Source organism: Desmodus rotundus, chromosome 10 (assembly GCF_022682495.2).
Source record: "Desmodus rotundus isolate HL8 chromosome 10, HLdesRot8A.1, whole genome shotgun sequence".
Lineage (NCBI taxonomy): Eukaryota > Metazoa > Chordata > Mammalia > Chiroptera > Phyllostomidae > Desmodus > Desmodus rotundus.
This window is the reverse complement of record NC_071396.1, coordinates 4,042,008-4,186,186: the sequence shown is the minus strand read 5'-3', so window position 1 is coordinate 4,186,186 and position 144,179 is coordinate 4,042,008. Positions and strand designations below refer to the sequence as shown.

General features: G+C 41.6%; 3 protein-coding genes across 5 annotated transcripts; 1 reads left to right on the top strand and 2 right to left on the bottom strand.

Annotated features, from left to right (window-relative positions):
- Positions 1–84,993: 84,993 nt before the first annotated feature.
- Positions 84,994–108,420, bottom strand: UCHL5 (ubiquitin C-terminal hydrolase L5). Of its 2 annotated transcripts, none has more exons than XM_024576102.4 (11): positions 108,152–108,420; positions 103,309–103,372; positions 101,897–102,002; positions 98,635–98,760; positions 98,491–98,552; positions 98,282–98,412; positions 96,442–96,505; positions 94,593–94,695; positions 93,623–93,733; positions 91,167–91,265; positions 84,994–85,663 (listed from the first exon to the last, which is right to left on the bottom strand). In XM_024576102.4, the coding sequence occupies exons 1-11, from the start codon at positions 108,225–108,227 to the stop codon at positions 85,619–85,621; spliced, it is 987 nt and encodes a 328-aa protein (XP_024431870.1). In that variant the 5' UTR covers positions 108,228–108,420; the 3' UTR covers positions 84,994–85,618. The 2 variants fall into 2 exon arrangements, with proteins under 2 accessions (XP_024431870.1, XP_024431871.1); XM_024576103.4 differs by having other exon boundaries at positions 93,623–93,730.
- Positions 108,421–108,499: 79 nt separating this feature from the next.
- On the top strand, positions 108,500–128,622 carry RO60 (Ro60, Y RNA binding protein). 2 transcript variants are annotated; one of them, XM_024576026.4, is made up of 9 exons: positions 108,500–108,735; positions 112,957–113,556; positions 115,298–115,518; positions 115,866–116,012; positions 116,326–116,463; positions 119,469–119,585; positions 120,450–120,563; positions 120,839–120,985; positions 122,132–128,622. In XM_024576026.4, the coding sequence occupies exons 2-9, from the start codon at positions 112,977–112,979 to the stop codon at positions 122,282–122,284; spliced, it is 1,617 nt and encodes a 538-aa protein (XP_024431794.1). In that variant the 5' UTR covers positions 108,500–108,735; positions 112,957–112,976; the 3' UTR covers positions 122,285–128,622. The 2 variants fall into 2 exon arrangements, with proteins under 2 accessions (XP_024431794.1, XP_053768859.1); XM_053912884.1 differs by lacking the exon at positions 108,500–108,735 and having other exon boundaries at positions 112,952–113,556.
- Positions 128,623–133,198: 4,576 nt separating this feature from the next.
- Positions 133,199–142,039, bottom strand: GLRX2 (glutaredoxin 2). The gene is made up of 4 exons (XM_053913267.1): positions 141,849–142,039; positions 136,922–136,985; positions 134,240–134,416; positions 133,199–133,417 (listed from the first exon to the last, which is right to left on the bottom strand). Exons 2-4 carry the CDS (start codon positions 136,982–136,984, stop codon positions 133,301–133,303), a joined length of 357 nt encoding a protein of 118 aa, XP_053769242.1. The 5' UTR covers position 136,985; positions 141,849–142,039; the 3' UTR covers positions 133,199–133,300.
- Positions 142,040–144,179: the final 2,140 nt, after the last annotated feature.

Genomic DNA, 144,179 nt, shown 5'->3' with positions numbered 1-144,179 from the left:
GGCCAAAAACTGTCCTGAAGGCAGCTAAACTTTGCAGTGGTCTTTGCATACTTTTAATAAATTTATTTTGATAAGTAATGTCATTGAATACTGGGTCCAGATGCAGGTGTTTTTCGTTGGGTCACTGGAAATGTGGCAGACTCCAGGGCACACACATCTTTCTGGTAAAGAAGAGGTCATGTTCCTCAGAACTGAGAAATGTTAGTTATGGAAAAATGTGGTCCTCTTCCTGCAATGCTTTTGCAAGTCAGGAAGTATGATTACATCCTCAGAAGCACCCTGGGATCAGGCTTTCCAAACTAATCTTGGAAAAATCAAACTTGTTATTAATGAAAGCAGAAGAACATTGACCAAAAGCTCTTGGTGTGTTTCTATTAAAGACCACCTAAATGTGAGAACAAAAATAAAGTAATAGAGACAAAGGACCAAACTTACATAACTAAGCTTCTCAAATGAAAGAGGCACAGCAAGGTGACTGCAGGCCAGCTCCTTATTTCCCTTGGTTGCGAGTTCACCCACAGGGCACGGGCATGACCTTCCAAAATACACACCGGAAACTATTCACCTCCACAATGCATCAGTACAAAATCAGGGTTTTCCTGACGGCCCTGCCTTCTTTGGGCCAAGAGAATCTGATCATGTTCCTTTAAGGATGGAGGCAAAAGCAGCACACTTGTTTCTTACACTTAATCTGGAAATGTCCTTTTTCCTATTCGGGAGAGGGAAGCCTTGGATCTGTTTGTTGAACTGGCTAGTTAGAAAAGGAATACTCTTCTCCAACATACTGCTCTTTAAGCCTTCTTGATTATGGTTATTTTAAAAAGAAGAGGGTGAGGGGAAAGCAAGGCAAAAAATAAAAGAGGGGGAAATACAACGTAGAAGAGAAAGGGAGGCCTCGTCTTGGATTCGGAAACCTGAGCCCAGGTAATGACTTCTCAGCTTTGTAACCCTGGAATCTCATCTTCCCTGGGTCCTCAACTGACACATTCCTACCCACCCCACTGGTTCCTGGAGGGTAAGGGGATGTTAAAAAAAATTAATCCTGACCTGCCAGAAGAAAAATTGACCTGCCGTGTTTAAATACTGTTTTCATTATGCCTTTATTAATTTTCACCTTAACCAGACCATCTGGCACCAACAGGCACAGGCTCTGTGACATTGTCTTGTTCATTCATGTGTCCCCAGCAGCCAGAACAATATATATTAGGCGCTTCATAAATAGTGGCAGGGTCATTGAAAGGCATATTTCTTTGGAGAAAAGTATGTCAGGCCCACACAAGCCTTAATTTGGAAAGGTTTTGGCCAATAAAGAAACCCAGGAGTCATGCCATATACCCCAGCTACCACCAAGCCCTAAGTCCTTTACTTCGAACCTCCAGCCGGCTTTCTGTTGCCGCCCTGATTGCAGAAGCTGTCTGATGCGTGGGTGGCTCCAGTGGTCTCAGCTCACCTCCCCTCACTAATCTTACTCCCCTCACAATGTGCCCTCTGCTTTTCAACTCTAGGGATCCTTTCAAGACATAAATCTGCTCTTGTCTCCTATTGCTTCTAAAGCCTGGACAGGTTTCCCAAACAATTAGGATGAAGGAACTAACCCTAACAAGGTCTAACTCCTACACGGCTTGAACCCTCCTTCCCCAACCTTGTCCCCAGCTCCCTCTACTAGCCACACTGGCCTGCTTCCAACCCCTTGCAGGTACCAAGCCGACTGGTTTCACGGGGCCTTTGCACATCATAGTCCCTGGGTACAAAATGCTACTTTACCTCTTACTCATCATTCATATATCACTGCACTTGTCACTTCCTCAGGGAGGCCCTCCCTGACCTTCTCACCTGGGTCAGTTCCCCTTGGCGACACTCCAATATCACCAGGTTCTCTCATTTAGAGCTCATGATAGAGTTCTCATTAATTTGTAGGACTATTTGATAATGCCAGGTTTTCCCTCACTAGCTGTATGCCAGTATTTGAAGACTGTCTTTCTCTGCTTGCTGCTAAATCCCAACCCTCAGCACCGAGCCTGCATAAATAATTGTTGAATGGATGAGTAAGTATTCAAAGGTCTGAGGAACAAGTGTTGGTGAAACAAGAAGTATTTACAATGCACAGGAAATGGGACAAGATGTCAAAAGCCCCACTGGCACCAATATGCAAAAATATCTGCAGAGCTTTTTCCTTTGGCAAAAAGGAAAGTAAAATACCTCTTACTAGGCATCTTCTCTACAACTTTTGACCTTTAATAGAAGTAGAAGCCAGATTACAATCACAAAAAAATAGTGTTTCTGACTTTTTCAAGGCTGCTAAATCACAGGCTTAATTCAGGTGGTATTTTCCAATGTTCTCTAGTGGAACAAACTGAAATAGATTCAAGATTAGAAACTGCATACCTCCACAAATAAATATTACTTGATGTTCCAGTTTCTCAAGGATCCACAGTCCTTTCATTCTGATAGTATTTCCTTTTTCATATATTGTAAGCCCAGGAGCATTTCAAAGACTGTGATCTCACACAGTCCCACTGTCATCTGAGCACAGGGTAGCAACGAATTTCAATGGGTGGCTCAAAGCGATCACCCAAAATTTCATGGGAAACAAGTCTTTGGTAGAGGGTTGGTTGATTTGCATATTTTAACACAACATGGGTGGTTCTCCCCCTGTGAAGATGGAGAATGAAGAGAATTTGCCTCCGTCATGAAAGACGTTCTCGGGGGGGAGCACGGTGCATCTGCACAGGGGGAGTCTAGGAAGTGCCAGGCATTCTCCTAGTTCTAACTTTGTTGTCCTGACTTAGCCCAAAATTGTAGGCAAAGAAGGAATTAGTCCGAATTTATAGAGTATCGCCACTATTAAATGATAAACTTTGACATGTACATGGATTCCCAGGGTCTGGATTCCCAGGGCTTTAGAAAACCACTTTCTATGTTTTTGTCAGTGGCAAGGAGATGAAATGTATCTCAGTTGTGGCATCCTAGTGAAGAAGCAGCTTGGAGCTGCTTGAGGTAACAACCACCCAGAAGAGCTTGTCCTGGGACCTGAAGGAAAACAAGAGGAGTCACCAGCAGTGGTAAGAAGTACATTCCAGCCTAAGGAGGAGTATTAAACAAAGACCTGATGTCAACCACCTTGGGCCCATGATCCAGCGTGACTGGCCTAGGAGGACAGTGCAGGATAAGGCCCAGGATGGGTGTAGGACAGGACCTAGTGATAGAGGGCCATGAACACTAACAGTTGGGGTTTTAGTCTGAGGCAGTGGGATACCAATCTCAACAAAAATGTGCAAAAACCACCTGGGCAGCAATGTGAAGGATGAAGTGGAGGCGGGAAGATGAGTTAGGAGACTGCAGTAACAGCCCCAATGAGAATGTCATGTGCCTACACCAGGACACAAATAATTCAGTGTCACTTAACAGCAGATTATACATCACCTACTCTCTGAGAACACTGCCCTAAGCCACACAGGGGGCAAACAGAAAGGCATATGAGCCATACTCTGTCCTCCAAGAGGCCACAATTAAGTGGCTAATGTGCAAATGTGACAACATAAGGCAGGCCGTGACTAGTGATTCATTAGCAAGAGAGGATACACATACCTTTAGCTGGAATGAATCAAGAATTAAAGTGAAGTGGCATTTGTGATGAGATTGAAAGAACAAGTAGATTTAACAAGGATGGAGGGAGAGGATCCATCCATGGTGGAGAAACAGTTTAATAAAAGCAAAAGGTGCAAAGCAAGATGACATCTTGCATTGTGATATGATGTTTTGTTGGGGATGTATACTTGAAAGCTATTTCCTTGATTCATTTTTTTTTTTGGCAAATATTTATGAAGGTTTCTCTGGGCAAGGAAGATATGAAAAGCAGAAGAAATGGTCGTCTATTGAGAAGGAAAGGAACAGAAAGGCTGGAAGGTCAAAATCACGACTAAAGGCTGCCTTTTATTTTTCTTGAAGAGAGATTTCTGTGAAATCATCAACCAGCCTAGTCATCGAGCTATACAAAACCTTCCTCTGGGGCATCTCAGGCATCCTTCTCTCTCTCATGACAGCCCAGTGCTGACTCACCACTGTCCCCCTCTCAGCTAGATCTCCGACGTCTCAGAGCCTGTGTCCTGCTTCTAACATACCCTCTAGTCTGCCATCTCTCACATCACCATTACAACCAGAAAAATAAGTGAAGTCTCTGGTGTCTCCCACATCAAAGTAAACTTCTATACCTAAGGCTAAAAATTCTCCACAACTAGTTTTTTTTTTTTCTGCCCATCCAATTATTTTTCATCACTGACCAAAAATATTCTTTGCTGGATTTCCTTATTGTTCCTGAGATATATTATGCCTCTCATTATTAAATCCAATTGTTTCCATTCCTTACAACTGAACTGTCTTCCCTCAAATTTTACTCTTTTCAAGGCTCACACCATGTTTCGCCTCTACAAAATATTGCCAAATGTGTGTCAGTTTTATCTTCCAACTAAATGGTCAATAACTGGACCATTTTGGCTTGTTCTACTTAATTTTCAGGGTAACAAGTAAGGGTCCCTACATGGAAGATACTCAGTACCTAACGATCATTTATTAATTGGTTAGATCATTGATTATTGATTGATTCACATATATTCAGTAAAAATGCACACAATGACATAAATGCCTTCATTTAAATTTGCTAAACTCATTTGCAAAAAAAAATTGTTTCTGAGAAGTCTACACAGTTTTTCATTTTGGCTCTACATTTTTGCCTTGCAAATTTAGAATAAAAACAACTGAACTATGTGGTTCTTGGATAAGATCCTAATTTTAGGTCTTCTTGAATCCCAAGTTAATCTGATATTTATATGGTTTAAAAAGCACAGTGACCTATATGGAAACTTCCCTTAGGAGTGAGGCTGTGTGTTTATTTAGCTGGTGTATATCTTAAACATGTACAGACGTCATACCAAAATCAAAATAATGAAAAAGAGAACTCGGCCAAAAAGCAGAGTGAGAAGGAACTATTTGCTGCTGTCTGCTTTGGGACAAGAAGGGACAAGATTTTTTTTTGTGGGGGGGCCACTTCCAATCTCATAAGCCGCTTCCCACTTCCATTCCAAATCAATCTCTCTGAAATGCAATCACAGGATATCTACAACTTGTGCATTTTGAAATGCAATTTTGAAAGAACCAACAAAAATACATGGTTTCTGTGAGGCATGATGAAGTCTGAGAAAGACCAGATACAAAGCTTTGGTTTGAAAAGCAGGTGGTACTTAGCAGACCTCTGCCCTGCTCTCGGGGAAGTTTACAATATCAAATCTCTGTCTGGCACAAAGCAGTGCATTCTCGTAGAGAGTGGTATCTTACAGAGGTGGCCACTGAGCATGGCAACCTGAATGTGAGCATTAAAGTTCTACTTCTTTCTAATGTCTTCCAATTTCTGTTTTCAGGTTCCAGAGTTTGTCAAACCCTGTAAATTTCTATAAACATGCTACTAAGATGATTAACATTTTAATAGAGGCTAATAAGAAATTTTAGAAATAATTTTAGTTGTCATATAATTACTTTTAAGAAACATGTCAATCCTCCAACCTCTATTGAAGATGTTAGAATTAGTGAGGTGTCACTGGACTGTGACACTTCCTTTTTTTTAATCCAGAGAATGTAGAAAGACCCCAGAAACAGCACTGAACACGAAATCAGTAGTGTCGTCCTATAATATTCCACAAATGTAATTTTAAATATTACAGGCACATTAAAAATGTAAAAAAAAGTAAAATTATTTTTAACAATATACTTTATATAACCCAGGATATTGAGAATATTATCAATTTCAATGTGTAATCCATATAATGAATTATGAAAGAGATATTCTATTTTTTTAATATTATTAAGTCTTCAAAATCTGGCATGTGTTTTACTCTAGCCACTTTTCAAGTGCTCAGTAACCACATGTAGCCAGAGGCTACTGTTTTGGAGAGCAGAGCACTGAAGGATGACTCTGAAATGATAGATGATAAATCAGAATAAATTTATACTTTCTGTGTTATTTATTTAATCCCCAAAATACATATCATAGCCAGCAGTTCTCAAAATTCTTTACCACTGTGTTACCTTTTTAGGAAAAGTGTTTTCTGTTTGCTATATAAAGGCAGTTAAGCCAGATTGCCTGAGTTCAAACCCCACCCCCATCTCTTCCCGGCTAAGTCACTAAACGTGGACGTATCAGGAAAGCTTTTCCCCTCCCAGCCACCCATCTGTAAAACAGAGTAATAATAGATCCCTTACAGGTTTTTGGGTTTTTTTTTGCTTTTTCCCTAAAATAAATGGATTGATCCATGTAAAGTGTTTATGATCATGCTAGTCAGGGATGTTTTGTAGCAATGTTATTTATTTGTTAACTATTAACACTACTTTGTATAATTTTCTAGACATGATGAAGGTCAGTCAATATTGTTGACCTCTATCTTTAGTTAATATGAAAATCCTGACTTGGAAATAACAGTTTCTCTGGGGAACTGACTCCTTTGCTCCTGGGCATTAGAACTAGAAATAGAGTTAGAATTAGAACCAGAACGAGAGTGTTGTGTCCATGCACCAAACAATATCCAGGCAGGCGGGTGCCCAGCAAGCCACGAACAAGACACAGGGCCAAAGCCGTCAGAGGAGCGTCTGCTTTAGTGGGCTGCCCCTGCACACTTGCCTCCTGAGGATGATGGTGTCTGCAAGGTGTGGAAAACCCCGATCCAGCTGACAGTGCAGCTTTGTCAACAGCCTCCATCATCATCACAAGGCAGCCATCACTAGCGAGCAGAGCCTTGGAGACAAAAAGATGACTTCTCCAACCACAGGGAAAGCAGCTCCTTTCTCCAGTCTCATCGGGTCAACCTGCAGTGGTCCAGAAAACTCACGTACTGTTGCATTAAGCCTGGGACTCTGACAGATCATTGGCAAAGCGCAAGGAATCACCGGGCTCTAACACCAGTCTTGAGTGCAGGAGTCACGATCACGTCTAGGGAAGATCTGGGTTACTGAAGGAAACTTGGGTTTTGTCGGTAAGGAGGAAGTGGAACTCTGTGGGCAACTGACATGATCCATCACACAAGTTAAAAGGGAACTGAGTTTGTGCAATTGTTCTGAAGGCACTGCAGAGGCAGCCTGTGACTCGGCAATTATGTTCCGAGATGGCACAATGGGCCCAGCTCCCTTCCATAGAGAATGTGTTGGCTCTTCTAAAGTCCCTGCATCCTCTCCAACCCCACCAGTGTCACATGGAGACGGGAAACTCTATGATGAAGATGACTCAAGTCTGTGGACCACCTGCAAAACTTCAGAGAACACCACCTGTCACTTACAATAAAATGAGCCATTCTTCCCACCACTTTGGGTGTGGGCTTTCTGTTGCCCAGAACAGCCCATTTTTAATTGTGCTACTTTGGAAATCCCCCTTTCAATGGCCTGGAATACCCACAGGCATGCCTCCCACACTGAAAGGGAAGGAAGCCATTGTCACCTGGCAGCAGGTGGCAAAGGAAGGAGAAGGGACCTGAGAGGGACTGCCCAACCACCATCAGATTGCATGTAAATGTGTATCTGTCTTTTCAATACACTATGAATTCCTCAAAGGAAATAAGGAAATATTTCCAATGTGTGGCACAGGCTGGGGTCTATAGCAGACACGTAATAAATCTGGTTAAATAAGCAAACCTATCCCATAGAGAAATTGTATATATTAGAATTTACCAAAAGACTTCAAGCTTGTATATTTTTATTTGAATTGGAAAAAAAATATTCTTAGACTACTTAAGTCAAATTTGAGTCATTTCTTGGGACACGCATTCCTAATTTCTTCTTATCCATCTACTAGTGCATACTCAAACTTGGGTAATAAAATGTAGGCATACTTTCTCCATTTCACAGACCATCTGGCATGACATCATGCTTGCTGCCACCTTATAAATACACTAGTAAGTGGCACAAGATTTCTACCACTTCCCCGCTCCAGGCCAAGGGTCAATTCAAGGTGAACCCATGCTGGGCCACAGTCTGGATAATACGGCCTTAGAAACAAGAGTGACTCAGATAAACCCCAGAGTGGTCTGCCAATGACTAATGGTGGTACCTTCACTTAACTACAGTCTGGAAACACAAAAAGATAAAAAAAACTGGAGTGCAGTCTCATAACTCTTTCACCCAAGTAGCCCTCCTCAACAGCCTCCTCTTCTTGAAAGCAAATGACAATATAAAGAAACCATTCCCGTATCTCAGGGTCAAACAGCCACCCCACCGAGTCAAAGAAACACGACAAACATCACCCAGGACTGAAAGGAAATGACTAAGTAAGAGTTGGGAAATGGTTCACAGCATCAGGAATGACAACAGGCACTGCAGGGTGGCATTCCACGCCTCCTCTCTGGGCAGGGCGTACAGGCCAGCCTGTGAGCTGTCATGAAAGGTAAACCCAGGTGGGTCTTAATAAGGCCAATGACAAAGAGTGCTGGGCAGTGAATCTGACAGCTAGTGCTGGGAGTGAGGCTACTGATGACAGTAATTAATGAACAACCTATCAGGAACTCCTTGTCAGTGAGGTAGGAGTCACTGAAGAATTAATAGATGCAGGTCTCAAAGGGAGAGCACCTTCTGCATAGCCCAGATAGATAAAGGAATTAAAAGAGTGAATTTGTAAGTCACATAGATTGATCCCACACTTAAATAGAAATGTTGTGTTGTTTGAATTAGAAAACAAAACAAACATCTGAAGAAAATTAAAAATGTTGATGAAATAAAAAACAGATGTTGGATATACTGCAAGCATAATACATACAAGACATGGGTATTTATTTTTTAATAGATAATGTTTTAAATTTGTCTCGTTTTGTTGTTGTAAAATTAGCACTGTAAAGTGATAAATGCCAAGTTGCATACAATCATGGCAGGGGTAGAGTCAATTAAGTTGACTACACTTGTGGAACTTCTAAATGATTTGATTTCATTTTCAAACAGGCTCACACTCTCTCTCTCTCTGTATGTGGGTCAGATTGGAAGACCAGGGAAGGAACCCCGGCCACTCAAACCTCTTATACAGCCATGCCTAGAAGGAAACACGAAAACTTTACTTGACTGTTCAGCTGGTGCCTGAGTAGAACAGAAAATATGGTCCGAGAAGTCCCGTAAACTAAAAGGGTTGGAGTCCCTCTTCCCCTTTAAACCATTCTGAGTCATATAGTGACTGCTCTCTCTACTGTATCACAAGATTTCTACATCATATCACAAGATAAAAGGAAAGAACCAAAAAGCAGTTCCCCTTATCTTTTACTAGATTTTCAAACTTTCCTATTTCAATTCCTTCCGGTTGTGCTCAGTTTGCAGAATGATTATTGTATTTTGCCATGTACAATGCAAACCTATGTTTTTGGCCCAAAGTTTTCAGGAAAAAAATCTTTTGTTTTAATTTTTTAATTCAGTTATTTATTATTTCTATTTAGAGACTTGTTTTTTGTGTTATAGAGGAATTTTAGCATTTAATTTTGAACATTATGGTATAAGAAATTTAATGTAACAAATAATTAAAAACAAAAGAACAGATACAAGGTACAAGAAATTTTATGTACCGGTAACAAATTAGTACTACCCATGTACAATGCGCATCCTTATTTTTCCCCTCAAAAGTTTGGGCAAAAGAAGTACCCATTATACATGGCAAAATACAGTAATCACTTTAATAATTCATTTGAAACCAAAAAGAAAAGCTGCTAGAAGAGAAACTGTAAATGATGGTACCTACAGTCTTAGTAAATGTAGGGTATACTATAACATACAGTAGTAAGAGTATACTATTAGTAATTATGCTACCAATACCAAATTATGGTAAATAATAAATACTTGCAATTATACTGATGACGGATAGTAATTCAGTGATTCTCTTTTTAACTAAAACATTGCTCAAGAGCACAAATGATTCTTTTTTCATAGATCCTAACAGAACCCAAAAGCCCAGTGGTTCTGGATTCCAGTGCCAACTTGATTATTTAATACCTTAGAATTGTAGAATACCTATCAGCTTACAAAATGTTTTCACAATCGTGTAACCTTACAATAGGTAGCAGTGTATAGAACAGGTCTTCTACATAGAAAGAGTGATCACCTAATCTCAGTATTTCACATGGGAGGGAGAATTAGAGAGGTAGGGTTGCCTTGCCAGTGTCACTTTGCTCATTTGGGACAGAACCAAGCCCATTTCAAGCTGACTCAACTAGGTAAGTCCATATTGTAAAGACCCCGAATTACAGGCCCATGAGTTTAAGGGACACTTTTAAGGCTACGGTGCCCAAGTTGAAAGTCAAACCCTCTTGCCACTGTGCTCTCTTCTTTGCCCACTGTGGGATTCTGATTTACAATTGTAGATTGTTTACATATCATTTACAGACAAGAAGAATGATTTAGATTTTTCTCTAAATTTAATAATCAAACTACTTCTGGCCATTGAAGTAATTTTAATGGGAGACATAAACAAATGTTTTTATCAGCAGACATTTGAAAATGTCAGTGTAGAACCAGGCTGGTAAGACTCTGCAGCCCTCCCTGTGCACATGCAAGTCCATGCATGAGGTGTGGAGAGAGCACAGAAGCAGCCAAGCACGTGTTAGAGACACGATGCGATCCAGTAAAAGAGAGAGAAGCAGCTAACCAAAGTATCGGTACCATCAAGAAAGAATGCTGTTCTAGAAGCAATGGGAGAAATGAGTTTTGAAAACAAAACATCCAGGTCAAACAGTTCAAAATGCTAGAGAAATGTCAACTAAGAGTTAGGAGGTCATTGGACCTGGAGAATCCAAAAACATCCGGTAAAGATTCTGTGATGTAGTGTAAAAGAATTGTGTAGAATTTTTAAAACTGCTTTTGTGCAAGAGAATAACAAAATGAGAATTGTTCCCAAGTAGTCTGATCTGAGCACTTCCTGTAGGGTAGATGGAGATGAGAAGTTACAAGAAAGATTATAACTGTGCAGATAAGAAGAAATACGAATTGAAGTGAGCATGATATCAGTAGGTACAGAAATGTAAAGGGAGACGCAATCAATATTTTGGAAGAAATAAAAGTGTGTGTGTGTGTGTGTGTGTGTGTGTAAAGACAATTTTTAGCCTTTGAAGAATTTAAGTGAGGGGAAAATTAATTCTTACTCATTTAAAATATTAGTTGACAATCCAAGTCAATGTTTATCTGCTAAGTGGAGATTCTTTGACAGGATGACTGCTAATATCAGTGAAGTTTTGTTTCAGAAGCATGGGGACAGGACAAGATACTTTTAATTTAAATAGAAGCCAGGAAGTAATTTTTTAGAAGAGAAAGTATTGGTTTTAAAAATTATGTATTAACTTTCAATAGAGAGATCAATAATTAAGCTGAGGTGAAGTTAGTCACTTAAACAGGCATCTAATCAAACCAGAAATGATGACTTCTTTTCATTTCCAAACAGAAAAATTATTTTAAATGGCTTTATAAATGTCATTATCTAAACACTGTGGCTAATGACCACTGACCAGCGATCTCTGAAGCCATATCTCAAAATCTCCTCTAAAATGCCTGTGAAGATATCAGGAGAAAAATGCAAAACACCAAAACCTGTGATTGACAGGCTATCTATTGCCAGATTCCAAGAGGAAATTCTGCCTCCCCCAACAGGCCCTAGAGCTGATTTAGGAATCACAATCTTTTGAAGGCACAGGATTTACAACCTGGAAAAGAACAAAATTGCCTACCTATAAGGAAAGACAGATTTTAATCCTTTCCCCAGTGCCTGCCTTCAGGCATGAAAACCAGGAGCTGTTTGTGGGTGCTGCTCTCCCATGGGTCACCTCCCTTATAAGCACAGACAGAGACTGCAACCTCCTCCATACACACCCTCCTACCTTTGCAAAAAAAGAAAGTCAGAAGGAATGTGAGGGGGTGGAGTGGGAGCACTGCACCCTGGGAGGACAGTCCCAACCAGGTGAGCACAGTGGAGGAGGCAGGCAGAGTCCTGGTGGCAGGGCATTCCCTGCATGCAGCGAAGTCTGACTTGGTGAATTCCTGCAAGATGCTGGAAAGGGTCTTTCCTGGTGTGGCTCAGTGCACTGAGCACCGGCCTGCGAACTGAAGAGATTGGCAGTTAGGTTCCCAGTCAGGGCACATGCCTGTGTTGTGGGCCAGGTCCTCAGTGGGGGGCATGCAAAAGGCAACCACACACTGATGTTCCTCTCCCTCTGTTTCGCACCCTCTTCCCTTCCCTCTGATGCTGGAAATGGGGCCGTGAGCTCAAACACCCAGAGATAACCACAATGTGTAGCTCTGGAAAGGAGAACCTCGTCCACAAGTGGATAGGGTGGGGACAGGACACACACCCTTGGTCACCTCCAACGTGGAGGCATCTGACTTCCTCGGCCGCTCTCCAGACTCTCTGGCCTCATGGTCTCTTTCCTTCTCAGTCTCTTCTTCTGAACAGCTCTGCCTAACAGGGGTGTATCTAAGAAGGAGGCTTAATGAAAAACACCTAGGAGTTCAAGTTGACATAAGTTGACAGCTGATGCAGTTCCCAAAAAACCTAAGAAAGGGATAGGCCATGTTAATAGAGGCAGCGCAATTAGGCTGAGGGAGGCGACAGACCAGCCCTGCTGTGGACCTGCCATAGCAGGAGCATCCTGGCAGCTCAGGACTGTAGGCCATGAAAAGAACTGTCCTCCTGTGGTTCTGACCCAGGTACTCAGTCTACCACCTCCCTAGACTCTCTCATCTCTATTGCCACATGGGGTTATGAAGGGACTGTCCTGTAGAAGGTCACCTGGTCAACGGAGGAGGGAATTTAGTTGCAGGACTTGGGGGAGGGAGGAAAACAGGCAGTGCTGACTTCTCATTATCTGGCCCAGGGGGAGTATCCCCTTTGTAAACATCACAAATGAGGTTATTTGCCAGCAGGCAGCCCTGCTTCTCATCCAATCCCAGGGCTCTGAGTGACAAAGGACGCCTCCCTTCAGGACTCTGCCACAGCCAATGGCAGTTGGGCAGGAGAGTGCTGTGAGGAGCTTCTGAGAAAGTTCTACCTCAGTTTTGAGACAAAGACAAGGAAATGCCTTCTCTCTTTGTGCCAGATGTGATTGGGAAAGTGGATGACCTTGACCGCTCCAAGCAGGAGTGAACCAACTTCTCGACGAAGCTGCCCCTGTGGGCTTCGAAGCAGGATTCCACATGTGTGACATCTCTGAAACAGCCAAACTCTCTGCAGTGGCCCTGCTTCACTCCCTGACATCTGCATTTCAGTTATTACAGAAAAGAGCATTGCATCTTAGGTTCTTTTGTAAAACTCGACCTTGCAGTTTCAAGTGTTGTAGATCACAGCACTCAAGAAGTTACTGTCTAGAACGTGCCTTCTAAATGCCATTATATGAGCAAGGAAAGTGATTACTTTTCTCTGAGTCCCTTCATGGCATCCGAAAATAAAATGTTCATTAAATCTGCGTTTTCAACTAGTCATACTAAAGCCATGTCAAACCTTTGAGGCTGCAATATGCCAGAAGGACCCTGTGACAAAGGAACAAACAGTCTAAGAAGGAAAACATCCTTGTCCGAATTTACTCCCATTCCAAGGAAAGGTAAGACAGTGAACGCATGCAGTCACGCCACTTGGAAATCTAAAGATAGCTCTTATATTAAAGGCCACATCTCCAAAACGTAAAATAGAGGAGTTGCTAAGTGGATCCCTTAGGCCTGCATTTGAGCCACAGTTATCTGGTGGTTCAAGGTGAGCATGAATAAAGATTTGGTTGGAGCAGTTGTAGTCGTTTTATTGGTCTTATCATGAGAACTTTAAAGATGGATTGATATTTCCAGTAAAAAAAAAAATCTTCCTTGGTTGGTTAGCATGAGAAAGGAAGAGGAAGAAGACAAGAAAGAGAAGTTAAAGGAGGAAGAAAAGGAAAAGAAGGTTCACCCATCTCTACTGACGGCAAACAAGAGTCTTGGCAACCCCGGCAGAGGGGCAGCAGCCCCGTGCTCGGTGCTGGGAAAAGGACACAGAAGTCACACTCATGTCCCCTCCAAGGCCACATCACTGAAAATCCCACACAATCACACAGTGCCCGATCATCTTCTCGACTAGAAGGACAGTTTCGTTCTGAGTTATCAAACTGTGCGTCGCCCTTTCCACGACAAAGGCTCTCTAAGTCCAAGGCTATAAATTAATAATTTGTGGAGCTGGTGGTTTGCTTCAGGAGGTACAATTTTATCTTCAGCATGCCTTGTCAGAAAGTTTTCCCATCCTTAATCAAAACCTAAAAACCTAAAACTTTCAGGTGAACATATCCACCAAGAAAACCGTGTTCTAGAAAGTAACACTTCTGAGGTTACTTTGATTCCTAAGTACAGAAAGCCATATTAGAACAGCCCGATGAGGAGGGTACATTTCACTCTCCTGTCTCATCTCTAATGTTCCGTTCCTTGTTTGTCACTGTGATCTGTCAAAATGGAGCTTCACTGTGGAAGGAAGAGCAACACTTACCACACCAGCATTTCACAGAGAACAGCCCAGAAGCAACTAAACCGATAAATCCAGACCCTGCAAATCAGGTGGCTTCCCAGCCCCCAAGATGTTAGTGAAAAAATAAGAAACCTAGGGAAAATATTCTGAAGGCATGGTTGATTATGACACTTTTGTTTAGAAGTAGCAAGTCTGACTCAACTCAAACAAAAAAAAGAAAAAAGAGGAAAAAATACATGTGCACTCTCGGGGTTCAGTGCAGTATGACTCGATCCAGAGAGCACAGCCCCCAAGTCTGCCTCTCTTTGTTCCCTGGCTCTGCCTGCCTCCACATGTCTACGTTGTCCTCTGCCTGTTCCTTCACAAAGGGCCAGCTGCGGAGCTGGTCCAGACTTCCTACTCCCCTACCACTCTGTTTGGAAGAAGTGGGGACATCTCCCTGTCACTCCACCGAATGAGAACGGGGGTACTCTTCCCAGAATCTCTCACTTGGCCTCTCCCCACCCACTGAAGTGGGAGTCATAGGCCCACCGTTAAATCAATCACTGTAATCAAAACCCAGGGTTTTGCTGATTGGCAGGGGGAGCCCCTCTGTGGGCCTGAGGATGATATCAATCTTTCCCTACGTCCCCTACCAGGATGGTTAAAATATTTTTTCTAATTCCCCAAAAGAAATTCTAGATGTTGGTAGTAAAAGGGGAGGCAGGTAGGCAGGAATAAAGGAAGAATTAATTCGGAGGATGTGAACAATACATGCCCACTACAATTAGTTAGCATTTGTTTTAACTGAAGAAACCAATTTTAACTAGCCTAAGCAAACAATGGAACTTTATTATAAGATCCCCCCCACTCAGAAATCCCTTGGGCTTAAAAACATGAATGCTAAGACTTTGAGGGGTCTAGGACCCAGGATGCAAAGTCACTGAAATTTTCTTTGTCTAATTCTCCCTCATTTGTACATGGTTTCTTCTCTGTGTGTGTGTGTGGACTGGTTTCCTCTGTTCCTAAATCCACATGGCAGGGAACCCTCATCTTCCAGGTGTCAGTTCTAGAATTCTGGGGAGGAGCTCCTAGTAGAGGCTGGATCCCCTCCCTGGTCACGAGGCAGAGTTCTTTTGTGAAAGGACTCCCGTGGTCCTCTTGTGTGACTTATGAATGGTGGAGTCCTGGGGCAGTTCCCACCAAAGGCATGTCTGAGACCGCCCACTAAGTGTCCAGTGATACCCACTACAATGGATGCTGCACTACACTGACCACATGAGGTATTTACAGACTGTGTTCTAAAACTGAAAATGTATATAAAAAACAGCAAACTATCAAACCTGGGACTTACCGGGAAGAAAAGAAAGCTCCTGTTCTTCCCCATCATTTGGCTGAAATCCCTTTGACCATCCTCTGTGCTCCAGGAGCACTTGCCCTGTGCCTAGCGGCACCCCCAACTGCACTGCCACAGTTAGTTCCACGAGAGACCCTGAGAAGCCAGCCTTCTTTCAGCCCTGGAGACGCATTGTTTTTTATTTACTGCACCCAACAAACTCATTCACAATTATTCAGTGGATGGATTAATGGCTGGTAAATCTGAGGTTATCTGATGATTTCTTCATCCATAGATCATTTGAGTTAATACTTCGTATTAAAGAACTATTTGAGAAATTATAGAAAAAGGGAAAAATTGAAGATGACATTTCTCCTCTCATGACTTGTACTTAAATGGAAAGATATTCAAGGTGTACTTAAATGAAAAAAAACACACACAATCTCTTAATAGGTTATTCCTGAATCTCTATTTTAGTACTACGTTGTCTTTTCAAAAAAATTATAAAATATAAAAATCATTCAATTTTAACTTAAATCACCTGATATTTTACCAAAACCCCTTATATATACATTTTATTAACACAATTTTTTCCTGACTTGTTTTCTACATGCAGGTCTAATTTAATGCCTACGTTATACATCGTAACTTGAACTGTGAAGAATTCGACCATATAACAAATGCCCATGTGCTGGTCATCAGTTTACGGGCAGGACAAAACTCAATCCTATCATTCACTGTGCTGTTAACTGAGCCTTTTGCTGGCTAGAACTTCTGCATTTAGAGAACAGAGTGATAGCACTCTCTAACATCTAGATTAGGCCCTCAGGCATCTATTGAAATGTGTTCAAATTAGATCTACAGTGTATCTAATTATGTTCTTATTCTCTGTAGATTGCTAATTCAAGGAGAATATAAATCATATTTTAAACCACACATGTCCTTCATCAATCAGAAGTCCAAAGCACATTTACGACATTCAGCACTCATACAAATTTCTGTTCTGTATGTAAGAGAATACCAAAAAGTAAAATCTGTGGAAAGTTTTCAAGGTTTATGGGCTATCTGATGAAATAAGATATTTGTGGAGATCTAATTTAAAGTACTATAAGATATGACAGCTAAATAAGAAATGACAACTAATTCAAAATTATTTTGACAAAATCATATCATATTTTATTCGGATCTCCTTGTATCACTGATTTCTCCTTTTGGTCAAATGAATTCAAAAAGGCACAGTACGTAAACCAGAGGACTACATAGTTGATGTGACTACTGGTGCATCACGTACGGGAAGTACCCTTGATGTATTTATTACCAGTACTTGGGTCCGTGTGCTCTCGTTACTTACACTGTGAAGCACCTGATACAACAGACAAGGATTCACAAGCAGGGATTCTTCAGTTAGCTTTGAACAACTGCAGTTAATTTCACTTTTTTAATGACCACATTCTGTTCTAGTCTTATTTATGTTTAGGGTTTTGTTGTTTTTTTACTGCAACTGCTCAAAGATTATTTTTATTAATTTTGTGTCACTTGCCAGGGACACACAGTTTTGAGGAGGGTCGGACTGAGTTATTCTGGAACAATGTTCAACTGAAACAAAGCCATCAATATTCATATACCCAGTATTTATTTACACATCTGAAAGATTTTCAAAGCTTTTTTTCTCCTGTGTTAAAGAACAAAGTAGGGATTTTTTTTAATGTGATAAACACTGCTGCTAAAGGAAGAGATCAACAGATTACGGAGCATCAAAAAAACAATCAATACAGTTTAACACTAACAAGAGCTTTTCTCATCTGCTGACTCCTCAACTATTTTTACTTATTGTCAGAGTTGCATGTTTGAACACGTCTTCTTATTAGCACCCACTATTAGAGATTATAAGTCTTGGCTCTTTTTTTTTTTTTTTTTTTTTACAAAGCATGCCATAATTCAAATGCCCTAATCATTGTTCAGAAGCAAGGATGCAAACCAAGGTATTCACTCTTAAAATGTCTTGCCCTGAACGGTGGCTCAGTTGGCCAGAGCATCGTCCCCTACACCAAAAGACTGTGGTTCAATCCCCCGTCAGGACGTGTGCAGGAGGTAACCAACCAATGTCTCTCTCTCACACCGAGGTTTCTCTCTCTCTCCCCCCAACCCACTTTCCTCCCCCTTCCTCTCTCTAAAAATCAATAAGCATGTCCTCAAGTGAGGATTAAAACTAACAATAATAAATAAAAGGTCATAAATTCACTTCTTGCAAAAGGTGGTATTTCTTACCAATAAATATGTATAAATCATTTTTAGAATAAGTTCTCGTTAGTCAGTAGCTTGATATAAAAGTATATACCAGAAATTAGAGAAAGGTAATAATAATAAAAATCCTCAACCTGTAGAGTGGATTAGCTGCTCTCCAGGAGGAGGAATATTCCAGAAGGACTCCACTCTATGATGTGGCCAGTGATGAGCAAAACACCGGGAAAGCAATCAGATGCTGTAATAGATGTGATAAAGTATTACAATGAGAGTGTGAAATTGTAGTAAGTGCAAACCCAAAGGAAGAATCACAAAAGAAATTTAGGAAAATTATTAGAGTTGAAAAATGAAAATTAGTACTATGTTAAGGTCCCAAATAATGATTTCTGGTTAATCTGAGAAGGAAAATTCTTTAGAATATCATCACTTCATAAAAGATGTCTTGAAAATATTCAATTTCCTTTGTTTCTTCCCGATTCACCAAATTTCTAAGAAGTATTTTTTTACGAGGGGAAATTTCCAGGAAGAGACTACCTTGGGCAAAATCTGCTTTTATATCTGAAGTGAATGTGTTTAGCACAAATCAATTAACAGCTTCTGAGACTTAAAATCCCGACAAAAAAAAAAATATCAATTGGTGATACTTAAGCCAGACTGCCAATCCTCTATCTCCCTTAGTACCTCAGTTTCACTTCTAAATATGGATCATTTATAAACTTCACAAACAGTGGTCACATGTAAAGTCTCTAACATGATGTGATACTTACAGAAGTACACCTAGAGCTCTATTGTTTACATTAAAGGCTCAGCTACGTAGCAAGTTAAAAGAACTTAGAACTTTCAAAGTTCCACTTATGAAAAAATGTAAAATTATGAATTATTAGAAGGGAACAAATATTGAACACCTTCTATGTGTGAGGCATATAAAAATAAGGCAGAAAGGTCACAGTCAGTTTGCAAAAATAAGACACAGGAATAAAAAGTTGACTAGCAAAGGAATGAATGAAGCCAGACTGAAGGGCAACTGAGTAGACTAGGGATTGAGGACAACTGTCAGACGAAGCTACGGTTTGAGCACAGTTTGGAAAAGGAGAGGAAAAATAGTCAGGAACCCAATTTACCTGGGTTGGAATGAAGGATGCACAAAGCATGCTCATAAATAGTCAGGAACCCTATTTATCTGGGTAGGAATCAAGGACATACAAAACATGCTCATAAGTTAACATTTAGACTTCAAAGACTCTGTGGGAGATAAGTTTTTAAAAGGCAGGAAGGATATTTTAAAAGCCATTGAATATAAAAGTATCAAATTTAGTCCTTGTCTAACTGTATTTGAGGACAGGAAACACTTCTGCTTTATTTTTGTAGTTTCCTGCTAGCTTAGCCCACTGCCTCTTAGAGATTAGATACTGTGTATATGTGTGTGTGTAATTGAGTTGACTTCTATTGGAAATGTTAACCAATTAAAGTCTTTTTATAGAGACATGACCTGAGAAAATAATTTCTTCAAAAGATTTACTTTGCTAAGCAAGATACAGTAGATAGGGAAAAAGGCTGATGGTAGGGAGACCAATTACGAATCAGGAAAGTTGTTTTAGTAGAAGTTAAGCACCTCTTACAGGCTTATTTTTAAAGGCAAGGTGGTACTTACGGTCAGCACACACAATGCTGTACACATGTTAATTACCCCTGCACATGACCCTGGGAACACAAGTTGTACTAAACAAATGTGCTAATTACGAGATTTGAAATTAGTATCAACAACAGCATCTAAGTTGATGCCAAACATTTCTACCAAATTTAGGAAGTGTTAGGACATATATCCACTAATTTTCATGACAAGAAGTTCCTGGAAGAAGAGAAGCAAAAATACTTTCAAGTTTTCTGTGGCAAGGATCTCCTGAAATCTAATTAATCACTCTTGATAGCTCATAAAAGGCTAAAACTCTTTTAAAATAAGATTTTGGTGGGAATTTAGGCTTAATCAAATATGTAAATTACATGGGAAACTGAGGCAAATGTGCAAACTGGTTCCAGATCTGGTCTGCAAAAAGGAGAAAGAGAAAAAAGAAGAAATATTTTTGGAGACTGAAGGGGGTATTGATGTTGTTGTTTACTTAAATCGCCAATTTTGCAAATGAGTTTCACACACAGGCTAGGCTTTAGAGTAAGAGTCACTGGGGAGGGTTACAGTTTATAGCTTTGCTCTGTTCCTGGGAGGGATACGGGGGCCCTTGCACAGACATCACAATCATCACATCACAGGCGCAACTGAGCTCCCAGTGGAAGCCAGACAGCACTCGATCACCCACAGAACAGGAGACTCAACACACTGTACACAGCCCCTGGGAGGACAGGGAGCCAAATGGCACCTTCATCACCCCTGAATCACAGGGAAGCCTGCTCTCAGTCAAGATTTTCCTCTTTGGAACCACTTTAACTAGGTGATTAGGAGGTGCTTGGGAGGAGCTAAGAAGGAGGGAGGGCCTGGGAGCACCAGAAGCCATGCAATGAGTCAGCCCACAGCAATTCATTTCTGTTGCAATGTGTAGCGTAACTACAGCTGCACAAAATTCTTCCGAAGAGGAAGTTTGATTTTGCTGATAGATGGAACTGGCAGTGTGCACAGAAGACAGGAACAGTTGGTCACCTCCTTACTGGCCTTCAGGGACACCAAGAATCCCAACACACTTTCCTCTACAATGCAAATTGCTCCAGCAAACAGGCTTTGTGATTTCAGCAGGTTAATGTCACTAAGCAATGTGTCACTTAAATAGAAATGCTTAGAAATCATGAGATCCCTAAAACATTCCACATATTGATTTGTCAAATATTTTTAATGCCTACCACTCTAGGTTCAGGGAATAAACTTTTATGGAATGTACATACTAGTGAGGTGAGAGACAATAATCAAGTATATAAAATGTCAGTGGGTGATGGGTATAAATGAAGGAAAATAAACAGGGTGATGGCAATGACGGAGCGTATAATTCTGTATTGGACAGTTAAGGAAGCCCTCTCAGAAAGGCGGACACTGGAGACGGGAAGGAGTTGAAGGAATGAGACAGGGGTTATATCTGGGGAAGGAGTGATCCAGAGGACCCGCAAACGCCGGGCATGTTCTACACACAGCGACTTGCCTGGCGTGGCTGGAGTGGGGATGGAGGGGTTGGGGGGGGGGCGGTGGGAAAGGTGGATCACAAAGGTGCTGGAGGCTCAGAGCGAGGTCAGATAGGTGTCAGGCCATGGTAAGTATTTTAGCATCTACTTTCAACGGAAGGCCATCGGATGGTTCTGAGTGAGGAATGATATGCCATTTTCTTCACTGGGGCAGCTGTGTGGCAAACTGGTGAGGTGCGTAGGTTTGTTTTTTTTAATTATGGTTGACATACAATATTCTATCAGTCTCAGGTATACAGTGGTGATTCAGTATTTATGTGCCTTACAAAATGATCACCATGATAAGTCTAGTTACATCTGTCACCACACACAGTTATTACATTATTTTTGACTATAATCCCTATGTGTATTTTACATCTCATGACTTTTTTTAAAATTACAGTCGACATACAATATAGTGTCAGTTTTAGGTGTACAACAAGTGATTCAACAAGAGTACGGTTTTGAACACATTACATTTCAGATGCCTGTTTGACACCCTAATGGGGAAAATCAAGGAGCCAGTTGTGCGTATGGAGTTCCAGAGAATGGTCGAAGGTGAAAATAGGAAGTTGGGGATCATCAATGTTCAGACTGTGTGTAAAGCTATGGGATTGGATGAGTTTTCGCAGGGAGTGACTATGAAGAAGGAAGCAGGTTCTAACACTGAGACAAACTCTGGAGTTAGGGAATATGAGGGGAACCAGCAAAGGAAGATGGAGAAAAAGTGGGCTGGTCAAGCAGAGAAAAACATGGGCATGAACGGTGGCCTGGAAATCACACACAGGAAAGTGCTTCCAAAAAGGAAGGAGCAGCTATCCATGCTGCCAACTGGTCCAGAAAGTTGAGAACCAAGAATGGAGCTTTGGATTTGACAATGTGTAAGTCATTAATGACCTTGACAAAGGAAACTCCTGCGGAGAGGTGGAAGCAACATTTTGACCGGAATCAGTGCAGAAATGGAGCGGAAGAACCAGAGACAGAGAGTGTAAACAACGCTTCAAGAGTGTAACTGTAAAACGCAGAAGAGAAGGGGTGGTGACTGGAGGGAGATGTGGGGACTCAAGGGTGGGGTTGCTGCAATGAAAGTTGTTTCAGCATGCTTGTTCTTGGTGGGGATTTAATAAGGAGGGTGTGGGAGATAAAGGGAGACAATTATAGGAGCCACATGCTTCACAGCGTGGGAGGGTGGGACCCAGAGGGCAATTAAAGGTGGTGATTGCTTTAGATAAGAGCCCTGGGTGGAGTTCTTCATTTATTAATTGATCCAATAGGCAGGCTCTCTGAGAACTGATGATAAAGTTTCATTGACCACTTAGAACATGTACCAGGTACCGCTCTAATCACTTCGCACATGTGTGTCTCATCCTCCAAACATCTCTATGAATTAACTGGGCCCACAATTCATGCATTTATTTAATCATTGAACAAATATTTACTGAGAGCCTACTGTGTCCCAAGCACTGTACTTACTACCTGTTGGGGAATAAAAACATAAACAATAAAATTACCAGGTAAGAGCTGTGGAATGTTCATGAAACACCAGACTTTTTGCTAATACATCCACGTTCACCATCTCATGTGCTCTCACATCAACCCTAGGAGGTTGGTACTGTTGTTCACATCTTACAGATCAGAACACTGAGGTTGACAGAGGTTAAAAAACACCTAAGAGAAAACAAAACCATTCAGACTCAAACTGTGTGATTCACTGTTACCTACACGATCCCTGCCCTCTGTACTATACAGAATGATCCTTTAAGTCTGCATTACCAGCATAGACAAAAACCAGGTGAACAACAAAAAAGTGAATAAATAAATAAGAAAAGAACTGCAATGTTCAAAGTACAAGAAAATGACTCAGTGCTAAAGCAGAGAATAATGGAGTATTGGGAGTAGGGCCAACTGTTAAAAAAAAAAAAAAAGAGTTGTCAAGGAAAGCTACTTACAAAGGAAAGAACATTTCAGCTGAGACTTAAGGGATGAGAAATATTGGATGAGGATGGGAGAAACTTGCAGGTCAAAGCAAGAGCGGTAAGTGCAAAGGCCCTGAGGCAGGAAAGAGCTTTGCATGCTCAAGGAACCAAAATAGAATCGACTTGGCTGGAATATAATATAAAAATGCAAGAGTGAGTTGAAATACACTGAGGAGCTAGGGAGGGCTCTGACTATGCAGGGTCCTGAAGGCCCAGAAGAGTTTAAATTTCATTCTAACTTTAGCAGCAAGTCACTAACACTTTTTAGGCAGGAGAGGATATACAAGGTTCATAGTTAAAGATAACACGTGTGCAGTGCACAGATGAATGCGAAACGGTGGTGGGCCAGAGGAAGCAGGGAGACCAGTTGGCAGGCTGGCTAGCTGTAGCCCAGAAGAGAAGTAATGGTGATGAATGCACACAGAGAGACGCACTGGGATCAGAGAAATACGTTGGAGACGGCATTTCCAGGGTTTGGGTGATAAAGTGGATGCAAGGGAGGAGAGGGAAGGGCAGGGGGTGACTCCCATGTTTTGACTTGAGCAGCTGAGTTGATGGTGAATCCACTTATTGAGATGGGAAAACTTAAGGGCTGGGGCAGGAGACAGGTTTGGAAAGAATCAAGAATTCTCTTTCGGATACATTTTGTTAGAAATATGAAAGAACTTAATTTTGAAGTCTAGTGGAGAACTCTGGGCTACAGACCTGAACTGGAGAGTCAATGACATAAAGCTGATATTCAAAGTTAAGGATATATGGGTGAGATTACCTCGGAGGAGTATAGTGAGGTGAGGGGGGAGGGAAGGGGAAGGGAAAAGGATCCAGGAAAATCCCTAAGGAGCCTCAATGTTTTACCTTTGGATAAACAATGAGAAGCTGGCGGGAGGGGGCGAGGCCGGGGAGTTGAGAAAATCATCCAGTCTCATCAGAGGAAGATCAGGAGAATGTGGTGCCCAGGGAGACAGTCGGGGACTCTGTCACGAGAAAGGAACTGGTAAATTGTAGCAAATGCTGATGAGAACTGAGAAAAATAATGACAGAGAAGCATCTATTGAATTCAGCAACATGGAGGTTACTAACAAAAGTGACAAGTGTTTTAGGGGGAAATAACACCATCTGGGAGGTCAGTATGTGATTATGACAAGGTGCTGAGAAACTGGGAGGGCTTTTCAACACAGGCATGTTAAAAGATAAACGAAGGCACATTGAAGAAATTTTAAAGTACATTTGATCAAAAAAATGTCTGCATGGGGCTTCGACAACAAGACGTGGTTAAGAACCGTCCAAGGACAAGAGTTAGGGGAGAGACGTAGAGAGAAAAGGCAATGCAGAGCAAGGAAATGACTTCATTGGCTACAGTGTTGGGAAAAGCCTAGCTGGCTGTGATTGGTCATCCTTAGGCTTTGATTTCCTAACCTTGATGCATTTATGGGCAGAGGTTCTGGGTTGGACGTAGGCGGCAAAGGTGTGAGAACCAACCTCAATGCAATGGCCTCCTTGTTTAATTAATTTAACAGGAGATAGGTAAGCCTGTTAGTGGGCTGATAGAAATGCTCGGGAAGAGAACAGTAGTGTGCTGTAGATAACAATGGAAAAGAAGACTGTATGAATTCCTAGAAAAATCAGAAAAATGGTGTTAATGACCCAGATGGAGCCGAGAGCTGTGCATGTCAGATGGGCGCAGCATCTTCATTGTGAGAGGACGGAGTAGAAAACGCATGCAGGTTGGCTGTAAATTTGATGGTGGGAAGGAAGATAAGGAAACTTTCTGACGAAAACCAAACCGGAGCCTGAAACCAGCTCTGCCCACCTCGAAGCGGCAGGGCCACCGACAGGGCAGGCTGTTTGAAACTGCACGCAGCTGCTGAGCAGGGTCCCTCCTGACCCCGGAGAGCCACTACTTCCCCAGAGCCACACTGGCCTTCACCTGCACTCCCTGACCTCCCAGAGGGACATTTGGTCTGCACCTCCCTCCTAACAGGATCACGGCTCAGGTATTCTAGCAAAGAAAAGAAAGAAGTAGCTCTTCTTTTATTTTTTAAATTTTTTTTTTTAATTATAGATTGATTTTAGATGGAGAGGGGGAAGGGAGGGCGATACCAATTTGTTGTTCCGCTTCTATAAGTATTCACTGGTTGCTTCTTGTGTGTGCCGTGACTGAGGGTCAAACCCACGACCTTGACATGTCAGGATGACGCTCTAACCGACTGAGCTGGCTGGCCAGACAGAACACGGGTTTTCTTCGAAAAAAAGGTCAAGCAGGCAGATTCCTGCCCTATCGTGAGTGGGAGTAGACTGGAATCCACCTTTCTCCTAGCCATTCCATGTGATTAATTCACATCCTGAATATTTAACAATTCTGGGCTTTAAACTTCTTATCAGCAACAGTTGCTCATATCGAATTTGGAAACTGTTTCAGGTTAACTATTTTTTCCAAAGGTTTTTAAAATGCCTTTCGCTCCTCTCCAGCTCCCTCCATCTCACCCTCTCCTCTCCTCCACTGGTCCTCAGAGTTGTTGCCAGGACAACACCAAAGCTTTTCTCTTTCCCTCCTTTTCCAATCAGGAAGTAGCATGCCCCCATCACAATTCTTAGGTGAAAGGCCTGTGTCTAAGACAATATTTGACATATGCCATGTTTTCCCAGAATTCCTTCTATCACAGTCACCAAAAAAAAGTCTTAAATTATAAAAAGTCAAACAGCTCAACCTGATTCTGTTTGAAAATCCACATGAAAATCCCAAGAACTTCAGGACCAGCATTTTTGTTATTCTAATTTGCACCCAACCCTCACTATCAGCACTCCTGGCTCATTCTGGGCCATTATCTTTCATCTTTCATTTTGCTCAGTCAGTTCCACCCACTCCTCATCATTCTCCTCAGTAATCCTGTCAGAAAAAACCCTCAATTTGCCACTTTCGCTGCTATTACCATGGCTGATGCAGCACTTTCCCCTTTTATGGAAGAGAAATGAGGGTGGAAATGAGCTCTGCTCTGAGCACCTCACACAGCCAGGGCTGGATTCTAATGCAGGTGCTGTGTCCTTTCAGAGAATTCAGACTCTGCTGCACTTTCCCCAATCCTCATTAAAATGGAAATGCTCATTATAATTTGAGAGCACTTGCTGGGTTGTACATTACTCTGCTCACTGAAAGCATTTACTTTCTGGTGGTAGGACTAAAACAAATGCTGTTGAAGGAGAAGCCTTGTGTATGCCCAGAACTAGACCAGGGACAAACAGACTGGAAATCAGAAAAGGCTTTAGACCTGTAGGGAGTTCTTGGTCCTAGATGTTAAAGCAGCTTAATGAAGAATAGGACTGCCAGTATTTAGTCCGCCTGGGGGATGGGAGGATAAAGACACTGTCAACATTTGAGCATAGCGAACAGAGTCAATAATATTGCAATAACTATGTATAGTACCAGGTGGGTACTGGAAAAAAAGTACAGGGATGTCTAATCACTATGCTGTACACCTGAAACTAATACAAAATAAGACTGAACATTGCCCTGGCTGGTGTGGCTCAGTGGATTGAGCATCAGCCCATGAACCGAGAAGTCACCAGTCTGATTCCTGGTCAGGGCACATGCCTGGGTTGCGGGCCAGATCAACTGGGAGGCCAGGTACCCAGTTGGGAGTGTGCAAAAAGCAACCAGTCGATGTTTCTCTCTTTCTCCTTCTCCCTCCATCCCTCCCCTCTTTCTAAAAGAAACAAATACTTTTTTAAAAGATTGAATGTAACCTATAAGTGAAAACATTTTAAAAATATTGTCAAGATTTTAGAAATTAAACCCCAAACTTGGAACTGAGGGTTCAGTACAGTCACAGGCTGCGAAGACTTGTAGCCCAGCAGCAGCAGGCTGCGCCATGCAGTCCAGGCACGCAGCAGGCCAGACTCAGACCACCCAGGTAGATCACCCAGGTGTGTGGGAGTGTGTGCTGCAATGTTCGCACCACAAAATCACCTAAAGACACATTTCTCATAACGGTCCTGAGGCTGAACGGGACACGACTGCGTGAGAGTTTGAGAGTGCAAGCAAAGTTCGGATGAAACAAGTGGTCACTAGCTCAGGCTAATTTATAAAATAAAGTTGCTGGACGTTATTAAAAAAACTCAACTATGTTAAATAGCAAAAAAGTCTAAGCACTAAGAAATTTCTGGTTTTAACTTTAGCTTTCTTCCCCTGAACTATGTTTCATTTTCCTGCTGTTGACCTTAGAAACATGTGCCATTAGTTATTTTCTCCCATAGTAATTTTTTTCTGAATAGCTTGTCAATAAAGGGAGTGAGCCAGAATGCAATCATTTCTCAACAGCCCAAGTGAACTTTAAACATTTATAAGGCACATAAACATGCTCAATACTGCTTTGCATACTGAGTGATAAAATAATCAAAGGGTCTGTAAACACGGAACTGTGCAATTTTATACCATAATCCCTGGAGCCTGATACTACAGTATGTAAGCCCCAAACAACGTAACCCAAGATTAACAAAGAGTATCCACTTAATACTTGTTTAATGCATCAATGAATAAGACAAAACATACTTATAAAATTCATATTTTATGAATTTTAATACAAAATTACAGTATTCCATTAAACATGTTTCAAGTCGCTAGTATATCAAAGAGATTACCCTAGAAGTGATAAACAGTTTCCTATATGAACTACATGGAATATAAACATGATTAGAGTAAGAAGATAACCAAATTATTCCTTTGTTATCAATGGTTAGTTATATAATTAACTTTTATTTTATCTCAGGACTGCAGTAATTAAAAATGAAACATCTTTCTGGTATTCTACCAGACTTGGAAACAAAGTGCTACCCATGTGTCATTACTGAGGTGGAAAGCCGGGATCAGAAACTGAAATGCAATCCATTAGGTGAGGCAGAGCCACCTGTAAGGAAGATGAGGTGTTTGCTAGAAATAAGAAACTGGCATCTTCTGTTCTAGACAGAAAGTGCAGAAGTAGGGCCATTTGTGTAGTAAGATGTGATTGATGAAGCACTTCCCTTCCATCAAATTTGTTTTCATTTCTGTAATCAAGAAGGTGAAACCATTTATCAATACACCCTATCAGCTGCTGAAAGTAATAATTTGCCCAAACAAAAAATTCTTTTTAATCTTTACTTTTACTCATTAATCACAGGTTTTTGAAGCTCCTACATACATACAGAGCCAGACCAGACAAAGACTGTACATTAGCACACAGTGTCACAGTCTATTCAGCTGAGAAACAGGGCTTGGTGTTGTGAGCTGGCATTTTAAATATGAGAGATTAGAGGAAAATTGTAAGAAATGAATCATACCACATAGACTAAACTAAAAATCTATCAAGAACAGTTTAGTTCCTTATAAAACACACTGGAATGCTGGTAATGATTCTAGCTAAGTGCCTTTAGATTTTGCTTCCCTACTCTCTCCAAGAGCTTCCTCAACCCCCCACTTCTCAACACACCACACAGTTTGGTTTGCTGTTTGAGGTCTCAGTCTGACAGTGGAGCTGCTTGGTAAAGGGTACACAGGAAGTCAGATCTCCCCACTCACAGGGCCCACAACTCCAACCTGCTGCTGCTGAGCCTTTTTATGACTTTGCTGCAACGATCCATGTTAGGCAGAACACCTGGGTCCCCCCCCAGCCCTCTGTCCCCCTCCCTTCTCCTGCCCTTCCAGTCCACAGAAGCAGACTGAAAGACAGAAGGTGTAATTATTAGTTGCTATTGTACTTCACAACCGAGGCTCATGAACCATGTGGGGTAGGAGGCAGGATGGCAGGCTTTGGAACCTCTGCCTCTCATTTGCTCTGCATCTCAGCATCTCTGTGTTTCTCTGCTCCCCTGCCTGCCACCCTCCCACTGACCCTCGCCAAAAAAAAAGTATGATCCTTCCTTCCAGGGTGCTGAAGGGATTGAACAAGATAATAGAGGTAGGTACTTTTGTGCTCAATAAACGATGTTATTTTAACTATTTAAACTTGTGTTACGTGGGACAAACATACGGTGATGGAGAGAAAAGGGAAGAAACCCTAACCATCCAAGACCCCAAAAGTAGGCCTGTTCACAGTTCTGACTTATCCCCACTCAAACAGGGGCTGTGTGTGTTTGCTCCCTACATCCCAGCACGTATCCTGCACACAGCTGTGGGGTTGGTGCACTGGAAAACCATTGGTCTAATGAAAAGAAATAGTCCAGGGTGAAAGTAAGGCACTGTTACGGATCTAACTCTGGTACCTGAGCAAGTCATTTAACTTCATCTTGCCTTCGTTTACCTGCTAGCTGGGACCAATGACGCTTGTCTCTGCTTAGCCACAAGCACAGTCAAGAGGGAACACGAGATACAAGCGCACCTGCTGTAGCACAAATGGAAACTGAGACATTCACGTGGTTTGTTTTCTTTCTATGAGGATATTATTAAGTACAATGGGTGTGAGGACCCCCACCTTTCATGGGCTTACTGTGAGAACTGGAAATAATACAGGTATGACCCTTGTATGGTGACTGACATGAAATAGGAGACCAATAAATTACGGCTATTATTTTCATCATTATGATTACTGAGGGACTTTAATTTCTGCCTCCTGTAAAAAGAATATGACAGAACAGCTGTACAAACAATGTACACGTTCCTTGAAATTAATGGATGTTCCCGTCTCCACTTTCAGGAGCCCACTGCGTTCTTGTTTGCTAAATGAGTACACCATGTGCAAAGCAAGTGAGTCAGGTCTCTCCGGCCTTCCTTGGGATGTGATAAAATTTGGTATAATGCTAATTAGCTGCCACCACTGCTCTTTAAGACTCATACTAATGTATTTCATCAGAATTGCATTACAAAATAAATAGGACATTTATTTTTATCACCTCACCTTTAGTCATCCATGGTATATAAGTCAGACCGCCACTAAGAAATTCCCAAAGAAAATATGAATCTCTCTCTACAGGCTTATCCTCTGGTCAGTCTAACCATGGGTGATCCTTGTGAAACTTCTCCAGTTTTGTTCTTTATATGTGAAGTATATTACGCTCATCTAACATGTTTTCATCATGTTATTAGCTCATTTGATCTTCACACTGCCTCTCTGAGAGATTCAAGTAGGCATTATGGTCTTTGTTTTACAGCTTGCAAAACTAACATGCCATATGGGTAGGTGACTTCTGCAGGGCTGGTGATTAAGAGAGAACTAAAATCCAAGTTCCTGGGCTGAGCTTCTCTCCAACGCACTTGGTGATTTTCAGGTATCTCCAGTGTTCCAGGAAATTACAATGAGTCTGAACAATCTACCATTTTTTTTTAAATGACCACAGATAATAATTCAGATGGATATAATGCACATTTTTTCTAGGGAGTTGACCCAGTCTTGCTATTGGTAATATATAAAATAAAAATAATGACATCCCAGAAGAAAAACATCCATTATCAGTCAAGATAAGAACTAACATGTCAGACAACTGAACCTCTTGAGTTTCAGGTCAAAAGTCTGGGTTCCAGGCTAATTCTAGCTCAAATTATTTGTGTGACTTTGGAGAAATTCCTCATCTCTCTGGAGTTACAGTTTTATCATCTATAAAATAAGGGAGTTGGACTAAATGTAGCAGGCAGATGTTGAAATTACCATAATTACAAATCAGCAGTTGACTACATGGAGTTAGTTACCTCTTTAGCAGTAATTTACTAGCATAAAAAACTGATAAACATAAAGATCAGAGAGCTAATAAATGAAATAAGCCAATCAGAAAAAGACAAATACCAGATGATTTTACTCATGTGGAATCTAATGAACAAAATAAACCAACAAACAAAAGAGAGACAGACTCATAGAGAGCAGGCTGACAGCTGTCAGAGGGGAGGGAGGTTAGGGAGTTGGGTGAGAAAGGTGAAGAAATTAAGCAAAACAAAACAAAACTCACAGACACAGACAACAGTATGGGGATTATTACCAGAGGGAAGGGGGTGGGGGAGATAGGAGAGGGTAAAGGGGGAAATCAATGGTGATGGAAGGAGAATTGACTCAGGGTGGTGAACACACAATACAATATACAGATCATGTGTTACAGAACTGTATACCTGAAACCTGTATAATTTTATTAACCAATATCACCCAAAAAATTCAGTAAAAAAGAAAAAAGACCAGAAGACTAAGACTAATCACATTTATAGTAGTCTACATAACACTACAGAATATTGTTATACATTATCTTCAACAGTGGCTATTCTCATGAAGAAACTGCAGTAAAATTCGACCAGTGTCTCGGAGCTTTAGCAAAGGCAGAATCAGGGATTACGGTATCTACTCACAGGGCTAACGGAAAAGTCCTGTCTCTGCAGTTTTCTCATTCTGTGCTCAGCTCACCCAGTGGGTCCGGGCAGTGCAGAGCAGCAGCCTCGTTCACTTCAGCTCGCACCCTGAAGAGATCTTAGCAGTGGGGGAAAAGCCAGCCAGTCTGACTCCTCACTTCAGGAAGAGGGTCTCTGAGACTGAGGTGAGGCTAGCTTTTGTCACTTCCCACACAAGTTCTCAAAATGCATTTTTATGATTAGTTTTTCCTCTTTAAAACTTTCCTGAAAATTAATTTAAACTTGGTTTGACCTGACCTCTGTCCCATAAATTGCCCTTTTTCCCCTTATTATAACTGCCATTTAAAGTAATCAAAATTCCTTAGGAAAAATATTTCCACTTTCTGTAACTCTATAAATATGGAGTAAATATATCTGTTTATCTTGCATTTTGATGAATGTCCCTTTTCACACTTTACTCAGCTTGACAGAAATCAATTATCATATTCCTCAGAAGTTCCTTGAGAAAGACTATTAAATGAATAACAGATCCTTAATGCTTCCCTAGAGAAAGAAAGATGATTTCAGATGGCTGGAAAGTACCTTCGGACAGATCTAGAGAAGAGATCTGTTTTCGTGTAATGAACTCTAATGTTTCTTTGGGTAGAAACTTTGCAACAGTGTAACTTTCTTTCCATGTAATGATATTAAGCTTAAAGTGATTCATAATACCCTTTAAAATAAAATAAAACAATCATAATTTTAAAAGTCTGCAAAACTAAAGACCAGGATGGTCATTCTTTCCCGTTATCAAATTACGCAATCATATTTCCCCCATAAATAATTCTCCAGGACATGCCCACTGATTTACATGGCATCAGGGAGGGGAGGAGATAGAGAAAAGTCCTGTCTTTAGGTGGTTCGTATTCTTAGCAGAGGTCAAAGAGCATACAGACACAGGTTATCTATTATTAACTATAAAATATGCAAGGAGAAAAAGAAGTGAAAATGCAGACAGAAGAGGAAAAGGAAAGTCAAAGTCAATGACTGAAGTTCACTGCCCATGACCTTGTCCAGGCCACACTGGTACAGAGTACAAATCCGAACCACCTTTGCCACTCTGGGTCCCTGTCACGCCACCCACCTTTGGCAGCTCACCAAATTGAGAACTCATACACTGTCACCACATCTATCTGCTTTGTATTCCAGTCCTTGGGGAACTGGCAATTTCAATCAATTAATTTATTCATACCTACAGTAAATTAAGGTGTTACACCTCCCCAGTATTGGCATGTGAGTAGCACTTTTCTACATCGTTATTAATTTTTGTTGTTAGTGTCTTCATTTGGCTTCTCTCAGAACCTGATGCTGAGATGTGGAGTCAGGTGCAAACAGTTATTTTGGAGGTGACACCAGAAAACAGTGGAGGAGCAGGGAAGATAAATGGAAGCCAAAACGGAGGGGAAGGGGGGCAGGTATTAGGTAATTTACCACTGAGGGTAAATAGTGCACAATCTGTGCAGGGGGACTCGGCATCCATGGGACACACGCCTCAAAATGGAGCAGGAGGCAGGGTGTTTAGTCACCCACAGCCACCCGCGGGCTGCTCCCTGCTGGTGGGGCATGGGTTCTTTGGCAGTTTTGTGTGAGAAAGCCTCAAAGAAATGCAGGGGCTGCCAGGTGGAAGTTGGGCTGCTGTCCCCTGAAGTTGAAGGGGGACAGATGGCAGCATTGGCAGTATCTGCTGCAGGGAGGGAGCATAATTTGAAAACATCTGGAAAGAAAGGATTACTTCAGCCATCCATCATCCTCCTTTTGACCCCACTTACATACTAACTCTTTACTTATGACTTGCTTTAGGTGTATTTTACGACGCTGAAGATAAAATGTGTATGTTATAGTCTATGGTCACATAGTAATTTATCATCTATTGTCCTATGTCTACATGTTCAAAAATTTCATTTTAAAGATGACATAGTATTCTTTCTTGCAGATAAACTTTTTATTTCCTCTGATACTTCTTGAGTTCTCAGGGTAGATAAGGAAATGAATTTGAACATTTTGATGAACCAACATACATGCAAATAGGTACTAAGCTCAAAGCTAGAAATACGGTTTGCCGAGACAGAGAGAGATCCCAGAGAAGGGCTGTTAATCGAAGGCCTTCAGAGAAGGGCCCAAAATGGGGAACACCTTATGTGGGCTTTGTAGGACAAACGGATGAATGGGGAGCCCTGGTGGCGCCAGGCAGGAGGCGGAGCCTGTGGAAGGCACTCAGGGGTGGGTGGGGTCGAGGGCTATGGGTAAAAGAAGAGCTTTAACAGTTCATCCCCCCTCCTCCTGTCGGATCATTTTACTGCTGCCCTATCTATGTTGATACTGCTGTGAACAGCCCTGCTTCCAGCTGTTTGTTTCCTTGGAGGATTCCTCAAATACAAACAGCTAAAGCTGGAGTTACCTAGTCCACACGAAGGCTCACTTATCAGATCTCTCTTAACTCTGGAATGTGGGTGATGAAATTTCTGCAAATTGATTCAATGGCCTCAATGTAGGACAAAACCTGCAGAGTTTTTTTTTCTTCTCCTCCTCCCAACCCCGCCTTTCTTTATCTTCCATTTAGGTGTTTTGCCTTTTCCTTGCAAGCTTCTGCAATGCCATCCAGCTGCAGGGCCACCGGCTTGGTGTCTCCATTCAGGCTAACGGTGCCAAACAGAGCGGAATACCAGAGTTAGGACCAAATCACCCTGTATTATAATAGCACTCATTTTAAAATGCTTCTTTTTCAAAGAAGAAAAATCCCTTTAGAAACCAGAAAGCAAGTTGCTGCCCTTTATTTAAAAAATTTAAATAACTTTCAAGACTATTTTAGTTACTTATGTTTTCTATTTCTAAAGCATTTTAACCAATATTTTTATAAAATAAGCTTCAAGGGTTTTTTGTCCTATTTATCAAATCTTCAAATAAACGGTGCTTGACAAGATAAAGAAAAAGGTCTCCTCAACCCTTTTTAAGTAGTTTTTATATAAATACAAGAAAGCAGCTTGAAGCAAATTACTTTTTAAAATTGTACAAGCCAGAAACAAAAATGTTTACAATACATATTTAGAGAGGAATAAAAATTTAAAGCAATATTCAGTAAAGTTACAGTGTAAATCTATCTGAACTTTTAGTCAAATATTGAAAAAAATATTATATTAACCCATATACTTCTTCACAGAACCCAAGACTTGATACACTTGATTTCGTTTACTAGTTATGTCACAGATATAAAGAAATAAAATTAATAATCCTGATTCACACAATTCTTGGCTTTTACGGTCAGTAGCTTCGTTTGTTTATTTTGTTTGTTTGTTTTCAACTTTTTTTGAAGTCATTATTGCTTCAGATAAAATTGCTTCAGACCATTTCCCAAGAAATTACATAATGCCTCATACTCCTTTGATTTTTTAAAAATAATATTTCTATTCAAAGTAGAGTCAGAAAAGCATAGCATAGGAAATCTCTCCACATAGGTTCCAGTCCAGTTTCTAAGAGTAAAATTTAAACTATCCTTTAGGCCACCTGGTTCTCACTCAAATAACGTTATTTACCAAGAGAAGGCTGAGGAATTAGCTTCTAAATCTCCCTTCCTTGTTTTATTTAAACAAAGTCGTTGAGACAGAGCATCACCGTCCGCACTCCTGCTCACCCAGACCCCCCTGCAGCAGCCTCTGTCCTGGACATGTCACACTAGCCCAAATGACACTTGTTGCCACTGTCTGACGAGTAACCCTTAGGAAGATGCTCAGGGTTGTTAATGACCTGATGCCATCCGCTGCCATGTTAGAAAGGTCAGAGGACACCCTCACAACCCTGCTCCCTCCTTGGCTGCGCTCTCAGAGCCTTCACCTCAACGCTACTGTATTCTAGGCACCAGGGGTACAAGGATAATTGAGAAAGCCCTGGTCGGGGCTCGCAGGTGCTTTGCCAATAGAGGATGAAACATACAAAGATAATTTCAATCCTATGTGCCATGTAAAGACATACCCTGCAGGGAGGGAATGGAAAGCTGATCGTCTTTTAGGGCTTTTTTTCCTTTTTCTGAAAATGTTCATCTTTGGTAAACACCCTCAGAAAAGCTAAGTTCCCTTCTTACTGGAACTGTAACGTCTTACCTTTCCTCATCAAACCGAATTTGTCCTACTTTAAAGATAATATGGGAAGTTTGCTGCAGAATTCAGGAAGATTTGAAAGCCCTGCACTAATGAAGTCACCACTATATCGGATGGATAAAAAGATCTGATGTAACCACTGAAAACAAAGGAAGCAGCATCTGGCCCGTCCCCCATTTACAGGTGAGCAAACAGAGGCTGGAGAGGTCAAGTGGCTTGTCCAAGGCCACCCAAACAGTGAGTGCCAAAGAGGCCCCAAAGCTTGGTCTCCTGACCCACCCGTTCTCCCCTTCGCTCCTGTGATGAGCCCTGCAGAGTCCTCACTGCACACCAGCTGCACAGGGCACTGCAGGGAGTTGAAGCCTGCGTAGGACAGGCTCTCTGCTCCTGCTCCTTCAGCAAGGCCAAGTGTCAACTGCACTCTGTGCCAGATGAGGAGTTATTTGGGACAGACCCTGTTTAGTCAGAGAGATGAGATGAACAAAATTGAAACGTCTGAATTAATATGAAGTGTACAAGGTGACGTGGTTCCTCAAGGTAATACAATGAATGAGTCATCGCGTACGGGTAGACATAATGAATAATCACACTCTATCAGAACAGTAGCTCGGTTGAGTGAGGATAAGTGACCTGAACTGTGCCTTTGATCTTAATCTTAGGGGCAAAGGAAAGAGAAAAGGAAGCAGCTTTCTAAATAAAGATTCAGGAAAAGGCTAAGATAGGAAAGTTGTTGCTATCCATTGACCAAAAAAGGGGGGCAGGAAATTTATCTTGTGAACCCCCTCTTTCAAAGTCTTACCCCTATAAAACCTGACTAAAATGGCATTGTAACTACAATTCTTATTGTAATGCCTTTAGGTTAAAAAAAATAGGTATACAAAAAGTAATCTGCAAATATGTCATTAGGATGGGGACTCTGAAAGTTGGAAAATTTTAGTTCAAGTAGTAGCTTATAAGCTTAGTAATCAATGCACATAAAAGCTATTGTTCCAGGAACTGAAGGTATGACCCACTCTGACTCCAGGAGACCATAAGTAGTTCGACCTTTGTGCCTCAGGAGGACTACAAGCCATTCAAGATGGTGTCTGAGCCACTGTGCTCCAGAGTGAGATGACCACCACCCAGGACACAGCTAAAGGCCACCATCTGGGGCACAGCTAAAGACCACTGTCCAGGGTGAGAATGATGACGTTTCTTAATCTGATTAACTTTCCCCTGAATTCCAAACCCCTTACTTATACTTCATTCTCCTTATAAGAAGGACCATTTTAAAATGGAGTTTAAGATGGTCTGTTGGGGTGAAAACCTTCTCAGATCGCCGGCCATCTGAATAAAGCGCCCATAAAGATGCAACCTGTCTCTGCTTACTGGGTCTGGTAGGTGACAGGCAGCACGAACACTGGCTTTTCCGGTTTCAGCTGTAGTATTTGCTGAACCACTCCTGGGTGGGACTGGCAGTTCAGCTGTCAGATGGCGCTGGTATGAGGGTCTTCGTAATGACTCTTTCCTTCAATTCTGAGAAACCGGATTCCAACCAGAAATCCCCAAGGAAAGAAAGGTGTGTTGGTTGCTCCTTGTACTTCTGTCAGAATCCTAGAAGAACACGCCCTCTGGTTGCTGTCCTGTTCAGTAAGGAGACTTGAGCAGACCAGACCTTCTGGGGTACTCTGATTTCTGCAAATCTCAGATACTATTGGTCTGAGAGTTGCCATTTCTCATCCTTTTTCAGCCTAAATCTTCTTTGGACACCATGACTGGTCACTTCACCACTACCTGTTGCCTAATCGAGCTGTGATTAAATGGTGGCGACACAAAGCAGACACCCTGGTCAGAGTCTTGGTGACACCTGTCAGTGCACACAGGTCCCTCAAAGGGGGGACAAACCGTGTACACTTCATATTAATTCAGACAAGGGAAGTCAGTGTTGGCTGTGACATGAAAAGTGGCCTACAAGAGCAGTAAGAGCCACGGGTGTGTGTTCTCGGAGCAAGTCCCTCCTTGTCCAGTTGCTGCCAGGCAGGATGTCTCCACACCCAGCTCCTTCTCCAAGGGAACTTGAACTAAAGCAAGATTTGACTTCAAAATATTCAAAGTTAATGCTTCCATCGTGCAACTGGGGAAGAGTATGACAGTATTAATCTCATTTTTAAAATTCCCTCTTGCAAATGCCTTCATTTCCCAAGGAGCCACAACACAGAACGCCAGGTGGCTTCAGGCCGCTTTGGGGAGGAAGCAGTTACGCCTGGAATGAACCATATCAGACCTCCAGGCCGCAACCAAAGCTACCCACAGTTGTAGGGATCTCTTTTGGAAAGTTCATGCCCAGAAACAGGTTTTCAGAAATACGGTGTAGAGATCCACGTAGCCTACAAATATGTCAAGGGCCGTTCTACAAGGTACCCCAAATGCAATTAATGTATTTGGGCTATAAACCATGTACAGACAGGTTATGGCAAAATTCCCACTTTATCTTCACTGAAATCTATGCTGAAAACAAGAACTGGACAAGTGTACATTCTTTACTTGTTTGGGGGGGTTTGGGGGATTTGGGTTATTTTAATTTTTTGTTTAGATTCATGTTGGGAACCTCTCATGAGATGAGCTATCAGTCAAGTTTTGGCCAGAAACATGCTGAAGTGGGCCCTCTTCCCCAGTATGTTCAGTTCCTCCAACTGGGTACACTCTGTACGCGTGAACACTGTGCAATGTGAGGAGCGGGCTCTGGCGGTTGACCACAAAGCCGATTGGGTAAATCACCTTAATTCAAGGCTACCAGCGAGAATGTTCAGTGGTGACCGACCCCTCCCCTTCCCTCTCTCTGACCCTTCCACTACCTTGTGACAAGGTCCCTGAAGAGAATTTAGGCTACAACAGGCGTGGTCAGGCACACTTCATTGCCTTCTTTAATATTCTTAACAGTTCCGATGGGTTGATGAGATAGGAGTGTTCCCGGTCACACAGTCCAACGCAGGCATGCTCCCTTGTTCAATAATCTGTGGGAAGGCTACGTGAAACATCACTATGAACTTCACCTGTGAAAATCAACTTGGAGTGTGGGATTCATATAATGCGGTTAAGTCAAATAGGCTACATAGAAATTCTGAATTCAATCTCGTTCTTACTAGTTGTGACTTCAGCAAGGCACTCAAACTCTCAAACTTCCCTTGTCTCAGCAGCAGCGCAATCCAATTCAAGAGACACTTAGTAAGTACCACAGACTGTGCTAGGCACGGGGGAGCTGGAGGTACCATAAGTGTGCATCATCCTGGCAGGTCCAGGTGCGCTGCAGGATTCTCGTGCCACATTCAGAGGACGCAGGGCCAGTCATGTCCAGGCACTACGACTCTCCAGAGCCCATGACAGTTACGTTTGGCTGCTGAAAACCCTCGGTGGCCCATGAGGCAGAGGACTCACGTGGCAGTTTCACAGCCCTCAGGATAGACTGGTGGCTCTCCTGCTGCAGATGGACCCAAGCAGCCCATGGAACCAAACCAGACCACCCAGGAGAAACCTCACCAGCAGCTCTTGCCAAATTTGGAAACACTGAGACCTGGGCTCCTCCTCCCCTACAAACCACACCTCTTTCCTTTTTGAGTAGAAGACAGGAGAAAAGGTACCCAAGAGGAACTTGGCAAGTAAACAGATGGCATGGGTGGCATGATCTTCCCTTTTGGGGGCTGAGGAAGGAAGCACAGGAGATCCTCCCAGAGAGAGAAGGAGAAGTGGGGTGAGCGGCATTTCCTAATGGCAGGCAAGGGCCCTGGGACCTTCTCTGCCACTGGCCCACCATGCAACCCTGAGTCACTGCCTTCCTGTTTGTCCAAACAGAGGGTCAGACGAGATACTGCTCACGTTCCTGAAAACCTTGGCATGCCCCAAACTATGCCACTGTCAGCCCCACCAACTCACAGCAAAGGGTGGCTCCAACACACGCTCCTTGCAAATGAAACACTGAGATGGCCGCGTATATAGGTCTGCCGGAGAGAAGACCACCAGCAGCAAAAACACCAGTCCTGCTAGAGGGGAAGCTGCTACATTCCAGAACTAGAAAACCCAGCGTTCTCTCCTGCTGTCTTCTTAAACATGCCTTCCTTTGCAGTTAGATCTGTCCTCTCCCACCAGGTGTGTGAAAGGACCTTGCAGCCTGGTTGGCTCTCGGAGGAGGAACCTGAAGACCTCTTGGGCAGACTGCAAACCCAGGACCCAGCCGCTTCAGGGCAGATTGGGCAGGCTGGTTCAGCACTCTGCTGGTAGGAAGTCACATTATATGCATCCAGTTCCCTCCATCCCCAGTGCAGACAATATAGCTTTTCTGACTGGGGTGACTGGACTCTGGCGATATTTTTACTGCCCTCATAGGTGATCAAAGAGCTTTTTGACTGAAGAGGCCAAGGTCCCAGGTGAACGAGCAGCTGCCCCATGCATACCTGAAAGCCCAGTGACAGCACACATCTGCCCCCTTCCCTCCCCCCAACCAATGGCAAAAAGTAAAATAAACAGGGAAGAGCCAGATAGTCCTCTGGGTTCAAACCCCAGCTTGGCCTCTGCAGGCCTTTGACTAGATTTCTTTGCGGGTCTATGCTTTGGTTTCCTGGTCTCCCCACCTCTCAGGAGTGTCGGGAAGGTTAACAGTGGGAGTCAACAGGGCTCTTCACAAATATTCTGGTTTTGTTTTCTTTCCTTCCAACCACATGACAAGATGGTACTTCCCCTCCTTACCTGTTTCCCCACAAAATATATGGTGTGGCCACATGACCTAGTTTGCTAGGGCAACATCACCTCTGAACAGAAGCTCTAGGCAGTTCTCTGTAAGCCGCCCTTTCTTTGTGCCTGGAGACCAGCAATGTTTTAGAGAGTGGCTCAGCCTGAGTCCCGGAGTCCCCAGATGACCTGTAACGGTCCTATTACCATGATTTTGTTGCTTTTGGCCACTGTCATTTGGGTGCAATTGTGACAGCAGCATAATCTAACCCATGCATTCTTAACAGGAGTAACAGCGCTGAAAACTAGTGTTTGGGGGTTGTGAGAAATACACCACAGTCCACGGTGCTCCACAGGGCCACGGTGCATAAACACACAGCATAATTGTGGCATTAAAATTTGATGAGGGGAAGGGTTCTACATGCGTTTAGGAAAAACAAATCTAAAAAAACTTTATAAGCACCAAATGTTGTTCTGACTGATAGAGTAGCATGTGGCTAAATGACCTGGCATAGAGTGAGTTACTGCCTTTGCCTTAAGAGAGATTTAAAGAGGGTCCCTATATAATAAACTGCTAGACAGCTTACTTCTCCCCATTTGTCATATTTCCCCCTGGCTCCATGAAAGTAGAGTGTGTTCTCTAGTTGGCTCATTACTAAGACCCTAGTGCCTAAGATAGCATTGGCACATAGGAGGTGCCTGTTTAGCATTTGTTGAATCAATGAATAAATGATTGCGACAGAAATGACCCCAGTCCTCTGAGGTCCAAGCCTAGTGGACAGCCAGTTACATGCTGAAGCCAACAGAACAGGCCACGCCTGGGAGGCAGAGAAGGTTCCTGGGAGGAACTGGTATATGGAGTGTGACCTGAAAAATTAGACGTTAGACAAACAAAAAGCAAAAAACAAAAGGGATGGGATGAAATGAATTCAGTCAAAAGACAAAAGACTATTTCAGGCCAAAGGAATAGGACAGAGATTGTACCCTGGCAGCCGATGACCTGGATTTCATCAGCAGAGACATTATATTCAGCCAAGCAGTTAGTTGGCTCACATCTAGAAGTGAGAAATTATATTATAACGTGTAATTAGAGTTTCTCTTTAATAATTCAAAAGAAGCCGCCATGGGGCTGACAGCTGAGAGAGACGAGGGCGGGTGCATGGTGAGGCACTGAAGTGCGCCCGGCTAGAACACCAAGTGCGGCATGAACAGTGAGGGTGGGGTAACGTCCATCCTGAAGGGCTTGGAATGTCATTTTAAGGCATCTGAACTTGATCCTAAGGGCAACAAAGAGCCACCGAGGTGCTTCAAGCAAGTGAGATGAATCGCTCCTCTCTGTGGTCAAGGGAGATCACACCTGTTGGAGTATGAGGAGTGGCCTGGCATCATGCAAGTCTAGAGGCTGAGTGACCAACGATAAGATAATCACAGAAATCCAGACAAGACAGGATGCTGGCCTAGATGAGTGAGGGGCAGTAATGGGAACGGGAGGTTCCAGGGCCATCCATTCTCCCTCCATCATTAGTGACCCCCCTCGTCTGTCCACGGAGCCAGTAAACCCAGCAAGATATCTGCCCAGCTTCCTCCACAGAGCCTTTTAGGTTTTATAGAGCCAATCCTGGACTGTCTTCTTGCACACTGTTAGGTAAGAAAAATAAATCTATTTCTTATCAATATGCATTCAATACAAAGCATCTGTCAGGAGATAGAATTAACAGAATTTAGTCAACACAGGACGGGTACTTACCTTGTAGAGTTGTTGTAGGGATTTAGTATATTGAGACCTAACACTGTCCAAACTAGAGGCAGGTAACAAATATTAATTTTATCATTCCCTCTCTTCCTGTCCCTGATTAGGAGGAAACATCCTTAGGTCAGAAACCAAAGATTCTGGTCTGCCTTTCACATTTATGTAGAACCTAGCATGTGAAAAGCTTGCACGTGGGACACACCAAACATTCCCTGCACGTGTGGCAGATCCACCAGCAATTTTAACCAGCACTTAAACACTATCTACACATAGGGAAAGCAGTGTTTGTAGCAAATGTTTTCAGACACACTCAAAATTCCAAATGGATTACTCAGGCTGGTGTAGCTATGAAAGATAATTGTACCAGGAGATTTTTACTTCTCTTTTATGTAGCTCATCTAGCAGGGGGTTGATTGGTTTGACTTGGAGTCATGGTGAAAGCAGAAATAAACTTTATTTTGAAGACTTTATTTTGATTAGATAATACTTTGGGTACTATCGGATATTTGAAGAACATGTCACAAGTAGACAAGAAACATAACAAAAGCACTAAGAAATAATCAAACAATGAACTAACTTCTCTTTCAGTGTGGTTATTTTATGTAAAGAGGGAAAAGGATTAGGTAAATTCCGATCATCTCAGTGTCTATGGACAACAAAGTGGAACTAAAGCAAAAAACAGCTAAAAAGCAGTTCTAAATGTGATCTCAACTCTGTTGGGAAAACCACCAAATGCCGATGTGCATACGAAGGCAAGCCAAGCAGGAGGACTGGACATTACCTTCTATTATCACCAAGGGATTTACTGGATTGCTGAATTGCCTGTGACGGCATGTATTACTTTTATAATCAAGAAAAAGGTGCTTCTTAGAAAGTTTTTTATACAACAGTCCTGTGACCTGACAGAGGTGTCTACAGGGCTTTAACCAGTCTTGGAGAGTCTTTAGGGTGACGCTTCTCATTGCTGACATCTGTCTCCTCTTCACAAGAGCACAAAGAAGGGGGAAAATATGAAGTGCAGGTGAGCCCATACAGTCCAGGGGACAAAACAGTTCCATGACAGAAAGCACTCAACAGCAGTAACTATGAACGTGTGTATTAATAAACCAATGAGTGCTTTGAGTTTGAGCATGTAAAATTATTCTGATGGATGAAAAGCCATCACACACAATAAAACAATCACACTGTAAAGAGACGTGGGGAACAGGATCTACGCTTTGTCTCTCCACACTAAATAGTAAACGGAAGCTCTTTAGTAACTGGAGAAATTGGATGAGTAACTCTCAATTGAATAAGTGATTCTGTTCAGTGAAATCTGCCCCCTTGCAGCTAACTAATTATACTTACCAGAGAAAAATACATTACCTAAAGAAATGAATCAACCTCCAAAAGGAAATGTGATCTTCTAAGCATATCTAGTAAGCTGTGTTTCACTTTTTTTTGTTGTTGGTCTTTGGGCACAAAGATTTGACAACTTATCCAAAGAATGAAACTTTCCCTTCAATGAGAAGAAACTCAACAAATATTTACTGATGAGCAAAATACTGGGTCAAAGAAAAAGAGCTCAGCCAATTTTCTTTACCTGGATAATAGAACACGGATAAAAGAAAGGACATTGGGTTAAGAACCCCAGCAGGAAAATAAATTAGGCCGGTTGGGTTGGTCTGACATTTCTCAGAAGTTTGCTCTTGACCTCTCAACAAGAAGCCATTCCAGGAAAGAGAGCCAAGAAAGCAGACGGCTGTGTGTATGGCCATACAGTGAGGTCTGGACAGGAGGGGCATCGGAAGGGCAGGGTGGTACACAGGGGCTATAAAGGTGGAGCTGGAACAAAACCCAGCATGATCAAGTAAAAGGAGACTTAGAACAACTGTCAAAGATGCCATCAAACTTTACCAAGAGATAGAAGAGAAGGTCCATTTGGGTGACACATGACAAGCTATAACATCTAAAGAGAAATGGGGAAGAGAGAGGCCATATGTCCTCATGTGACTCTGTGGCCGGTTCCCAGACATGCTTAGTTTAAGCAGGACGATGTATCACTGAGCCTTCCCTCTCTGCTTGACAAAACTGATGGGAACCTTGTCTCCAGTTGTGACCTGATTTCCTTTTCTGCAACAGTATGGTAGGTTTCTACTGTACACGCAAGATGGGGAGAATCCTAAGAGTGCCAACGAACAGGCTCTGCAGGTGAAGGGACTGCGAAGCACCAATCGGCAGTTACCACACGGTCATGGGAACATGCAGTACGGCATTGGGAATACAGCCAATAACACTGTGACAATCATGTACGCTGCCAGGTGGGTACTGGGAATACTGGGGGCTCACTTTATAATGTGTACGACTGTCTAACCACTGTGCTGTACAGCTGAAACAAATACAAAATAATACTGAATGTCAACTGTGATTGAAAAATACAGTAAATAATTCCCTTCAAAGTAAAACAGGCTACTAATTTGAAAAACAGAAATGTACTTCTAAGGATTAAGCAATCTTGACTGGTAACAGAATAATTCCCTTCAAAAGGGTCTTGAAGAATGAGCAGGATTTTTAGTACCTGGTTGAAAAGCAAGAACTTTTCCATGCTGAGCAAAGAGACACACAGCCCCAGTAGCTTGCAAATACGTGGCTGAAACAGAAGGCCCATGGCTGGGGGCATCAGGAGGTGCTGCTGGCAGGTGTCCGAGGCCACATCACAGGTGAGGTCTACATTTTGGGCAAAGAGGTTTGAATGTTATTCTTTAGGAAATGGCGAGCCACTGAAGAGTTTTGCTTCACCGTGCCTCCAATTCCTGTCCTGTAAGTCTTTGGGGAATTTATAGACAAACGCTGAACCAATTAAGAGATTACTAAAATAGTGCAGATGACAAATGACAAGTGAACAGTGGGGGAAGGCCCGAAAAGAGAGCCACTAGAATTCAGTAATGGACCATCGGGTCAGAAGCCGGAGACATTGGAAGATGATTCCGACCGTCAAGGCTGCCTGCCTGCCTGTGTTGTCCCTGAGAAAATGAGGAGCTGCCTCAGTCTGGTCAGGCTGCTGTAATAAAATGTCTACACTGGGTGCTCAAACAGCAGACATTCACCCCTCACAGTTCTAGAGGCTGGGAAGTCTAAGATTCGGTTCTGGGGAGGCCCCTCTTTCTTCTTGCTCTGTCCTCACGTGGTAGAGAGCAGGGAAGCCAGCCCTTGGCTTCAGTAATGACTATCAGCATTTATCCCATTCTGAACCCAGGCACTGAAATCACCCCAAGATCCTCAACTGTGATCTCCAAGGTACCCGTGACCTGTCCCCTGCATCGTCCTGGTGTCATTTGTCACCCCATATCACGCTTGTTAACTCAGTAATATTGAGATACATCTGATTCAAGGATATATCACAGTATTTTAAGGTTCCCTAGTCTCGCTCATGCTATTCCCAGTCTGGAATGCTCTTTTTATACCCAACTTGTTATTCTCATCTTTGAAGGTTCAGTTCAGCCATCATCTCTTTGTATAACTTTGTTAGGACCTATGTCACCGGCTTCATCGGGATGCCATCCTAAGATATAGTGTGTCACAGGGTGGCCACTGATTCATCCGCCTGCTTTTCCCATCAGACTGTGAGTCCTCAGGAGCAGGCATTCGGTTTCACTCTGCTTTCCACCTCTGACACCTACCCAACAGTGAGGCAAGGACCATACGTAACAAAGAAAAACCCCAAAGTCTGCCCACTTCGTTAACTAAGTGACTGCTCAATACTCACAAAAACATTCATGGGTGATTAATATGCAAAACAATACCCTGGGAAGATCTGCTCCTCTTTCCCTTGTTATTTAAGGGTCTGTTTAAAAGGGCCATGTCTAGACTGGCCAAGGAAGATGAGAACAAAAATTTCTAAATGGAATTCCTCTCAGGAAACATGATCTATTTTTCAAAAAGCCCGTGGGCCAGCCCCAGGAGTCACAGTGGAATGGAGCATCTTCTCATGAATAAGTGATTCTCTGGGAAGAATGTGGTTTATTTGAAATGAAAAGGAAAAACAGAAGAATTATGTGGATGTGGATAAGCAAGCAAAGGATGCTGAATACTAAAAGGGGTCATTCAAGTCCGGTGCAAAAACAAACATGGACCACATTTCTGAAAGAGTCAATGTGGATAAAGGGGTAGAAGGAAAGCTGACGTGGGCAGAAAAATCGAGAGAACACTAAATTAAAATTTTCATTTGGTCAGATTGTACTGTACGCATTTTCTTTGGGAAAGCCAGTTCCCAAACCTGTGTCTGTTTTTATTGAGCACCCACAGCGAATGAGGCTTTGTTCAGCTGTGTCCAAGAAAACACCAGCATAAATAAATTATTTAGCAGGTGTGGACAAAGGATCGCTATGCCAATAACTAAGCAGGCTTTCTGTTCATTCTCCTTTGTAGGTAGAGGTTGAAGAGTTAGAAGTCTTATATGTCTAAGAAATTGAAATCTGCCATACATCTGCTATGTGCAGAAGAATTCATTATAAAACCAAAACATGCCCACTTGCATTATTTTCTGAAGCATTTTTAAATACATCTGATCCAAAAATAAGTTTTTCAAAGAAGTTATCAATTTTAAAGAGAACACACAGTTTTAAGTACTTTCTAATCTTGAACACAAGGGTCCATTAATTGTATAAACTTTAATCTAGCAAAACCCCACTGTGGCATCCGACTCAACATCCTGGAAACAAAAAATACTCAGTACATGTAGGAACAGCAGGATGAATAGCTTCAAAAAGAGCTGAGCTTTCCACACCCACATAAAAACCTACAAAAGTAAAAGGCTTGTTAGGGCTAATGGAAGTATAGCAGCAATCAGTGAAATCTTGAGTAAGAACTATGAAATTAAGTATCAGGAATTTAAAATGCTTATGATTTCTGATCTGTTTGAGGATGTGTTACTAATCTGGAATTTCTGAGACTGTTTTTTGATAAACAATTGTTTTTCTCAAAAAACAGTATTGTTTTTTGGATATTATCATTAACTGTAATTCAGGGTTTTATTCTTCAGTCTAAACCTAACAATTTCCCAGCAGCTAACTGTAAATCAGAAATTAGATGAATTAAAACGAAAGACCTGTTCTCAAAGAGCTCATATTCTAGTCAGGAAAACTAATGTGTAAGTCATCACAAAACTCAGGACCAATTTCAACAATAAAAGTACTGGCCAAGAGAGAGATTCCCTCTCCCGTCTTGGTGTTCGGCAGGAGTTGACAGATGAAGGATGACTTCAGACAGACAAGGGAGGGGAAAGCTCTGGTCTCTCAACCCCTACACTGACCTGTTCCTAAGAACTCACTGTGTCTCAGAACTGTTTCAAAGTTATTTTAAGGGGAAAAAATAATTTCATAAGAGTATGTTGTAATGGAAGATAATTTTACTATATTTAAATGTACTAACGGTTTTAAAAATTGTCTTTCCCATTTAAGAAGTGATGTTGATTTTAAATTCACTACAAAGAAAAGCATAATTTGTCAACAAACAAAACTATCAAAGTTATTCTGGGAGTTGAATGTACATTGGAATTTATATGTTATAGGATTAAAATGGGAAAAAATGGCGCTCATGATACAATTGGACTTTATGCTGAAATTTTGTTAAAACTTTAAAAAATAAGTCAGTAAAATCTTTTAAAAAAACTTATACTCTAATCTTCTGATCTAAAAGATGCAAATCTGTGACTCAGAGTAGTTAAGCGGCTTGTCTGTGATTGCCAGGACAGTGAAAGTAACACCTCCAACCTCCTGACAAACCTCCAGGTAACCCCCTCAATGTTGATTAGAGAATACCCTCAGACACCACCGCAGCCGCTCAGGCGAGGTCCCCGCGAGCTGTCTGCTGGCTGCCCCAGTGTCACTGCAGGATTTACTGCAGAGACTGCAGACCGATAGCCACGGTCTCTGCCTTACAGACCATCCGCTTCCTACCCACTCCCGTTCCAGCTGGCTTCTCTCCTTTCCATTCCTGGCCTTGTCACTGTAACATCTGAATTTGCAGTATGTGTTTCAGAGGGTTAGTTGACAATCTTTCTTCAAAATGCCTGAGGGAAATTAATGCAATAAAGGGACACCAGAAATGTTGACTCATTCTGGGCCATTCTGACCACGGGGTTGTGTAATCCTAGCTCGATTAGCACTGGGAACACCTAGGACCCAGGCCACAGGCTGCCTGCCTCCTTTCTCTTCTTGCCTCTGGCTCCCGCCCACACTGCAAGGGGCCTCTTGTACACATGTGTGGACAACCTAGCCTTATGTCCAAGGTCTGCTGATAACCCACATTTACATACAGCCATGCATTGGCCCCAGAAGTGGCTGGAGTCTGCCAAGAAGCCCATGTACACTGTGGAAGTGCGCGAAGGGCCCTCAGAGAAGAGGATTCCAGGAAGGTTCTTGGAACATGACCTAGAACGCGAGGGGGTCGGGGATGGGGGGGCACAATCCCTTGGCCAGGCAACTTCTCACCCCACAGAACAAGTGAAGGATAGTTAATACCTTGTTACCCACCTTTTTAATCTTTGCCAATCTGATAGGTGAAAAACAGCCTACCTCAGAATAGTGTTAATGGGCATTTCTCACATTATAAATGAAGGTAAGCACTTTGAGTTTATTTTCAAAGTAAACCATTCATAAGCCCAGAAGAAATATTAGTAATACAATCAATTCTAGATAACCTGGGATAATGAGAAAACCCTAACGTGCTTCTACCTGTCTAACCTCCCCCCCCGCAATCTTTGCATGCCTTATCCTTCTAGTCACTTGGGTCTCAGTTTAAGAGCCACCTTCTCAGAAAGGCCTTCCCTGACCACCCAGTATAAAACAGCCCATAGTGACATCCCAAATTTAGAGTCCTGCTTTAATTTTTCTGTATTGCATTTATCATATTCCAATGTTTTTCTTATTTTTTACTAGTATGCTTACTGTCTTTCTCCTCTACTAGAATATGCTCTATACACATTCAAGGTTTACATTTTTGCACTTACAGCTTCTAGATATACTACAGCAACAATAACAACAAAAAAGAGGAACTTTAATTACTTTGTTTATTATCTACTTAAACTAAGAGAACAAGGACATCCTCTGTCTTGGTCATAACTCCATCCCCCCACAATGGAAAGTTTCTGTCATATTGTGGGAACTCAAATGACAGACTTGGAATAAGTGACGAAGGCTCCCTTTCACTCTGTTTCCCTAGGGCCATGCATATAGGTCCAGCCTGCAGAAGTAAACTGTGCCACAACCTGGTCTAACAGGCCTGTCATTCCAGATCTCTCTGGAATGTTCTAGCAATTCCCTGTGTTCTGTCTGGAACTGTCTTTACCCATGGGGCATGCTGCCTCCCTGACCTGCCAGCAGCTTCCTGGCAGCTACAGCAAGTTGTGGAAATTAACAGCTGTGCCAACGATGCCACGGCCACATTGGGGTATCCCCAGCAGGTGCTATCTGTCAATCCAGGCCATGCGGGAAAGCTTCTAGGGCTGCTGTGAAGAGGGATCCCAGACAGGAGGGGTGTGCTGGGATCCCGCAAGTCCAAGAGCCGTCTCAGTTCATATCACCAAGGCATCCTCCAAGGATTTATCTCCTTCTCAGACCATCACTTCTGCTTTTTTTGTGATGGTCAAAGGAAAAGTAATTTCTCAGCATGTTATGTAACTTGTATAAAACTACTCTATTCTTCTGGCCCTGTTGACTTTAGAGTACCCCAAATGTCTTCATCCAACTCCAAGTCCCTATAATGTGCCTACAAGTAGATGGCCTTTTTACTGATTTTTTTTTTTCATTTCCCACTCTTGCTAAGAGTTTACCAAAGAAAAGTCTGTTCACCATTCGCAAAGCTGCTCCAACTTCTGTGATAGAACCCACACTTCCCACGCAGCGTGGCGAAATACTTAGGACACTCAAAATAACATTTGAAGATGTTTCTCAATCCAATAGCAACTTGAAAACAGAAAGTCCCTCTCAGTTCAACCAACTACATGGTCAGTTCAGGCATGGAGGGATCACACCGCCATAGAACTTGCCAAGAAAATAGCTTCTTCGTGTTCCCCAAGTAACACATTGGTCTTTCCCAGGCTCAGGACTGAAGCCAGAAAAGCAGCAAGCTTGCATCTCTATCATGTTTCATAGTGGAAAAGTGAAGCTCTGTTACTGAGTGACTTAGTTATCATGACTTACTATAAGATGAAGTGAGGGGAAAACAGGATACAGAACATCTATGAATATTTTATTTTAAAAAAATGTTACTGGTGATCTCTACGTAGCAGAATAATGCATTGCTTTTATTTTGTTCTTTATATATTTTTGTAATTAAAAAACTTCCATAGTGAATATGGACTGTTTTACAATTTTTTTAAGTTTTTAATTTTTTAAAATTGATTTTAGAGAGAGAGAGGGGAAGAGAGCAAGAGAGAAGAAAAATATCCACTTGTCATTCCACTCATTCATGCGTTCACTGGTTGAATCCTGTATATGCGCTGACCAGGGATCGAACCCGCAACCTTGGTGGATTGGGACAACACTCTAACCAACTGACCTAGCTGGCCAGGACTAAAAAAAGAGCTATTTTTAAATGCTTTCACATATTTCAGCAAGTGCTCACATGTTCTGTAAGTATTCAGGTCCTCATTGTACAAATGAAAAACTGCTCAGATAGCAGAGGTAGTAACTTGACCCAAAGTTTGATTATTCTGTATTTACTGTACTTGCCAACTTTTCAGTGAATCCTCCTGCCAGCCCCACACTCGCAGGCAGAGAAGGAGGCTGCAGGAGGAGAGACATTCTTTATTACGAATGCTGACACACTAGAACTGAGTGGGTGGTCTGTGCCCATCGCAGCCTTTTTCAGAAGATTGGCCACGGAAGGCATGAGCTGTCCCAAGATCAGAATGATCAGAATGACCGGAATGACCCCAGTACTTGGTTTTGGTGATGAAGACTCTGACCGCTGGCTACAGTGTGGAAAGAGAGCAAAAGGAACATACGTCACTGGCTGCTAGCTTACCGACAGCGGCCCACTATAATTCATTATTTTGGCAAATATATGCGAGATAGTAGTGTTTTATTTAGAAGTTTTGTATAGTTTAGTAACATGCAGAGGTCATGTTTCACAAGGTACATCATGTAGCTCTTGCAAATGTATCTGAATCAATAATTAATGATTCCCTTAATTCAAGGATATGATTTTTAAAAATCAACTTCCTTATTTTTGTGGCTATATTTCATCTGGGAGCTGTAAGTAGAAAAAGATGGACCTCAGCATGTTTTATTAAGTTGATTCACTGACCCCACTAATTGCGAGGCATTTCAAAATACAAATGGCAATTATTAAAGGAAATAATGAAATTCTTTACTACTGTAACTCACATGGATTGGGAAAAAATCATGCAATAGCTACTGGTTTTGAAGAAAAACAGTCTTTTCTTTTTCATTCTCCTTTCTTTTTCTCTGTCTGAGGAAAAAATAGCTCTACTAAGAATACATAATAGTATTAAAGCTTTGATTACCACAAAGTTTGGTAAATATGTCACTCTGTTCTTACAAGAACTTTCTGTATCACATTTTTATAAAAATGTGTGTGTGTGTGTGTGCCTGTTGGGGACCTGTGTTGTCAGTTTCATATGATATTACCTTTTTTACATTGCTTCCATAACACTAAAAAACAAACAAACAAACAAAAAACACCTAACAGACTCGTTATGTAAAACTGACAAAACACAACAAATGATCTTCAATCAGGGATGCTATCATGAGACTCCCCATAAGTACTGGGATCCTAATTCTAGACACTTGTGCTACTCTGTGGCTATTTTATTAATATGATTATATATCACTGGTTTTTCTTATAAAAATACATGCTCATCAAGTATTTACACAAGGCACATCACACAGAAAATTAAAGTCCCTCCTGACCAGAACACACCCCAGTGCTGAACAAAGCAGTGGGGATGAATGAGACTGTACTGGAGAAGTGGACTCTCAGGACAGTGTGGTGGTTAGTTGTGTGATACATTATGACTGCTGCAAACATACTATGAAAAGAAAGTTGCAGAGTGTAGAACTTGTCTACTGTCCTGAGACAAACTACTATAAGGGAACACCTGAGAAGAAGAAAACACAGCTTCTGCCACCTAGGAACTTAAAACCTAAAGCAAGACACGGAACCACACAGGCTCGCACGCAGTGGGTGCCTCTCTGGTCAGTAATGGAGCTGTCTCCTCCACCACTGTGTCACCTGCACACTGTCCCTACCCAAGAGGCCCAGAACTCCTCACTCACCAGTGCATCATGTTCCCAGAGGCTGCTCCAAGTCCATTCGTGCAAAAGCTCAAAAGGACTTTATTCAAACCATCTCTGATGTCTTGCGGTGAGTTATTCCTATTGCTACTGAGTTTTAGGAACCTCCAGCGGCACTCACAAATAAATCTAGTGTCAGAAACAGCACCAAGTGGAGCAAGATTCATTGGACCTACAAGACACTCAGAAGTTGAAAGTCTGTAAACAGAGGACCGTCTCTATTGTTAACCTCTTTCGCCAGTAAGAATGTTGAGCTCATAGAGGTTCAGTTGCCCAAGGTCTGGTAATAAACAAGTGGAGAGGCCAGGGAAAGCTCTGGGGCTGCATGTCTGCCTAACCAGCCCCAGGCTCTGAACTACAACACGCAGCCTCTCAACCAGCGTATGGCAGGACAGAGTGGGGAGGGAGCACTGGCATCTAGCAGGAAGAGCAGGGGTCTGGATGCCTGTATTAAGCGGGGCTCCCCCAGAAGCAGGCCCTGAGGAAGGATGTTGAGAGTCAGTGGTTTATTTGGAAAGTGATCCCAGTAAGCACCCCCAGGGGAGAGGGCAATTGGGCAAGAAGGAAGTGCACCCAGGGAGCATTAATGAGAAGAAGAATTCAGTGAGTGGAAATAAACTCCACTGGCACCTCTGGGGAACAGTGGAGACCACTCCTAAAAGTGTTTTATCCAAAAGAGGAAGCTCAGACATTTATTCTCCAAACTCTCTCCTTAGTTGGCTGCAGGCTATTCCCACAACCACTGACTTTCTAACCCCCAGGTAGAGTCTCAGGTGCTTGAAGACAGAGAAGACTTTGACCCAGAGGGCTCGGCAAGGTTGGAACAGCGCGTTCTGAGAGGATGTGGGCCTGGCACAGATGCATCCCCACACCCTCAGACAGACAAAGATAAGCCTGAGGCACCACTCTGCTGCTACACGCTCTATGGTTTTAGGCAAGCAAGGCTCCCATCGAAGACTACACACTGTGTTTCGTGGTTGATTTATCTGGTGTGTCTCCATCTCCAGTGGTTCTTCAACTCTCTTCTTTTCCCATAAACCTGACTTGTGGCCAGAATCAGACACTCAGACCACTTGTCTTGTAGGAGGCCCCATTTCATGCTTTTGTCTGTTTCTTCCTGTCATATTTAAACGTGGTCCTGTATTCCCCAATTCCCTGCCAACTGGTTGTTAGAGCTAAAGATGTGATCAGATTGAAGCTAGACAGTGGGGCAGGAATCCTTCTTAGGAAGTGGTCTGCATGTCACATGGTGCTACTTCAGGAGGCTCACCACATCAATATCCATCATGCTAAGTTCCTCAGAGGGTAAGGCGGTTACCCTTAGATTTCTCTGACCCTCAGATTCCTTATTTGTAATAAGGAACTCAAATAGCCACACTACTGGATTCCCATGAGGATTAAGTGATATAGTCAAAGCATCTATCACAATCCATAAATATTGCAGGAGCTATATTAATGATGAATGTAACACATCTGAAGTAAGTACAGTGGCAGAATCAAAAGAAGGAACTACAGAAGAATGTGCCTTGACACCTGCACAGAAGGACAGGATTTTAAACTGAGCTTGAGGAACAGGAGGGAGAATCGCCTCCTGGTGTGAGTGGCGCAGGAGAACAAAAATACACAGTGCAGAGTACAAATGGGAGTGCAGCTCAGAAAGGGCATGAAGGTCAAGGAGGAGAAGCTGTGCTGAGGGGAGTGGTGGGAAGACTCAGATGCCATATTAGTACTTTAGACTGTGTTTTGCAGGCAATAGGAAGCCATCCAAGGTGAGATTTTGTTTTAAGAATCATTTGACTTGTGTTTCAAGAATATAATGATGTCAGAGATCTTGTGATTGCCTCTAAGAGTCTCTGTCACCTTATAAACAGCCACTCTATTAAGCCTGTCTTTATCCTGCTATAAGCATACCACCTTTTTCCTGCTGGGCCTTGACTGATTAAATAACTCCAGATTTCATGTGAGAGATGAAATGAAGAATGTGGGGAATTAGAGGCAGGAGGGCTGGCTCCGGGTCTCTTCTCTGGCAACAAGTACCCTCTGGGCACCTATCTGGTGCCCAGCACCACTGCCCAGAAGTGAGAAGAGTGACAAAGTCCCTGCCCTTGAGTTGACATTCCAGTGTGAGCAACAAACAGTAAATAAGTAAACAAAGAAATGAGGTAATTTCAGGCTGTAACCTGACCTATGAAGGCAACACACAGCGTGATAAGATGGAGAATAGACAGGCTGGACCTGCGTTAGACAAGTGGGTCCCAGAAAACCGTGCGGAGATGATAGAAAAGACACTGAGGAGGTGGAACCTGCATTATGGATAGTGATTAAACAATTTTTATCTAGATAAACAAGAGAAAACACACCTTCTGTATCTATGGCAGATGTTCTCTGGCAAATGACCGATTCACACAGCCCCTCTTTTTGTAAGCTGAGTGTTGGAAAGCAGCCACACTCAGCCGTTCACTTAACTGTCCGGGGCTGCTTCCCGCAGGCAGCAGCAGAGCTGTGCAGTTTCTACAGGGTCTGGCAGGGCAGGCGAAGCTGAGACCACCACCTGCTCTGCACAGGAAAAGGGGACTGAGCCAGTCTCTGGCATGTCAGCACAGCATCCCAGGATATCAGGCACTGAAGGGAAGTCCATTTCCTCCAGGAATCTTTTTGGTAACTGGGGTGATAGTCGGCTACACTAACCCTTCCCGTTGTGAGTGGGTTGGAGAAAAATTCACGCTCAGGTTTCATCAGTACGTGGGGAGAGGAGTAACACTCCTTCCTCACCCCTTGCATAAACGTGTCCAGGAACGCTGTTAGAAATGCCCGTGTGAGTGATGAAGCAGCAAGTAGAAACGCAAGCTCCACCCCCTGGCCTTGGGTCGAACTCCAAGGGAATTTCTGCATGACTAGGCAGTTTCGGGTTCTCAGCTGGCTGCCTGTTTCTCACATCCCCACCCCAACTTTCTATGCTGGAGGGCTGGTTCTCACTGCTAGTAACACTGAATGTGCCCAACAACAGCTACAGCAGAGAAAATGACTGGGAACACAGCATGCCCGCCCCCCCCCAACGCACCCCCCCAACCCCCGCCCAAGCCTCCATCCAAGGAAGCCTCTATCGCTGCCTGCAAGTTCAGACTCGCTTGAGGGCTTAGCTGTAGGCAAATCTGCTGATACACTGTGTCATCTGCAAAGTGACTTGTTGCAAAGCTGAATTAACATTTGCCCCAAGGCCAGCAGATGTTTGAAATGATATAAAGTATTTTAATTCAAAATGAGACTGTGTCCACAAGACTATCCCTGTTCCTATTTTAAGAACTGATTCTAATAAACAGAACAGGCTGCTCTACCATCCTTTGCTTACCCCCTAGTTACCACTTTATGTATCTATTTTTTCTGTGTGGCTATTTTTGGCCATGCTTTTAGCCACAGGATTGAGTCTCAAAACAGGGAGATAGGGACTCAGGGAAAGATAGATGATGGTTTAAATTTATTCTCATAGGATGAACCAAAACAACCTTTTCCTGTTCAAAAAGCACTCAAAGCTGGTGAGCTAATTGCCAGCTTTGAACAACCTAAAAACACGACACATTTAAAGATTCTAGTCACAATGCTCATAGTATAAACTCTCAGCTGGATGATCATAAATTCATACATTTTAGATCAATATAGTTGTAGAGCTTGGTGGTCAGGAGAAAGCACACTGGCCGGGGCGCTGAAAGACCTGAGCTGTGGTACTGACTGTGCTGACCCCTGGACGAGCTCATCAGGCACCTGCCAGTTGGGGAAAGACAAATATCCTGTGATCTCACCTATAAGAGAAATCTAATGAACAAAATAAACTAACTAGCAAAACAGAACCAGAGGCATGGAAAAATGGAACAGACTGACAGTGACCAGAAGGGAGGGGGGAGGGACTAGTCTAAAAACATGTATGAATGACACATGGACAAGAACAACAGTCTGAGGATTGACTGTGGGACTGAGGGCCTGGGCGGAGGAGAGCAAAGGGGGAAAAATTGGGACAACTGTAATAGAACAACAGTAGAAGTTGTTTTTTAAAAATGAAGGGACTGCACTGATTCTACCAGGTACCTTCTAGTACTGAAAGCAGGCATCTAAAACCCGTTGTTTAACCCCTTACATTACAGCTGCAGAAACCGACACACAAAGCGAACTCTTAAGAGCTGGTTAGTTGTACAGCTGACTCTGGAATCAAAGTCTGTGATTTTGTTCTCAATTGTGTGTGTGTGTGTGTGTGTGTGTGTGTGTGTGTTCTGAGGAGCCTAACCCTGGTCCTAACACTGTATGAATTTCTGCATCTTTCTGAGGGACCACAGAGACTGCCCAGTGGCAGCTGACTCAAATTTAGGCAAGAACTTGTAAGCCCCGCAACTGGAGGACCAGAGCTGAGGGTGCCCCTTAGGCCCTAGGACTCCCGCGGGCCTGAACAGTAGAGTGGCTTGTACTAACTTTCTAATCACCTGGCAGTTCTCAAATTCTCTTAGTAATGAATAACTTACCAAAACAAAGCAAAACAAACAAGACAAAACCAGCTAGTGATTAAATATCATTTGTTGGGGGTTTTTCCTAATTAAATATCATTTTCTGGAAGTCACTAACAGCTTAGTATAATGCCATTATTGTGGCACTATTTTAATTTTACTGTGGAAATAAGGATTATATGCCAATTTCCTTTACTCCAGAAGTCTTGGAACAGAAAATCCTGCTTGTGGAACTACCCATTTGTTGGATAATTTTAAAATACAATTGTACTTTTAAATACCACTGGCCTTCATGTAAGGCATTTCATCAAGAACCACTTAGTAAATGTGTTGTTCTGAAATGCAAATGTACTTTTACAAATGTCATTCAATGACAAAAGACATCCTGTAACCAAACAATAGGAACCCAGCCTACTTAATTCACGTTCTGTTGTCTGGCAAGTGCCTAATTAAAATCAAAATGTCACTGACCTGGAAACAAATGTAGAATAGAGTATTGATTCAACGGGGCAACACATTCATAAAATGGAAGGCTATCCACGTACAGATATATTTTAGAAAAAATACACTCATAAATGAAAATACCCCTTATCAATCAAAAAACGGGTTACCAAATAATTGCATCCAGTGATCCTCATTTTCTAAGTCTGTGTGTATAGAATTCTAAAAGTGGACTACATGAGAAATTTCAAGTCGATTTTGAGCAAAGTGTCTTGTTGGAAAAAAAAATTTAACATGATACTCTTTTTTCTAATCGGGAAAAATTCATTCCTCTCATTCTCCCTCCCCACCTCACATCCAGCCACTCAACCAGAGCCACCATTTCCTGTGTCCTTATCAGAATCAATGCAAATTTGAAATTGCATCATTCCATTTCCCCACACACACAATGTGAAAAGCTTCATGGTTCAATTACAGTATTAAAACCTGGGAATCTAAAATAGATGTGTTATGCTTTGTTTTTCCACTTAATGAGGGAGTATGCTGTTCTGATATTGTAAAAGTGATTCAATGTGAATCAGTTTTCAAAAACTCCATAAATCATAGATACCGCCATTTCAAAGCTAACGTTACTTCCTTGTGTAACTGGAAAGGAGGAACCGACACCCCCTCCCCACCTCAGGACCTCTGGAGCTGTTTGATCTTCCTTAACTGCCTTGCGGGTTTGCAGAGAGTGCCGGCAGGACATGCTGCCTGGCCCCGGAGAGCCACCAGCCAGTGGCAAGAGAAAGAACTGTCAACACTTTGGCCTCTTCTTTGTGTGGCCACCCACAGAAGGCTTGCGAGGGTTCCTGGTTTCTTGTGTAGGTGGGCCTGGGGGCCCATCTGGGCCCAGGGAAGTGGGATTGGATGAAGAGTAGCACTGAACTGCCCAATGGTGTAAACCCTGAACTGATACCATAGTAGACGCTGCGGGGCGCTTGCCCAGCTCTGCCCAAACCTACTTTACTGGGCTTACCCATCTCGCAGGTGGCTAGGAGTGCCGGCCGCTCACACCTACCCTCCTCCTCACACACGCTGCTAACCAGAGCCATGTCGAAGAGCTTGGTCTCTCCTGTCCTCCTAGCAGAAACCACAGCTCCCGCCAGAGAAAGCCTACAAAAACACAGCACCCTCCCCAAGGACCCCTCTGCAACGTGAGTTTATAGTCCCCCAAAGTAGCAGCCTACAATGAGTAACTTGTCATCGTGCCCCTGCTGAACACCTAAGACAGGAATGCTCCCAGGGCAACACTAGCCCCGAGGGAAGGGGCTGGGAGTTCTTCAAGAAAGAGGCAGACACAGATTCTGTGCATTGTAGAGTATTTCTCAAATACCACCAACAATCTTAACTCCACTCTTCTGTTTATTTATTCTCCCTGTCTGAAAAGTATTCCTCTTTCTTACAGCTTCTCTAACTCCTACACAACCTTCAGTGCCCTACTGCACATGTCCTCCACGCTCCAAGTCATCCTCCCTCCCATAGAAACCCCTCCTCTTACCCACTTCACTGTCACCTATAGTATTCTTTCAGAGCTGACATATATCACCAGGCACTGGTCCTGATATCTTTATGTTCACATCTCTTCTCTCCAACTCATTTGAAAAGCCCTTGTATAAGGTCTATGCCTTATACAGAATCTCCCTGATTATACTCATTACAGACACTAAGTAAATATTAGTGATGTTGACATGTATATTCATAGCTGATCTTGCAAAATGATATGTCTTCATGTAAACAATGGGATTTTGTGAGGTCTGCTAATTAAGATCTTTTCTTCCCCTGGGAGATTACCAAATGATCGCAGGGATTAAAGAAGAGTGTTTTGTTGACAGCAGAGATATTAAAGTTCAAAGAGGGCTCAGTTCTGACAGACCATCCCCTGCTCTGTCCCCAGGTACTAGAGGAGAGATCCATCGGGTCTGACAGGCTTTACCCAAAAGAGATAGGAGAGAGGATGCTGTGCCCCGCAGAACAGGGCTGTGGCAGGGAGAGGGGAGGAGGAATGCTGTGTTTGTAAGCCTTTAACCATCTTCTACAACTGGTTTCTGTGGTAAAACTGTGGTTTCAGTTCAAGAGAAGAGACTTGATTGTGAAGTTGTGGGAGTACTGAGACACGGTGACAGTGTTACTTTATTTCCCACTTGGTTGTCCTCTAAGCTACCAGAATGGGTGATCTGCCCCATGGAATGAGATCACAGGGGACAACTAACACAGCAGAGAGGGCCAAGTGTCCCCTAGCGGGACACCAGATGCCACTCGTCTACACCCTTAGGCTCCAGTGTTAGGACCACAGAGGACAGAGGGGGCCATGGCTGATCAACTGGGTCCCGCCTGCTTCAGGTGAAAGCCGTGTGAAACTACCAACCAGAGGTCTGCCGAGGTGGTAGCCAGCTCCTGGGAGAACCACTCCCGAGGAAAGCCCTTTGGATTTGAGTCCCTTATCTGTACACAACATGGAATTTACCCTCATCCTCCCAAATCTAAGCAGGCCAGGATACGAGAAATGGATCATTTTACAATTTGGTGTAATTCTGATTTTCCTCAAGGGCAGATTCCCCGCAGGACCCAACAGATTGTTTCTCCAGCAGTACTGCTTGCAAAGACTGGTCTCATCCCTCTTACCCAGGAATATAATGTTTACCCACCAAAGAGGTGCTGGGCTGGGGCCCAGAAGTGCTGTGACCGGCCTAAGAAGGACCTAAAAAGGGCAAGAATGAAGAAGCCCAGGAGATAGAAAAAATCAGAACTATAACTGATGAAATGCTTTAATTACATCCAGGAACACATGAGGGAAGCGACCACGATTTTGTAGATATATGAATGGTGCACTTTGTAATACGACACAAGTGAGTGCAGTGCAGAGAACAGTGTCCTTTTATGTGTTTTATATTCTATATGTCAACTGCAAAGAAACAAATTTTTCTATCTCTACATTGTCAGAATATATGTACTATATATGAGATATATTTAACAACATATATGCCCCCACTCATGCGGTACATATGACTTGATTCACTTGTAGGCTCCCAACAGCACTCAGCACGGCACCTGGAACCTACGATATACTTGATCCATTTCAGAAGTCAGTGAACTAAAGTCAACCCTCTTTCAAAGATTCACTACTTACAGGGACCCAAAGAAGTACCAAGAGGGCTGTTCCATGTCCACACGAGGCGGGAATCTGGGGACCTGGGGGACAGGGCCATTGTCACACTGCCTTTGAGTGGCAGGGCATGTGGATCCCTTGGAACTTTTTACTCCAGAGACACTCCTGGTTATGTTTTCTTAGGAAAGTATCTTCTCCACCTGGATTGTAATCGCCAAGGGCAGAGGTAGCTTTTTTTTTACAACGGCTCCCTCTATCCCAACATGTTTACAATAACTCGCCCGTGCTATTAGTTAATACAGAGGTTATTAAGGAGCCTGGAGAGCATACTGATTTTAAAACCTTCCATGGAAAGATGGTGTCTGATTCTCTCCTTGGATACAGGTGGCCACAGCGATTGCTTCTAAGGAATATGATCTGGCAGATGCAATGCTGTGTGCTTTCTTATTTCCTTGTTTAAATTTTTGTTTCAATTACAGTATACATTCAATATTATCTTGTATTAGTTTCAGGACTACAGCACAGTGATTAGATAGTCATATACTTTACAACGTGTTCCCCCAATATTTCCAGTACCTACCTGGCACCAGACAGTTATTACAAATTACTATTTTTTACACCCCCCTGACTTTTTGTAACTGCCAATCTGCACTTCTCAATTCCTTTATCTTTTTCCAGCCTCCAACTCCCTCCCCTCTGACGGCTGTCAGTCCGTTTTCTGTATCTATTAGTCTGTTTTTTTCGTTCATTTATATTGTTCTTTAGATTCCATTTATAAGTGAAACATATGGTATTTGTCTTTCTCTGACTGACTTCACTCAGCATAATACCCTCTAGGTCCATCCATGCTGTCACAAATGGTAAGATGTCATTCTTTGCAATGGCTGACTACTCCTCCGTTGTACTGCATTTGCATCACTGCTTTTTTATCCACTCATCTACTGACAGGCCCTTGGGTTACGTCCATAGCTATGCTGTTGTAAATAAGGCTGCGATGAGCACATGGCTGCATATATTCTGCTGAACTGCTGTTCCAGGTTTCTTCAGCTACACACCCAGAAGTGAAATCACTGGGCCCTAAGGAGCTCTGGTGCGGTGTGCTTCCTGAGGCCAGGCTGGAAAGGGGACACAGCTTCTGCCTGGCTGTCTTGCACTCTCAGGATACACACCTCAGGTACACCTTGCCCGTGTGTGTGAAGGCCAGAAATGTCATTTAAAGGCTTACAACACTGCTAGAAGGTTAATTGGCACCATTACCCCACAATTTACAAATGGGGAAACTGAGGTATGAAGATGAGTACCCTAAGATCACATATCAGAACCAGGAATTGAGTTGTTATGTGTGACCCTTCATCAGATACGTGTTCCCTCTAATTTTGATCTCAAGCCCATGCAAGTAAGTTCCCTGAAGCTCAGTGTGGCCATTTTTCAAGTGAAGTGATTATAAGTACTCTGCTCATATCGGGATTTTCATGAAAACCAAAGAATAGGCAAAATTATGCATTGTAAACTAATCTACAGAGAGATCACACTTAAATTCTGCTAATTTAGAATGCTACTTTTCAAAAAGCTGCCAAATTAATATAAACATGTAATCTGATATTATTTCTGACCCTTTTGGCACAAAACTCAAAAATAAGTTTCTGATGAAGACTTCAATTATTCAAAGCAAGAAATAACCCAGAGTAGTAGTTTTCAAAATGTGATCTTTGGGGATGTAGGAGTTCTTCTCCCAAAGCTGTTCTCTCTCTGACTGTGTTTTTTTTAATATAGATTATAGAAAGAAATGTGTCTGTTTCTGGGGAGAGAGTTGACAGCTTTTATTTGAGTTTCAAAAGAACTCCAGACTTAGAAAAGGTCAAGGGGCACTGTCCTAGAGCATAAAAACAAAAGGGAAGAGACATGCACTGTTACCTTGACCAACCACTCAACTAAAAATTAAACCTGCCAGGTCACACTGGAACACCTTCAGGAATGGTGTGTACGCTCTCCCCAAAGCCTCCAATTCCATGTCTCAGGGACTCAGATGTTTGGAAACAATCATTTTCCTGTGATAGCATGCAACCTTCATCTGATTTCCTGCAGCTTCTTGCAACACTTGGCCCAAACTGTACCATGTAGTATCTACCACAAGGCTCAACTCTTGTCCTCATTCTCACCTTTAAAATATCTGAAGTCAGGTACCACGCTCTCTTCTCTTCCTAATTCCTGGAACTTCCTCAAAAGAGACCCTCCTAGGAGTGCAATATGCCCTGTGTAGTACCAAGTCTTTTTTCTTTTCCCTTTTTAGGTGTACTTTTCCCCTCCTTTCCATTTCTCTGGTATTCCAACAGTTTGAGAACTACGTCAAGTTCATGGCCACTTCTTAACCCTTTTAATTCTGCCCTTTTATGTGTTTCCCCCCATAGGTAAAAGGCATCCATGAGCATTGTTTCCCTCTGACACTGTTTTACCATGAGCATTGTTTCCCTCTGACATTGTTTTACTAATGAATTAAAATCGCAGTGAGCCCTGCTGACAAAAGTGTGCTCCCCACCAGAAAGCTCAGTGCCACTGTTCCGGGACCAGAGAGTGCTGAGGATGGCATACTGCTCTCTGGCCATAGCCACCCGGCGAGTCCAGCAAAGAGGCTGGTGGCACCAGACACTTGCAGCAGCTGCATATTTGACACTTTCTTCTGACATGACTGATCGGTTCCTAGAATGTAGATTTGTGGGCTTTTAACTTATTTTGAATGGGTAATGTATTCACATGGCAAAAAAAGTTCAAAAAACACAAAGGGATCTAGATCTTGTCCCAGATCTCCTTAGAATCAACCCATGTTCTTGTGTTTCTCACACATATATTTTATGTACATACAAGCTACTTTTTACACAAACAGTAGCATTGAATACACACATTCATGCACCTTGCTTTTATACATTTAACTATTGGACAGCAGACTACATATGAAATTTAAGAAGCAGCAGAGGATGTATCTGGAAACCAGGCAAAGAATGTGCTTTGAGGAGGAGGGTGTGCTCGCTCAGCTGTGTGACGTGCTTAAGATGAGAGCTGAGAATGGACCACCAGATTAGGCAAAAAAAAAAAAAAAAGGCTATTTATGACTCTGGCAAGAATGTTGTCACTACAGAACGGTGGAGACAAGACCTGAATGAAGTGGACTCAAGAGAGAATGGAGGAAAGGAAGTGTAGACGGTCCTGTGACCCACTCACCATAGTTTCCAGAACTCTTCTGCATGAGGAATGGAGTAACTCTGGCTGGGGCCATGAGAGAGACCTTTTTAAAGACAATAAATGAGTGCATGTTGGTACAATGTGAGCCAGGCTCCTTCAGGGAAGGAAGGCTGAGTGATGGCGGGTTACTGAGAGACCATTACAGAAGCAGGGTCCTTAAGCAGGTGAGGAGAAGGAATTCCAGACAACCCAAGGGGGAGTGGCCTGTGCCAGAGGGGCACATGGTCACTCATCCAGTGCCACAGGAAGGGAAGCAGAGTGTGAAGGCACAGAGATGGGGCACACAGCGGCAGGTGGTGCTGGGAGGGTGGGAAAGTCCCCTGCTACTCACTTCTCACATGTAAACCTCACTGTACAAAGCAGGGAGGAGGGAAGGGGGGTGGTAGGCGGGAGGGGCAGGGGTTGGGGGGGGCAGTCTTCATCCAGAGGAGAAAGAGCACAAACACGCTAGATGACTGGGACTCTGCCAGGCCTACCGGCGTTAATGGGCAAGTCTGTGATCACGAACCGGAAGTGCGTGCGTGTGTTTTCTCCAACCACATAGATACATGCAGGGGTGGGCAAAAGTGGGTGTGCAGTGGTGAATATGTGAAAGTTTAGTCTTATATTATTATTTACTTATTAATGAGTGTTCATTATTAATATTATTATTAACCTATTTTCCCACCCTTGTATATTCAAGTGAAGTGCTCACTGTAATGGGGGTTGGTATTTGGATGGAAGCATACCACAGGCAATGTGGTAGAAACACATGGCCCTGAGACCCCCTGGTCCCTTGGGTGGGGGCCCTGCCTGTGGATAAGACAGAATATCACTCTCAGGATTACGATGCATAGGAAAGGTGAAGAAGTTTGGCAGGTCCCTAAGCAGCTGATTTAGAGCTCACCAAAAGGGGGCTATATGGGGGCACCTGACCAATCACACAAGACTTCAAAGAAAAGTCAGATCCTCCCTGAGCTCAGAGGGGCTCCCGCTGGCTTCTAAGAAGCCAGCCACCAGGAGTTCTGCAGCTGCAGGGAAGGAGTTCTGTGCAAGTTTGGGAGAGGACCCATGCCGCAGATAAGTGCGTAACCCTGCCAATATCTTGGCTGGTTACAAGCGTTCTGAAACCCAGTTAGAAGGACTTGGGCAACGTGCAATTGGACTCCTAACCCTCGAAAACGGTACAGTACCAAATAGTTTTTTTCAGACACTACGTCTGCCACCATTTCTTACAGCAGCATAGAAAACTGATACAAGGGAGGAAGACGCAGCAGTGAAGAGTGCAGATGAGAACTGGTCAAAGGAGGGTCACAGCAACGAAGCTGAGTGAGGAAGGAAGGGGGGATATGCGGAAGGGGCGGCCACTGAAGAGAGCATCAATTCAGACTGGTACAGTGGCTACTTTTCATGGTGAGGAAATGGCCACTCGTCAAAAACACAACTCAGTGTCACACGGCGGGCCTTTATCCGTGCCTTGCACTTCTGCCGCTCACGCTTGCGTGGCCTTAGTGGCAGCTCTCTCACCCCATTCCTCAGGCTGCGCTTGGGTCCAGACACCCAGGCGTGGTTTCTGCCTCAGCAGCGCTGGAGCTGCATCTGGGTGGCCCCTGCTCTATGCCCATTCGAGTCATGGGTGAAGGTTTCCTACGGGCTGCTCACTCTCTCACAGCAGCCTGCATTTTGCTCCTCCTGTTGTCTCCTCCTCGCCCACCTCCATTTCACCTGTTCAGAGGGACCTTGCAGGTAGGTAGCTAGTATGTACACCTAGCTGTCATCTCTATGTGAGTCAACAGAACTGAGGTTGTGGTGGAAATACCAGCAGAGAGAAGGTCCAGTGTTAAGCTGAAACAAAACACAAGAGTCCTTGGGAGATTTGTGTGTGTCTTTCCTATGTCCATAAACCCTACAGCTGAGCATGCAAGGTAAATAATTAAGGGGCAAGTTGAGACCTTTAACCTTGTGTATGGTTTTCCATCTTGCATATATTTGGTACCCCTCACTTCATCTACACACACAGTTGTTTACGATAGGAAAATCCTCTACGAACAATCATCTAAGCAGATGATTAAATTTTGACTTGATGTACTTTTACATCTGCATTGCAAGCTTATCCATGGATAAGTATCTTGGAAATATGGTATTTCCAACTCTAAATGTCAAAGCAAGTTCAAAAATAGCCCACTGGAGTGTTTCCCTTAAGCAAAGCAAATAAATCAACCTCCAAGCCCAACATGTCAGGGGTGTGCGAAGTTTAAAACAAGGGTGGAAACTCTACACAAAACCCAAAAATATTGGCAGGCTGTAAAAGGTTTACGACTGGCCACATATTATGAAATTCCATTTTTAGCAAATTTTTCCCAAAGGAGGGGACTTTCTGCACTTACAAAGAGCGATCCCAAATAGTCACCACAAAGTAAATAACATGACTAAAGATTTCCAAAAATAAAAGTATAGTTTTAAAAGCACTAATACAAAATAAAGAGTTCTATCTTCCCACCACCTGCACTTATGGCTGGCTCTCCTTTCTTTCCTTTGCCACGCTCAAACTTCTGTCTCTCTCCAAGAACCATGGTCTCACTTCACTTCAGACATCAGTATGGTCCCTACGAATCTGAAAGGGTCTCAAGGATCATTTAATCCAACCCTTTCATTTCACGCATGACCAACTGGGCAAATTGTATGGAGCACCGGTTACCTAAGAGGCACCATTCCAGGGCACTAGGAGAGATACTAATGAAAAATACATGGTGCCTGGAATCATTCTACAAAAATAATTTTGTTTCTGCCTTAAAGGAGGTTTATATTTATTTGAGGAAAGTGGTCACGTACACATATAGAATAAAGACACATAACTGCAAAAGACTGATTTGAGCCAAGTGCAATCCACAGACAACTTACATTGACTAGTGAGATGGTGGATGGCAATAGGATTTGGACCAGCTCTGAGGAATGGATAGATTTCCACTAGGTCTATGAGCAACAAAAAGTTACCTTCCACAGGTAAAGTAGTGCTGGGAAAGACCCCCAAAGAGTAACAAATATATGTGTTCCCAGAGCTCTCAGCTCTGATTTGGTAGAAGTGTCTCAGGATGGAAAGGCACCAAATTTGGCCAGGTGGAGAAATCTAGTGATGGTTTCACTATTTTCTATAGCATCCTGCATTAAGTGGCATTTTTGATTGCAGAAAGCAAAGAGAATAGAGATTAAATATGGGAAAGCACTTGAATACAAAATTGATTTATGACTAAGTTTCCTGGGCCCGAAATCAGGAGTGGGGCCTCCTGATGTTGGGAGTGCAGCATAACGAGGCTGCTGGCTGCAAGTAAACGATGTCAATTTCAACAACTAAGTCAGCTTGTTCTCTTGTATGGGAAAGAAGTCCAGAGGAAGGGAATTCCAGGACGTGTTCACCTGTGGGTCATGAAATTCCCCAGGGAGCCTTGTTTTTCCCGTGATTCCCTATTCTGCCACCTCACCACGTCGTCGGAGTGAAACTCCCTTCATGTCACAAGGTGGCATCTGCAGTTCTTGGCATCACGCCAGGTACCGCAGCATCCAGGGCAAGAAGAGGAACCGTTTCTTCCCTGGGTCTCCTGTAAAGAATGACAAGATCTTCCAAGGAGCTAGCCAGCTGTCTTCTCATTGGCTGGAACTAGATCACAACTCACCGCAAATCCATCTCTGACCAGGGAATAGGAGGACCAAAATAAACCAGGGTTTTTGCTTTTTTTTTTCATAGCAAACACTTATGTTTACTTACTATGGACAGGCATTTCTCCAAACACTTTATGTGTATGTTTGTTTAGTTTTCTCCATTTTACAGGTGGGGTCAAATGACTTGCCCAAGGATACATATCTACTGAGTGGCAAAGCCAAGAATTTCAACCCAGCCAGTCTGGTTCCAGAGTCTGTGCTTTTATTATCACCTTACCCTCTCCCTCTTAACAAATGAATCTCTTTTCATCTCAGGAGCATAATATAACCATTTAAGTGTATTCCTCAAATATTATATTTTTATAACTAGCTCCACAATAACATAATGGCATTATTAGCTTATGACATTGTTCTTTCTAAGCTCTTCCTGTATACAGAGTGGGGGAAAAATAGGTCTAGAGTTGTTCTTATGGTAAATAATACAATAATGAATAAATAATAATATAAAAATAAATGTGTTTAATGTATTCACAACTACAAGACTACTTTTGCCCCACCTTGTGTAATTCTTGATCTCAAATATGGTGCTAAAATAAGAAGCCAATTTCTAAACAGTACCAACAGAGTTTTCTTTAAAACCAACTAGCAATTTACCGTTGAGTCATAGAAGGAGAAGTGAGCATCCAAAGTCAGGGCTTTGCTAATAAGAAAGGGACTAGCTTTGGAACAAGCACTCATAGTGTTATGTGACTACTGCTAATCCCCAGAAGGAAAAAAAAAAAAAAAGATCCTCTGTCCCCATTCAGAACAATGGCTCATCTGCAAAGGCTGGAGAAGAGGAAGGCTGAAAATTCTTCTAGGCAGCAGCAGCCAGCCTGGTTTAATAGATAATGGTTTGGGGTTGCAGCCATGGGGCCTTCACATCCTACTCAAGTCACTAGGTAGTCAGGTGCGTGAGGAGGTGCAGAGCAGAGGTTAGGAGGTAGATCCAGGTGCCAAGCAAAGGTTAAAAGTCATTAGAGAAGACGTTTGGAGACAAAGTGGATTTCTCTCAGCCTTCCTGGTGTTGGCCAGGAGGGCCCCATTGAGTTATCAACATATCTTAGGGATTTGGAAGACAGGGCCTTCCCCACTTCATGCCACTCACCCATCAGGTAACGCTTAGTCCATAGATTCAAAGAAATTCTCAAATCGATTTATTATTTTATCACCTTACTTCATAACGTGACGTCAGAACTCTTAATCCCTCCATCAAGGGAATGTTTTGGTAAAAGCAACTGCTGCATCCGACGTCAAAGGCCTGTCATCTGGGCGCCAAGTGAGCCTTCATAATCATATGTTGCTACATTGTCATTTTAGCTAGGAAATGATGATGATGCTCTGTGAAACCACATCTTTCATCTTCCAGCCACTGTTTTCTCTTTGTGATAAGAGGAAACCAAACACAAAAACAGATGAGTCACTCCACTGCTCCCACTTCCCTTTCGTTTCCCTGCCTGTTTCCCATTGGAGGCTGCCTGTAAGGTCGCTGCTGGACTAACTAGATTCTCGAGTCAGGCTTGGATAAAAAGTACTGAGGAGATGGTTTGTCCTTCGTTCCACAAATACTTATTCCAGACACAGTATCAGAGAATGAAAAAGTCCAAATAAGACGCAGCTATGTTGTCTAACTAGACAGCTTCTCAAAATGATAAAAGTACATTTATTGGCATGGGAAGATGTTCACAACAAATGCAAATAAATATCTAGAAGGATTGTTTACATTGGTATGCAAATATATATCCATCCAGATATCTGTATGCATTATCGATATACAGAGTCCAGCAGAAGTAACACCTGCTTGAGTGTGGTTGGTAGGGTAGTAACATGGATATAATGATTTATAGTTTTAATTTGAACATTTTGCCTAAAAAGTCATATGGTGTATTTGATTGTGATATTGTTATGTTGCAGAATTGCATACTTATGATTTTCTAATAAAAGATTTTGTAATAAAAAGGGGGGCGTTATTTGTGCCGGACCCTGTATATACCTAGATACGTGTGGGCGTGGGGAGTGTTTTCAAACAAACAGAAACACCTGGCGGCAGTCATTCTGTCGTTTGAGGGCCGGTGGGGGCCATGGGAGTGTTCTTGATGGTGACCAGAGCAGCAGAACTCGCACCAGTGGAGGAACCATCTCAATGCCACCTCCTTTTGCCTACACAAACCAGTGCAAACCTGTCTCTCCGAAGATTTTCATCACAAAGAAAGATTATAATTTTAAAGCCCAGAGTAGATTACTTTTATCTAATGACTTTTTAACTAACTTTTCTGCATAACAAAAATGTAAAAGGGTATAGCTTCTAACTTCAAGGAGCTCTTCTAGGAGGGAACGTAGAGAGAAAACATTGTCACTCAATATTCTAGGGCATGCTAGGGGGAGATACAGGTATTTATGGGAGCTCAGAGGAGGAAGCCAGTAGCTCTACAGGAGACTTTCCCAAGGACTTGGCCTTTGGGTTAGGTTTTAAACCACAGTTTCTCAGAGAGAATGCCATACGTTAAAGCAGTGTTCAACCTTTTTCATCTCATGGCACTCATAGTTACTAAAATTCTGTAGCATGCCAAAAAAATCTATATATATTGTTTGCTGACCTGACCAAAAAAAATACATATGTATAAGTTTGATTCATTCACACCAGATGGCTATTGCTGTATTGGCTGTTGTCATTTTTTAATTGACAATCTGAGGGAAGAGAGACCAGTGCCCCTGACTGAACAGTCAGGTAGTGCGCGTTTTATAGAGTCTCGCAGCGCACCAGTGTGCCTGCTGCGGCACACGGGTTGAAAATCACCGTGTTAAAGCACGAGGGCACCAGAGGATCCACAGGACTGGGTTGGGTGGGTGGGTGTGGAGACCCCACAGGGAGGGCAGAACAAGGGGGGGAAGAGGAGGCTGTACCAGTTGGTGGGAACAGATAATAATAATACAAGCCATCCTCAAAAGTGCCGACTTCATCCTAAACATGATAAAGAGTCTTTGAAGACTATATTTTCCTTTAGCCAAAAGGGAGACACAATTTTTAAAGTTTTTTTTAATTAAAATTTTTGTAATTGTAGAACAAAGGAGATGGAGAACTCTGTTCATAACCTGAAGCTAGATTCTTTAAACTAATTATTTCAGATCACAGCAGTATATCCAAAGGGGTTTCCAGGTGGGGGTCCACCAGGAATACATTTTTCACCAGTTGGAGAAGCAATTCCAGAACTAAGTATGATGTAGTGGATTTTTGTGTTAAACTAAATCTATTCAAATTTTTGTGTTTGATGCCTTGTTTTGATGAACAAAACAAAAAACTGATAATTCTATGTTGGTGCCCCCTAATTTGTTTTCAGTTTCTCGTGTATGAAAGGACGCTTAAGTTTAAGAAACCACTAAACTATAGTTGTCTACTTTCACTAGACACTGAAACCAGCCATAAAAAGAAAAACAAGCAGGGCAAAAACACAGGAGAAAATAGAGAGAAATCAGAGTTAGAGGAAATCCCAGGGGTCTAGGAGAAAGCGCGGAGGTGAAAACGGAACTAAATCAAATAACAAAAAAGCTTTGTGCCTTGCAAGGGTGGGATAAATCTTTTATTTTGAGACACACAGTAATAATCCTCTGTTAAATTTTTCATGCCAAACATCTGGTTTACACGTTTGTGTTTGTAGGAGAATCCACAGGGGGCTGAAAGACAGGCATGCACATAAATTTCTTTTATGAGATGTGTCTTCTGCATCGCTGGCCATAAGGAAAATCTGTACCAAGTGAATCTTTATGCTACACCCCACCCCACAAATCCCCCCCTTTTTTTTCCCCCAAATACTGACAATCCCTCAGTAGATTGTGTTGACACTTCTAGCCAGGAAGGAGCTAGGACCCTGTTCTGGCTTGTGGAGTGGGAAGGAATTGCAGGATGCTGGCTGGGTATTTTGCCTTGTAATTTACTTCTCCTTTGTACCATCCTTTGTCAGTGTAGTCAGGGGTTCACTTGCAGACGTTTGTCCCTCGCTTGTTTCTTGAGGGGCTGTATTCTCTCTGCCACAGGCTTATGAACTCCTTGAGCTCTTCTGCTGGTGTGTCCCTGCAGGGCAGCCAGGCCCACAGACTCAGGGAAGTGTGTTTACCTACTTTCCCTTCCCACAGAGAGCAATAAAGAAAATGACCTTAGCCCCCCAACCCTGATTTATAGACCGAGGATCCCATTAGTGGTTTTAATTTCCAAACCATCAATCAACTGTGTTTTGGCAGCATATCTCAAAGCTAAACATCATAAAGTTAAATTTCACATTAACTTATTGCTATGTAAGTGGAAATATCCTTTTCATATTTTACTTTCCATTTGTGCTAGAGCATAATAAAAATTAAATCCATCTGCCTCTAGCACAGGCATGGTATGATTTTTTAGTTAAAGACAAGAAGAATAGAAATTGGGTAGATTAGAAAATAAACACAGATCTTCAACTCAACCTTCACCTTTTAAAGAGCAAACATCTGTGCTTTGTAAAATCTACTAAATTTATGTACTTCCTCATAAATAATGAAAAGATAAAATTTAAAGTGATGCATGCAAGATTTAGAAATGTTCATTTTTTTGCCAAGTAAAATATTTTGGGTGTATGTCACTACTTTATTTTCTTCTTCTCAATAATTATTTTAACATGCAAATAGCTATCATTTTTTACCATCAATAGTTTAAAAACCCCGTAAGTGCTTTTAGCAAAATATATACATTTTCCCTTACTTCTATGCTGCCTTTCCTGCTCCCTGAGTTAAAAATAACTACAAGAAGAGTTGTGTGTATTCATCCTTTTTAGGGTATATTTTAAGCAGCTAACAAATGATGCTAATTTCTCAATAACTCAGAGTGAGTATCAGAAAGATACATAAATTAACCGTAGAGGCCTGCATTGAAAACAGTATACCACTATCACCACTCCTGAAATTAGGATTACCAATAACTACCATTTGGTGAATACAGCAAAATTATTCTGCAAGTGAAAAGCCCACGACTTGGGTTTAAAGCCACTGTAAACTGAAGTTCATCCCATCTGCTAACTGCCTACGGCTTCACGGGTGCTAATGAGCAAGAACGTGGAGGCTAAGCAGCCCCATAGGCAGGACATATGCAGCTGGTGTCCCTTTGTAGTCACAGGGAAGCTGCACAGCTTGTGAAGAAAGCATGGTTTGTACCCTATTAGCACAAGCATTTCTCCATTGAAGGGTCACAGGATGTAAGAATCTGGAAGCACACAAGAGGTCGATCACCTACCGTAATTCCTTAAAACTGAGGGTGCAATGATTCACTCACAATTTCACAGACAGCGAGTGACCCTCCGGGAGCAGCCAATCCCTGGGTCCCTGCCGTGGGCCTGGAACCACCTCATCCCTGCCCTTCCACGCTCTTCCCTTTCCCACGACCCACAGGCTTGCTCCCACCTCTAGCTGTGGTCTTCCAGCAAAAGCACTAGATTTGGGCTTTGAGGGCCCAGACTGAAGTCCTAACCTTGGCACTTTCCAACTCTGGGATCCTGGTCAAATCACAGGGCCCTTCGGAACTCCATTTTTCACCTCTCCCTCTTCTCTTCTATTTCACGGGGCTGTTATTAGAATTAAGTGAAATGGCACTGAAAGCACTTTGCACACTATAAATCAGCAGATATAAGGTATAATTATTGTGACCAAATTGTCAGAGTGGTTAAAAGGAAAAAACCATAGCAATCATCAGTAACTATTCAGTACCTTTCTCAGTGTAGTGCTGAGTTAATTGTTATACAGGGATTCTTTTTCCAGGCAGAGAATCCATGACTGGAGTGGTTTATATCCCAAAGAAGAACACAGGAACAGGTTTCTGAAGGTTGCATTAAGTCGCAGAATTCTGCCTCTTAAACACAGGAATGGGGACTGTGAGAGACTGTCATTTGGGATGCCATGCTTACTCACAGTGTCTGACACAACTTCAGCTTTGGTTCACCTGGGTCCCAGCTCAGCTTCTCTGAAATTCTCTTGGATCTGCCTTTCTCCACCTGTTGGCTTCTTCCTCAGGTAGCTGCAGCATCGCCAGGTGTCACATTCTGACAAAATAAAGTGCAGACGTTAAAAAAGATGGGTTACATTTACACAATGGAATACTACTCTTACCCTATGTGACAGCATGGATGGGCCTGGAGAGTATTATGTTAAGTGAAATAAGCCAGTCAGAGAAAGACAAATACCATATAATCTCACTTGTAACTAGAATCTAATGCACAAAATAAACTGGTAAACAACATAAAACCAGAGTTATGGATACATGGAACAGACTGACAGCTGTCAGGGGGAGGAAGGACTGGAAGGGATTAGCCAGAGAACATATATGCATATATGTAAAACCCATAGACAGAGACAATGTGGTGAAGGCTGGCAGGGGGGAGGGTCAGGGGCAGGATAGGGGGTGAAGTGGGGGACATCTGTAATGGTGTGACCAATTTTTTAAAAGTACAGAAGTTAAAAAGCTCTCCTTCTGAGGTGCTGCTTACTTACTTAAAACTGAAGTTGCTTTTCAGGAACCCTGCGGACCCCTCCTCCTATCTCCCTGGCCTGAACTGCTTGTTGTGGAGCTATTTCAAATGGGTCAGGGTAAGCAGAATGCCTTTGCCAGAGCTGGGGATGGGCCTTTCCGTCACGCTGAGGTTGTAAGGTGGAGGGGCAGATACTTGAGCAAAATTAGGAAGGAGAAGCTCAGAGAATCCTAATGCCACACCCTCCTCACTGATCTGCCTGTCACTTGTCCTGCCTACCAGGCAGCAAATGTCAAGGTGATGGCCCAGGGAGAAAGAGAGGAAACTGGCTGCTCACAGATGGCAGGCCAGTCCCCATCTTGTCAACACATGAACAGTGGGGAGCAGAAATGACAGCAGTTTCCATTTGGCCAGCACTCTGTTTCTCTGACGTGGGTCCCCTGGCCATCGTGGCATTGGGGTGAGAGGTTGTGCTGGGAAACAGATGCACACGTTATAAACAATCATGAGTTTAAAGGAGGAAACGGGTTTGCAGAAATCTAGATTTAAGAGCAGCATCAGCCTGGAAGGTGAGGACATTAATTATCTGAGAGAGAGAAAATTATGTCAGGTGACCCCAAGAATGACGCAGAAATAGGATTGAGCACAAGAGGCAGGTTGAGGAAAAAGTGGGAAACAGAAAGCAGGGTGGACAGGACAGTGTCCCCAAAGAATGAAAGGCATTCACAGTCCCAACAAGCTTAAAGACAGAGCAGAGCCCGACGTGGCCCTTGGGAGGCTGGTCGGCAACTGCTGGGAGAGGAGTGGAGGGGAACCGCTTGAAGAGACCAGATTTCTAATATCCAAGTGTAGAGATGTTCGCAGCAGCCTGAAGCTTAATCACTTAACTTTCGAAAACGTGCCCATCATTTATTTAAAATAAAAACAAAAATTGCTCTACATTCTACACCAATTCTATTTGGTGTTATTTCAGTTGTATGGATCACTTGACATATATCAGATGTAAAAGATCTCTTAATTATTATCCCCAAAAGTTTTATGATTCCAAGACTAATTTTCAACATAAACAAAACAGCTCATGTTCCTCAGTGGCATGGTTTTTTTTAAATTAAATTTAACAGAGTAACATTGGTTAATAACATTACATCAATCTCAGGTGTACGACTTTATAATATGACACCCATATATTTTATTATATGCTCATCACCCAAAGCCTACACGCCATTCATCATCATATATTTGACCCCTTTTACCGTGTTCGAGTAAGATTCTTAAATGCCCAGGTGATTCAATCATCTTGTTCTTTTCTACTTAAGTGGTACTATTTCTAGCAGAAATTTAATATGCTTTTTTTTTCAATTTGATGTATCAGACATGGCTGCTTTCTACCTCTCTTTGAAGCACTCTGAACTGATGTGCCAACCACACATATTCAGAGAAGTGTGAGTGGCTTCCTACGTCTATTTGTCAGGGTGTAGTGTCACAGCTGGTCACGCTGCAGCTTGGCTTTAGGATCGTATTTCTCCTCACCCTCTTCTCACCCCAACGCAAATGACCCTACGAGACAAACGATGTCACTTTCTCCATCACGTCAGGAGACCTGGGAGATGACTGCATAAATGTCCAAATTATTCACTGTCCATAAATGCATGGACACAGGACAAACGTACCTGAATCTATTTTGGGCTGGTGAAAAGTCTTACCCTATTTGGCAGTGTGAATAGTCACGCGCCTGCAAGCTCAATGCAAACCCCAGCAGCAGCAGCAGCTCTGATTGGTTTCTATGGTTTCAAATCACTGCGGGGGACATCTGTTGATGCGGCCTACAGCAATGCCGCCCGCTGACACTCTGGTGACAACACCCTGCCCATAAGGGTGGTGGCATGAAAATGCAAAGTGGTGATCGTGACTCACTGCAGAGGTGAATGAGCTCCACAGGACAGCCACAGGAGGAGGCAGAGAGAACTCAAAGATGACTACCTCACTTAATCTTTGGTGTCTCATTACCAGTGGGGGAACAGGGAAGTCAGGAGAAAAGATGTGAGGGCCTTTGGGGCTGTGATGGCTTTGGGATTATAGAAGAATATGTTGTTTATTTTATTTTTCAATTACAGTTAACATTCAATATTGTATTTTATTTTGTATTCGCTTCAGGTGTACAGCATAATGGCTAGACAATCATACATTTTACAAAGTGGCCCCCGCTGCATTTTACCAGACACAGTCATCCCAGTATGACAATATTATTGACTGTACTCCCTATGCTGTACTTTATATCCCTGTTATACCATAGTTCTATCATTGGTAGTTATATCATAACTACCAATTTGTACTTCTTAATCCCTTCACTTTTTTCCTCCAGTCCCCCTAGCCCCGCTCCCCTCCCCTCTGGCAACCATCGGTCTGTACTCTGTCTATGTGCCTGTTTCCGTGGTTTTTGTTCCTTTATTTTGTTCTTTGGAGTCCACGTATAAATGAATCATATGGTATTTGTAGTTCTCTATCTGACTTAGAAGACTATTTAGAGGGAGAAGTTCAGTAGGTGGTGGGAGAGGAACTTGGGAGAGAAACCAGACTTTGGGAGTCCTATTTACAGATGTCTGCGTGGAACCTGTGAGAATGGAGGATTCTAAACGAGAAAACAGAATGTTGTGAGAAGAGAAGCAACGTGACTTTCCTTAAAAGTCATAGAATCTTTTTTTCTCCATCTCATGCTAACAGAACCAAAGCCTTGCTACCTGCTTATTATGCGTGTGGGAGAGAACTGACTGTAGATGGTAACTCAGGGAGGCTGTGACTGGGAGCTGGGGGAGGCAAAGTGCAGCAATGGAAGAACACTTCAGTAACAATCTTCCCAACAGCTTGTGCAGGAACCTGGATTCTTCCCGGGCTCAAGAGGGGCCTCCCGTTGCTGCAAGGGAGTCTGCCCTCAGTCTCCAAAGGAAACGGGTTGTTGACCTGTCCTTGGAGATGGCTCACCCTTGTGTGGGGGCAGATGTGAGAAGGTCAGAGAGAGATGTCCTCAGGACATGGAAGGAAGAACAAGTAGACTGACAGCCATGAGTCAGAAGACAACTAAGTCTTAACTGTGGTAGACAGATGTCACCAAAAAGATACAGATGAAGACAGAGAGGACTGGAGTCACCTCCAGTTGGGGAAGAACCAAGAAGGGAAGGAGAATGTGGGGGAAATGCTAGGGGAAGATGTAACAGCCAGGCTGCCTGTTTTGCAACAGTGGAAAAGTGATGAGATCAATGGAAATGAGGGTTCCAGTACCTGACGCTCAGTATATGTTCAATAATTATTAGAGATCATTAGCCTTAAGCCATCTGTTTCTCCTTCTTATTGATGGAGTAACATGATGGTGGGGACGAATTAGAAAAAATATTTCAGCCTCCCTTGAAAACCAACATTTCTTAATATCTAAAATGCTATCACAAGCGGGTAACAAAAATATTAACACATCAATAGAAAAACAGGCTAAAAGCAATACAAGACAGGTACTTCACTGTCAAAGAAATGCAAAAGGTCATTAAACACACAAAAGATTAAGTCCAGTGGTAATCAAAAAATGCTGAAAGACAAAGAATACCTCTACTGCAGAGACCACAACTACATTTATTGTTATTGAAATTACTATCAACTTGCGGTGGTGAACACACATATAGTATACAAATGAGGTAATACAGAATTGTACACCTGAAACCTATATTATTTTATTAACCAATGTCACCCCAATAAATTCAGTAAAAATTGAAAAAAGAAATGACCATCAATTTTTTAAATAATTAGTAACTACTAGTAAACCCTGACAATGTTTACATGTGGAAAAGAACAGAGAAGGAACTCACTGTCTAGTAACGCTGTCCCGGTTGTTGACTAAATCTCTTACTTACAGCAATTTAAAAAAATGATAACAGTGGGTACAATGAACCCAATACCAACAAGTAAGGAACAATAACAACTCAAGAGAGAAGAGCACATGAAAGATGCTTTTGCCCTATGAACCTCTGCCAAACTCTGATAACTCTGGCCTTCCAGGAATAGAAATCAAAGTCCTGTCTCCTATAAAATAAGAATTCATTTGGAAAATTCTTATTTCTCCAAAGCACCCCCTCCCCAAAAGAAAAGAAAACACTGCGACTCCAAAGGGTTCCCCATTACAATAAGAGAACCCTACTTACATCAGCTCGTGCGGCCCGGCAGCCCAGGTGTGCTTCCCGCAGGTAGCCCAGGAAAAGCTTCTCCAGGGGAAATCTTCATCCTGGGCCTCCAAATAGTCCTACAAATGAGTTTTCCAGAACAATTAAACATGGAACACGCACGCATGCACGTGCGCGCGCACACACATACACCTTGAGCAAGAACTAACAGCAACCACCAACGTCTAAAACAGGCCCAGTAAGACTTCAGGTATTAGAATTAGGCAACGCAACACGCGGCAGCATCACCTAAGTATCCAAATCCAAGCCACGTGGTAAGAGGAAGGTAAAAGAAGGCGGCTGTTACTCACGTGCAGCCCCTCCGAAGCCCCGAGCGAGGAACGCTCCTGCGCCACGAAGCCACGTCTCAGAAGATGGCGGGCTGACGTAAGATTGTAACGAAGGTGAAAAATACCCGTCAGCCAGGGACGTCCCCGGACCTGGCCCCCAGCTGTCCCGGCGTGACGTGACGTCGTGACGTGCGTGGCGTCATGCTCCACTGTATGGGACATGACGTGGTACTCCAGCTGCGGTGGTGGGATTGGCGCCCCAGCCTTCAGGACGTAGCGTGGCGTGGCGTGGCGAGGCGTGGCGTGGCGTGGCGTGACGTGACGTGCTGTGATGCCGCAGCACAGTGCGTTTCTCTGGGGTTTGCCCGTCGTGTGAAGTGCGGCGCCCCCTACAATTAGGTACAGCCGTGGTGCTCCGTCATGGCGGTGAGCGACTGTGTTGCTGGGGGTGAGTTTACCACGCTGTGCTTTTCATGGCCGTTTTAGAGGCTTCTCTGCAACACGTGCTGGGAAACTGCCGGGTTCCCCTGTGGCAGCATCGTACCTCTCGCGTTTACCGCGTCCCTGGATGGCGTCATTTTCTCTTGGCGCTAGATGTCATCTTGTGGTTTTTCGGGGTTTAAGAATTGTTTTATATGAATTAGTGTAGCCCACGTGGATAGTGATTATAAGGCCTACAGAGTGTGGAGTACTCTTAAACGAGAGGAAAAGCAAAATACATTGTTTATTTTATTTCTCAGATGGGGAAAAATAGAAAATTGGACGAAGAAGGGCCTACATTTCAAGAAAAATGGAGAAAATTACACACACATGTGGAAGTGAAGCCCTTCAGTGCGCACTTAGTAAGTATGCCAATACCTGGTCGGCCTCACTCCTTTAAATACCTACCTGGCTCTGCTGGTGTTAAAGCCGTGACTTCTGGGTCATAGTCACGTCCAAGTGGCCAGGGTGCAGTCCGCCTCATTCGAGGCACTTTCTGCATTTGTACTCTGTTATGTGCAGACCTTAAGTTTTAACTTTCAGAAGCAATCTTATTTCCCTGCTTCCCAGTTCCTGGGAAGCACCTCCCAGCCCCAAAGGCTGATAGAATTTAAAGTTGCAATGGCTATTTATTATCTATTGTCTTGAACCTAAACTGAAAACCCCCTGTTTGTAGGAGCCTGTCCACATGCCCTTAAGAAGCCAGATTAGAATCAAATAGGAATAAAATGAACTTAAATGACAATGGATTTGAAAACATGTGTTGAAGTGAGAAAGGAAGTAGGAAAATGTCGACCAGAAAAGTGGTAATGCGTTGTTTAAAATTTTGTTCTGTGTCTCTACCAATATGTGGGAGAGGGAGGCAGTTAACCAGGACGTGTAGTGTACCACGCAGACTTGGTTGGTGTCTAGTATGGCAAAACATGTCACGGGCTTTTTCACAGCCAATATCTCTAAAAAACAATTTCCTCTGGACCAGGTCTGCAGTCAACCAACCTTCTGGTCTTAATTTGGTTTCCTTGGTAAATTAATCTACCAGGTAGAAAATGTACTGATAGGCTGATAGGAATGTCTGGACTGCTTGGCAATCATAATTGTAAAGTAAATGAATAAATTGTCTTTCAGGCATACAGTAGTCTCCTGCAAGTTTTATTAAATCATCTCAATTATCCAGTGGCCTTATTGCCTCCAGCAAGTGTGCTCTCTGTGCTTTAGATTGTAAGCTGAAAGGTTGATGTTGGACCATGGTAACCTCGCCAGGAGACACAGCCTGGGAGGCCCAGCCTGGGAGCTTGTTAGTTTCTCATCACCACCATCATAGTCACCACCCCATGGAGATGCACTGCATCTCACAGCTCATGGCTACCACTTAACGTATGCATTCCTTAATGCCCCAGCCAAGGTCGCCAGTGTGTCCTACAGAGCTCTAATGAACCCAGAGGTGGGGCACTCACGTGACTGCCTCCACTGCATGGGTCTGCCGTGACGCAGTTTGTACCTCTCAGAATGGGAGCAAGGAGAGGGGAGGAAGGGAAAGGGAGAAGGAATGAATGAATTTGGGAGCCAGATACAGCTTGGCTGTTACTTATTGGGTGTAGTTACTGTCTTAATGCTTGTCTGGAAAATGGAGTAACAGGATCTACTCCCTGTCCTGTGAGAATTAATGTGCAAAAATACTCAGAACACATTGAGAATAGTTTTACATTGTTTTCCTAATAAATTTTTTAAGAGATGGCACTTCTGCGTGTTGCTGTCAAAATTGTAAAAATCCTAAAATCAGTTTCTTAAGTGCAGAAAATAAAGCATAATGCCCGCTGATTATGGAAACATTTATCTCCATAAATATAAAAATAACAAATGAGGTTGTACTTGTTAAATTTTAATGTCTGCTTATTAAATTTTAAGGACTCCACCGGGCATCTTGTTAAATGCAGATTCTGGTTCCACTGGTCTGGGGCCAGGAACTTCTGCTTTTCCAGCCAGTTCCCAGGAGATGCTGCTGGAACTGGTTTGTGGACCACACTTTGAGTCCCCAGCCTGTAGGAGGAAGAAAGTAAAATAATATATTCAAAATGCCAAAAGAATAGTCACATAATCAGCAGTATCATTATTGCTAGGAAGGTATTATAGGTATGCCTTATATTGCATAATAAATGTATTAGTACAATGTTATACATATATTTACACATATGCATATATGTAAACTGCATTTGTTTATATTTTGTTCCTATTTAACTGCATTTAGAGAGCATCTTCTTATTGAAAGAAGCCCTTAAATACTTTGAAGAATAATTAGCTAATGTATTGATATGATTTATTTATTATTTAGAATACAAAAGGAATATATTCTGATGGGAAAAAATTAATCATCTCAGAAACCTATAAATTTTTATTTATCATTAAATGTATTGTGGTGATATTAACAAAATTATATAGGTTTCAGGTGTACAATTCTATGATATATCATCTGTATATTGTGTTGTGTGCCCACCACCCAAAGTCAAGTGTGCTATATATTTAACCTCATTTACCCTTTACTCTACCTCCCCACCCCATTCTCTCTGGTAACTACCACACTGTTGTCTGTGTCTATGAATTTTTTTGGTCGTTTGTTCATTTGTTGCTGTTTTGCATCCCACGTGAGTGAAATCATATGGTTCTTGTCTTTTTCTGTCTTATATTGCTTAGCATGCTAGCCTCAAGATCCACTCATGTTGTCACAAATGACGGTGCTTCATTTTTTATTACGGCTGTGTAGTATTCTATTATAAATATAAACCACATCTTCTTTATGCAGTCATCTACCGAAGGACGCTTGGGTTGTTTCTATGTCTTTTCCTTCGTGACTAATAAATGTAAAATGGAAATTCACCACGTCAATCTTCCACTTCTAAGCCCCTGGACTAATAACTATTGAGAATATGGTGTGATATTTTCAAATATTTTTCTATTATATACACACATTTTTTTTTCAGAAAATGGATTCATACTACAGCACTGTAAAGGAACTTTCATTTCCCTCACAAATGCCTCACATACTTCCCCCCATGTGCATACAGAGAAATTCATCTTATTCTTCAGTGACTGCATATTTTCCAGTGCACTGTAACCTATTTGCATGCTCCCGATTGCTGTGCTTTTGGGTTGTCTTCAAGTATTTCCTATTACGATTAATACTATGGTGAAGTTTCTTACACATGTGCCTAACGTAGTCATCGGAACACATCTGTAATACAGCTTTTGGAAGTGAAATCGTTGTGAAGGATGTACGCCATCTTAATGTTTGAGAATTGTCAAATTGCTTTGCAAAAAGTCTATCACTGATCTGAGGGTCAACCCACTTAGGCCCATATTGTATTATTTTCTTTCTTTGTATTTACTCATGTCTCCAAAATAAACATGTGGTACTTAGGTGAAAAGGGGAAACTGTTTCAGTGTAGAAGAATGCAATAATGTGGCAGATTGGACTTACACTCAGCATCCATTCCAAACCCCTCCTGCAACACCTTCCTCTGCTGCAAAGACTGGAAAGCTAAGCACAAATTTCCCACAGTCTTTTGCAGGAAAGCCAGTACAAGATTTGGAAGTCACAGGTAAGGCAGAAGCCATCTGCCTGTTGCTTTAGCTGTTCTGAGCGGTGTGCTGAGCTGCGGAGGTGGAAATTTTCTGCCTTCACATGTAGATTCACCGGGTGCTGACAGTCGTGGCAGGTTCCTGCAGTCATTTCTGGAGGCTCAAACCTGACCTCACACCTCCAGACCTCCCAATGACTCTGAGGAACTAAGTCCTTTCACAATTCCCAACATTAATCCCCACCCCTCTTAAAAATAGTTAGAGTGGCTTGTTTCCTGTAGCCGTCAATGATAAAAAAAATGAACTGCTTATCAACTTTCAAAATAATTTATGCCACATAAATCTATGTGGCAGAATATGGCGAGGGTATGCAAGACTAACACACAAAACCGTGTGTAAACACATGGGAAAAAGGGTCATTAAATACCCTAAAATGTTAACGCAGTCTTCCCTGATAGTAGAACTAGGGGTAATTTACATCTTATTTTTGCTTACCCTTTAAAGTTTTTGTTAAAGAGGCAAAACCTTAAAAGCCATTTTTCCCAGAAGAAAAGAAACAAAATCCTCCTGCAGAAAAGAAAATGTAATTTCCGAATGTATCTTGGAATACTTTAGGCAACTAAGAGGATTAACTCCAGGTATTAGCCCCCATGTAACACCGTGACACAGAAGCATGGGTCGTGGTCTGAATTGGGGAGCAAGCCGCCCTAGTTCATGGCCTCAGAACAAATATTTGTCTATGCTAATGCACAGCTGAGCTGAGGACTCTGCTGGGAAAGGGCAGCTGTCCTGGGAACTAAACATGAGGTAAGACTGGCCAGTGGCACTGCTGCTGGTAAGCTTGCTGTTTGTAACGACCACGTAGAACCCTGAGACTTGGCGAGCTATTTTAAAAGGCATAAAACAGAATGGAATGGCCTTCACCTACCCACCCACTAAATGAGACTTTAGAAAATAAAGGGCTAAAGTGAAACGAGCAAAGGAGACTTTCTTCTAAATACCACCCCTTTTTTTTAACGTTCCACGTAATTAACACTTCATATACCTGTATTTCTGGATTGCTCTTTATTCCCCATTTTCTCTACCTAGACAAGGGCAATTCATACTTCTTTGTTCACTGGCAGAAATTATCACGAAGGGTCACAACGCATGTGCAGTCATCAAAGAAGAAACAGATAAAGTGAGCCATTCTTAAGCTATGGAAATACCTTTCAAGGAATTTTGAGAATGAGATTAAGAACTCCTTAACACCCATTAAAACTACCGGTGGTAGTTTTAGAAAGCTACTTTTAAATGTCATGTCACACTAATTCCTCTTGTTAAAAGTGTCTTTCAATGACAGCTTTTAATTTTGATAAACACTAATTTTGGATCTTTCATGGTTATTGCTTTCTATGACCTAAGAAACCTTTGGTGCCCTCCTGTCAAAGATACTTGCCTATGTTTTTCCATAAGAAGCTGTCTACTTCAGCAATTACATTTAAGTCAGTGACCAATCTCAAATTCATTTCTGTGAGGTGGGGGTCATAGTTCATTGTTTTCCCACATGGGTGCTTAGCTGTATTGGTGCCATTTGTTGAAAAGACTTTCCTTCTCTGTTGGACTGCTTTACTGCGGTTGTCAGAACTCAGGTGGCCACACAAAGGTGAACTGGTTTTCTGGCTCCGTCTTCTACACCGTTGGCTTATTTGTTCATCCGTAGGCCAGCATCACACTGTCTCGATTACCAGGTACTAATTACAGCACTCCTACTGCTTTGAAAACTTTAAGCCTCCACAAAGAGGGTATATAAATTAAGTTTAAATAAGTGAATGAGATCAAGATTAGCCTAAAATAACCCTTATAAACCCATTTTTTTAAATTGCATCACAGCTTTGAAAACACTCCATAATTACTATCTTATCCAGAGCCAGAATATATTTACCCACAAACAAATGAAAACCTACAAATTCTTCCTTATGACCTTTAACTGAAGTTATGTATGAAAAATATTTTATTACCTTTTCTACTCAGTTTCCCACCAGGTTTTATCCCATTATTAAGTAGCACCTCAGTGTAGTAAGTTTAAAAATGACCCTTTAATAAGTCCTGTGTCTGAAGCTGGAAACAGATCCACAATCTCCCTATATGTGTTTAAACTTTTCTCCATAATGAAATGTTAAAAAGTTATGTATCAGTTTCAGAATGTGCCCCAAAAAGTTGATCATAGAAGTTTTATAAAGTTTTCTTGAAAGTTTAACTTGGAAAAGATTGGGAACAAGAACACAATATTATTTTTATAAAATAAAAAACAAAGCAACTCCCAAAAGCAATGGTGAGGAAAAACTCCTCTGAGGGCAAACTGTACACGGCTCCTGGAAACCACTGGACTGTACACTTTTGTTCAGATTGGCATGTGAGGGTCCTCCGCCACCAACACCCTCTTAAATAAAAAGCAGATGCCCTGAATTGTCAAACCTCCAATATTTTATAAAAACACAGATTAACAGCCGGAAAAAATGTTGCCAAGCTAACACCATAAATCTTTAGGATTTACTATTTGTTCTTAACCTGAAATTTTGCTTTGAAAATAATACTCACACCTTCTTGAAACAGTTTTACAATACATAAATAACCCCACACACTTACAGTTTGCGAAAATAAAATTGGGATGTTTATTACTTTTTCTACTGGCAGCAATGAAAATCACTAGAAGCTGTACTTTTGTCCTTTGCAAATGACCTGCATTAAAATTATACTTTTCCAAATAATTAATATAGGACATAAAATTCAGTTTTAAAATCCTCAAAATATTTAATTATCCAAGACAGAAATACTGATTTTTTTCCCACTAATGATGAGAACAAGAGATCAAGTTCAATCAAGATCTGACATTTATAAATTTTAAGCATTTGACAGAGCTAAAAGATCAAAGGATTAAGTTTGACAGTTACAGGTAGAGAATACCATTTGTTCATTTTCTAGGTCCATTACAGTAGCTCTATATGCAGGGAGTCACAGAAGTTCTCAGATCCAATGTCAAACAATGGAATTGGGGCAAGTACTCTCGACATCATTTGTATCTAATAGGCACTCCATGCACATGATGCAGGTGGGGAAGCGTCTGTGGGTCCATGCATTAAAGACAGAACAGACCGGCACTGTTGCCAAACGTGCAGAGTCAGTCAGGGTGTTGCTCAACGTTCTTTACACTTAACGGTTCCCATGGAAAGAAACGCAGAAGCAGAAATGTGTACACATCCCAAAGCATCTTCTTTATTTGGTTTCCTGTGCTTTCTTTGCGTTCTGTTTTTCTTTTGCCTAGAAATCAAAGGTAGTATATTATAAAATCTTAAAAGTCTGTTTCAGAGCATATTAAAAGAAAATATCTAACAGCATTCTTAAGCTAAAAGGCTTGTAATGTATTGTTGGTAAGATTTCTTAGAGATTTGCAACTATTTCTGGATGATTACTTATAATTCACTCTCATTCAAAAAATCATGTTTGCTTTGTACTTCTCATCAGAATTTGAAATGTATTATTTTAAATCTAGTAACTTAAAATACATAATTTACTCCTTAAAATACTCCTTCTGTGAAGTCATACTGTATTTCAAAACAATATATTTATATATGTGCCCACTTCTCATTCAAATAAAATATGTAAGAAAAACCCTGTCCTAGTTTCTGCATATTTGGATGAATTTAACACAAGTGTTACTAAACTTTGCTTATATGACCTGAGACGTGTTTCACACGTTATCATAATCATACGGCTCGAACACAGTAATTCCATTTTAATGTTCCGTAGACGACACAGGCAGAGTCTAGAGATGCTGTGGACCCGGCCAAAGTCACATGGCTGGTGCACAGTAAGCCACAGCAGTGGCCCCAAGACGTGCGCTCTGCAGGGTTGCTGCTCAGTGTGCACACAGGGACACAGGCCCATCGAGGTACAGAGATTCTGTGAAATGCCTGCCCGAGGCTCTACGTTTCTAACTAACTCTCAGGATGGCAGTTCTGCAGGTCCGCAGACAATACGTGGAGCAGCAAGATTTGAGAGTGCTGGAATGCAACATCCCTTCCACTCGGCCCTCAGAACCAGAAAGGGACACATCAGACTTCTGCCGTGACACAACCGAGAAGAACTTCCTTAGATTAAAAATAAGGTACTTAGAGAACAATTATCATCTTTTTCAAACGATACATTAGGTAATGTAATTATTATACAACTTTATGATAAAACTGAGAGCTGTGCCCTAGAATGTCTTAAAAGTAAACATTGTGTGCCATATAAAAAATAATAAAATTGCCTGCATGAACATTTTTTAACAAGCACAGTTTATAATTTGATATGTATTTCTCATACAAAGAATTTTTGTTTCCAAATAATAAAAAAACAGTAGGTTTTAGACATAATTTGAAGTAAAAATATGTGCCTCTTTCCTTACTGATTTCTGAATATACTCTAAATATTACTGACTATGTAGGAGGATTAACAGGAATGAATTTACTGGTTTATGGCATAAACTTTAGAACACACACGAGCAAAGGAAGACATATAATGCAGAAAGTGCCCATACATTTATTTAACTACATAATTCAGGTATAATTAAGGATAAGTCAAATTAAATAAGTTAAAAATAGTTACCACCATTTATTAAGCACTTACAATGTACTTTACAGATATGATCATTTAATTCTTAAGAATTCATGAACTAGGTATGACAATTTACAGAAAAGGTAATAGATTCTATGTATAATAACTAAAAATACCTGCTAATAGGTTACATACATATATTCTGTTCTGCCTTTGTTAAAAAGTAAAAAATACACCCTGGCTGGTGTGGCTCAGTGGATTGAGTGCCCACCTGTGAACCCAAAGGGTCACCAGTTCAATTCCCAGTCAGGGCATAGGCCTGGGTTGCGGGACCAGTCCCTAGTAGGGGGCACACAAGAGGCAACCACACATTGATGTTTCTCTCCCTTTCTTTCTCCTTCCCTCTCCACCTCTCTAAGAATAAATAAATAAAATCTTTTAAAAAATACTATTGGATTTCCAATAACATGGAAAAATATACTGTTAAGAAATACCTTCCTTCTGCATAGTATGCCAATGAGATACCAAAATTGCTGAATCAAGTTAGATAAGTCTGTAATCATAGGTATTAATGTACACATACTACAAATAACTTTTTCTACCCTATTTATATTAAGGGATAGAAAAAGTTCTGAAGATCTGTTATCTATTACCAATTCAGTTACAATGTCTTAGTAAAATGTGGACAAAAGTCAACATTGTGAAGTTGCTTTGAATGCCCCATAGCAACTGAATTTATAGTTGTACATTATGGTAGGTTATTCGTGGGTTAAAACTTGGGATAGACAAGGATTCAGAATTACATGTAAAGGTCGAGAGAAAATTTTTAAAAGAATTTTAAGTATACTTGAACAAGTTAAAGTTTTACAAATAATATATTTATCTGACTTTATTATTTTTTAAAGATTGTAATTATCTTTAGAGAGAGGGGAAGGGGGGAGAAAGAGAGGGAGAGAAACAGTGTGAGAGAGAAACATCTATGGGTTCCCTCTCACACTCCCAAAAAGGGACCTGGCCCACAACCCAGGCATGTGCCATGACCAAGAATCAAACCAGTGACCTTTCGGTTTGTGAGGCGATGCCCAACCCACTGAGCCACACCGGCCAGGGCTATCTAATTTCATTTTATATTTAAGGTTCAGATTTGATATACGGTATGGCACCAGAGGTTTTATGACAATGTATTACTAGGGTTACCTCCAGAGCAGTTTTTATGTAACATACAGTCAGTGAACTCATCAGATGAGGGTGGAAGCTCTCATACAACAAAAACATTGTGAAGGCAAGACCTTAACCTGATCTGTGACAGCCACATGCCCTGGGAGATTCAGTCTTCACCCTTGCTTTGCTACTCAGGAGGATGAAAAGACTTCCAGAGTTCAAACACATTCCTGCCACCACAGGCTGCAGCGACTGCCTCAGCTGCCCAGAAACCTGACCGGGGTGAGCTGGGGTTCAGCAACCCCACCTGGAGGAGTTGTGTCTCTCCTGTCTGGTTCCTTCTACCCTCTTTCACGCTTTGTCCTCATACTGTACTTTCCCTTGGCTGGGGGGAACAACACTTCAACTTAACAATCCATTTCTGAATTCTACAAGTAATTTTTCTTGGATGTATTACCATTAAGTGACTATCACTATTAAAGCCTTTATGTTAAAGGTAATTATAAATTTAATCTCAATCTATTCTCTTTTTAAATTTTAACCACATTTGCCTTATCAGCAGAAAGTGGTATTTTCCATGATATTTCCTTTTTAAAAATAAGATGAGAATATATTTGTGCTATGGAAGCTGATTTATTGGTACAGATTAAGCATTTAATTCTAAAGATTTAAAATTTTGTGGATGTGAAACCCTTCCTCTAGGATCTTTCCCATAACTTTTTCTGGCACTTATAAAATAATAGGAGGAAAAAAAGCTATTCAGCACAGTACTGTAATTATTTTTTCCCCAACTCTACCATAAATTGCTTAAAAGAAGTATCTTCTTCATGTGTACAGTCGTAGATTTTAACAGAGTGCCTGAACTATGTTTGCAGCTACATAAATGATGAGTAATTAAAACATTTCAAAAATTTTAATCAAGTAATGATCTGAATTCTCTTCAGTATCTAGGGAGATAACATAGCATACAAGAAATATATGTATCTCAGTAGTGTATACACGGTATCAATAATCAAAGAACACTTTGGAGAGACAGACAAGAGCTAGGAGGCCAGGAACAACCCATTCAATGAAGCAAATGAAAACACAAGAACAGACGGCCTGGGTGGTTCCACCAGCATCCAGCGCTCCTGTACTGCCACCCTGTGTTCAATTGGGAGCTCAGGAACTACAGTTCTGATGCAAAAGCTGAAAACTTTGGGTTGTCTAACTAGCCTTTTTTTTTTTTAATCTGGAATTATACTGTGATTAAAACCAAACAAAAATTATCCTTCTCCCAATTTTCACAAAATACTTACAGTACAATTTTAAAGTGAAATATACACATTTAAAGTTTATCTAATAACATCATCTGCTCCTTACTACTGATCTATCTGACATATGATATGATATGATATGACATACATAAATCTGACATATATGATCTAGAAAAAAGTCTACATTATTAATTAATTTATTGTTTTTAATAGAGAACTATTTCATAGTGCCTTATACAAAGAACACAAGAGCTAGGTACTCTGTTAAGTGAGCCAAACTGAGAGTCAAGAATCTTAATTGTTAATCTAAAACTTTAAAAGTCAGTTTCCTATCTTGGACTTTTATAACTTTGATACCTTAAAATACATGGATAGAAAAATGTATATTAAAAAGAGAAGATTTAGCAGCCTTCTGCAAAAATTTTTGCATTTAAAGGTAAAAAGCACACGATTCAGGATCTGGGAAATAAGGTACACACAAAAATGTTAACTTACATCTCATATTACTTAGAATTTATGACCATGTAAAACAGCTGGGTTGAAGTGTACCTTTGCTTTATAAACTTGAAATTAATAAGAAAAAATATACCTAGCATGTATATTCTGGTCTTTAAGTAAATGGTCTAGTATTTTCTTTGTCTAGGAGTTGTCTTCTCAAAGTATGTCTCAAAATGTGGTACTGACCAGCTGCCTTAGAATCACTTGGCGGAAGGAGAGTTTCTTAAAGGCTCCTTCCCCTGTATCTGAATGTCTGGAGAGGGGCCAGGTCACATGTATTTTAAAAAGTACCCAGCGAGGGTCACTTTCAGAAACACTGATTTACAGTATAAACTTAAAAACAATTTTAATTTGTTTCACGTACTGAACAAATCTTTCAGTACCTTATATTAAAGAAAAAAAGAAATTTAGAACGTTTCACTAACCAATGCTAGTTTCCCATCAGTGGAAAGAATACTAGCTTCCAGATAACAAAATTCAACTTTTTAGTGTTGGCTACATTTTTTCCCTCATCGATGTCTGTTCTAGTTCTAAATTCTACAATAACTCAAATGCTTGCTAAATTAAATAAGGAAAGTCTATTATTTCAGTTATTAACATTAACAGCTGTCTTTAACTTAAAGAAAGGAGAATGTTTTCAGTTTTATTCTGCTATGGGCTGGGACACTGGGGACCTGGATGGCACAGTAGGGGACTATCCCCTGTTTTTCTCTACAAACACCCGGCTGAACTAATGCTCATCTAGAATATAAAACTGTAGGTAAAGGCAAGTAAACAAAAGTCAAAAGCTTCAACTAATCTTACCTCTACGTAATAAATGAAAAGCCAAAAAGAATTTTGTTTAGGGGAACCTAAATCCCATTTAATATAGGCAGTAACACTGTAATGACGATCCATGATAACAGGTGGGCCCTGATTTATTGGATGTAACCTATATGAAGGTCCACCTGCTGTGCTGTATACCTCAAACTAATACAAGAGTGTGAAATGCAGATTATAATTGAAAAATTTAAAAAGAAAAAAAAAATCCACAAAGACCAAAACATACATACAGAGAGAGATACAAGGTATTCACCAGGAAAATTCTTACCTTTTCTTTTTTTAAAAAGATTTCATTATTTTTTTAGGGAGGTGGAAGAGAGAAACATCAATGTGAGAGAGAAATATCAATCAGCTGCTTCTCGTACACGCCCTGACCAGGGACCAAACCCCGCAACCCAGGTAGGTGCCTTGACTGGGAATCAAACCAGCGACCTTTCACTATGCAGGATGATGCCTAACCAATCCAGTCACACCAGTCAGGGCCTTACCTTTTCTACAAGTGGTATTAACTGCTGGTGTTCTGCTAGTGTCTTTAACAATTCCATAATGAAAGGCAGGTAATTGTGCTTCCTTCTGATATTTTCAATCTGAAAATGAAACAAATATCAAACCACACTAGCTTTACATTCCCACTAAGTTTCTGACATTTTAATTTTGCATACAATTCAGAATAAATATGGGGGAAAAAAACCCTTCCATTTTCAAAGAAAATTTTTTAAAATAATGAGATTACATTCCTACTGAAAAAAAAAATACAATAAACATACTGAGTTTCTTGGGCTTGGCTTCCTACTATTGGTTTAGCAAATAACAGAGGCTTTTAAGAGTCTAATCTAAGATTGTTTATGAAAACTTAACTTATGAAAGCAGCGCTCCTGCTACCCACCACACTTGTGCAGTCATTAGGCTGAGCCTCATGAGACTAGCTTTATTCTGGGATCAAGGTTAATCTTTCTTTGAATTATTTTCAATCAAAATAGGGTAGAATGTAGGGGAAAATCTGTGCTTCAGTGGAACACTAAGCATGGTCACACCCTCCCAACTTATGTGATTCTAGCCTTATACTGCCATTGAGCTATGAGATATTCTGTCTGGCAGAGGTTCAACATACTTCACATTGACCATAGGAAAAAATGATTCCCATCATTTGTAAATTCATTTCAACATTCCTTTACTTCCTCTAAATTTGAGCTGCTTTGAGTTCTCATATGAACTAGTTATGACATCGTACAGATTCCCTCAAGTAATGAATTAAAATCTTAACATGTTCATTTTATATAAGTATGAGAATCATTTTACCACTTTTTGAGCAAAGCATTCTCAAACAATATACCAGGTAAAGATTCTGAAAAACTACTTTGTGTTTTATGCTAGGCAAATATTAAAAATTATGTAATAACCCTGTATTTGACTATATTAAGTGTTTGGATAGTTACTGTTTTCTATCACATTAAGTGAAAGATGAACATTCACACTTTCATCCCTTATTTCCCTGTCTCCATGCACCGGGCCCTCCTTTTCCTGCCTGGAATACTTGGGAGCCAGTCACTACCACTCTACCTGAAGAAATCCCACTAGTTCAGGGCCATTTAGTTTATTTAACAATCATTTGCTGGCTATTAAATACAATGCAAACCAATGTGCTCATACCACCATGGTGGGCAATAAAGAGACAATCCTTGCCTTCAGCTGAGCCTCGAATGAATAACAATGCTCTTTGCACTGTGACATGCGTGACAAATGACAGCAGTACCATGTCCAAAGTCACGTCCCTTCACTCTTTTCACTTTCTCTGAAAAAAGCTTATCAGACAGATTGCAAGTGAAGGAGAATGATATTACTAAAGACAGCCTTGCTTTGTAGTTGACTCTAAATAATAAAAATGTTTGACATAAATAAATGAAAAACATTTTAAAACCTGAAAAATTGGAAAACAAAATAAAAGAAATAAACCCATTTGTGTATCAAATCGGTAATACAACCAATCCATACCAAGAGAAAAGTTTTTCAAGTGAATTTAAAAACAAAGTAATTTGATTATATACATAAAATGGGATATATCCTAAGGAAAAAGTTAACATAAGACTTTCCAGTTGTTATCAGCACTCCCAGTATTGTTATTCTCAACTTTATATAACTTATGCATATATATGTGTATATATGTATATATACACATTCTACATATAACAAAAAGCATGTAAATATTTATTTATATACATATGCTATAGACATGTAGCAGAAGGCAAATAAGTAATTATGTTACTGTTGTCAGGAACCCAGATTTTCAGCTTAAGAGAAAAGATACAAATGCTTCAAGTATAAAATCCCTTTAAACCTATTATTTGAATATTAATATGGAATTCATATTGTGTTTTCTCTTCAAAAATAGAACAAAAAAGTCAAACAAAAATGTATTTCTTAGCTCCGAAAAGACCTAGAAATAATGACCAATCAGCATCACTGAGCACCCTGAACACTCAAAGGGCGGTTCCTAAATACCACTTCCCAGCAAAGGACCCAGGGCTTTTTGAAGAACACGGCTGACTCTAAGTCTGCAGCAGGAAATGTAAAGGATGGGTCTGAAACATCTTGTCATCTAGAAGGGACAGAAGAAAGCTACCAAAGATGAGGAGTCCTGTCCGAAGGACTCAGCAGACAGCTGCAAGCGGCTCCTACTGGCCAAAACGGGGATAATTAGAGCATTCATAATCACTGCCATAAACTAAAACATCAAATAGGTTAAAAATCTGGTCATAATAGTACTTAAAAAAAACTGAGATTGAAGAAACCTCACTAGTTACTTCTGTAGAGCGCCACAGAATCAACCCCATGGTTCTGAAAACTAGTAAACAATGGGAGAAAAAGGATCTATCATTCAACATACCTTCACGTCAAAACAGATCACTCTACATTAAAACATTGAACAAACAAATTTTAAAAGTACCTTATATCTTTTTAATTTCTGTACTTCTTCTTCAATAAGCATCTGATTTTTGGCAACCTCTGACTGGATAGCACTTAACATATTACCCTGATCCGTATCCATGGGCTCCTCCTTAGGAAAAAGAAAAGAAATAACACACCCTAATGACTGAGGCTTAAGTCCAGGATCTTTTCAAGTGATAAACACAGTACAGTTCTCTTCAAATTTTACTCTCAGTACAGGAACTGAATACCAGCGTCATGAGTGCGGTATTAAAGGCTAAAAGCCCTACGTAGTGCCCTCCACATCTCCATGTTTTGCAACACAGAAACGTTCACTCAGCAGTCCACACTGTGATACACTTCAACACTGGGCCCTTCCATTCAGCCACAAACTTGTTTCAATGTACTCTTTAGAAAATGTGATCAAAGGAATGTAAAAATTATCTGTTACCAATTCTCTTGCCCAATCCTATTTACTACAGAAAGATAATCAATCATAAAGACTATAGAGATTATACGTCACTCTAAATGTACCCAATTGATCCTGTGGGAAATGTAGTCTACCTTGCTATATATTTAATAGCAGTAAATAGTCAATTGCTAACATGTAGTTAACACATACTACTTGTCAGTCATTGTCTAAATCAGTGATTGATGTATATATAAATATATATAATTCAGTTAATCCTCACAACAACCTGCAAGGTAAACACTATCATCCTCATTTTACATAAGAAACCGAGGCATGAAGAAATAATGCTCAAATCCATACATTCCCGTGGTGGCAAAGCCGAGAGCTGAATCCAGGCAGCCTGACTCCTAGGTGTGTTAACCACCACTCAGGACACAGGTGTATGTTTAAAAAAAGAAGTAATGGAAGGTAAGGAAGAAGGAAGGAAAGTAGGAGGGAAAAGGAAAGGAAAAAGTAAACACTTCCCCTGAGAAAATAGCTAAGTTTGAACTCTGTACTTAAAAACATGGCCACGAACCTCGGCAAGCTGTCTTTGTAACTCTGCTATCTTCTGTTCATATATCATTTTTCTGTCAGACACAATGGCCATTAAGTTAAATCGAATTTCACCTTCACTGTACCTAAAAAAAGTAAAAGTTTATAATGTAACAAAGAATTGTAACACTATTACAATTAAGATAGTCTATAGTGATTAACCCCGTGATTCTCTGGGAGAGCAAAGTCAATGGTTCATGTATTGGAGATTCAATGTAGAAAAAGATGCCAGTTCTCCTCCACAATTTCTGTCAAAATCCTGTCAAGAATTTTAGCAGATACAGACAAGATTATATGGAAATTTATATGGGAAGGCAGAGGGTCTATACTTTGGAAGGACAGGAACCCAGCTGAAGGCATCAGTTCACCTGATGTCAGGGCATATAGCCAGTGACCGAGACTGCAGCACCGGCAGGGGGCAGGTGGGCCATGGAACAGTGGCGAACCCAGAGGCAGACCCACCCACTTAACTTCACACCACATATAAAGTTAACTCAAAAGGCAGTAAATGCCAGACTTCAATGAAAAATGTTAAACTATAAACCTTTTAGAAAAAAGATGTAGTAAAGTCTTTGGAATCTAGGGCTAGGCAAAGAATTCTTAGACTTGACAATAAAACAATTCATAGTGGGGAAGACTGACTTCATTGGGATTAAGAGCCTTTGCTCTAAAAGACCACATTGGGAGCATGAGGGGATGGGCTACAGACAGGGAGAGAGTATCTGCAGGCAACGCGTCTAAGGACTAGTAGTTCCTAGAGTATGTAAAGAACTTCAAGGCCCAACAGTCAAAAAAAATCCAATTACAAAATAGGTAAAAGGCATGAAAAGGTTTTCCACATCATTAGTCATTAGGGAAATGTGGATTAAAACCACAATGAATCCCTACCCACCGATCAGGATGGAAATTTAAAAATTTGACAAAACCAAATACCAGCAAGGATGTGAAGAAACTGGGTCACTCATGCACTGCTGGTGGGAATGTAAAATGGTACAGCTACTCTAGAAAAGAGTTTGGTAGTTTCTTAAAAGTGAACCATGAATTTACCATAAAACTCAGCAGTGGTGCCGAGCCCCTGGGCACTTATCCCAGAGACATGAAAACTCATGTTCACACAAAAGTCTATATACAGATGTCTGTCACAGCTCTGTGACAGCCAAAACCTGGAGACAATCCAGATGTCCACTTCATGGGGCAATGGGGCAAAAATGGCATATCCACACCACAGACTAGTGATTGAAAAGAATGAACCACTGATACACTTAACAACCCCCATGAATTTTAGAGAATTGCGCTGAGTGAAAGGAGCCAACTCAAAAGAGTAACATATTGTATGAGTCCATTTATATAACACTACACTCTTTAAATGACAAAATGCACATGGGGGCAGGGGAGGGGGTGCGGCTCAGTGGAGGGGCCCCTGGGACCATCTGAGTCTTGACTGCGTCACTGTCAATACCCTGGCTGTGACACTGTGCCCCAGTGTTGCAAGATGTCCCCACGCAGGGTAAAGGCTGCATGGGCTCGCTCTGCAGTCTTTTTATAACTGAACATGAATACATAACTATCTCAAAAAGTTTAATTTAACTGAAAAGACTGATGGCCAAAAGCAAAACTCTACAAAGCAGCTGTACGAAAGATCTAACTTAATGGAGATTTGCATGTTTAACAGAATTTAGAGATTTTCTGAAATAGACTTCCTGAACACATTCATATTAATCTAATCACAGGCAGATATCCAGTAAGCACTACTAAAATAAAAATGAAATAAAAGTGTGTAAAAATATTTAAAAACCAGAACGCCCCTCCAGTGAGATGAACTGCGCATTTACTTTTGTATCCTTTTCTCTATGACGGGCCTCACGGCGCTGATCCAGTCATCTTGATTGCACGCACCTGGGAAAGACAGACGTACAAGCACTTACAGCCACTGAAATCACCATTAATGCTACTTCACAACTTTGGTCCAACATAGCTCTTTTTATATAGTTTAGTAAATTCAGAATGGTAAAAATCCTTTTAGCATAACTATGTTCAGCTTCCTTTTTTTAAATTGACAGTTATTGGGGTAACATTGGCTAATAAAATTATATAGGTTTTGGGGTACAATTCTATAATACATCATCTGTATATTGTATTGTGTGTTCGCCACCCCAAGTTCAATTCTTATTTTTCTTAGCTACAAATAAGGAGAAAAAGAATTATCACAATTACATGCCACATGATTTTGCCACTTAGTAGGTGTTAAACAAATGTTTGAGAAGGTAATGAATTAGGGAAAAACCAGCCCCCATGGTAGTGGCAAAATACGAATTCAGTCCTTATCTGTCTGACTCCCCACCACCGTCACTATAAAAAACTGAGATCCACACATAAGCAAAACCAATTTTACCCAGTTGTTTTAATCCTCTTTTTCACCCTAAGTTTTAGCAAAGCCTCACAGTTGTATAGTAAAACCTGCTGTTCTTTTTCATCTTCCACTTCCTTTATATTTGAGTGAAATCAAAAGAGAAAATGCGGAGATCAGATCGACCACCGAACTAGGGAAAATCAACTTCTACAGAATTGAAAGAACAGTCTATTCATTTTCTACAACAGACATAAAAAAATGTTTCAATACAGCAGTAACACGTAAATCTGCATTAGACAAACTATTGGTTCTATACACGGGACAGAGTCAAAAAATTAAAAGCAAGCCCTGGCTGGTGTGGCTCAGTGACTGGAGTACAGGCCTGTGAATCAAAGGGTTGCCGGTTCAAATCCCAGTCAGGGTACATGCCTGAGTTGCAGGTCAGGTCCCCAGTAGGGGGTGCACAAGAGGCAACCATACATTGATGTTTCTCTCCCTCTTTTTCCTCCCCTTACCCTCTTTAAAAAATACATAAATGAAAGCTTTAAAAATATTATAAACAAAATAAAGCTCTTAAATTTTTTTAAGTATGAAATTTTATGAACAGCAGATAAAATTAGATTGAATTAAAAGTTTTTGTTGAACTTAAATATGGGCCATATATATTTTTTTTAATTTAATGAGGTAAAAATAAAGAGTTCAAATTTTTTTAATGGGCCTGTTATTTCTGAACTATGTCTGGACCACCAACGTCCCCTCACCCTTAATAACCATTTGTCGTTTTTGCTTAAGGTCAGTAACGAAGTGAGATCAGGGCAAATCTGCCCTTTGGCGCAAAGGGCAGCACATCAGTGCACTATTTACATAGAAACTTTGAAGAAAAATATTTTTGTAGATTAACGTTAAACACTGGAATTAAAGTGACTCTGAATGACCCGATTGTAAATGAAAATACTTTAGTGCTAGATGCTAAGAAATGCTCACGGTCCCTTAACAGTAGGTTAAAAATGACAAGAATAACTTAAGTTCACCAGACAAAGTAGTTTTTAAAAGTTAACTAAAATGTAAACAATAAATCATGGAATCTACGGTTTAAAATTTTCTCTTAGAAAAAAATTAAAGGTGCGAGTGAACTGCAGCAGCTGGCATGTCCCTCGTGTCTGTTAATCCCATCAAGTGCAGAAGACTCGAGGCCCTCACCACACTGCACTCCCCTCGCCGCCTTCCCCTTCCCTCCTCCGCAGCACGAAGCTAACACAGAGGTGAGCGCCCAATCTTTCCTTCTGGTCAAAGTGGGCTATCAGGAACAGGAACTGGGTTACCTAAATCAATCGGTCCTTCCCGCAATCCATCTAATTCATACAGTCTTCCATTAACAGGAACGTAACTGACAAAGTGAAAAGCATCTTCTTCTTTGGCTGATGTCTTTGCATCAAATTCAAACATCTGCTGTCTGCAGCAAAGGGAAAAGAGCGTAAGAGACAAACAGGCAAAGAAGGACGCAGGGCCCATCTGAGGAGACATCTCTTACCTGGCAAAGCTGTTGTGTACTTGGCGGATCACATCCGAGTTGCTCAGTGCCAAACCTTTCATCTGAAATAATTTTTAAAAGTCACCCATTAAAATAAGAACTATCACAAAGAGAGCATTTTAACAATAATAAAATTGTACTCACAGCTGCATCAAAGCTTTGTGAAAATTCTTTGAACTCTGATAACGTCTCTCCTAAATGAACATCTTGATGAGTACAGTTCAATAACACACTTACTATGGCTTGTGTAGCACAAGCATTATTAATTACCTGTAACACATACAAGTGAAGATACCAATTTGTTAGAAAAACTTTTAGCTAGAGACAATGACCCCCAAAATATAAAGTTAATAGTTTTCCAATTTTATTTCAGATATTCTTAGCATAAACATAATAAAACCTTTAATTTCCATTCTAATCTAATTTCAAGAACTTGCTGCAGTTCTGGAGTTGAAGATTCTAGGAAACCAAATACATGAAATGAACTCATAACATCACTGACAGCAATATAGTTAGGGTAGCAAGACCAACCCTTCCTGATCTAGAACAAAACTGAGGGAGCCAACAGAACTTGCCTTCCCATCCTGTTCACGTCCTCCTAAGCCAGCGCTTTTCAACTGGCTTGCTGCAAGAATTTTTAAAACATCCAATACTTGACAAGTCAGGGGTTGTCAAATAAAAAAAATGACAGCCAACAAAACAACAGCTGTTGGTGTGAATCAAAATTATGCCTTTTTTTAGTCAGATGTGCAAAAAATATAATTTTGGTGTGCAGCAGAATTCTAGTATTTAGGTTATGTGTGCCACAAGATGAAAAAGATTGAAAATCACTGTCCTAAACCCTTTCTACCTGTCCAAATTCAACCCATATTTTGGCACCCACAGTAAGCTCCAACTGACCTATGCAGTTTTTAGAGAAATTACCCAACAACTCATTTCAGTTTCCCCTCACTGCAGACAAGGGCTTCTCCCACAGCTCCCAGAGCCCCCACAGCATCCAGACCATCGAGCTGGAAAGCAGCTCAGAGATCGGTGAGCACCCACAAGGTTAACTGCAGAGATGAACTCAATTTGGTAAGTGATTGAAAACATATAGCTTAATCTTATTGCTGTATTTTGTTACTGTACTGTAATTGAATACCATGTTCTAATTACAGTCTCTTCATAAAATGCTAATTCACTTAAGAGTTTACAGTTCGGAAGTTATCTACTTATAACCTGCCTAATTTCAGAAGAAAAATTTTCAATTATCTTCCCTCTTTGATTCCTCACTCCTCTACTTTTCATGTTGCCAGAGGCTCGTGAACAGCCACCAGTTCTTACATCTTTAACTTCAGTCTGTCTGAGAAACACCTGGAAGAAGATCGCTTCCTCCATTCGGGAGCACTCCCTCCCACTTCTCACCAGTACAGTGATGCCACCACACCGCTGCAGCTCCTCCTACGGAGCTCTCTCCTCAAAGCTATCCCATAATTGACAAATTAGGGAAAAGTAACGGATCTACAACCCAATTAACATGGTTGCTGATTTCTTTTAATATCTATTTTGATCACAATCACAATTCTTTAGTAAATTTGGGTGGAAATTTTTTATTTTTAAAGGAAACTTCATAAAGGTGGTTAACTTTTTGAGAGTTAGTGTTCCCTTATCTTGGGCCAAAATTAGGGTGAAGTGACTGGGGGTAGGGTAGGAATGAAGTCAGAAGACATGAAAATTTATACGTATTCACACATTCTTTCACAATCGTGACACATTAAGAACACAATATGCACCCAACACTGGACCAGATGCCTAGCCGATGGCAGAGAATCCTGTCACACATCCCTATTATCTAAGGACTTCGAATCTATAATGTATCACTAAAGAAAAAACTTTTTTAAAGAATTAGGAAAACAGTTACATTCAAACTCATCAAATTGTACACATTTCCGTGAAGTGAGGTACAGCTACGTGTCCCTAACATACTGCCTGAACAGCTCCTTTCTCACGGCATCTCCCCAGCCTGCTGTGCTCTGTTACACTGGCTTCTTTCAATATGTCTGACTAGTCTTGCTGCCTTTTGCCATCAATCTGTTATTAATCTAGGATGATCCTCAACCTCTTTCCCCCAGTTAATACCTACTTAACCTCTAGATGTTGGGTAAACTGTCACCACAGGCACTTTTTTAGATCTCCCTGAAAGGGCCAAGTCCCACGTTTTGGTGGTCAGTGAAGAATTTAATCTTGCACAGAGGCCAGTCTGGCCTTTGTCCTTGGCTCTTGGGACATGATCTCCAAGCTCTCGAAAAGCCATGCTTCATGGAGTGCCTTTGTTTACCGGAGGGCTTTGGGCCACACAGATGGTCTAACACGGTGACTTAGGGTGGGGTTGTATGTCAACAGTTAACCAGCTCGGCCTCCAGTGCAGCTGAAGACAGATCATCCACGTAGGTGTCAACCAGGTCTTTGTGACTGAGGCCCATTGAAAACTCTGGGTACCAAGAATCTGTCGAGATTCCCCAGATGGCAACATTCTGTACACACTGTCACACATCACTGCCAGAAAAGCAGTGTCACCTCTGACCCCGCTGGGGGAAGATGACTGGGAGCTTCCTGCCTGGAACCTTCCAGGACTCCGGCCACACGTCTCCTCCCTGGGCTGAATTGAACTTGTGGCCTTTCCCTGAAATACCCCATAACTGTGACAATGACAGCTTTCAAAGAAGCCTATGCGTTTTTCTAGCAAATTGCAGCTAGATCTGAGGGTGATCTTGGGATGCCCTCAAACGCAGAATCTCAAAAGGGAGCATGGTTTGGGGGCCCCTGGACTCTGTAGTTGGTGTCTGAAGTGAGAGGCTGCTCAGATTACCTGACAGCTGCGCGCATGGCTCTCATTTCACGCCAGGGGGCACACATCACCGTGAGTTCGCCTTTCACTGACTATGTCCACGTCCACTGAACTCCAGCACCTGGCACAGTGGCTGGCACCCTGTGGGCACTTGATTGTCACTTCCTGAAAGATCCGACAGATGGAGCCAGACACACCCAGGCCCACCACAGCACGCTCTTACCACCTTCGTCAGACCTTCCTTTCTCAGTAGTGAGGTGGTCACTAGACAAGGACGTTTTACAGAGAAGCATTACCGAACTGTCCTTCCGGGACCCTCAGACAAGATGACTTCTTTTCTTAATATTGTATTAATCAGTGATCTAGACACACATACCTCCAATTAGAGCGTATGATTAGCATTAGCAGCATTATCCTCTCTCTAATTGATGCTGCTCTTTGCAGAACTCGATTTTTAAGAATGTAAAGGGTTCCTAAGAAAAAACGTGTGAGCACTGCTGAATTAAGGACACAGTGGGAACACAGTCCTGTCTGTAAAAAAGACCGCCCGCAAGACGGCAGCATACCCAAGCACCGTACCTGCTTGGCAAAAAATATCGCGTCCAGTCTGGAGTCCTGAACCACGGAGCCTGCTGGTTCTTCTCCCGGCTGCCACTTGAACAAAAAAATCAACCCATGGACAGGCCTGCAAAATAAAATACAAATTAGTGACACCAATCCTTGCTTCCTTTTGTAATCCACTGTCAGTATGGTAAATTTCACTCAGCTACTTAACAAATACAATGCAAATAAAGTAAACTCAAAATATATTTTAAAGATTTTTATTGCTGTTCTGTTGCTAGAACGTTGCCTAACACAGGTTAATAGAACTTAACATGACATCAGTTAAAATGGAATTATAATGAAAGGCTTACTCTCAAATCTATGGATAATTCATTTTCTACCTTACATCACTTCACTTAAAAAAATGAAATAAGAACAAAGCAAACCTAGAAGAAGCTGCTAACATAGACTGAATTCCGACATAGATGAGTAAAGTTCACTTAGGATGTTTGCTGATATATGGTTGACAGCATATACATTGTGAAATGTGGGGAGTGACTTTGTAGTTACTGGAGGCATGCACAATCCTACAGTGTGAATGGAAGGTGTCTCCTCATACCGGGTGAAGCCACCCCTTTCCCAAAGAAACTGTTGTTTGCCCAGGAAACAGCAAACTTCCTTCTACGCAGTATAATCTTTCTTGTCCTTTAGACAGTCCCAGTGACGCATCTATAATGAACTTTCCCTGACCACTCAGCCTAAACTGATCTCCTCCTTCTATCTAAAGTGGCTGCACTTTTTGTGGGGAAGGTAGTGGCTTTGCCAACCATCCCCTTCTTACTAGGGAAACAGGAGCTACATCCCAGCAGTCCCTGTTGTCCCTGTGGAAAGCCAACTCCTTGTCTCCATCCCAAGAACTACCCCCAGTGAAAACTCTGCCCACCTCCCTTTGCAATACAGGGCCAGCGCTTGGGGACACAGAGGTAGGAGGTGAGGAGAGAGGCCAGAGGGGTGGCTCTAGTCAAGGGGAGAGGAAGGTCCTTCTTGGCATCTCCATCTGGAATCTGCACTGTAACCACTCCAAAAGCAATGTGATAATGTAGAGACAGTTCTGAATTACTGTCAATAAATATTATAAATAGGCTTTTGTTGACGGACCTCTCAGTCCTATCTTTTAAGTTAAAATGTCTTCCATGTTCTAATACATGATCTATAAGTGAATGTTGTAAAAAGTCAACCCATTACTTTTTAATTCCTTGCAAGTTACTTTTTATCTCGGAGTCTCAGGTTCTTGATTATAAAAGGAGAATAATAACTCCTACCTCACAGGATTGAAAAAAAGACTTGAAGGAGATATTGTATTCAGCCTAGGGTAATCCAACTAAATAAACAGACAAAAGTTTGCTCAAGTATAGACATATTTTTAATGCAGCTAAAATTATACTCACTTCAATTTTTCAAAATTCTCAGGCTCTAAACTCCATATTTCTTCTACTTGGGCACCTCGGCAACCTGAAATAAGAAATTATTTGTTTAGAAAACAAAACACATAACTCATTTTTTCCCTTCACCATATTAGTTAAATATTAACTAAAAGAAATGCACATTTGGGGAAAGTAAGACACGAGAAATTAAAATGGTAAAACTGATACAGGTCACAGTCTAATCCTATTACGTCCTTTACTGTTTTCTCACCATTATTTCTTACCATTATTTGCAATGGGAGTATATTGCTTTTATAATCAGAAAAAGTTTCAGGAGTTCATTTTCACTGGCAGGCCACTCCATGACTGCTCCTTCTTGGTTTTTCTCTCAATCTCTGGCTCTTTCTCAACCACTTTTTTCACTCAATCGCTAAGCTTCCCCAGCTCTGCCTTTGGCCCTCTCTCTTTTTTTTTTTTCTTACTGTACGCTTTTTAAGTAGTAATAAATATCTACCACTTCACAGTGACTTTTATATCACATATTAATCTCTTTTCCTAAAATTCTATTCTCCTCTATTTTCAGCTACTCAGCGTCCCCTGTTGGGAACTGTCCTGCCTGGTTTCAGAAACTGTAACCCCTCATGACTAAGGCTGAGTAAAAAGACCTTGAGACCAGAAGCCACTTAGGAGACAAAGCTTATCTTCTCTGTAGGGGCATCGCCTCTGCCCCTTTCACCTCACCCTGCTTGGCCCCTGGAGGATGACCGGTTAGCCAATGATGGGTAAGAATCCTCAAAGGAGGGACGACCTAAGACAGGCATGGCCACAAAGGGGCCCTCAGGGAAGGACTTGGGGGGCTATAGAAAAAGGGGGTGATGGACCCTCACCCCTCAGCTTTGACATAGCCTGGGTCCTCATTCTGTCTGCAAGAAGTCTCCTAATCTCTTGGCTGCCTCACTTCCCCTACCTGACTGAAGCCCGAAACAATGCCTTAAACCTGAAACAATGCCAGAGGTGGGTGTGGCCCTATGCTGGAAAGGGCGGGTTCCCTAGGACGATGAGGCCTAAGGAGGAATGCATAAAATCCTATGAAACCTACTTTGCCAATACCCTCAATTTAAATAATGGTCCAAGCATGAAATGAGTTTGCTCCCCAAAGTTTTATGGCCCTTTAGCTATCTGACCATGACTTTAAATAAGCCCTCATAGTTCTTTGAATGTTATCTATTGTTTGATCATTTCAGCCTGACAATGACTGATGGGCTTTACATATATGCCCTGATTCCTATGCAAATTAAACCCAATAAAAGCCTGTCCAGGCAAGGGATAGGATGGGCCTTCTCTTTCACTGAGAGCAGCAGCATCATCCCTTTTCCTCCACATGATTTCTGTAGTCCGTGGGAATTTGTCTCATCTCATCTATAACACTGCAGACACGCTGGCCGGTGTCCGCATCAGTCCCCCAAACACGCTCTTCCTCTCGGACAGTGGTTCTGCACCAGGGAGATTATTTTGCCCCCCATGGACCACTTCACATTTCTATTATCTCTACTATCACACTGGGCAGTGGGGGGAAAGGCTTGGTGGCATCTACTGGGTAGAAGCCATAGGTGCTAAATACTCTACATTGCAGGGGCAGCCCCGAGAAGCAAAGCTTTATCTGGTCCAACATGTGAACAGTGCCAAGGCCAGGAAACCCTGCTCCAGTGGGACAGGTGGCAGGGATGGTGTGGGGGCAGCCTGCCCTCCAGACTGCTGTCCGTCAATGGGCCGTGTGACCACGTGACCTCTCTGCTCCCCATTCCCTCAGAGTTGTGAAGAAAATGATATCATTGTGATGTATGAAACATAATACAGTACCTGGCACATTCCACAGGTCCACTAAATGCTAGCTGATATTATCATAAAGCAAAAAGCAGCCATATGCACCAGTGCCTTCCACGTGTAAAGTGCTTTAAATGTGTTTTCTGTAACCCTTACAAGGCAAGTACTATGTGAGAAAGGTTTAGGGATGTTCAGTGGCATGCCCAAATTCACTACAGCTAGTACATGGCATGGCTGTTAGGATAATGCTGGCCCTCACAGAATAAATTAGGAAGTATTTCTTCCTCTCCGATTTTTTTGGAAAATTTGTACAGAATTGGCATTACTTATTCCTTAACTATTTGATAGAATTTACCAGTGAAAACACTATGGCTGCAGCTGTCTCTGTGAAAAGATTTTAAATTATAATTTCAATTTCTTTAATGAATATAAGGCTATACTGGTTATCTATTTTTTCTTGATTGAGCTTTAGTATTTATGTCTTTACAGAAATTTATACATTTCATTTGTCCTATCCATTAGCATTAAGGTGTTTAAATATCCCCCTATCATCCTTTTAATATCTGGAGAATCTGTAGGGGTATCATGCCTCTTCTTTCTGATATTGGTCATTGTGTGCCCTGTCCTCTATTGATCCGTCTGGTTAGAGATTTATCTGTTTTATTAATCTTTGGAAAACAGCTTTCCGTTTCATTGACTTTTCTCCATTATTTTCCTCTTTTCTGTTTCACTAAATTAATTTACACTCTGACCTTTATTATTTCCTTTCATCTGTTTATTTTAGATTTAACTTGCTCTTCTTTTTCTAGTTTCTTTAAGTGAAGGTGGGGTCATTGATTTGTTGTAGGAAAAGTAAATCCAGTCCATTACTCCTTCCTGCCTGGAGACAGAAATTTACAGCTTCCATATTTAACTGGTAGGCTATCACAGTTTGTTTTGGTACATTTATGAATTACATATGCATCGTATCAATTAAAAGTATAGTTCTCTTCCATCAGTTTCTTAATTTGATAAAAACTTTGCTTTTACCATGTTATATTCCACCAAAATTGTATCTATGCATTCACTGAATCCACTAATAATTTCCCCTCAGTGAAGAAACTTTTAAAGTAAATTCATAATATAATGTTTCACATTTGAAAGAATGATCTCCCTTATGAATGACTTTTATGAAGTCATTTTCAATTCCAAGTCTTCTGTACACAGGAGACTGGCACAATCGTTACTGGAGTGAATTAATTTTAAAATAAACAAGTTTGACTAGTGTAGTATTGGAGTGGGCTAAAGGAGGTTTACAGTTGTTTGTATAGGAAAAATACAATAATAATACAAAAAAAACCTATTTTGTGTACTCACAACTCTAAACCTACTTTTGCCCACCCCTATATTTATTAATTTAATTTTAATTTAATTAATTAATTTAATTTTAATACGTCCTTATAGGGTTTTGAAAGTACATTTTATGGCTAAACCAGCAGACATCTCAAGCTTGGTGTTTGTCAAAAACCAGACCCATTTTTCTCGTCCATCAAGTCCATCCTCTCCTACTTCACCAGCCCCCCAGGCTAGAAACCATGGAGTCATTTTCACTTCCCCTTACCTCTGGGCGCAGTTCTGTGCACTCACACACGTCAAGTTCAATGACGGTCCCCCCTCCTCTCTAACTCCTACTTCACATCAAGCCAGTCGCTCAGACTCTCACCATTTTAAGAGACTTCTAGTTTCTCGCACTTTATTCCAATCTACCCTGCACACCACACATAGTAAACCTTTCTAATTATCAAAATGTCATCTCAGCATTCGAGTATCACTGACAATTAAGTTCCCAGGGACTGACTACAGGACAATCCAAATGACACAACCTGGCCTCAGTTTATCTTTTCAGCTTCAGATACAAATACTCCTCCAGACTGTTACATTATATTTTAGTCATTTTCCCAGCTTTTCCCTAAGCCGCACACTTTTAACATCACTACTCTTTGTTTTTTCTCCTGTGTTCCTGTAACATTTTGCTTGTACTTCAGCATGGCAGGCAGTCCATCACAGTATAGTTTGTCAGTTCTGTAGAAGAGCTGTCCCGTTTTATCCACAGTAAACCCCCCCCCCAAACCCTATCAATACGCCTGAAATACGGTAGCTGAACAATATATGCTTGATAAGTGATATTCCAAATACTCAGCTAATTGCAGTAGACAGTGTCTATAGCAACGTCTAATTTTTACCCCGAGTGCAAGTTTTAATGTAATAGCTAGAATTAATAACATTTAAGGAAATGTAATCGATAAAAATAAACTCACTGCCCCCAAAAGAGGCTGGATGACAAGAGGGGCAGGAAAAAGATAAAAAGTCAAATGTGTTCATTATTCAGGGTGGAAGACGAGGAATACAGCCAGGAAGAAATTATGAGGCCAGCACGTGGCCTCTAAGCTAGAGCCCTAGCTCAAGAAAATACACTTCACCGGCCGCCAAACCTGAGCGAGAAGCAGAGCCAGCCAAGTGGCCCGTCGGTCCCGCGCAGTCAGCGTGTGTGACGTCCGTAGAACTACTCACACACTCAAGGTGTTCTGCTTAGAATAATTAGAAGAATCTCGGGGTCCTGGGCGGCTGGGGCCTCCCAACACTCCAACCTCGAGGAGGCACACCCTAGCTTTTCCTGCAGGACTGAGGGTCCGAGACACGCACCTGGGCGCACCTGCCAGGGATGGGAAACGCTCGGCAGAGAAGCGGCTGGTGCTTAAGGGGTTGGGGAGCGGGGTGACTCATTTCAATTAAGCAAGAAATTGAGAACCAGATCCCGAAAATGCGGCAGTGCAGAAACACAAGGTCCCTGCCCTCGTGGTGTGACTCTCAAAATCGCTGCGGAAACGCGACCGCCCGGGGCTGGGAAGGGGGCGGGGCCCCGCATTTCCCTACCCGGGTCCCTCCAGTTCCCCGGAGCCACCAGCTTTCTGACGCGGAGCCTTCTGACCGCAGAGAACCCTCCAATTCCAGCTCGGGCCTCCTCCGTGACCCCCTGCCCAGGACGGTCCCCTCTAGCTCTCACCGAATCCTTTAATGAGCTCGGTGAAGACCCCGGGATCGCTTTCCATGAGGCACCACTCCCCGGCATTGCCCGTCATGGCCCCGGACACACACCGCCCCGCACCACCTCGGACGCTGGCTGGCCCGGCACCAGATGCCGCTGGCCACTGATCTCCGCAAATCCGCCGCGGAGCTCGTACACCCACGTCACCCCGCCTACTTCCCGACAGCCTCCGGGCGCCGTCCCCTGCAGCGCCTCGGGCGCGGGAGGACGCTCTAGCCACCCAGGAGCCAGCGAAACTTCCCGGGCTCTGCAGGACCCGTCGCAGTTTCGGAAGGGGCGGGACCTGAGGGAAGGGGTGGGGCTTCCGGGTGCCGGAGCAGGCCGCATCCGGGACCCTCGCCAGTCGGGAGCGAGGGCGAACTAGATGAGGGGGGCGTGGCTCATTCCCGGGAGCCAGAGGTGGAGGCCCGGGCGGTGCGGCGGCGCTGTGGGGGGTTCCGAGCAGTCCCCGCCCGTGAGGCCGCCACGTTTCGTCGTTTCCCCGCGCTGAGCAGGGCTCTCCCGGTGGTGCTGCGGGTCGGACGGACGGCCGCCAAGCCCAGGTGAGGAAACTACGTATGGGAGGCTGGCGGGGGCCCTTTGTGCGGTCTACGCGACTCCGGTGGCGCGCAGGCCCTGGTTGACCCTCCGGGTCCCTCACCCCGCATCTTCGTCGGAGGCCGGGGAGACGCGTCTTTGTCGCCCTCCCCACCTCTGCACCCTTCGAGGACGCCGAGCGGACCCGGCACCGCTGTGGGGCATCCTCGCTCGGCCGGGCCCGAGCGCCCCGCAGGCGGGTTCTGTAGGGCCCGACTTCCTCCTGCGCCGCTTCCCCCTGCTCCTTTCGCGACCTCTTTCTAGCCGCCTTGCCTGCAGTAGGCTCGGGAAGAAGGATCTTTGTGGGAAGACGAGGCGGCCTTATCCCAGAGGGAACGACGGGAGAGGGGGAGTCGGGGCAAATGTGCCCTCTGGGTCCCCAGGGTGGTGGACAAGATAAGGGGACGCTTCCGAGGGAAAGGAGGTTGCAAAGACGTACCGCGTTGACCTGAAAGCATTTGCGATGGTTCCAAGGTTGAGTGATGAGCTAAGCCCAAAATGGCCATTTTCACGAAATCGCCCTCATGCAACAGGCTGTTGCAGAACACTCGTGTTGAGGTGAAAGTCTTTCAGGGAACATTTATGCACAGGGAATGTAATAAGTAATGTAATGACTGTGTGTGGTTCTAGGTGGATACTGAAAACACGAGGGGGACACTTTGTAACGTATAGGATTGTCTAACCCTGTGCTGTACACCTGAAAGTGGTACAGAAGAACATTAACTGTCAACCGTAACTGAAAAAAAAAAGTTTTACGTATTTATGCATCACTCTCTAAACCTTTTTAGTTCCAAGAGGAGCCTTTGGCTTCCAGGAAAAATGTTTTAGTGCATAACACTCGGATTTCTGGCTCCTCAGACGACCTGCATCTTAGAGTTATATTGAGCTTTGCACTGTAAGGAGGCACGAAATAAACACGTTAACTTTTACTGGGAAACAACAATACAGCTTCTGTATTAAAACAAGCATGGGTATAATGTGGAGTAGAAGCCGAAATTTGTATCGTGTCTGATTTCTTTTTGATATTTTGTTTATTTACTTTTAGAGATGGGAAGGGAGGGAGAAAGAGAGGGAGAGAAACATCCTTCGGTTGTCTCACAGGGGCGCCCCGATAGGGACCCGGCCTTCGACTAATTGATGTGCCCGGACTGGGAATCGAACCGGCGACCTTTCGGTTCGCAGGCCAGTGCTCAATCCACTGAGCCACACCAGCCAGGGCTCAAGTGTCTGATTTAAAGGAAAAAAAAAAGTTGGAACGTTCTTGAGGTTTGTCGTTGGGAGTCTGCCCTTTCACTGGAGGACGCCAGTTCACTCTCTGCCCTGTAAATTGATCTTTAGTGGAAAATCTGTGAGGCCCAGGGGTGTAGCTTATATCCTTAGGAACCATACTGAGAATGTGTCCTCAGACCCCAGGGCTGTTGGCGGTCCTTTGCGGTATTGCTGCTGTGGACTTGAAAGTGTATTCTGTGCTAAATCCATCAAAACAAACAGGTATTTGAAACCCAACTTAACATGGCACCTATTGAAGAAAGACTGAACTGAAAATTTAGCTCTTGCCACAAACTGAAAATAATCAGAAAGGGGAGTTAACATTTCTTTGATTTTGTTAACGTTTAATCCTAAGAGTTCATGTAAAAATCCAGATTGGAAAATCCAGATTTCTGGGTCTTTGAGAAAAAATTGGAAAGATCTGGCAATACTAGGCCTAAACCACATGACAACTGCTGGGCTGAAGGTGCGCGGCATAAGGGTGGCAGGCTTGGCTTGGTCCACTCGTGTTCATTACCAGTCTAAATAATACGGTGCTTTGAATTCATGGCCAATTTCAAATTGTGGCCCTGCTTTTAATAATATTGAGATGTCTAGTTTCTTCCAAAATTTTTAATTTATAGAAATTTAATGCATTTAGCAGTATCAGATTCTTTGGAGTAGCTCCCTCAATTTTTTTTATTCCCCTCTCTCGCAAACCTATGGGCCATCTGCAACCTTCACCCTTAGTGAGAGAGGTAGCGGTCAGTGGGCCAGTGTCCACCTGGATGCTGTAAAGCTCATTCTGTCCCACCTCTCTTCGGGGCTCACTCCCTCCACTGTGCCCTTTCTCTAAAGCTGCGCTTCTATAAGAGAGTTGCTTACTTGTTAAGTCTTCCACGCTGTATCCCTCCTCATTTCACTGGAACCACTCTGGCATTTTTCTTTCCTCATCATCCTGTTTGTCAAATCCAGTGATGCTTTCCTAGCTTTATTTTACTTGCTACCTGAGCAGCATTTCACATTCCCAGCTGTTCACTGCTGGAAATTCACCCTGTGGTCCATGATACCATTTTCCTGCTTTTAAGTCTGTGTACCCCTCTTCTTTCTACTTTAAAGGGCCTTTTCTCCCTAGCTCTGTTCTTATCCTCACTTGAGGACACACTTACTGATTTTATTGATTTTAGAGAGAGGGGGGAAGGAAGGAGAGAGAGAAACATTCATCAGTTGCCTCTTGATCACGCCCTGACGGAACCTACAACATAGGTAGGTGCCCTGATTGGGAATTGAACCTACAACATTTTGGTTTATGGGATGACTCTTCAACCGCTTGAGCCACACCAGCCAGGGCTTCTCCCTAGCTCTTAATTCTTAATATTCACCAGGATTCCGCACAATATATAAACATGCTCAAGCTTTTAAAATCTTCAAAACAGAATTCCTCTTTAAGCTACTACTTTCTCTGTCAGACATATTTCTTTACAGCTCTGCCAATATACTTAGTTCCTTTACTAAAGTCTAAAGACACAGTACAAGGTTTCAGAAACCCCTTTCTGGAGTGCCTTCCCCCAAACTTTCTGTGGCAGTTTTTCAGTTTGTCTTTTCTGCAGAAGCCTTCCTGGATGATTGAGACTGTTATTTTTATCCTCCCTTGTTCATTCATGGTACCTTTCCATCAGACATTTAATTACAGTTTGCTCTGAATTGTGTATGTATTTCTGCTTCACCAAATAGAATGTGACTTCCCTGAGGACAGGAAAAAAAAATTTAATCTTTATAATGGAACAGAATCTTCCTGTCTTCCACATAGTATGCAGTAAGTGCTGGTTGGGGTTTTTTGTTGGTTGTGTTGTATTTTGTGTGCCATGGGGAGAAGCCCAGGGTACTGTAATAGAATGAATAGGCAGGCACTTGAGGCTTCTGGATAAACAACTACACTGAGTAAAAGCAGTACAGAGGTATAGAGTGGTGAGGGATTGTGGTTGCCGACAGCTAGTTCTAGTAGCTTTGCCAGCAGACTTAACCATGGCACACTGGCCAGGTTGTGATTCGTACCCAGTGCCTATACCAGTCATGTGGCAAGAGAGTTGAGGGTGTCACCTGCAAAACTGTGATAAATACAAATGCTTAGGCCTCACCCCAGGCTGAATTAAGAAAGAAGCTGTAAGGACGGTGGTTGGGGTCCACCAGTGTGTACAAGTGTATGTGTGTATATGTTTAAAGATTTTATTTATTTATTTTTAGAGAGGGGGGAAGGGAGGGAGAAAGAAAGGGTGAGAAACATCATTCGAGGGTTGCCTCTCAAATGCTCCCAACTGGGACGGAATCTGTCATCCAGGCATATGCCCTGACCAGGACTCAAACTGGTACCTTTTTGCTTTGCAGGATGATACCCAACCCACTGAGCCACACCAGTCAGGGCCAGTGTGTGTTTTAACGAGCACTGAAAGTAGTGTTGATGCACACAAAGTTTGCAAACCACTGGCTAAGGGCAGTCAAGGGGCTCTGGGCAGGCCTGGCCTCCCCTGAAGGACATTGCTGCCAGGAAGAGGTCAAGAGAGGGGTGGGAGTCGGTTAGAAATGGGTGCATGTTATGCGACCAAAAATGTCTACTGAGTTACTCAGGAATAAAAATCCTGAGATCTTAGGGTCAGCTACTGTTCCTGCTGTTCCTGCTGTCCCTATCCCTTTTTTCCTCCATCTGAGCCTCCAGACCCCGATGCTGAGCTGCCTGCTGAGTCTGTGAGGCAACAGACTGTGCCACAAAAGTGTGACTTCTTAGTTGTTGGTTCTGATTATCATATCATCACTTACTGAGCTTAAAAAAATATTTTTAAATCAAAATATTTCATGGCAGATTTCAATAAGCATAGATTCATATTTCCCTTTTTATATTTTTACTGTGTCAATCTAGTAAGTGACGTTTTGCTTTTTGACAGGTTTCCTAAACAACAGAAAAATGGGTGACTCAGTAAACCAATTGCAGCCACTGAATGAGAAGCAGATAGCCAATTCAGAAGGTGGATATGTATGGCAAGTCACGGATATGAATCGCCTACATCGGTTCTTATGTTTTGGTTCTGAAGGTGGGACTTACTATATCAAAGAGCAGAAGTTGGGCCTTGAAAATGCCGAAGCTTTAATCAGATTGATTGAAGATGGTAGAGGGTGTGAAGTAATACAGGAGATAAAGTCATTTAGTCAGGAAGGCAGAACCGCGAAGCAGGAGCCCATGCTCTTTGCGCTGGCCATTTGCTCCCAGTGTTCCGACTTGAGCACGAAGCAAGCCGCCTTTAAGGCTGTTGCTGAAGTCTGTCGCATCCCTACGCATCTCTTCACTTTCATCCAGTTTAAGAAAGACCTGAAGGAAAGCATGAAATGTGGCATGTGGGGTCGCGCCCTGCGGAAGGCTGTTGCAGACTGGTACAATGGAAAAGGTGGGATGGCCCTTGCTCTGGCTGTGACAAAATACAAACAGAGAAACGGCTGGTCTCACAAAGATCTGCTAAGACTGTCACATCTTAAACCCTCCAGTGAAGGTAAGCATAACCTCTTCAGGCAGGGTGCAGATATCCAATAAATAACACATTCATTTGACATAAGACGATTGTGTACTATTTTCTAGAAACACCCTTTCATTCTCAAGACACATAGATTAACTAATTCAAATATGTTAAATGCAAACCTGGAATTAAACACCTACCACAGGCAATCCAGACATGAACAATCAAGAGTCAAATGACAGATTTACAAGTTAATCTTCTACATCCTAAAATGTCACCATGCTGACTGGAATGCCCATCCTAGTGACTGGACTCTGACAGCAGCCTGGATGTGTTCCAGTTGTAGTCAGCAGCGCAGCTGGGAGCCAGTAGATGGCAGACAGCCAGGCTCTGTAGCCCCTTCTTGTTTATTCCCACTCTGCCCTCCTTTTTTTTTAAGTTGGGAAAACAAAGTAGAAGATATGCTCACATGCAACATTTAGTTACTTAAGAAAATGGTAGAGTTACTTAAGTTATTTAAGATTTTGCAGTAAAATCTGAAAGATAGCAAAAGTCACAATACTTTAGAAGTTTCAGCATATGAGTTAACTTCGATCAAATTTTTAAATCAGAGTTCAGAAATAGCATATAAGCTCAGTCTGTCTTAGAGATGTTTTTTATTTGACCTGCCCCAATATTTTAGGGGAAAATGAATTCCTTACCAACATCACATAAAATAAATCAGAAGACATCACATAAAAGTCCATTTTCTGGTTTCTTTTGAAAATAGTTTTTTGGGGCAGTGCTAAGCAAATACTTAGCTAAAATATTTGTCAGGGCATAGTCTCTTGGGTTTACCCCAGTCCTGACCAGTCTCAATCATATCACGTGTCCTGCTTGATTATTTATTTTGCCCACCTTTTCTCCATAGACTTAAATTTGGTAATTCCTTCCCTCTTCCCCCTTTTTGCAGAAGTGGAAAGTAAGGCCTACATCAATCGCACACCACTCATTGGCAGAGCATAGGCTACAACCCAGGTTTTCTCAGCACCCCCAATCCAAAGCTCTTTTGACTATTAAATCATAAAAGAAAACACATTATTTTCCTTTTTTAAAGTTTGGCCTATAGCCCTGGCTGGTATGGCTCAGTGGATTGAGTGCCAGCCTGCGAACCAGAGGGTCGCAGGTTTGAGTCCCAGTCAGGGCACATGCTGGGGTTACGGCCAGGTTCCCAATGCGGGGGGCGTGCAAAAGGCAACCACACCGATATTTCTTTCCCTCTCTTTCTCCTTTCCTACCCCTCTCAAAAAATAAACAAAATCTTTTTTTTTTAATTTGCCCTATAATACTTTCTTGGCTATTAAAAAAAAGATAAACTGCCTACATATCTGTCCACATCCACTTATCTCTACCATTCATACATATATAATTATCAGCTAAAAGGGACAATTGAATATGAAATTAATTGAAATAGATCTGTACTTTGGAGAGTTCTGCTGACATTATATACCTAAAATAAGCCCTGTCTACCAAATTTCTGATGCTCGTGTCTCCAAAAATAAAGCTCTACAATAAAATGAAAATATAGTTTTATCTCCAAAGTCTCATTTGAAACAGTGATGGAATAAGCAAAGTTAGTTGACTATTTGTTCACGTATTTGCTATATCATGGAAAACAGCTCACAGATTAAAGAAGTTAATACCTACTTATGCCTTTCATATATAAGGCATTCTCAGTAAGCATGTTTTTTCTACCTACTAATCCTATCTATCTTTTAAATTCTTTATTTTGTTAAAGGACTTGCTATTGTGACCAAATATATTACTAAGGGCTGGAAAGAGGTCCAGGAATTGTATAAAGACAAAGCACTTTCTGTGGAGACTGAAAAATTATTAAAGTATTTGGAGGCTGTAGAGAAGGTAAAGCGCACAAAGGATGAACTGGAAGTCATCCATCTGATAGAGGAGCACAGGTTGGTTAGAGAACACCTTCTGACAAGTCACTTAAAGTCCAGAGAGGTAAGTAAAGTAGGATATGTAAATAGCGTGTGTTTGAACTGATTTATAATGTATCAAAAAGATAAACTTTGGGTAACTATATATCCATTAATTCTTTATCAGGTATATTTTAAATATATCTTTTAATGTATATTTAAAACACCTAATGAAGTGCCCAAATTCAGTTAGCATTCAGTAATGTTAAAGAACAAGTTAGTTTATTTGATAAGACTGACCAATTCACACAAATTTTTATTTAGAAAGTACTCTGAAAGCCTTAGAAAATGTTATTAATACCGTTATCATTGGTACAGGTACATTATACTGATTCATAACTCCTGATGTTTCTGTCTCTGTTACTGCAATAGGTGTGGAAAGCTTTGTTACAAGAAATGCCTCTTACTGCATTACTAAGAAATCTAGGAAAGATGACCTCTAATTCGGTGCTTGAGCCAGGAAATTCAGAAGTATCTTTAGTATGTGAGAAGCTGTGTAATGACAAACTGTTAAAAAAGGTAAGCATTACCTTTATTAGCTACTACTGATTGAAGGCTTTGACTCCTAAATTTTGGAAATGCAGTTAGCGTGTTATAGGTATTCTGAGATTTTTATCATACCAAATTGCATTTTGACTCTGAAATCTAAGATTAATTAATATGTCATCATCTTCTCTTTTCTTTATAAAATGCATCAGCTACACTAACAAGTATCTGAGGCACATAATTATTAGCTTTCATTTGAATTTTGCATTTACTAGTTGGTGCGAAGGTTCTGGGTTGTTGTTAAGCTGAATTTTGCATTTACTTTCTGTCTTTGTCTTATTTCTAGGCTCGTATACATCCATTTCATATTTTAGTTGCATTAGAAACTTACAAAACAGGTCATGGGCTCAGAGGAAAACTGAAATGGCGTCCTGATGAAGAAATTTTGAAAGCTTTGGATGCTGCCTTTTACAAAACATTTAAGGTGATGGTTTGATTTTTGTTTTAAGACAAATGATACATTTAGATAGGACTCTGCATCTTCTGTAAAAAAAAAAAAAGAGAGAGAGAGAAAGAAAGAAAGAAATTATCCTCACCCAAGGAATGATTATTGATTTTAGAGAGAGAGGAAGGGAGGGAGGGAAACATCGACGTGAGAGAAAAACATCAAACGGTTGCCTCTCGTACCCATAGTGACTAGGGACCAAACCTGCAACCCCGGCATGTGCCCTGACTGGAAATCAAACCTGTGACCCTTCAGTTTACAGGACAATGCTCCAAACAACTAATCCACACTGGCCAGGGGGGTAAAAAAAAATTTTTTTAAGGTATTAACTTTTTAACTATATTAATTAGAGACTTACTTGTTTTTTATTAATTCATGTAAAGGTGGATATATAACTGACATTGTAAATTTGTGAGTAAAGTATTTCTCCCTACCTTTGGGCAATAACCATTATCCTAAGATCATTTTGATAAGTTTTAAATTACCAGATTTGAAATTTTGTATTATTGGAGAGTCCTTGACTTGGACCTCTGTCCTCTGTTTTTCCTGTTAATCAATAGTGTATCTCCTACGTCTTGATAAGTGATTTTAGGGCTGAAAATCCTACTTCAGGGCCATAAGTTAAAATTTTACATTTAAAAAATTTCTTGTTATTCAACAAAATACTAACAGCCAAATTTAGCAGCATATTAAAGGGACTGTACAAGTGAGATTTATCCTCAGCACTCAAGGATGGTTCAATATGTGAAAATTAATCAGTGTAATCACGTTAATAAAATGAAGTAATGGCCACATGATCATCTCAGTTGCAGAAAAGCATTTGACAGTTCAATAACCTTCCATGACTTAAACAACTGTACTCAATAAATTAGGAATGGAAGTGATCTTCCTTAACATGATAATGGCTATATATAAAAAACACACAGCTATCGTTATACAGTGATGAAAGATGAAATCTTTTCACCTAACATCAGGAATAAGATAAGGATGCCCACTTTTCCACCTAAATTCCACAAACTATTGAAAATTCTAAAAGTTAGGCAAGAAAAAAAAGGCATCCAAATTGGAAAGGAAGAAAAATTACCTCTGTACTCAGATGCCATGATCTTAAATGTACAAAACCCTAAAGAATCCATAAGAAACTTCTAAAAGCTAACAAATTCAGCAGTTGCAGAATACAAAATCAACAAGCAAAAATCAGTAGTATGTCTACATGCTAGCCCTGAAAAATCAAAAGCTAAGAAAACATTTCAATTTACAATAGCATCTAAAAGAATAAGAGACTTGGGAATTTAACTATGAATGTGCAAGACTTGTACACTGAGAACTACTAAGCATTGCTAAATGAAACTTAAGACATAAATGGGAAGACATTCCATGTTCACAGTTGGAAGACTTAATATTCTTAAGATGACAGTACTACCCAAAGTGATCTACAGTAATAGACTCTTAAATATGACACCAAAAGCACAGGCAAAAAAAAGGAAAAGTAAATTGGACTTCATCAAAATTTAAATCTTTGATGCATCAAAGGACATTATCAGGAGTGTGAAAAGAAAACCTACAGAATAGGAGAAAGTATTTGCAGATCATATATCTGATTGGGCTTTAATGTTCAGAATATATATAAAGAATGACAACAGTAAAAATACAAAAAACCCATTTCAAAAATGGGCAAAGTGCTTGAATAAACATTTCTCCAAAGATGATGTACAGATGGCCAATAAGCATATAAAACTGTGAACATCATTGGTCATTAGGGGAATGCATATCAACACCAAGTGCGATACCACTTCACACTCGCTGGATGACTTATCAAAAAAGCAGAAGTAATAAGTGAGAATTGAAGCCGTAGTGTATTGCTGGTAGGAATATAAAACGGTGCAGCCCTGTGGAAAACAGTTTGGCTGTTCCTCAGAAAGTTAAATGTATGTTGAAGTACCATACCATCCAGCTATTCCACCACTTACGTATACACCCAAAAGAACTGAGACCGGGGACTCAGACACTTGTACACAAATGTTCATAGGAGCATTATTCACGATAGCCAACAGGTAAAAACCACCCACGTGTTCGTCAGCAGGTGAATGGATGAACAAAATGTGGTGGTAGTCAGCCTTACAAAGGAATGGAATTAGAAATATGCCACAACATGGATGAACCTTGGAAAATACGCTAAGTGAAATAAGCCAGGCGCAAAAGGACAAATACTACATGATTTCACTATATGAGGTAGCTCTAGAGTAGGCAAATCCGTAGAGAAAGGGAAAATAGAAGTTGTCAGGGACTAGAGGGAGGTAGGAATGGGTATAGATTTTCTATTTGGGATGATGAAAAGGTTCTGTAGGTAGATAGTAGTGGTGGTTACATAACATTGTGAATGTACTTAATGTCACTGGACTGTGCAAGTAAAAATGATAAAAAGTAGCCCTGACTGGTATGGCTCAGTGGATTCAACACCACCTTGTGAACTGAAAAATGATTAAAACATAAATTTTATGTTTTTTTATATTTTACCCCCCAAAACGATTTCTTGATAGAAATTCCTAGTTTACTTCTTAGGAAAAAATTTTTTTAAACAGAAAGGTGATAACTTCTTTAAATAAAATTATTGAGTAGGCTATATTATTTCCTGTGTTTTACCTCTAGTAGAAGCTAAGCATTTTTTAATTAATTTTTTTCAATCACAATTTACATTTGGTGTGATTTTGTGTTAATTTCAGGTATACTGCACAGTGGTTAGACAGTCATATCCTTTATAAAGTGTCCCCTAATATTTCCAGTACCCACCTGACACCATACATAATTATTCCAAACTTAAGCATTTTGAAACACTTCAATTAATTGGCAAATCAGAAATGAGGCCTTTTATCTGAGAGAATTTTTTAAGTGAAGGATAGGTCAATATGATTTGCTAGAAATTCAATCTACTTAAAATTTCTGTGATTGCTTTTAATGATTGTTTCATTTTGTTTTCTCTTTAGACAGTTGAGCCAACTGGGAAGCGTTTCTTGCTGGCTGTTGACGTCAGTGCTTCTATGAATCAGAGAGTTTTGGGGAGTGTCCTCAACGCCAGCGCTGTTGCCGCGGCAATGTGCATGGTGAGAACACTGGAGGCAGTTTGCAGTTTCTGCCACCCTGAGAAGATGTTACTGTGGGCAGAAATGTACACTTAAATGTGGCCAAGAATTAGGTTTTCACTAGTTTTCATCCATTTGGCATATTTGGCACATTTTAATTTTATGTAAATGCCATTTTGTATCAAAAATAAGTAAGAGTTTTAAGTATACTGTGCATAAACAGGGTCCAGCACAAATAATGCCACTTTTTTATTACAAAATCATAAGCATTGTAATTCTATAACAGTATCACACTCAAGCACACCGTTTGCCATTTTAGGTGAAATGTTCAAATTAAAGCTATAAATTATTACACTCATATTTTTACCCTACCAACTACACTCAAGCAGCCCTTCTGCCAGAGGCTGTAGATATTTTTGGGTGTGCTTATATAGTTCCATACACTTACATAGTTAGGTATAGACAGTATAGGTATATTGAAAAAGCACATCTAAAGAACAGTCAAATTTTAATTTTACAACTAAAGATAAATGTTTTTGAGGAAGAAGAAAGTATTTAGAGAACTTACTAATGACTGGAAGTGCAAGGATCGGAAACTAGTAACAATAGTCAGGAGACTTTGGTTCCAGGCTCACTGTCACTGAATAGCAATTAAATGAATCATAGACGAGATTCTTTAACTTCTCTTCTGTGGTGGCTTCCTTGTTTGTAAGAGTTTGTGAAAGTACTTTGAAAGCTATCCTGCAGTTCCAAAACACACTGAGTGCAGAAACAAAATAAGCATCATGACACATTTCCTTTACAGATGAAGTTTTATGCACTTCAAGATATACTGTATTTATTTCTCCCAAATCTGCTGAAAATTATTACCATTGAATTTTTCAGGTTGTCACACGAACAGAAAAAGATTCTCATGTAGTTGCTTTTTCAAATGAAATGGTACCATGTCCCGTAACTGCAGATATGACTTTACAACAGGTTTTAATGGCTATGAATCAGGTAAAAAAACTATTTAATTAAGCTTACTTAACATATTATATAATAATTTTGTTATTGATGTCATGCTTGGTATTAAGAAATTTGTAAGGACAAATTGTTTTCTCCCAATTTTCTCAGCATAAAATAAAAATTTATACAGGCTTTGGGAAGGCCTTTGTATTCACTCTAAACAAAATGATTATGTAAAAAATAGTACTTTTAAGTATTTTATTATTCAGATGTATCATTATAGAACCTGTGTCATTTATTCTTTCTCATGTTTTGTTCTGAGTTAGATCCCAGCAGGTGGGACTGATTGCTCTCTTCCAATGATCTGGGCTCAGAAGACAAACACAGCTGCTGATGTGTTCATTGTGTTCACTGACAATGAGACCTTTGTTGGGGATGTCCACCCAGCTGTTGCTCTGAGGCAGTATCGAAAGGTAAGACAAATTCTAATACTCTTTCTTACTCCAAATAAGACCCAGTTCTCAAACACTCACTGTTTTTCCAAAAGGAAGATACTGACAGTATATAACGCCAGTACTGGACTCAGCGGTACTTAAAATAAGAAAGATAGGCTACACATACATAATTTATTTCTACCAGTTTCAGTTCTACACAGTAATAAGAATATGCTTTATAAATGATATTTTTTGTTATCAGAATATTTCTTTTACCTTAACTATAAACTTTAATGATTCCTTGTGTTCCTTGAGAAATTAAAGTATCATTTGTGAGGTTTGTTAAGGGACAACATAAAATTAAAACAAAGCTATAATCTATGTTTTAAGGTATATGGATATTTCTGTGTTCTAATCAGTGCTCTCTAGTTGAGGTTTCTGAAATGATGGTAATGTTCTGTAGTCACACTATCCAATACGGTAGCCACTAGTCACGTGGGCTGTTGAGCTCTTGAATTGTAGATAGTGTGACTGGCAGTAGAAATAGAACTTGATGAAGAGCAGTGATTCCCAAAGTGTGGTTTCCCTACTGAGCAGCCTTAGCCTTACCTAGCACCTTGTTAGGAATGCGCATTCCAGGACCCCAAGGGAGCCCTGCTAAGGCAGAAACTTCAGTGGGACTGTGCTTCACAAGCTCTTTAAATTTGAGACCAGCAAATGAGAGAACAGAATTTGGAGTCAAGACAGCCTGGGTTCTGAATCCTGTGAAATGTATGTATTATACACAGTGAAGTTAATCCCAGAGAAATATTTTCCTGCGTTTATTCCACCTCCACGTATACTGCCCCAGTGTGCGATATGTTGGGGAAAATATCTAATGCCTCCAAATATCCTGACAGGTTTGGTAAGTAGAGTCTCTAGGCTGCTCAGGAATGTATTCTGTGGCCCACAAAACAAGTAATATAGAACTGAGAAGCAGGAATTTTGGGCAGGTTGTCTACAAAATTTTATTTTCTAGTCTTCTAAAGATCACATCATCTAGCCCTGAAAAGATTTTATGTAGAGAAAAAATAAAAAGAACTTTGTGATGAAAAGCTGTGGTAGAATTTAAAGTTTTAATTTTGGAGGTTATTTGCTCTTGCTTTCATATAATTTTTTTTACTATGTTTTGATCTTTACTTACAGAAAATGGATATTCCAGCTAAATTGATTGTTTGTGGAATGACATCAAATGGTTTCACCATTGCAGACCCAGATGACAGAGGCATGTTGGATATGTGTGGCTTTGACACTGGAGCTCTGGATGTCATTCGAAACTTCACACTAGATGTCATTTAACCATAAGCACCAGCCTGATTTGGGTGGCCCATTGCCATTGGTGATCTTGCTGCAGACATGCAGCTACTTCCCAGCTCATCTGAATCCTGTGAAAGATGTGACTATGGCCTTACCAAAAAAAAAAAAAAAAAGAAAGAAAAGGAAGGAAGGAAAAAATAGATAAGCCCAGAGTTCTTTCTGTCTGCTAAATAGCAGCTGGGAAGTAGCTTCAGAATACACTGCAGCTCCCTCTATAGAGAACTTGTTGATCAACATTGTAAACTGTCCAACAGGTTTTCTTTGGTAAATAATCACATTTGTATTTAAAAGAAGAGCCAAATTTGTAAGTAGTTCCATATCATGTCACTTATTTGAAAAGTGCTTAAAGTTTTCTTAAATGTTTTCACTGGGAAGGACAGCTTTGATCACGCCCATTCTCTGAAGTGCACTGGACCATGCAACTGTGATGGCACATCCGACTCCTCTGTACACTTTATATACCAAGGGGCTAAAACAAAAACCAAGATGGTTGATTAAATTATGAGTGGGTTTTTACAAATTCCTTTATAAGAATTTTCTAAGATCACATAAATAGCAGCTTTCTTACTCAGTAAAAACTATTTTGTTTTTTTATGTTTTATTTACACTTGTAGAATTATTACCATTAACCAGAAACACAATGGAAGTTCCTGGGAAGGGGACTCCAAAGTGTGTGTCAGCTGAGGAAGTCTCTTTGGATTGTTTCATTTGTTTGGTATATTTTACTGCTATGACCTGAGGGTGTGACTTGACAGTTTCCTCCCAGTCATAGCAACATAGCCACATGTAGTCATACTTTCTTTTTTTATACCCTTAGGTGAAAGCAACAGAAAGTGTTTCAGCATTTAATTCACCCATTCATAGTCTGAAAGTATGACAAACTCTCCACTGTAATCTCATTAGCTTTTTCCTTACTGTAAAATATTGTTCTAATTTCTTTTAACTATTTTTTTAGTCAAATTGTAAATGGGTTTTAGATATTTTCTAATTGTAAACATGTCACCAACCTCTTTCTTTGTTATTCATTGTGGCGAGACATTCTTTTTTGATAGAGTAAAAAATGATAATAAATCAAGCTAGGTCTTTCAGGTTTGAAAGTCCATCTTTAAGTAGTGTGTTACCACTAACCGGCCTCTAAGAAAGTATTTTTTACTACTTTATTTGTGTATATTAAACTTCTTTTCATTATGCTAAAGTGCATTATTTTCTTGAGCAGATACCCCTTTGTGGGGATGTTTAACCTGTTCAAATACCAATACCTTTGCTTATATCATGGTTATCTAAGCTTACACAAAATTTTATGTACTCTTTAAATAGTAGTTGAGAATTTATTCAGGATTTTAATAAATCCCTTATCACTTATGTAAAAAGGCAGACTAGGAAATGTAAACTGTAGTCTATGTGCTTGGGGTTAAACTAGAGGGTTTGTGTTTCGGGGTTTAGGCGGACTTTAGTAGTGTTAGAATTTGTGTAGGTACTATGTTCTTTTTCATGGGAAACTTGGGCTCTGGGAGTGACAAGAAAATGTTCCTTTCAAACTTATTTGATATATGAATGCTAGGTCTGATAATGTAGGCTTCAAGGCAACATACAGCAACTTGTAAAAGTTGTTATTTACCTGAGGCTTTCTGGTCAGCACAATTAGCAGCACCCCTCCCCCCGACAAAAAAAAAAAAGACACTTTCTGATGTCATTTTGTTTTTAATCCTCTATCAAACATTGGGTTTAACATCTTAGCTATTGGTATAAAGAACCTAATAGAATTGTTTTATAGTCTGGAACTCTTATGCAAACCCAAGATCTTCATAATTTAAACATCATACAATACACTTTTTATTACTGATTGAAATGTATTCCTTATTGAAATAAAAGTATACTTCCTTCAGTTATGTACCATTCCCAGTGTTTTTAGACAGATATATTCATGAATATTCATTATATTCATAATACTAAATCAGAGAAGTAAGGTTAGATGTGACCTTTTTGAAGTATTTCGGTTAGTTGAATTAAGTGGATTAGGATATGATTTAAGAAGGAAAAAAAAAACCTAAAAGGCACCACAGAAGGTACCCTTATTTTCAAATTTTGGAATTTTAGAGCTAGAACAAACCTTTGAAATGTAAACGGTGATTCTTTTTTTTTTTTCATTTTTAAATTTTGGTTAGGGAGCTAGGTTCCATGAAGTGTGGCTTTGGAACACTAGATCTAGAAATTTTCATCCCAGTATTCATATACCCACAAAATGGGAAAAAACTGACTTACAAGAGTAGGGGTGAAAACAGAATTATACAAGACTTACATCTTTTAGGTATTAAGAAATAATGTATATACATGATTGCTGTAAGAGTAGAAAAACATAGAAATTGTAAACATAATTTTGTAGTTCCTAGTAATCCTCAAGCACAATTAATGTCTTTAAGATCTGTTGCTATACAATACAGTCATATAGAAAAATAAAAAACTTTACCTCATTATGAATAAAATACAGTCAAGCGATAAAGTTTTATTTTCTGAATTATTTAGGATTACTGTCACATTAGTATTTAGGGAAATGTTGCTTTAAAAAAATCTCAAGAAAAATTAATAAACTACTTCCTAGAAAATATGTAAATATTTTCAGGATATAGAAGTAATTAGTAAAACAAAAAATCTTAAAATTCCTACCCATGTTAGTTGAAATTCCTTGAAAATTCTATTAACTAACACTGTCATATTATTTAGTGTAGTAAGTATTTTGTAGGTATGTTGTTGAGGAAGATGCTAGCAAATGGAATTCAGTGTTGCCCCTCTGGAAACTTGGTTTTTCTTACCTATTGTGTGACTGTAGAGCCCAATTTCACCTATGTGATTCAGTTTTGTTATTTTTACAAAGTAACATCTGATGCTTAGATCATAGGAAAATCATTGTTAATATCTGTATAAAAGTTTAAATTGGGAGCAGGGCTTACAATACAAATTAGAACTTAATAGTTATTAGAAGTTAATAATGTATTTTGAAAGACAAAATATTTTAGGGAAATAGGCTCAGTAATTTCTTAAAACACTTCTGAGTGGGTAAGAGTGGAAGAAAAAATTTCATAGTGAAGGTGGGTATTGACTAAGAAGTCACTATTCTCTGACCAAGAGGAAGAAGGGTATATTCCAAGTCCAACACCCTCCCAGATGGACCTAGAAAAACAAACTCAATAGTCTAAAAAAAAAAAAGAGATGCTATCAACAAACATTTGCTTAATCTTTTAAAATAACAGGGAAATTACAAATGACTGAATACTGTTTTATCAGGAGCTTTTTTTTTCTCTCTCATTTTGAGATTTTGCAAAAACAATATAAAATTATTTTGGAAAGATAAGGCAAAATTCCTGAATAAATTTGAGGATCTGACAAGTGAGAAACATCTTTAAAAGCACAATGAAGCTACATCTAAACCATAAAGGGAAATCACTATGATCACTTACTGGGTCAAATTAAAAATAAGGTCTTACTTGCAAGTACAAATTTCTTGGTAAGTGATATTTTTACAGTAAATAATACAAAAAGTGAAAAATTCTACTCTTGTATACCACAGTTTTGGACTGACTTGTTAAGTCAATATCCTCTTAGAAAAGTGTCATATAGCCTCAGTGTAAACATGCACAAAGAAGAATTAGGAAAAAGGATAAGGTAAGCTGTGAGATTAGTTGCATTTATTGTGTGCATTTACTATTTACTATTTCCCTAATATTAGCTAATAATTTGTTGGAAGACTACTTTTATACTTCTGTTTTTCTTTTAAAAGTCTCGATATTTTTGTCTTCTGTTTTTTTCTAGTCTTGTTCTACCTGGGTAATGAATGATAGGAAAGTCACCCATATTAAGGTTTGGGATGAATTTTACAGATTGCATTTTGTTCCCTATAGATTTATGATCATATTTTTTTCAAATTAATAATGGGCAGGCCTCTTGGAACAATATATTGGTATAGTCTTTCCCCAAATCTGGTTATGTTGTATACCTTTTGTTAGACATTTGCATAAGTTTTGTGGCCTTTGAGTAAGATCAGTTATTCAGCCTTTGTTTGCAATTACAGACAGATGTACCCAAAGCACTCTTGATCCTCACATTTCCAAGTTAAAAGGCCACTGTCAGAATCTTTGGTCTACTAAGTACTTCACTGAGCTTATATGCACCTGATGACTTGTGGCATAAGAGGTCTTGTAAATAACATAAGTTCACCTTCAACAATTTTGGGGGCACGTTAAACCATTTTATTGAGTGTTGAAGGGCTGGGAGGACAAGATCTGATGTGCTTAGCCTGCCTGGGATCTCCCCAGCTTCAAAGCTGCAGAAAGTTCGCTTTCAACATTTTTTTAAATTGGTAAGCTTTTTATTTGCTTTTGAAAAATTATTAAGACGTTAATTTTAAAAATAATACTGTGGTAATGTTTTTCATGTAAAAAACTAATAATGCAGTGAGGCATACTATTTGAATAAAATTATAATAAATGACTTAATTCCATAAACCCTGAAAAAGACCAAATTATATGGAAATTGGTAGAAACATAAACTAGAGAAGTTATGTTAAAGAATTGTATTACTGAAATTAGGGTGATAATTTTCAATGAGAACGAATTTTGTAAATACAATAAAAATGAAAATACACAAAAGCAGTTTGTGAACCTAAAGAGATTTTTTCTCTTTGTTTCTGTTCACCACCATGCATCGTATTAACCTAATGAACACATGATATTTAATTTTAAAATATATTTAAATTTCAGTACTTTCAGAAGTTAGTAGAATCTGTGCTTGCACAAAAGAAATAGTAAGTTAGCTCTGTTGCTGCTGGTTTTGCTTAGTGAACCCTTGGATTATTAACGGTGGTGACTGAGGTTAAAGGCTTACTATTTGATATTAATTGAAACTTTTGTTTAAATTACTTGTTAGGCTTTATTTGCAGTGTAAACTGTTTAGAATCCATACCAGCCAAGTTAAATTTTAAATGATGAATAGTAGCCAAGAAATAGTTTTTATTGCACTATTCTAAATATGGATTAATTGGTATGGTGTGGCTAGACATAATTTTTAATAGTGCATTTGAGTTATAATTTCTTCCTTTTATTGCCAGCTCCTGATAATCATGAAATTCTCCAAAGGGACACACACACACGTTTTTTAATTGGTTGGGGGAGAGGTGTTATCTAGTTCTAAATGTGCATTTGCTTTGTATAAAGGCTTTGATTTTCCCTAATTGACCACTTGAGGAATATTTAAATTACACAGACTAATGCCTGCATAGAATAAAATTTAAGTATGCAAGAGCCTTAAAGTGAAAAACATGATCTTTTTGACTGCCTTAAAATACGACTAGCTCTCCAGCACAGGCATCCCAGTTCCTTTCCATGGGGTCTGTTCAGTAATGCCTTAATAGTGTTAGTGTTTCTGAAGTACAGAATGCAAAGGGTCTGTTAGAGCTTCACTTTTAATGTAATCAATGGGACTTGAACTATTACGTTTTAAAACCTGGTTGTACGTTAACAGGGTAATCTGGGACACTGATGTGTAATACATACATGACTTAACATCAGTAATATATTGTGGTAGTTTGAGGGGTTTTTTATTGTTTTGTATAACATTATCCAAGAAGCTGGACTTTATGCAACATCTTCAAGGACCAAGTTGTATACTTAAACACTGAATGAAAAGTACAGTTATACAGTTCCAAAAATGGTTAATTTTTTAAGGGAATTTTTCAAGACAAAAGAAAAATATTTTGTTTTGAGCCTACAAGCAAATTTCATTCAAAAGAGTGAATGTAGTTGTAAAACATTGCACTGTTGCAATAAAAAGTATCCAGGCCAGTGATCTGTTTCATTACATTCACATTTTTACATTCACTTTGCCTTTCAAAGCAGGAATCTTTTATAAAACTGAAAGAGAACTTTAAATTGTCAAGCTGGTGCTTAGAATTATGATTTATAACAAGTGTAATTTTAAAGGAAAGGACCCTGAAGGCGGGGAGGTCCTGGGTCTGTTTGTTGATGAATTCCTGATGCTTCGTTGAGTCTTCCAAGTTTTCAGTGTAAATAAAATACCTAACAATGTAATTTTGGTGTTTTCTGATAGAAAATGGAAGAAATACTAATGTATTAAACTTATTTTATGATAACATGGTTTTCACCCATACTGTGAAATCTTGACTTTCCTTTCTATCTTTGCAAAATACCACCCTGAAAAGACTGTCATAGATACAGAGTGCAGGCGGGTGCTGTGTGAACTGTCGCTGGTCAGTTGTATTACATAGAAATGGATAGAAGTACCAAATAAACTCTATGCACTTCAAACAATTGTCTTCTATTTCTTTAAAGGAATAAGAATTTTAAGGTCATAATACGGCTTAATAAAATCTAAAGCTGTCAGTAATCTAATACACTGCAATAAGATGAAAATAAGGTTTTGATAACATTAGCCTTACAGTGCCTCTTTATATACTATTGCATATGACTGTTTAAAATAGATATGGTTGGGGATTCTTTTCCAATGGATTTCAGTTACAGGATCAAACTACTGGATTTAATCAAAGTGCACCTTCAAAAAGCACTTTGAAAAAAGAATTTTTGACGTGGACTTCGACCATTGGTGTCCGTGGTGTGGATGCAACGAACAAAACCACACAGACTGCAGAAGTCCCGGGGAGAACAGGGACGGCATGGCCACTCTGAGGGAGAGAGCACCCTGACCCTTGCCTGGACAGGCTTTTACTGCTTCTCTGGGAGCATCACATCAAAGAAGGTCTGCTCATTCATTATGCTCAGGTTTGCTTTAGGTGATCACCTTTTACAGATAACAAAGAAAAGAATGTTGCAAATGCAAGGGGAAAAGTGGTTGAAACCTACCCAGCTTTCCTTTGGGAAAAGTTAATTAACAAAGTCAACTGTGCAAATAAGATTTTGTTTCAGTGCCGATTTACCGAAGTTTCTTTTCTACATGAATTCCCATGAAGTGTTTCTAAAAAGTTCTAAAGATTGAAGCTGGAAGTTAGGCACAAGGGTAAGATCAAATTACATCAGAATATACTCACCAAAACTTAGAATATTTGGTTGATTTTCGAGCTCTCTATTTACTGGATATGACAGTCAATAGCTGTGCGGAGAAAAGGAAGACCACAAACTGCATTTCTTTATAGATGAAGAAAATGACTTAAAGGTTTTTTTTATTAAACCTTGAGTTTAAAAATATTGCTTACGGTATTTTTTAATAATATATATTAGTTAGAACACAATGAAATCCAGATATATATAAACAAGACACTTTTTCCTCCCTCAACTTCTCAGCTTCCCAATTAGAGGTTTGGCACTGTAAACGTAAATTGATTAGTGATAAAATAAGAAAACCAATGGCCCATTTAAAAAATATATTAATGGGCTTCAGTAAAGTTTACCTTTCAGATCTTAACGTTAAAAATGAAGGAAGACTGAAAAAAGGTAACTCTTCACCCGGGCGCCATTCTCTTCTCTCCGGCCCAGGGTTCTGGGGAAGAGGGCAGAGCTGCTGCCGACCCCTCGGCCTCGTCTTCCTTAGACGCTGCACCCTCACGGAGCCGGAAGGGAAGGTGCGGCGGACCGGGTGGGCCTCCCCGTCGTCTGTCCGTGGCAGCCCCAACCCGCAGCGCGCTGGTTGGAAGGCCGCGGGCACCGACGGCGGACCGAAGCCTTCGGAAGAGATGAGCGAGCCCGGTCCGCTGGCCCGCAGCCCCGGAAGCCGCAGCCGTCCGCAAAGCGGGAAGCGGGTCCTCACGAGAACCCGACAGCCAGCCCCTCGGTCTCGGACCTGCAGCCTCCAGAACTGTGAGAAGTCCTGTTTGTGAGGGACACCACCCCGTCTACGCTGTGAGCCGAGGCGTGGACTGGGACCTGGCAAGCCCGGCCCGCCACAGGGCCCCACGGCAGCCCTGCCCGAAACCCTCCCGGGCAAGTACCTGAGGTCAGCTCAGTGCCCAAACAATGCGCGCGTGAAATCTCGCGTTGACCAGCTGGGCCCTCCGGCGCACGCGCGCGCGCCTGGACGTTTCCCGCCAGTTAGTCACGTGGTTCTCGCTGGCCCCGTCACCCCTATTTTGGTCGGTAATGGCCCCACAGAAAAAGAGCAGGGACACTGGGGGCCCGTCCGGGTGCGCCAGAGGAGCCGGAAGGTGCTTTTGTGTGACACGGTGAGTACGGGACCTCACTGACGTAACTTTTATTACGTCGTTATAATCGCCGTAGTATTGCTGGCCCCTTGCGGTGCCATGTTTGCCGCCTAAACGCTGTCTGTCACGGGGCGGGCGTGCGTGCGGGGAAGGCGGAGTGAGTGCGGGTCGGGCGTGGCGGCATGGCGGGACCGGGAGCGTGGGCACGGGGACGCGGTGCGTGTGTCTGAGCTGGCCGGTTCCAGAGCCGGGGCCTGCTGCGTGTCTGTGTCTGACAGGCACCGTGCGGTGACCCGCCTCCCCTTCTCAGGAACTAAAATGGCATCACCCACCTTTTACTGAAAGAACGAACTCGGTCAGACCTCGGTTCTCGGCCGCCTGCCATCTCGAACGGACACCGAGCTGTTCGGAGAAACCATGCCTCGCTGGGCGAACAGCCCGAGACCCACCGGCACTTTTGTGCCAACGGCGTTTGGTTAGCCCCCCGGACGGGGCGGCTCCCAAGGAAACGTCTCCTCGAGCGGTCTTCCAGAACGAATGAGGTCCGAGACCCGAGGATCCGCGACCCGAGGCTGCGCTGTGGCTCCCAGGTGGTCGCCCACCTGCCGGTCTCGCGAGGCCGTGTGGGTAGTGAGCCCCTCGGTCCTGATCCAGCAGCCGGGTTGTGACCGCCGTCATGAGGCCTCGGGCTCCGCTGCGGGGGGGGCCCCCCTCCCCGCCCCCCAATCCAGGCTCAGTAACAGGCCCCGCACCGCCAGTCTGAGCGAGCGGACCCCCTGTCCGGGTCCCCGGGCTGGCACTCGGGCCCCCACCCCAGACCGCTGGCTTCCCTACAGACTCGCGACTGCAGTGACCGCCTCCTCGGATTTCATTGATTTGGTCATTAATGTGGTCAAGCCGCTCACGGAACCGAGAAAGTAGATCTCTGCGTCGTTACAAAGATGCGCCCCGGAGCAGCCGGACCGGAGAGGGGCTCGGGCGGGGCCGGCAGACTGCGCCCCCAGCGCCCACGCGCTCCCCAGATTTGCATTTCTCCCCACACACCACAGCAGCGCACGAGGCCCTGGACGGCCTCTGCTCAGCAAGACTCGACAGCGCGGCAGGCGTGCACCGTTCCTCACGACGCCGTGCAAACTAACGACCGCTCCATTCTCGGTTCTGTGGGGCTGAAAGAATACACTTTCCCTGCCACCTTCTAAGTTCTTCTGGCTGGGCTAATTATCAAATTAACAGAGACAGATTAACACGGATTCATATTGGATAGATTAATATTATTTTAATAATATTAAAATCTAAATTTAATATATGCGCGTGGGGAATTCACTCACTAGGCATGAAAATTCCACACACTGCGAGGCGGCACTGGGCAGGTCATTTTGGACAAAGGGGAGGGCTTGTTAAATTTCAGAAGTGAAAACGAGCGACTTCACAGGGAGTTAAGGAAGAGTGGGTCATGGAGGAGACTCCTTGCTCGGCAACTCCAACAGTGGGGAACAGTGGGCCGCGGTGGCCAGGTATCCAGCTAACAGGCGCCCGCCGGAAGCCCTCTCGCCATACTGTCCCCGGCTAAGGCGACATCCTAAGATCTTCCCGAAGCAGGTTTCTCTGAACTTCTTGGGCAAGGAAGGGGAAAGTCAAAAGTTCTGAGTCTTTATTTCCTTAAAAACAGCTTAAAATCAGTGTCCCAAAAGCAGCTTCAGGTGGCAAACTTTGGTTCCCTTTAGTTCCATTCCAGCGTTACAACTTACCACGTGAGAATGAAAGTCCAAATTCTTGCTTTATCAAGGTCTTCAAGTGGCAGTTTAATAAATCCATGCAGGAGGCCCAAAAAGCCACCACCTGTCTTCTGCAGGACTATCCCAAGATTCCTTGGTCCACGCCAAGCACAAAGCAAAAAGGCATACACTTCTCTTAAAGTCCATTTTCCTCCCTGAGGAGGTTTTCTCTTCCCAGCATCTAGTAACCTGCCCCTACGCCTCTAGAATCATCTAGGAAAATGCTCCTTAGGCACTTAATATTAACTCAGGTACATTTCTGAACTGTTTCAAAAGTTCATCCTCACACAAGGCTGCCATATTCTCTTAAATTCTGTTGAAGAGCTGTACTAAATGAAAGGCATTTTTTCTAGGTAGAGGGGATGGGAGAAGGAAGTGCACAGCAGAGAGTGGGGGAGGCAGGGTCTGTCTGCTGGGCTTCTTCACACGTGCTGACCAGGCTGACTGGTTACCCTGTCATTCCCTGAAGGGGGGGGGTAGAGCTGTGGTTAGGTTAGGGGTCAGATGTAGATGTGGTGACACCAGCTTAGCACATGTGACTCCATTTGGGGTCCGTTGTCCCTTTTTTCACACAACCCATAGAAACACTCTGTTCTTTGTAACGACTAAGTCATTAAATGAGTAATTTGGTTTCTCAGAAGTAAGTTTCGTTCCATCCTACCAATTTAGTATCCCTTCTCTGACTCCCGAAGTGCAGTGAAGCCTTGTTCCAATGTAGGACAAGGGCGCATCCCTGCTGAGAGCCTTAAATTTGAAAGAGAAATCTCACATCAGTCCTCACCACTAAAAGCTCTAAAAGGTAAGGAGTTAAATCCTCTTGAATAGTATACATAATAAAGATTCCCAAATTTGTAAAATTCGCATATAACTTTCTAATAAAAGACATCTTTCCTTGTCTTTTGATACAACTCCATTCCTTCAGTTTTAAATACCTCTTTAGCTCAAAAATTGTCAAGGAAGAAGACGAGGTTTCCATAGTGATTTATTAATTATTTTTACAACTTTTTCATGATGATAATTCATATATGTAAACATCCTCAAACACTATCACTGAAATTCTTGTTACTTTTTTTTAAAATAGCACTGATGAACCAGTGGAAGCAATTTCCCTTCTTGGTGAAGCCTATGGGTGTCAGTGGCACCTCCGATAAAAGTTCCATTGACAAATATTCTTGGTACCTGTTGGATAAACAAGATCAGGTGTCACCTTGTGTCAGCAGCAGAGGACCATTCCACACAAAAATGACAGGTGCTCACAGTCTGGGTTCTGTTATGGGCCAGGTGCCCCACTGAGTAAGCTCTTTCCCAAATCACTGATTTCAGCCTTTCCACCCCAGGGTTAGGGACAATTTTTACCCTTATTTTGGAGGGATATGAGACGCAGGTACTTGTCCAAGATCAGTATCATGGTAAATGACAGAACTGGGGTTTAAATCTAGGACAGTCTGACTCTCCAAGCCCTTCTTGACCACTGTGCCGTATAAAAGGTAAAATAACACAGTCCCTAATTATAATGTTTAAGTTTCTTATAGTTGTTTACTAAAGGGGAAGAGTACACTATATATTTCTTCCATGCACATAAGAAGGAAAATGACAACACTGTAATTTACTGGTAATGCATATTATGGAAAAATCCACACATTTCAAGAATCTAAGCACATGGAGCACGAAAGCATGACTACTGGAATAGCCACTGAAGCCGGAACCCTGGTCTGTGCTGTCCAAGGGAGGGAGGAAGCTCCAGGAGGGCTTCAAGATTAATAGACAAGCACCCATGACTCCCCACACTGCGCTGGTCCAGTCAAAGAGAGACACACACACACACAGCAATAATAAAAATAACTGGTGATTCTAGTCTATGAACCTGGTTCCTGGATCTGCTATTTCTTTATCAATGTGAGATTCTCAGAGAAGGTTTGACCCTCGTTTCCTAACACCAGGGTGACCCCTACCCGGGTCCCCACCTGCTTGGCAGGAGAACCCCACAAAGAACAGACTCACAGTTCTTTCTCCAGTCATTTTATAAAGCGCGTCTTGAAACTGGCTTCCATATTCAAGCATGTCCAATTCCACCACTTTGTAGTTAACATTCATGTCTTGGAAAAGCTTTTTTGCCATTGTACAGTAAGAACAAGATGTTTTTGAGAAAATCACCACACAATTGTCAGATATTGTTTCCTGAAGTAAAACAAACAAACAAATCACTTTAATGCCAGATACTACCTTTTGGAAAGAAATAATGATACAGTGGAAAGGGTATGAATTCTGGGGTTTCACAATACATGTAGGCCTCATACTAAGTCTCCATCATCTATTTTCTCCTCTGTAGCTTGAAAGTAAAGGTATTCATTTCACAACAAGACTATTAGAAAAAAAGGGTATAAACAGATGGAGTGTTGGTATGGAGAAATAAATGAGGCACAGAAGGTAAATAACTTATTCACTGTCCTCAGCTACTCAGCAGCAGAGCTGGGATTTGAACCCGGGCAAGTCCAAGCACTCAACCTCTGTTATTCTGCTTTTCAAATAGTATGTGTTTAGGAGTGAACTCCTCACCTTCCTCAACCTTAACTGGTGAGGGCTGATGGACAATTTCTCTTTAAACATACAAATTTCCCTGATCAGGCAAAAATAACAGCTAACCCCTCTCAACTTCCCTCTTCCCTGTGTCTCTTCATAGTAAAGAAAAATATCATTACTGGAGTCATAAGGTATTCTTATACTGTTCCTGGAAAAGCTACTTCCAGAAATACTAATTCAGTGGGTCAGAGACAGATATCAGATACTGTGTTTTTTAAAAACCCAGATGATATCAGCCTGGTTTGGAAAATACTCTCCAGGCCTTTGTCACACAAACCACAGGACTGAGAGGCTCACTTGTATGGCCTATGAAATGTTTTGTTTCTTGTTTCTAAATATATGAAGGTCCAGGTCCTTCAAGAGATTCTGGATGGACAGGCAAAGACCCAGGTATCTGTCTAGGTTATTCTTACATGGGTCATAGCAGCACCTTCAAGATCAAGGCCCAATATCAGAAAGCAGAGTCTCCAGGCAAAGTGATTCAGAAGTTACGGGGAACCCTTCCACTTGTGGGAAATGTAGCCCAGCCCCCACTCAGAAAAACCAATGGGGTAGTAAGGTTGGGCAGGCAGGACCCACGCCCACAGGCAGGTTCTCTGGTGGGAAATCAGGCCTGCATTGTACCTGGGCTGCTATGAGACTTGCTTTTGCTAAAACTCCCTCACCCTGAATTGAGGCAGCAAATGTTTACTGAGTATCTTTAACTTCCTAAAGTCTATGCTAAACCTCCCAAGGATGGAGTGTAACCAGTTCAACCACTTTCTCCCTTGATCTGTAATATCCTTGTCTTTGAAGTAATTAGCAACATTCTTTCCTTTGTTAGCTGTAAAAGGTAATCACCTACAGTGAACCTGTGCATAGTAAATGAGGACCATCCTCAATGTAATGTGCCCAGAAAAGCAATAAAAGCCTGTCCAGGCAGGGGTCGGGCTCTCTGGCCCTCTTGCCCTCTCTCACTCAGAGAGTGGCCATGCCGCCCCTTTTTCTCCACAGGATTTCTGTAGTCCGTGTGAATTTGTCCATTGCTGCCACAACACACAGACCCCGTGGGCCGGGATCTCCATCAAGAAGTTACACCCACTCTTGGTGTCAGATGGGTTCAGAGTCCCTGTCCAGCTGTCTACAAGTTGGTCTACTTTTATGCTTTCCCTTCTGCTTACTCATAAGTCTTTCTCAGGGAGAGCCAGCCAGACCAGAGGTGCATTAATGAATCATTTTATAGATGAGGAAACCGAGGTTGAGACATTCACAATATTAGGATTTGATCCAACTTGTCTCAACACCAAAGCACATGGAGACCATCCCTGAGAGGGGTGTGGACATCGTAGGTGCTGGCGTATAGTACAAAGACAGAGGGAGAGACCCCAGAGAGAGCTGAAACACAAGGACTGAGCCAAAACTTCTGGAACTCCCCTTCTCACCTCTCCCCAACTCCCTCCTTGCTTCAAGATTTTGTATTCTTAAAGGAGGGAGTTCCCTCACCAGAGGTTCCAGGCATTGCTGTTACATCAACAGCTGTGAGTGAAAACTGTTTTGGCCAAATAAATCAAAGACAAATATGTGTGTGGTCGTGGTTGGTGATGAGAAACGAAGAAAAACATGACTGTCTTGCAGACTGCAAGCAAAGAAAAACATGCAGACCCAGAGAAATTTTCAAAGACAGGATTAATTGAACTTTGCAGTTTAAAAAAAAAAAAAAAAGACAGGAGGAAAAAGAAGAAGAAAATAGCTGAACACACCAGTGCACCGTATACCTGACAAGTCTTGTTAACAGGGTAATTACAGCTTCCCAGGCCAAAATCACACAGTATCCCTGGCGAAGGGCAGCTTGACCCGAGGTGGGTATGATGAAAAGGAGCCGCCAACCTCAGACCCAAAGTGGAGTAACGTCTCCACTAAAAGTAAGGCTCATCAATTTTGACTACCCAGTGATGTAGAACTTTTTTGTTATATGGATTATTTTGACAGCAGATTTTAATATATATATTTGGTAATTCAGTTGCTGAACTGTATCAAGTCTGGGTACTGAATAAGCATATTCAATGTGTAAGACACAGTCCTTTTTCCACACAGGACAGTACTTCCCATCTTCATATCACTCACTTGGATCTGACTCACGGGAGTAGCTGCTGGCTTCCCCAAGGATGATGATATGCTGTTCCCCATCCTGAAAGGAATTGTTGAAGGTAGCACAGTTTATTAAACAGTAAAGATAATATATCAGATGACATGCATTTGAAGAAAACCTAGTGTGCAAGTATATGTCCAAACTTAGGAAAATAATAAAAAAATAGGTTTTACTTATTTTATTTGTTTACTAAAGTGAAAAGGGCCTGTGTGCTTCTCTAACTAGCCTCTTCATACTCTTAATCATCTAATCAAACCACATTTACTGGGTTAAAGCCTGTCACCAAATTTGAAAAAGACTGCCCTAGTGATTGGACCATGACCTTACTACTGGTTAAAAAATATACAGTTTCCACCCTGACCAGTGTGGCTTATTAGTTCATCATCACACAAAGCAAAGGGTTCACTGGTTCAATTCTTGTCGGGGCACATGCCTGGGTTTTGGGCCAGGTCCCCAGTTGGGGTGTGTATGAGAAGCAACCAATCGATGTTTCTCTTGTTCATCTGTTTCTCTCCCTCTGTTTCTCCCTCTCCTCCCCTCTCTCTAAAAGTAAATAAAATGTTAAAATGTGCTTACTAAAACATGCCAAAGCTCCATGAACACTGAAACAGAGAACCTAGAAAGATTCAAACATTTTACAGATATTGAATTAAATGTTTAACACCTGAAATATGACATTAATTAATGTTACCACAATAAATTTAATTTAAAAAATAAAAAATGGAAACAATACAATGCTTTTAAAAGTGAAAAAAATTAAAGAAATTAAGGTACCTCAACCACAGTGATCCATACCCCCAAGTTCCCAACTTGTAAACCGGGAACAGTATTCACTCCCACCTCAAAGGGATTTGTGAAGATTAAATGAATTGTTATACAGAAAACAGAATAGGACTTCCGGCTAAGATGGAGATGTAGGTAGACACACTGTGCCTCCTCGCACAACCAAAAGGACAAGAAATTTTAAAACAAAAAACAACAAGAACTGACAGAAAGTCAAATTGTATGGAAGTCCGACAACCAAGGAGTTAAAGAAGCATTCATCCAGACCAGTAGGAGTGGTGGAGATGGGCAGTCAGGCGGAGAAGACTCACAGCAAGGCAGTGGCTGGTGGAGTGGAGGAAGACTTGGAGCAAGACAGACCCCGAAACCTAGGGTTCCAGTGTGGGGAAATAAACAAAGGCCTCTGAATGGAAACACGTGTGGGGGTTGCAATGGTCAGAGAAACTCCCAGCCTCCCAGCATAGTTTGTTGGAGAGACCCACAGGGTCCTAGAATGTACACAAAACCACTCACCTAGGAATCAGCACCTGAAGGGCCCAATTTGCTTGTGGGTAGCAGAGGAAGTGACTGAAAGCAGCCGAGAGTCAGGCAAGTGGCACTGTTCCCTCTCAGATCCCTCCCCTACATACAGCGTCACAGCTCAGCGATGTGGGTTGCCCTGCCCTGGTGAACACCTAAGGCTCCACCCCTTACCACATAACAGGCTTGCCTAGACAAAAAAAAAAAAAAAAAAGGCCCAAATCACAGAACAGATCAAAGCTCCATAAAATATACAATTAAGTGACAAAGAGATAACCAACCTATCCGATGCACAGTTCAAAACACTAGTAATCAGGAAGCTCAAAGAATTGGTTGAATATGGTCACAAATTAGAGGAACAAATGAAGGCTATGAAAAGTGAAATAAAAATGTACAGGGAGCCAACAGTGATGGGAAGGAAACCAGTACTCAAATCAACGGTTTGGACCAGAAGGAAGAAAAAAACCTTCAACCAGAACAGAATGAAGAAACAAGAATTCAAAAAAATGAGGAGAGGCTTAGCAACCTCCAGGACATCTTTAAACGTTCCAACATCCGAATCATAGGGGTACCAGAAGGAGAAGAGGAAGAGCAAAAAATTGAAATTTTATTTGAACAAATAATGAAGGAGAACTTCCCCAATCTGGCAAAGGAAATAGACTTCCAGGAAGTCCAGAAAGCTCAGAGAGTCCCAAAGAAGCTGGACCGAAGGAGGAACACACCAAGGCACATCATCATTACATTCCCCAAGATGAAAGGAGAAAAGGAGAGAATCTTAGAAGCAGCAAGAGAAAAGGACACAGTTACCTACAAAGGTCTTCCCATAAGACTGTCAGCTGATTTCTCAAAAGAGACCTTACAGGCAAGAAGGGACTGGCAAGAAGTATTCCATGTCATGAAAGGCAAGGACCTACACCCAAGATTACTGTATCCAGCAAAGTTATCATTTAGAATGAAAGAACAGATAAAGTGCTTCCCAGATAAGGTCAAGTTAAAGGAGTTCATCATCACCCAGCCCTTATTATATGAAATGTTAAAGGGATTTATCTAAGAAAAAGATCAAAAATATGAACAGTAAAATGACAACAAACTCACAGCTATTAACAACCAAACCTAAAAACGAAAACAAACTAGCAAACAACTAGAACAGGAACAGAATCACAGAAATGGAGATCACATGGAGGGTTATCAACAGGGGAGTGGGAGGGGGAGAGGGGAAAAAGATGCAGAGAGTAAGTAGTATAAATGGTAGGTAGAGAATAGGGGGAGGTTAAGAATAGTATAGGAAATGTAGAAGCCAAAGAACTTATATATTTCCTGATTACAGAGAGTCTTGTTACCTTGTATTTATCATCTGAAAGCTAGTTGTTGGGAAATCTTAACACGAGGCATGCATTGTAACAGGAAAATGTTCACTAAAAAATTGTTTAATATCATCAAATCTCTTGGCCTATCCCCAGAACCTTTCCCTATGCACATTCTTTCTTTTTCTTTCTCTATAAATTGTATTAATTAATTTTAGGGGTGTGGGGGAAGAGACGTTGATTTGTTTTTCCACTTATTTATGCATTCATTGGATCATTCTTGGGGATTGAAACCACAACCTTGGCATATTGGGATGATGCTCTAACCAACAAAGCTCCCTACCCAGGGCCACTTACTCTTTCTTGATCAGCCAGGCCCTACAGCATGGTTGGAAAAATATCAAACATCACGAGGCAAACTAATTGCACAGTGAAATTACAAATCTTGAGAAAGGATTATAAGCTATTGGAGGCTTCAAAAAAGAATCACTCAAATATATAGGAATTAAAAGAGTAAAATAGTGAATTAAAGCTTTAAGTAGTTCAGAAATTATTATCATTATGTTGCAAAACTGAAGTTCTGATAGAAAAATTTCTCCCTCCAAATACTTCGTTCATTCACTGTGAGTACACTGAAAGTTTAAATGTTGTTAAATATAAACGTAAGCTACTTTTTATAATGTTTAGTTTTCTCTTTTAAAAGATACACATCATTTTTTTTAACTGTATAGCTTGAAACTTTAGCACTGCTTCAAGAATCCACTTTAAATGGCTTTTTATTATGCTTGGATAATGAGCATCTGTATATAGCCGTGCCTATACACATAGAATAAGGAAGCTATAAAAACACCACCTTAAGTAATAATAAAGAAGAGTTAAACCAGAAAACACTCCAAGGGAACACTGTAACATTAAAACTCCCCGATGTTTATAATCTATCGGTTTCTTGCTTCCTAATAGTTTAGCAAGGAGACCTTTAAGACAAAAAGGGCCTGTGTGCTTATCTCAGAGAGGGGCAAGGAGAATCAAGTTAGGGAGACTACAGCCAACTTAGCAGAGGTGTAGTTTTAAGAAAAAAGCAGGCAAATTCCTGAAGCCTAAACCTGAAAAATAAGGAGGTTAATCAGTGCTGGCCTGGACCTAAGGTTTATCAATTAAGTAAGCAAGTCCTTTTCATCTAAAGTCTAGCATTTATTTGGCATACCTAAAACCATGTGCTACAATATTCACTACTGAAGCAGTTCTTTCCTCAGAGGTTTTCTTGGGCAGTGAAAGCATGTGGGAGGTGCCTTCTGAAATATGCCTTTCCCTGCCAAGTGAAAGAGAGTGTTTCTGGAAGAGACCTTGCTCCTTAATTCTAGTTGAGCAGGCAAAAGTTACCACCTAGTACGGAAAGGGGCATAAGAAGTGCACAATAAACGTTTCACTTGCACACTAATGAAGCACCCTCTAGTCATGCCACATGCGGGGAGCGCCTACTATGTGCTAAGTAGGCAAACTGCTAAATGCCCTAGGAATACATATAATTGGAAAAACACACCTTTAGGGGACTCAAAGATCACCCAGTCACATAGTCATGGCGGGTTATCATCGTCTTTCTAGCATGGCATAGAAAGTTCAAGAGTTCCCAGAGTCTTGCAAAACTGGTAAAAGCTACCAGAGCAAGTGAGTAGGAAGAGATCCCACGCGGAGGGAAAAATGCAGTGGCCGCACAGATGGGCGAGCTGGTGGGGCAACCGGGACCGTAGGGCGGGCCAACATCAGCCCAGGGGGCGGGTCTCCCACGCCAGCCCCGCGGCCGACGGGTTTGCGGAGCACGGCAGTGCAGGGAAAGCACTGTTCACGGTGCAGCCAGAAGCACCTCAATGTCCATGTCACAGTGCCTATGCTCAAAGACGTGGCCACTTAGCAGGAAGCGCCCCCTTCACTTCCTGCACCGTTAGCAAATAAAAATGCACAACGCACAATTACAATTTCAGATACACAGCAAATAACTGTTTAATCTGAGGATGACCCATGCAGTATTTGGGGTATACTTAGACTACATTATTCGCTGGGTATCTGAAATCCCAAATTATTAGGGCATCTTGTATTTTATCTGGCAACAATGGTGGCCAGGGTGGTGGGGTGGTGTCTAAGCGGACACGACTCAAGTATTTTGAGGCTCGTTCAGTCGCTCAGGGCACCATCCTCTTCGCACCCTTTCGGAGCCAGGCTGGATAGGGCGCCGGGAGAAGAGGTGGGAGACCTCCGCGCGCTGAGCCCGCCCTGCTGGCCTGTCTGCCGCGTCCCGTACCTCGAGGCCGCCCCGCCGAGCCGGCCCACCAAACAGCTCCCGCTTCGAGCGAGCCGCGTCCGCAGTAGCGACGCGCGGCTCCAGATCGTGGTCCGAGCGCGTGGCCGGGACCGCGGCAAACCGAGGAGCTAGAGCAGACCGCGAGCCCGGAGAATCAGCTTCTGCTGACAGGCCCCGCCCTCGCACGTAACGCAAACGTTCCCAGCACGCCTGACCAACCCCTAATCGCAAGGCCACGCCCCCTAAGTCCCAGGTCACGCCCCCGCCGTCAGGCCCCGCCTCCGCATCCCCGGGGCTGCCCCTCAGGGCTACCAGCGCCAGGGCAGGTGTCCGGGCTTTGGCTGCTAAGTTCCCCCCTCTCCAGTGGCCAGCGTGCGGCGGTCCGGGAGCGCGGAGTCCGGCCGAGTCCCTCCAACCTGTATGCAGCCGTTTGATTGTCCACCAGGGTCTCACCTGTTAGTCTCTAGGTCTTGTCCAAGCCCCACACCTGTTTCTTTCAGGATTGGGGACGCTCATAAAGACTCAAAGGCACGTGTGGACAGTGCGTGGGATTGTGGCCGACATTCTGGCCAAGCAGGGAAGAAAAAATAATGACTGTCACAAAGAGACCAAGTGCCTGGGATGTTTACCTAAGGGTGACAGCGTCGTCACAACTTCCTGTTGGACAGGTCTAGATGTTTAAATATGTCCATTTTAAAACACGGCGCTTGATCGAGAATCCATATCAGTTTTGGGAATGTTGGATTTTACATTCACAATTAAAAGAAAAAAAGTAATCCAATGTAGAATGTTCATTCCAAAGAATTGAAAATAAAAGTAAAATTAGAAAATAAAACTTAAAAGAGCCCAGAAGCGTGTCACAGTGGCTTTGGAAAATAGGACAGTGCTTTAATGACAAGGCAGGGTCACACAGTCATGGCAATAATAGCCTTCTGTGGGTGGCTATCTAAGATGAAGTGGGTAGGCCTTTATTTTTATTTGCTGGGGACTTTGAACTCTAGTTCAAGGTCAAAGATCAAATGGTGTACCTAAAATTCTGAACAATTGTTAGAATAACCCAGGCCTTTTTTTCCATCCTTCATGCTCAACTACCTAAGTTAAAGATTCATGTTACCAAGTTACCAAATTAGAACTTCTGTTTCTGACAGTTCTTTTTCTACTTTTTCAAATGGGCTATGCTTCATGATTTCATAAAAGGGTGAAAGTTAGCTACAAAACCAAATACCCCAAAAGGTGTGAAATCATTCTTCATGAATCCAAAATTAACTTTAAAAATTAAGATATGTTCTTTATAGTGTTGTGAGGGTTTGTTTTTTATCAAAAGGTAGCTATTTAGGAAATTTACCGTGTTCTTTTAGTTTTGAAGTAGACTTTTACTTTATTTGCCTCAAGTTGTTTTACAAAATAAAGACCACTACGAGGTAAAACAATCATGTCATTATTTTAATATAGTAGAGATGGCTTATGTTTAAATACAGAATTGATTGGACAAATTTTTTAAAAAGTGGATCCCACAATGAAAGTATTTCAGAAAAAAATTTATGCAGATTAAACATATTATAATTTTCAGATTCTTTGTGTTTGATTGGGTAGTTACAGAAGTGATGATTTTTGGTCATATTTGTGATGTCTGCAAGAACACATTAAGAACTATCCTAGCTGCTCGTTTGAATGTATGGTGTGAACATAATAGGGGATGACCAGTATCGGTAGGTCAAGAAGGTGTTGATAAATTCTATAATTTTTTCATACCACAACATGGTAAAAGAATTACCTATCTTTACTTTTTTTTTCAAACTTGTATTTTATTCTTTAAATTGTCAATTAAAGCTGACACATGTTCTTTGAGCACGTTTTTGCCCTGCCTAGGGCTGGAAGTCAGTAAATAATGAGATCTTTCACTTGAAAGGGCCCTTAAGGTAGGTCCTCTATAGCAGGGCCAACCTGTGGACCTTAGGCCCCTGGCAAGTATCACAAATCTTTCCTCCAAAGAAACTTTTCAAAAAAGAGCCTGACTGTAAGCCCTCAAGGGTCAGTTATTGTGTTAGTTTCCTAAGGCTGCTCTGACCTATTACCACAAACTTAAAAGAACAGAAATTGATTCTCTATAGTTCTGGATCCTGGGGGAAAAAAAAAACCCAAAACTGGCCAGGAGGTGCTCCTTCCAGAGGCTACTCTCCAGGAGCATTCACTTCCTTTCCCACCTTCTGGTGGCTCCAGGTACCCCTGGCTTTCTTGACTTGTGGCCATGTCTCTTCAGTCCCTGCTTCCACTTCACATTGCCTTCTCCTGTTTGTCCCTGATGAGGACACTTGTTGATCACCTGGATAA

Coding starts and splice junctions, on each gene's coding strand:
- RO60 (XM_024576026.4), top strand. CDS start 112,977: ATGGGTGACTCAGTAAACCAATTGCAGCCACTGAATGAGAAGCAGATA. Junction 116,013..116,325: donor ATGACAAACTGTTAAAAAAG/GTAAGCATTACC, acceptor TCTTATTTCTAG/GCTCGTATACATCCATTTCA. Junction 119,586..120,449: donor TTGCCGCGGCAATGTGCATG/GTGAGAACACTG, acceptor TGAATTTTTCAG/GTTGTCACACGAACAGAAAA.
- UCHL5 (XM_024576102.4), bottom strand. CDS start 108,227: ATGACGGGCAATGCCGGGGAGTGGTGCCTCATGGAAAGCGATCCCGGG. Junction 98,553..98,634: donor CACAAAGCTTTGATGCAGCT/GTGAGTACAATT, acceptor AAATTATTTCAG/ATGAAAGGTTTGGCACTGAG. Junction 94,696..96,441: donor ATAGAGAAAAGGATACAAAA/GTAAATGCGCAG, acceptor TACTTTTTTTAG/GTACAGTGAAGGTGAAATTC.
- GLRX2 (XM_053913267.1), bottom strand. CDS start 136,984: ATGGGGAACAGCATATCATCATCCTTGGGGAAGCCAGCAGCTACTCCC. Junction 134,417..136,921: donor CTCCCGTGAGTCAGATCCAA/GTGAGTGATATG, acceptor GTTTTACTTCAG/GAAACAATATCTGACAATTG. Junction 133,418..134,239: donor AAATGACTGGAGAAAGAACT/GTGAGTCTGTTC, acceptor TTTATCCAACAG/GTACCAAGAATATTTGTCAA.